The sequence below is a fragment of the Prionailurus bengalensis genome, chromosome D1 (genome assembly GCF_016509475.1).
Source record: "Prionailurus bengalensis isolate Pbe53 chromosome D1, Fcat_Pben_1.1_paternal_pri, whole genome shotgun sequence".
NCBI lineage: Eukaryota > Metazoa > Chordata > Mammalia > Carnivora > Felidae > Prionailurus > Prionailurus bengalensis.
In genome coordinates this window covers 108,033,689-108,147,619 of record NC_057346.1, presented here as the reverse complement: position 1 = coordinate 108,147,619, position 113,931 = coordinate 108,033,689, and the positions used below count along the sequence as shown (strand labels likewise).

At 59.7% G+C, this 113,931-nt stretch overlaps 15 protein-coding genes across 44 annotated transcripts; 4 read left to right on the top strand and 11 right to left on the bottom strand.

Moving 5' to 3' along the window:
* Positions 1 to 9,323: 9,323 nt before the first annotated feature.
* Positions 9,324 to 12,977, bottom strand: PRDX5 (peroxiredoxin 5). The gene is made up of 6 exons (XM_043581559.1): positions 12,531 to 12,977; positions 10,917 to 11,051; positions 10,042 to 10,173; positions 9,919 to 9,957; positions 9,689 to 9,750; positions 9,324 to 9,579 (listed from the first exon to the last, which is right to left on the bottom strand). Exons 1-6 carry the CDS (start codon positions 12,720 to 12,722, stop codon positions 9,474 to 9,476), a joined length of 666 nt encoding a protein of 221 aa, XP_043437494.1. The 5' UTR covers positions 12,723 to 12,977; the 3' UTR covers positions 9,324 to 9,473.
* A 330-nt stretch (positions 12,978 to 13,307) lies between these two features.
* TRMT112 (tRNA methyltransferase activator subunit 11-2) lies at positions 13,308 to 14,249 on the top strand. Its single transcript, XM_043581558.1, has 4 exons — positions 13,308 to 13,508; positions 13,592 to 13,693; positions 13,820 to 13,909; positions 13,993 to 14,249. The coding sequence occupies exons 1-4, from the start codon at positions 13,431 to 13,433 to the stop codon at positions 14,098 to 14,100; spliced, it is 378 nt and encodes a 125-aa protein (XP_043437493.1). The 5' UTR covers positions 13,308 to 13,430; the 3' UTR covers positions 14,101 to 14,249.
* On the bottom strand, positions 14,197 to 23,458 carry ESRRA (estrogen related receptor alpha). 4 transcript variants are annotated; one of them, XM_043581555.1, is made up of 7 exons: positions 23,348 to 23,458; positions 20,590 to 20,926; positions 16,924 to 17,040; positions 16,648 to 16,776; positions 16,067 to 16,234; positions 15,698 to 15,967; positions 14,197 to 15,249 (listed from the first exon to the last, which is right to left on the bottom strand). In XM_043581555.1, the coding sequence occupies exons 2-7, from the start codon at positions 20,912 to 20,914 to the stop codon at positions 14,990 to 14,992; spliced, it is 1,269 nt and encodes a 422-aa protein (XP_043437490.1). In that variant the 5' UTR covers positions 20,915 to 20,926; positions 23,348 to 23,458; the 3' UTR covers positions 14,197 to 14,989. The 4 variants fall into 4 exon arrangements, with proteins under 4 accessions (XP_043437490.1, XP_043437487.1, XP_043437488.1 ...); XM_043581552.1 differs by lacking the exon at positions 23,348 to 23,458 and adding an exon at positions 22,433 to 22,658; XM_043581553.1 differs by lacking the exon at positions 23,348 to 23,458 and adding an exon at positions 21,419 to 21,739.
* On the bottom strand, positions 23,351 to 26,372 carry CATSPERZ (catsper channel auxiliary subunit zeta). The gene is made up of 5 exons (XM_043581557.1): positions 26,206 to 26,372; positions 25,617 to 25,959; positions 24,624 to 24,703; positions 24,343 to 24,409; positions 23,351 to 23,589 (listed from the first exon to the last, which is right to left on the bottom strand). The coding sequence occupies exons 1-5, from the start codon at positions 26,224 to 26,226 to the stop codon at positions 23,480 to 23,482; spliced, it is 621 nt and encodes a 206-aa protein (XP_043437492.1). The 5' UTR covers positions 26,227 to 26,372; the 3' UTR covers positions 23,351 to 23,479.
* Positions 26,373 to 26,698: 326 nt separating this feature from the next.
* On the bottom strand, positions 26,699 to 33,645 carry KCNK4 (potassium two pore domain channel subfamily K member 4). The gene is made up of 6 exons (XM_043581556.1): positions 32,518 to 33,645; positions 29,478 to 29,601; positions 29,169 to 29,329; positions 28,784 to 28,970; positions 28,104 to 28,243; positions 26,699 to 27,412 (listed from the first exon to the last, which is right to left on the bottom strand). Exons 1-6 carry the CDS (start codon positions 32,896 to 32,898, stop codon positions 27,008 to 27,010), a joined length of 1,398 nt encoding a protein of 465 aa, XP_043437491.1. The 5' UTR covers positions 32,899 to 33,645; the 3' UTR covers positions 26,699 to 27,007.
* Positions 33,646 to 35,902: 2,257 nt separating this feature from the next.
* GPR137 (G protein-coupled receptor 137) lies at positions 35,903 to 40,171 on the bottom strand. Of its 3 annotated transcripts, XM_043581521.1 has the most exons (8): positions 40,059 to 40,171; positions 38,539 to 38,910; positions 38,399 to 38,448; positions 37,443 to 37,668; positions 37,174 to 37,323; positions 36,920 to 37,048; positions 36,695 to 36,813; positions 35,903 to 36,372 (listed from the first exon to the last, which is right to left on the bottom strand). In XM_043581521.1, the coding sequence occupies exons 2-8, from the start codon at positions 38,893 to 38,895 to the stop codon at positions 36,213 to 36,215; spliced, it is 1,191 nt and encodes a 396-aa protein (XP_043437456.1). In that variant the 5' UTR covers positions 38,896 to 38,910; positions 40,059 to 40,171; the 3' UTR covers positions 35,903 to 36,212. The 3 variants fall into 3 exon arrangements, with proteins under 3 accessions (XP_043437456.1, XP_043437457.1, XP_043437455.1); XM_043581522.1 differs by lacking the exon at positions 40,059 to 40,171 and having other exon boundaries at positions 36,695 to 36,786; positions 38,539 to 39,900; XM_043581520.1 differs by lacking the exon at positions 40,059 to 40,171 and having other exon boundaries at positions 38,539 to 39,898.
* Positions 40,172 to 40,217: 46 nt separating this feature from the next.
* Positions 40,218 to 49,851, top strand: BAD (BCL2 associated agonist of cell death). 2 transcript variants are annotated; one of them, XM_043581523.1, is made up of 4 exons: positions 40,218 to 40,323; positions 41,117 to 41,311; positions 48,615 to 48,808; positions 49,354 to 49,851. In XM_043581523.1, the coding sequence occupies exons 2-4, from the start codon at positions 41,125 to 41,127 to the stop codon at positions 49,477 to 49,479; spliced, it is 507 nt and encodes a 168-aa protein (XP_043437458.1). In that variant the 5' UTR covers positions 40,218 to 40,323; positions 41,117 to 41,124; the 3' UTR covers positions 49,480 to 49,851. The 2 variants fall into 2 exon arrangements, with proteins under 2 accessions (XP_043437458.1, XP_043437459.1); XM_043581524.1 differs by lacking the exon at positions 40,218 to 40,323 and adding an exon at positions 40,751 to 40,843.
* Positions 49,852 to 50,335: 484 nt separating this feature from the next.
* Positions 50,336 to 67,380, bottom strand: PLCB3 (phospholipase C beta 3). 4 transcript variants are annotated; one of them, XM_043581517.1, is made up of 31 exons: positions 67,102 to 67,380; positions 64,531 to 64,608; positions 64,197 to 64,265; positions 63,975 to 64,115; positions 63,660 to 63,739; positions 63,525 to 63,578; positions 63,358 to 63,433; positions 63,154 to 63,254; positions 62,481 to 62,647; positions 62,249 to 62,395; positions 61,071 to 61,311; positions 60,810 to 60,894; positions 60,543 to 60,729; positions 59,537 to 59,742; positions 58,526 to 58,622; positions 58,348 to 58,432; positions 57,951 to 58,075; positions 57,511 to 57,665; positions 57,269 to 57,430; positions 56,530 to 56,629; positions 56,337 to 56,441; positions 56,024 to 56,115; positions 54,620 to 54,764; positions 54,494 to 54,529; positions 54,205 to 54,397; positions 53,692 to 53,833; positions 53,519 to 53,595; positions 53,311 to 53,400; positions 53,170 to 53,227; positions 52,699 to 52,785; positions 50,336 to 52,610 (listed from the first exon to the last, which is right to left on the bottom strand). In XM_043581517.1, exons 1-31 carry the CDS (start codon positions 67,198 to 67,200, stop codon positions 52,407 to 52,409), a joined length of 3,684 nt encoding a protein of 1,227 aa, XP_043437452.1. In that variant the 5' UTR covers positions 67,201 to 67,380; the 3' UTR covers positions 50,336 to 52,406. The 4 variants fall into 4 exon arrangements, with proteins under 4 accessions (XP_043437452.1, XP_043437451.1, XP_043437450.1 ...); XM_043581516.1 differs by having other exon boundaries at positions 53,692 to 53,899; positions 67,102 to 67,350; XM_043581515.1 differs by having other exon boundaries at positions 53,519 to 53,833; positions 67,102 to 67,361.
* A 4,906-nt stretch (positions 67,381 to 72,286) lies between these two features.
* PPP1R14B (protein phosphatase 1 regulatory inhibitor subunit 14B) lies at positions 72,287 to 74,884 on the top strand. Its single transcript, XM_043581551.1, is given in 6 exon segments — positions 72,287 to 72,524; positions 72,527 to 72,630; positions 72,632 to 72,913; positions 74,019 to 74,102; positions 74,421 to 74,453; positions 74,549 to 74,884. Coding segments are annotated over 6 exon segments (609 nt in total). The 5' UTR covers positions 72,287 to 72,487; the 3' UTR covers positions 74,618 to 74,884.
* Positions 74,885 to 75,285: 401 nt separating this feature from the next.
* On the bottom strand, positions 75,286 to 78,077 carry FKBP2 (FKBP prolyl isomerase 2). Of its 8 annotated transcripts, none has more exons than XM_043581538.1 (6): positions 77,947 to 78,077; positions 76,531 to 76,699; positions 76,089 to 76,201; positions 75,921 to 75,967; positions 75,530 to 75,565; positions 75,286 to 75,440 (listed from the first exon to the last, which is right to left on the bottom strand). In XM_043581538.1, exons 1-6 carry the CDS (start codon positions 78,006 to 78,008, stop codon positions 75,379 to 75,381), a joined length of 489 nt encoding a protein of 162 aa, XP_043437473.1. In that variant the 5' UTR covers positions 78,009 to 78,077; the 3' UTR covers positions 75,286 to 75,378. The 8 variants fall into 8 exon arrangements, 7 of the variants coding, with proteins under 7 accessions (XP_043437473.1, XP_043437477.1, XP_043437474.1 ...); XM_043581542.1 differs by lacking the exon at positions 77,947 to 78,077 and adding an exon at positions 77,544 to 77,651; XM_043581539.1 differs by lacking the exon at positions 77,947 to 78,077 and adding an exon at positions 77,417 to 77,500.
* Positions 78,078 to 79,876: 1,799 nt separating this feature from the next.
* On the bottom strand, positions 79,877 to 83,265 carry VEGFB (vascular endothelial growth factor B). Of its 4 annotated transcripts, none has more exons than XM_043581548.1 (8): positions 82,972 to 83,265; positions 82,556 to 82,645; positions 82,358 to 82,400; positions 81,853 to 82,049; positions 81,600 to 81,673; positions 81,368 to 81,403; positions 80,886 to 81,020; positions 79,877 to 80,312 (listed from the first exon to the last, which is right to left on the bottom strand). In XM_043581548.1, the coding sequence occupies exons 1-8, from the start codon at positions 83,029 to 83,031 to the stop codon at positions 80,291 to 80,293; spliced, it is 657 nt and encodes a 218-aa protein (XP_043437483.1). In that variant the 5' UTR covers positions 83,032 to 83,265; the 3' UTR covers positions 79,877 to 80,290. The 4 variants fall into 4 exon arrangements, with proteins under 4 accessions (XP_043437483.1, XP_043437482.1, XP_043437485.1 ...); XM_043581547.1 differs by having other exon boundaries at positions 80,886 to 81,121; positions 82,972 to 83,261; XM_043581550.1 differs by lacking the exon at positions 82,556 to 82,645 and having other exon boundaries at positions 82,972 to 83,261.
* A 324-nt stretch (positions 83,266 to 83,589) lies between these two features.
* DNAJC4 (DnaJ heat shock protein family (Hsp40) member C4) lies at positions 83,590 to 87,066 on the bottom strand. Of its 2 annotated transcripts, none has more exons than XM_043581544.1 (6): positions 86,636 to 87,066; positions 85,651 to 85,744; positions 84,974 to 85,155; positions 84,768 to 84,875; positions 83,904 to 83,990; positions 83,590 to 83,810 (listed from the first exon to the last, which is right to left on the bottom strand). In XM_043581544.1, exons 1-6 carry the CDS (start codon positions 86,758 to 86,760, stop codon positions 83,681 to 83,683), a joined length of 726 nt encoding a protein of 241 aa, XP_043437479.1. In that variant the 5' UTR covers positions 86,761 to 87,066; the 3' UTR covers positions 83,590 to 83,680. The 2 variants fall into 2 exon arrangements, with proteins under 2 accessions (XP_043437479.1, XP_043437478.1); XM_043581543.1 differs by having other exon boundaries at positions 84,714 to 84,875; positions 86,636 to 87,064.
* Positions 87,067 to 87,567: 501 nt separating this feature from the next.
* Positions 87,568 to 90,229, bottom strand: NUDT22 (nudix hydrolase 22). 9 transcript variants are annotated; one of them, XM_043581534.1, is made up of 6 exons: positions 90,162 to 90,229; positions 89,323 to 89,820; positions 88,867 to 88,945; positions 88,276 to 88,373; positions 88,044 to 88,137; positions 87,568 to 87,728 (listed from the first exon to the last, which is right to left on the bottom strand). In XM_043581534.1, the coding sequence occupies exons 2-6, from the start codon at positions 89,715 to 89,717 to the stop codon at positions 87,618 to 87,620; spliced, it is 777 nt and encodes a 258-aa protein (XP_043437469.1). In that variant the 5' UTR covers positions 89,718 to 89,820; positions 90,162 to 90,229; the 3' UTR covers positions 87,568 to 87,617. The 9 variants fall into 9 exon arrangements, with proteins under 9 accessions (XP_043437469.1, XP_043437462.1, XP_043437463.1 ...); XM_043581527.1 differs by having other exon boundaries at positions 88,867 to 88,965; positions 90,162 to 90,223; XM_043581528.1 differs by having other exon boundaries at positions 88,867 to 88,965; positions 90,095 to 90,189.
* On the top strand, positions 90,215 to 93,052 carry TRPT1 (tRNA phosphotransferase 1). 2 transcript variants are annotated; one of them, XM_043581546.1, is made up of 8 exons: positions 90,215 to 90,280; positions 90,650 to 90,733; positions 90,987 to 91,068; positions 91,930 to 92,099; positions 92,192 to 92,366; positions 92,593 to 92,649; positions 92,726 to 92,836; positions 92,951 to 93,052. In XM_043581546.1, the coding sequence occupies exons 2-8, from the start codon at positions 90,659 to 90,661 to the stop codon at positions 93,040 to 93,042; spliced, it is 762 nt and encodes a 253-aa protein (XP_043437481.1). In that variant the 5' UTR covers positions 90,215 to 90,280; positions 90,650 to 90,658; the 3' UTR covers positions 93,043 to 93,052. The 2 variants fall into 2 exon arrangements, with proteins under 2 accessions (XP_043437481.1, XP_043437480.1); XM_043581545.1 differs by having other exon boundaries at positions 90,232 to 90,280; positions 90,647 to 90,733.
* Positions 93,029 to 112,953, bottom strand: FERMT3 (FERM domain containing kindlin 3). The gene is made up of 15 exons (XM_043581518.1): positions 112,819 to 112,953; positions 112,070 to 112,242; positions 108,979 to 109,212; positions 108,624 to 108,743; positions 108,368 to 108,536; positions 108,042 to 108,144; positions 96,222 to 96,329; positions 95,943 to 96,077; positions 95,806 to 95,855; positions 95,589 to 95,713; positions 95,284 to 95,390; positions 94,910 to 95,143; positions 94,427 to 94,551; positions 93,757 to 93,898; positions 93,029 to 93,589 (listed from the first exon to the last, which is right to left on the bottom strand). The coding sequence occupies exons 2-15, from the start codon at positions 112,227 to 112,229 to the stop codon at positions 93,410 to 93,412; spliced, it is 1,992 nt and encodes a 663-aa protein (XP_043437453.1). The 5' UTR covers positions 112,230 to 112,242; positions 112,819 to 112,953; the 3' UTR covers positions 93,029 to 93,409.
* Positions 112,954 to 113,931: the final 978 nt, after the last annotated feature.

Sequence of the window (113,931 nt, the reverse complement as noted above, 5' to 3'; positions counted from 1 at the left end):
GGGCTCCTCCAGGAAGCTGAGGTGGGGTGGGGGGGGGGGCTGGGTTAAGTAGACAAAGTGGGGAGGCGGGGAGAGAGCAGAGACAGAATGTGCAAGGGCTCTGCGGCAGCTAGAAGCCTGGCCAGCGCAAAGTTCAGGAATTATTCATGTGCCCTTGATTCCAAGACACTTGATTGCTCACGTTTAAGTCTCGGAAGTCAGGTTACCTCGTAGAGTGGCTTTCTGGCTGGCTGCAGTCCTCACGTAGCTGTCACTGCCTGCATGTGCCCACACTTCAGAAGCATCACACCCTGCAGAAAGGGAGTCAGCAGCTTGGAAGAAATCCCCGGAGGCAAGAGCTGAGCACTCCCGGAACCCCAGGATTCAAACGGTGGGAGCCCCCAGGGAGGAGAATTAGGCTTGTCACTAACACTCCCAAAGCAGAAGTCATTGCAGAGCTGGGCTAAGAGCCGCCTCCTACGCCTGTTGGTTTTCTGGTTGTCGTAGGGATCGTGGAGGGGGCTGCCGCTCTCTCGCCGGCACTCTCGATGGCTCCCTGGAGGAGGTGGCAGCGAAACATACAGGCATCACGCCTCTATCGATCGGACTCTAAATGTGAAGGAGTTTTCCGAACCCCATAAACAATTTATTTTGCTTCTATTTTCCCTTTTACGTGTGTGCCTCAGACTTATGATGAGAGCCTATGTCTAAGTCAAAAAGAGCTCCTTCGGGAAGCATGAAATAAAGGCTCTCGTGATGAAAGAGACTCGGGACGTAGTAAACTGGCACCATTCTTTTTTCCCTCGGTGGCATCTTTCACAACTGACGACATCTTAGAGTTGATGAAAGATGGGGCGATAAAAACAACCTTGACAAACACAGGTTTGCCACGAGCCAGTCATGATCTCGCGGTCTGTGGGTTCGAGCCCCGTGTCGGACTCTGTGCTGACAGCTCGGAGCCCGGAGCCTGCTTCGGGGGTCCGTGTCTTTCTCTCGCTCTCTGCCCCTCGCCCGCTCATGCTCTGTCTCTCTCTCTCTCTCTGTCAAAAATAAATAAACATTAAAAAAAATATATGAGGACCAAGGGTTATCTCCAATGTACAGAGGAGGAAACTGAGATTCAGAGAGGTTAATAACCTGCCCAAAGCCACACAGCTATCGAGTGGTAGAACCAACCAAAAGAAGGCCGTGGGGCCAGCGTGTAAGGAGCAAGGGGCTCACGGTCAAGGCGAGCCAGGTCTCATCAGGCAACGGGAAGCCGTGCAGGGTTGTTAACAGAGGAGCACATCCCTTTGCTTGACACTCCTGAGACGCATTGGAAAATGCAGATAATCCTCCCCGAGAGTTGTTACGAGGATTCCATGAACTGGTGCCCAGCCGGAGCGTGCATTAAATGGTCCCTGGTGTGGTTGTTATGTTTAGTATTAATAATATCAAGGGTCCGTCCAGATTTGACCCCCTGTGAATCTTACGTCTATTTGCATTCCCTAAAGATTCCAGCCTGGGAAGTCCTCCGGGAGCACCTGCTCTGGGTGAGCCAAGCACCCAGACTAGGGTGACTAGGCCTCGTCCCCTGGCGGCGGAGGGCCCCTGGCTTGCTCAACATCTCCCAGTCACACCCTTCCTCAAGCCTCGGAGGCAGGGACCGTGTCACCGATTGCTTTCACATCTGTCACTCCACACACGCCTGGCTGCATCTCAATCTGGTTCTCTGACTTGGTTCGGCTGAGTCAGGCAGAGGGAGGCTTTGGGGAGAGTGGCAGCTGGGGACGGGCTTCCTCATCAGATGACAAAGAGATCCTGGGATCTCAAGGCTCAGTTAGCTGGTGAGGGATGTTCACCAGAGTCCAGCAGGGATCCTTTCCCTTCGGCTGGATTTCTCCTGTAAAATTTTTTTCAGGGGCACCTGGGTGGGTCTGTCGATTAAGCGTCCAACTTCGGCTCAGGTCGTGATCTCGAGGTTCACGAGTTCGAGCCCCGCGTCGGGTTCTGTGCTGACAGCTCGGAGCCTGGAGCCTGCCTCGGATTCTGTGTCTCCCTCTCTCTCTCTGCCCCTCCCCCACTCATGCTCTGTCTCTCTCTCTCTCTCAAAAATAGATAAACATTAAAAAATAAAAATAATAAGGAAGGTAAACTGGTGCAGCCACTCTGGAAAACAGGATGGAGGTTCCTCAAAAAATTAAAAATAGAACTACCCTACGACCCAGCAATAGCACGACTAGGCATTTATCCAAGGGATACGGGTGTGCTGTTTCGAAGGGACACATGCACCCCATGTTTATAGCAGCACTAATCGACAATAGCCAAGGTATGGAAAGAGCCCACATGGCCACCGATGGATGCATGGGTAAAGAAGATATGGGATATAGGTACAATGGAGTATTACTCGGCAATCAAAAAGAATATCTTGCCATTTGCAACTACGTGGATGGAACTGGAGGGTATTATGCTAAGTGAAATTAGAGAAAAACAAATATGACTTCACTCATATGATGACTTTAAGAGACAAAGCAGTTGAACATGAGGGGAGGGAAGCAAAAATAGTATAAAAACAGGGAGGGGGACAAAACATAGGAGACTCTTAAGTATGGAGACCAAACGGAGGGTTCTGGAGGGGTTGTGGGAGGGGGGAGGGGCTAAATGGGTCAGGGGCATTAAGGAATCTACTCCTGAAATCATCGTTGCCCTCTATGCTAACTGGACATAAATTAACAAATAAATAAATTTAAAAAACAAAAATTAAAAAAAAAAAAGGGAAAGAAAATGTGTCCACACAGAAAACTAACAATAAATAGATGAAAAAATAAATAAATAAAGACAATAAAATAAAGTTTTTTCAGACCCGTGATCAAAAACGCCAAGACTGCGTAAAGGTACAGAAAAGAAACCAAGTCGCGCCCTCATCACTGCCAACCCCTACCCTCTGACCCCCCCCCCCGCCCCGTTAGCATGTTCTATGTCATTTCTGAGATGCGGCTGCTCACGTCCGTCTGTAACAGGTGGATACAACCACACACGCAGGGCTGTGCACCTCCGTGCTTCGCAACATATTTTACAATCTGCTTCATTTCTCTTCGGAGCCATTGACCTTGGCCTTTGTATAATGGCGACGTGGTGTTCTGCTGCGTTGCTATTCCATCATCATTTAAACTCTGTCTTGTTGACAAATATTCTAAATATCTGCAGTGCTACAACGGCTCCCCTTCTCAGATAGCTTTTTCTGGAAGTTTTTAAGCAAGTCCAATACCCACGACTGCCGGCATGGGGATCCACGGGAGGCAGCCCGAGAAGCAGAGAATGACAGACAGACAAACGGACGACATCGTCACCTGCAATCCCGCCCCCCACCCCCACCCCACGCCGGGGCTCAGCACAGGATAGGAGTGGGAGGGATCGCATCTCCCATCTCCCAGTTCCCTTCTGGTTTTGAATTCTCTGGATAGCCCTGGTCCAACTCCAAAGGTCAGAGGCAGGAGGGCTCTGGCGCTCGAGGAAGCAGAGTCCAGGGAGGCCAGGCAAGTGGTGGCCAGGTCCAGCCGGAGCCTGGGACCCACCAGGGCTGAGTCAGAGAGCCGCTTTTGTCCCTGCCTGCAGCAGGCCCCGAGCCCCACCTGGTGCCTCCGCCGACCCTCCAGGAGCCCAGTTCCCTCAGCAGAAGATTCAGGGCTCAAGAATTAAAGAGAAAACACAGCCTCCAGGGCCTTCTGGGCACCTGGCCCTCTGGTGTTGGGTCTGAGGGACTCCCTCCCCCTCCCCCAAGCCTCTAAGAAGGGATGGTTTTCCTCTCTGCCACTTGGGGGTGGAAGTAGCTGAGCCAGAGTTGGGCAATTGCAGAAATGCCCAGCGGAGCGGCCCGGAACCAGCCGCCAAGGAGGGAGGAGGCGGCGGGAAGCCAGAGCCAGGGAGGGCGGGACCCAGGGCCATGCACCCAAGTGCGGGGCCAGGTCCCCGGGGACTCGGGGAGCCACCTGCAGGACCTGGGCCCCAGCAGCCAACGAGAGCATGCCACAGTCCAGCCGCCACCACCTGACACGCCTTGCTCTCCCCAGGGTGCCCCCACACTCCTGGGGGTCGGGGGGGGCACTCACCCGGCCTCATCCTGAGACTCTTACCCAGGCAGACGCGAGCTCCAGCCCCAAGGAGTCTCTTGGAACTACCGGCTCATGACCTTTTCCTGCTGAAAACCCTCCCATGGCTTCTCCCTGTGCCGTGAATCAAGTTCCACCCTCTCACCAGGACCTCCGAGGCCCTGCCCAGTGGCCTCAGCTGTCCACAGCCTGATCCCTTTTGCTTCCCCCCACCTCCTCTGGCGCAGGGCCCTCTCGGCTTCCTCAGCCTCCCAGCCCGGACACTTTCGAATGTGCTGTTTCTCCAACCCGACCCCCCCCCCCCCCCCCCCCCCCCCGTCCCTGGAGCCCAGCACAGCACGTGGCCCCGAGATGACCCTCGGGTGGGGGGTGGGGGTCAAGCAAGACACCCGATGTGACCGTAGGGCCACGTGGGGGCGAGCAGCACCTCCAGAAGGCCGAACGTGCCTGTCATAACCAAATAAGGGTGTGCACACGGGCATCACTCAGAAGCCAGCGAGATTCAAGATCTGTCACTCTAGGGGTGACGGTTATACGACTTGGTCAATAGACTAACCAACCACTCAACTGTGCCCTTTTAAATTTTTTTTAACGTTTTATTTATTTTTGAGACAGAGAGAGACAGAGCATGAACAGGGGAGGGTCAGAGAGAGGGAGACACAGAATCCGAAACAGGCTCCAGGCTCTGAGCCGTCAGCACAGAGCCCGACGCGGGGCTCGAACTCACGGACCGTGAGCTCATGACCCGAGCCGAAGTCGGTTGCTTAACTGACCGAGCCACCCAGGCGCCCCTCAACTATGCCCTTTTAAAGAGTGGGTTTTACGGGCGCCTGGGTGGCTCGGTCAGTTAAGCGTCCAACTCTTGATTTCAGGTCAGATGATGATCTCATGGTCCATGAGTTGGAGCCCCGCGTCGGGCTCTGCGCTGACAGCTCAGAGCCTGGAGCCTGCTTCGGGTTCTGTGTCTCCCTCTCTCTGCCCCTCCCCTGATCATGCTCTGTCTCTGTCTGTCTCTCAAAGATAAATAAATGTTTAAAAAAATGTTTTCAAAGATGGCAGATTGATATGCATGTTGATTAGCACCAAAAATCTGTGCATTCACGCAGATGTTATCCAAACGTTTGCAGCTGTATAAACACACACACACACACACACACACACACACACACAATTTTCTGTCTCTACTGTCTCAACATCCATGTGGCCAAAACTCAACCATGACCAGTAAGGTGGGTTCCCCCTTGGGGTCAATACCCTCCCGATCATGGTACCTGCCTAACTACAGCCCAAACCTGGTCTGGGCCAGGAATGCCGCACCCCTCCAACCCTCTCTTTCTCTCACAAGCTCACGCCTGACTCTAGGGCCTGGCCAAGACAACCACTGGGGATGCTTTCCCAACCCCTTACCTCCTTAACCTGTGAGGCTTCAGGCGTCAGACAATGTATGGAGAATCCTGAGGACCTACATAATATGGATAAGAGCGTCACTAGCCCATTATACTGATGAGAAAACTGAGGCCCAGAGAGACATAGTCACGGGAATCACAAATGACAGGACTGAGGTTTGACCTCTCTCCTAACTCCCAGCCCTTTCTCTACCCACATGCAGGCTTGAATGGTGGAGAGAAAGAATTCTTTCTGTGTTCTTTTTCTCTTTTAACCATGTTTTGGGTTCTGACTGCATGCCAGGCACTGTGCCCAGTGCTTTACGTAACTCTCATCTGTTCCCCACAACAACTCTATGAGGTGGGTTGGATTATTCCTACTTTGTTTTTTTTTTGAGGTTTATTTATTTCTGAGAGAGAGAGAGAGAGAGAGAGAGAGAGAGAGAGAGAGAGAATGTGAGTGGGGGAGGGGCAGAGAGAGAGAGGGAGACCCAGAATCCTTAGCAGGCTCCAGGCTCTGAGCTGGGGCTCGAACCTATGGACCACGAACGAGATCATGACCCGAGCTGAAGTCAGACACTTAATTGACTGAGCCCCCCAGGCATCCCTATGATTAGTCCTACTTTAAAGATAAGGGAAGTGGGGTCAGGGAAACTAAATAGCCTGCCTGAGGAGGTCTGACCCCACTCTGTATAATGCCTCTCAGGTGGAGGTGGGGGCTCACCTGAAATTTCTGGAAGGACTTCAGGGGACGTCCTCAAAACCCTTAAAAAACATGCAGGTGTCCATATGTGCACACACATGTGCAAACATGCATTTTCTTTTTTTTTTTTTTAATTTTTTTTTTTTAACGTTTATTTATCTTTGAGACAGAGAGAGACAGAGCATGAACGGGGGAGGGTCAGAGAGAGGGAGACACAGAATCTGAAACAGGCTCCAGACTCTGAGCTGTCAGCACAGAGCCCGACGCGGGGCTTGAACTCACAGACCACGAGATCATGACCTGAGCCGAAGTCGGACGCTCAGCCGACTGAGCCACCCAGGCGCCCCATAAACATGCATTTTCTAAGGAAAAGGGCAAAGCTCTCAGCAGCTCATCAGAGGAACTCCTGGGGCTGCCTGGGTGGCTCAGTCAGTTTGGCTCAGGCCATGATCTCATGGTTTGTGGGATCGAGCCCCACGTTGGGCTCTGCACTGACCACATGGAGCCTGCTTAGGATTCTCTCCCTCCCTCTCTCTCTGCCCCTCTGCCCCCAAATAAATAAATAAGCATTAAAAATAAAAAAAATAAAAAAGAACTCGAGCAAAACCCTTGGCCTTCCGGGTCGGAGTTGCTGTGCCCTTGGGAAGGTCAGGACAGATGGGTGAGCTTTATCCGGAGATGTGCTGGGCGAGTGTCTCAGGGTTTGTTTTAACACGGGCCCTATGGCCACCAACAGCCCAGGCGGCTCATGCCCACTGCCCTGCCAGGTCCAGCCCCGGGCCTCCAGAACCTGCTGGCCCTGGCCTGCCCTGCCCTTGTCTACAGGCCTGAAACACAGTCGGTCTGCCCTGGAGATGGGGCTCTCTACCAGATTCTCTTACAATGTGGTCGTTAATCTCAGGCCCTCCGGTATCCAGGGCCTCTCCCAGGATGCCAGGCACCCGAGCGAGCTGAGATGTATGGCCACCTCCACTCACACCTGACTCTCATCCCTGCGGACCGAAGGGGCTACCAAGGCCCTGGAAGCCCCCTCAGAGGCCACTGAGGGCTAGCGACAGAGACTCAGCTTGCCCTGATGGCGACGGGCTGCAGGGAAGAGAAATAGGGTCCGCAGCCCGTGGGGGAGCCGTTGGCCAGCCATTTGCAAGAGGCTCCGAGAGCCCAGCCGCTGACTCGGGTGCTGTCTCCACCTGCGGCTCTCAGGAGGCTCGAGACCACTCGCTGGGGTGCACACAGGTGACCCTGGGGGACACTCTCACTCGTATAACCAAAAGACTCAGGGAGACGGTGTCCAGACAAGCAAGGCCCTTTCTGCTGTCGTGTCATGGAGGACAGGGCTGTGAGCGGGAGCTTGGTGGAGGGAGATTATGAGGGATTGGGAAACTGGAGGGAGGGAGGCCCCTTGCCCTGCCCCAGCCCACGACCCCCCAAGGGGCGGCAAGTTGTGGGATTTGAAGGGACAAAGGTCAGTGGGTGGGCCATCTCTGGTAGGGAGGTGGTCCCCCCCTTCACACAACACCACCTCTACTACCCGGCCCTCAGACCTCCAGCCGGTGGCCCCCCGGACTCGCCCTCCCTCCCATCGTCCAACAGGTTTCCACGTCCCAGCCCCCACCTCCCTGACGCCATCATCCATCATCGGCATCCTCCCCTGTATTACCTACCACTCGCCGCTTCGCCCTGCCCCCAATCCGGCTCTGCCTCACCCCTCCCCGCAAGGGAGCCCAGGTATGACACTCACCTGTCGCTGCCGCACAGAAATCCTTCACGGGCTTGAGGTGGCCACAGGGTGAAAGGTAAGCAGCTTACTGCCCGAGGTCTAGAAGGTTCCCCTGCCCTCCCTGCCCCCCGTCTCGCTGCGCGGCTCTCTGCGCTGCTGGTGGCTGGGCTGTTCTGCTCTCCATACCTGTGGCCACACCGTTCCTTCCCTCTGCCAGAAGGCCTCAAAGCCACTGCCTCCAGGTCGTACCCTCCTCCTCCCCCTCCCTGACCTTCTCCCCAGCCTCTCAGGAAGGGTGGCCTGCCCTGACCAGCTCTGGGGGTTGCGCGGCCGCCGCAGGGAAGGCACAGGGCAAGGCAGCTCCGCACGGTGAGTAAGGCCCACACCCATGCCTGCCCTGCGGCCAAGTGACTGGCTCAAATCCGAGCTCCTCTGAAGTGGCTGAAAGAGCTGGGCCCATTTGCTTAAAGTCTCTGAGCCGGAACAGGGCAGTTAACAGCTTAGTCCCCACTGGATGACTACATCTGAACACGCAGTTCTAAGTATCTGCCCTCCTCAGGACTATGCTCCTAAACACAGCAGGGGCCTAGTGATCCCACCCCGCTGCCAAGTGCAAGGCTGCCCAGGGACAAAAGGCAGAAGCCCCGAAGGCAGGGCCCGGAGATAGCAATGGCCTCCCTGACCCCCAGCCCCTCACAGGACACCCAGCACTGGTCAGGCCTCACCGGCATCTTCTTCCCCACACAGCTCACCTAGACTCCCCTCCCGGGAAGCTTTCCTGGACTCAGTCAGTACTGCCCCCAGAGACGGTGCCCTTTGTACCCGTCAGGTGGTCTCAAGGCGCCAAGAGCCCTTTTGCGCTGAGGGTGCTCCTGGGAGGGGTTCGACAGAAATCTACGAGAACGGTGGGGCTAAAGCTTGGCCCAGGTGGTGTGGGTGCCTCGAGCCAAAGCTCCCACCTTAAGGTTTAGGGTCTGAATGAGATCAGCCAAGGGTCGCCTGGGCGGCTCAGTCGGTTAGGCGCCCGACTTGGCTCAGGCTGCGATCTCTCGGTTTGTGCGTTTGAGCCCCGCGTCGGGCTCTATGCTGACAGCTCGGAGCCTGGAGCCTGCTTCGGATTCTGTCTCTCTCTCCTCTCTCAAAAGTAAATAAACATTTTAAGTGAGATCAGCCAACACCCAGAGATCAAACCATGGCTGCGAGCCAAGCTCTGTCCACCTAGAGCCCTTCCAGATATACTCCCTCTGCACTGACCGTTCTTTCCCTGGTGTTTCAGACCACTGGCCCTTTCTCTGCTTCCTAACACTTCACTCAAAGGCTCTCCCCGACTGTCTCCTCAAGTACATCAGGGTCCCCCATCAGCACCCCTTCAGCCCCTGCCCATAGTCTCACAGCCGTGACTGTGGTCAGGCCTGGCCCTCACCAACCAGCAATACACAACCAAGGAGTAAAGGTGAACGAGAAATGTTTATTGCAGAACTTTGGTCCAAGTTCCCATCAGGGAACTGGCCCCTCTTGGGTTTGGACTGGAGCCCTCTGTCCGGGGCTGCGCAGGTGAGACTGGGAAGGGGAGAAAGAGTACGTCTGGGCCCAGGGTCTCAGAGCTGCGAGATGATGTTGGAGGCCAGGCTGCAGGTGAGGCCTGTACCATCCGGTTCCACATTCAAGGACTTCACTACGCCATCCTCTACCACCATGGAGAACCTGCCAGAAGGAGAGACCGGGCCAACTGCAGCGGCCTGGGCCTGGAGGCTGGGAATGGAGCTTGGAGGGGCGGCAGAGGAACCCCACAGGGGGACCCTCCCATTTTTACCTCTTGAGCCGTCGGTTTCCAAAGAGAGACACCAGTGAATCATCTAGTAACAAACCTGTCTCCTAAAAGGGAAGGCAGAGACAAGACCTAGAAACTTCCAGAACAGAGCAAGCACCCCCACCCCACCCCCCACACACCCAGCTGCTCCCCATATTAGCCTCCAAGTTCCTATATCCAAAGCCTGGCAGAGGGATCACCCTCTAGGGTGGGGGTTGCAGGGGTACACTCACCTTCCCAAAGGCCCCTGTGGGGTCAGCCAAGAGCCTAACCTAAGGAGGAAGTAAAGGTCGAAAGAAAAATCCCATACCTGGCCCGTGTCCCGCCCCCCGCCCCCCACAGCACCCACACCTCACCTTGCCTCCAGAGTTGTGAGCTCGTCCCCACTCTGCGGTGACAAAGACATCATTAACGCTCAGACAGGCTATCACCTGGACCCCTTTGGCCTTCAGAGCCTCAGCCTGCTCCACAAACCCTGGTAGGTGGGTCTAGGAGGGAGAAACGAAGGGTCAGCCCAGGGATACTTGCCTCGGCTCCTCAACCTCCCCTTGATCTCCAGGCCACCCTCACTTCCCTCTCTGACACCTTTGATCCAACAATGAGAAGCGTGTAAGCCACACTTCCTTCTTGCCTTGGCCACAAGGAAGCTCGGATCCAAACTTAAGTGTTCTGTGGTCACCACGAACTTCCTGTGGACAGGACTATAGTTTATTTGCCCCAGTCCCAAGTGTCTTCCGTAGAGCCCCTCACCGGCAAAATCAATAAGAGATGTTGGGTTTGATTACAAAACTCTTTTCTCCTACATTCCTGGCACCATTACTGTTTCCCAGCCTCCCCAGATTTTCTGAAGGCTCTGGTGTCCTTCTTAACCATCATATCACCTGCATACTTTTTTTAAAAAAATTTTTTTAATGTTTATTTTTGAGAGAGAGAGAGAGAGAGAGAGAATGGGAGAGGGGCAGAGAAAGAGGGAGACAGAATCTGAAGCAGGCTCCACGCTCGGAGCAAGCTGTCAGCACAGAGCCTGATGCGGGGCTTGAACTCACAAACTGCGAGATCATGACCTGAGCCCAAGTCGGACGCTTAACCGGCTGAGCCACCCAGGGGCCCCTCACCTGCATACTCTTGTGGCAAACTGCCCTAGGACTACGCGGAAGACCTACGAACAACACAAACAACACAGACGTGGGCACAAGACTCCAACTGCGGAGTCCCAGAAGGCAGGTCTCACCTTGGAACAGCCAGGGGTAAAGGCCCCAGGGACTCCAAACAGCACTCCCTTCTTGCCCTTGAACAGCTCTGCCAGGTTCACCTTGTTCCCAGGTTCCCCTTCGAAAACCTCCACCGAAGGGACGGCCTCTCCTACCTAGAGGGAAGGATTTGGTAGGGAGTTAGTTGGTTACCTGGTAAGTTACCAGGGGAGATTGACTAGATGAGGAGGGAAATGGGGGGGTGGATAAGGGAGGTCAAGGGTAGGGCGAGAAACCAGACCTGGCAATTGCTCCTGGTGGAGCGGAGTTGATAGAGTTGGAATGTCCCCACCTGTCCAAGCGTCCAGAGGTCCCTCCCTGTGACCCTCCCCTCCCCACCCCCACCCGCCAGTTACTCCCAGGTTTCAAGGTGGCCCTATTCCTTTTACCAGCCTGTTGGTGACAACAGAAAAAGGGAGAGAAGGCCTCTCTGGGTGTCGCAAGGGATTGAGTAAACAACCCACTTTTCTGACCATAATGAAGTGGGATAAATGGGCAGGGGAGGAAGGGCAAGGGCTCCATTTGGGGGTGAGGAGGAGACCGTGGCAACAGGGAGGGAGAGGACCCCGGCCAGGTCTGAGCATCCAGCCCCCAGGAAGAGAAAACGGGGGGCAAAGGAAGGTGAGAAAGTTGCCTGTAGGGAGGGGGGAGGGGAGGAGGGGAGGAAACGGGCTTGGGAGGGAAGTATACAATAAAAGGAATCTCTCGGGGCACCTGGGTGGCTCAGTTGGTTAAGCGTGGGACTGATGATTTCTGCTCAGGTCACGATCTCACGGTTTGTGAGTTTGAGCCCCGATTCGGGCACCGTGCTAAAAGCGTGCAGCCTGCTTAGGGATTCGCTCTCTCCCTCTCTCTCTCTCTGTCTCTCCCCCACTCTCTCTTTCTCAGAAACAAATAAATGAACGTTTTTTAAAAAGGAATCTCTCAAAAGGGATGGATCGGTCTACCTGGGAGTGTGTGAGGGCTTCATGGAGCCAGAGGAGGCAAGCAAAAGAAGGGCGTGTCAGGGATTGGGAGGAAGAGTAAGCAAGAGGAGGAGGAAGTCTCAGAAGAGTGTGGAAGGGGAAGGAGGGGGTGGTTGCAAGGAGCAGGGGATGGCTCCAGATGAGGGGTGAAAGACTCGGAGAAAAGTGGGAATTAGCCGCGGGAGAAGTGGAATGGGAGGAGGCACAATATTGGCTTTCCCAAAAAACACTTGTTTCAAACGATGGGTGAAGAACGATGCCCTGCAATAGAACAAAAACGTACAAGAGGGTACGGGGTTGGGGGGGAGGGACATGTATGGGGGTTGAAAGGGGGCCCTGGACAAAGGAGATGGTTCCAGAAGGCGCAGGAGGCCATGGCATTCAATCGCCTGAAAATGGTGGAGACCCGTCACAGGGTGTCGCAGGGTGGAAGTGAAAAGGGGACGGGTGGATATGGGGCATGCACGGGGTCTCGCTGAGGGGATGGGGGAGAACTACGGAAGAGTCCAGCGCGGCGGGCAGCGGTCCGGAGGGCAGGAAAGAGGGTGATTCTCCTCCCGATCACCGGGACGGAGAACACTGGGAAGACGGGCGGGAGGGGAGGTCAGGCAGAGCCCGGCCAGCGGTCACCTTGATTGGGGCCATAGCTGGGGCGGCGCTTCTGAAACCGCAGGCCCCTCCGAGCGTCCACTCCCCTCCTCGTCGCCGATACCCTCCTGCTCTCGCCGCCGCCGATGCAGCCGACCCGATGGCAGTCGCCCGGACGAGAGCCGAGCCCGCCCTGCCACCTAGAAGACGCAGCCCAGCCAGCTGCATGCCCATACCAGAGGCCACAATCGCTCCGCCCCCAGGCCCGAGCCTCGCCAGGAGGCGGGGCCTGGCGCTAAGTGCCCCCGCGGGACCCCGCGAAAGGCGGAGCCTCGGCTTCGCCCGCCCCCGGCGAGCCTCCTCCACCGCGCAGGCGTAGGGGCCCGTGCAGGGGCGGCGCTCCCGAGACGCTACGCTCGGCTTATTTACATTTGGGACTGGACCACGGGGGCAGCAGCCAAGGGGCGGAGTTTCCGGCGGCCGCGCAACTTATTTGCATACAAGGGTGGGGGTGTCGCTGTTTTGATGTGCCTCGTTTACGGATTCCTGCAGTGTTTCTTTTCCTTAACCGGAATTGAGGGGCGGGAGACGATGGTGTCAGGCGCCCGCGTGGGAGAAAAACATGGCTTATTTTGCATTCAACGAAGACCCCTGCATTGCGGCGGCTTTACATGTGATTTACACTATGCATGATTTGTAGCGAATGGAAACCACTGGGCCTGCGCCGTAGCCATCACCTGCCGAGACGCTTCCGGTAGCAGCGCGTGATTCGACCAAGCTTTTTCAAATACCTCCCCGGCTAGCACGAGAAGCTCCGGCATTCCGTCACTTCCGCTCCTCCAAGCCGTCCAATAGGACAGAGACTGGAGCGGCCCCGGAAGTGATGCCACGGAGTTTCTAGCTTTTTCCGGTTCCGGCCTGGGGAGATTCCGTTTTGGCGACATGAAGCTGCTCACCCACAACCTGCTGAGCTCACATGTGCGGGGGGTGGGGCCCCGTGGCTTCCCTCTGCGCCTCCAGGTATCGGCCGGGGGCAGTCTCGCGCCCGTGTCCTGGGGGACCAGGATCCGGCCCCGGCCTCACAAAACCCCTCCGCCCCGCAGGCCACCGAGGTCCGTATCAACCCCGTGGAGTTCAACCCCGAGTTCGTGGCGCGTATGATACCCAAGGTGGAGTGGGCGGCGCTTCTGGAGGCGGCGGATACCGTGAGGACCCTTCCCCACGCCCGTGCTCGCCCTGAGTGGGAGGGTGGACGGGGTCGGTCTCACCGCAGGCCAGGTAGCCTGGCAAGGGTCGGCATGCCCAGAGGTGATTTAGGCCTTTGCCCACAGTTGCACCTGGTCGAGGTACCCAAAGAGCCGATTGAAGGGTATGAGCATGACGAGAAGTTTCTGAGGAAGATGCACCACGTGCTGCTGGAGGTGAGAACCTGCCCATCGCCCGTTTCCCCGGCCAATCAGGCCGATGCTTCAAGTGCTCAGCTCTGTGTCCCGCTTTCCCGCAGGTGGATGTGTTGGAGGGCACCCTGCAGTGCCCAGAGTCTGGACGTCTGTTTCCCATCAGTCGTGGGATCCCCAACATGCTGCTGAGCGATGAGGAAACTGAGACTTAATCGTGCGAGTCGCTAGTTTTTCATTCTGTAACTGTGTATATCTTAGTTCAAGGTCATGTGTATCCCCAACCCTTGAGCCAGTGATACGCAAAACAGTGTTCTTGAGCTCGATATATTTTTTTTTTCTCATTAAAGGTTCAAAACCAAAAGCGGTTTCTCTTTGCAGCAAATATACATTAAAATAGAGTCTCTGTACAGCCAAGGGCTCTGGGCCCTGGCTTGCCCTATGTCCCTGCACCTCCCTGGCCAAACCCAAAAATAAATATAGTGTTATTGCTCTGCAGGGCATAGTGGCAGTGCTCCCCCTACCCCCTGAGGAGGCCGGGTGGGAGCTGATGGGGGGGGGGGGGACCCTGGCCACCCCAGGGGTCCAGGGGCTGGAGCCTGCTTGGAGTTATTGCTTCAAGGGGGGGCAGTAATGCCCAATGCAAATGATGAGGAGAGGAGCGAAGGGGGCAGGGGCCTTTGCTCTCCAAAAACCCCTCTGCTCTGGAGAGAGGGTTGGATTAAGCAGCAGCAAAAGCATCACCCACTGGGAGACTGTGGCCTCCACTCCCTTCCCTCCCTGAGATCGGGCTTCTGCTCCCCCCCACATACGTCCCCTGCAGCCCCCTATGGCTTCCGCAAGGCCCCCTTAACACTCTGGGGGCACGTTATGGCTTGCAAGGGACAGCACTGTGCCCAGAGCCTGGACACACACGTTCCCAGCTTCTAAGACCCCCTGGGAGGGGGGAGGGGAGGGCGTAGGGCCTGCTCCCAGGGGCTGATGGTATTGCCCTGGCCCTGCCAGCAGGCTGTGGCTCTGCCCAGACCCCAGCTCTGCCCCCTTGGGGCTGACCCCATACTGGGCGGGTCCTGCCAGCACCCCCACCCATGCCCACCCCTTGCCTCAGTCCATCATGGCCTCGAGCATCTCCAAGAAGAGCTTGTGCATGGGCACCTTGCCCTCCAGCTTCACCCCATAGAAATGGGCCAGCACTTTGCCCGCTGTCTGGCGAAGGAGTGGTAATGTGAGCAGCAGCCTGCCTGCCCGCCGCCGCTCGGCACCCCCTCCGGGGCCCGCCCGGCCTGCTTCGTACTCCAGCAGGGCCTCGTGTAGAGCTTCTCGCAGCTGCTCCACGGCCTCGGCATCCTCGATGTGCACAGAGTCTGCAAGGAGAGAGGGGGACGAGGCTGACGTGGGCCAGCTCCAGAAAGGGCACAGCCGACACCTGCTTGGGCACCCTTGGATGGGGCCTGAGAAGCCAGGCACAGGTTCGAGTGGCTGGCTGGGGCACCAACTCCCTGCCCCTGCCCATGAGCCAGGGCCCACGCTTCCCCTCCCCCCCCCCCCCCCGCCCCAACTATGGCCACCTCTTGTCCTCCCCGCCTTCCCCTCCACTAAATCGTTCACCTTTCCACGTGCGGATGACACTAGAGCTCAAAACCCTACGTGCGGTTCCTGGGCCTGCCCTCGCCTTCTTCGTGACTTTGGACAAATCACCCTTCTCCCCTGAGCCCCAGTTTTCCTGGTCGGCAAGATGAGACCGGGCCACCATCAGAGCTGCAAGCTGGAAGGCCTTAGGGAGACCCCTGTCCCTGCCTACCCCGGACTCACCTGAATTGGCAAGGGCCAGGGCTTTCAGCAGGACATACTCCTCACGCTCCAGCCTCAGGGCCTGTAGTCGCCTCACCAGCTGCAGCAGGGCAGCCCCTAGTTCCCCCAAGCCCGCTGCTCGCGCTCCCTCTTCATCCAGGACCAGGTCCTCGGCGAAGGCCAGCTCATCCTGCAGTGGCAGCGAGCGCTGGGCCACGCCCAACACCAAGACCTCCATCCATACGCTCTGCAGCACTGACATCTGGTCAGACAGGGACAGTGACGAGAAGCCTGGAGGGTGGTGGGAAGCAGACCTGGCTGAGCAAGTTCATCAGAGCCAGGCGTGGCCTGGCCTACACAGGGAAGCCCCACATCGCCTGGCCCCTTTACCTGGGATGCTCTTGGCCCAGCTGATGGTGACCACGATCTCTCGGTCAAAGAGGTCACAGAGGGTAGCCACGGCCGGGAGGTGTCCGTCAGGGCCCGCTGGGTCAGGCATGGCATACAGCTTCTCAGGCTCAACCACCAGCAGATGGGACACCAGTGCATTTACTGGGGCTGCAGTGACAGTTGGAAGAGGCACTCGAATGCATCACCTTGCAGGCCCCTTCGGGGTCCAGCATCTTCCCAGAATTCCTTCCCCGATGGCCTTCTGAGGAGCCGCTGGCCAGCCACTCTTGGGACACCTGTCTCCAGGAAGGGCTCTCACTACTTCCCAGGGGAAAGCCAAGTCCACGGCCAAGTTCGGAGTGTGAGAAAAACCTGTCCCTGTGCCCAGCTGTGCGACTCAGGGACTGGTGAGAAAAAGGTATTTTCAAACACACGTCTTCAGGGAAATGGGAACAGACGAAGGGAAAATTGGGGTCCTGGTGCCCAAGATAACTACTGCTCTGGGGGGACTGACACCTAACGGGCCTCTCGTGTCCTGGCCCCACCCCAACCCTAGAGCTCCAAGGACCTCCAGCTCTCACCGGTTTTCCGAGGGCCTCCAGCTCCCGCCAGGGGTCCCGCAGGGAAGGAGCCCGGGAAGGGCAGTGGGTCCACCTCCGGCCGCCGCTTGTATTTCTGCCGCCCTCCCCGCACACGGTCCAGACGCACTCCTTGAATTGCAGGACAGCGCTGTGTCCACGGGACTGGGGGGGGGGTACTTGCTCTACAGAGCCCCCCCTGCCCAGTTGAGTCCACCAGAACTTCCCAGGCCTTGCCCACCCCAGCCCCAGGCACCCGGGCCCCTGCCCAGCGCTCACCCTCCTTGAGCATGCCCACCCGCAGGCACTTGGTGAAGCGACAGGCCTGGCAAGCCTTGCGTCTCCGCTTGGTGATCTCGCATTCGTTGGAGGCCGGACAGCTGTACTCGATGCTCCCTGCCAGAAAGAGGCAGAGCTCCAGTGGCGGCCTCCCAGGGCCCAGAAGACAGGAGAGCCCCGACTCCCCTCCCCCCCCACCCCCCCACCCCCCCCCGGGGCAAGCGCAGGTCTAGAGAGAGCAGGGGTGCCAGGAGCGGGGCAGTGAGGGGAACGGCACCCCCCCCCCCCCCGGGCCCCTTCCCTGGGCAAGGGAAGCCTGGGACCGGGGGAGCCAGGAGGCTGATCTCCACCCCGAGCTTCTTGTGAAGCTGCATCTCTGGGCCTTCCTGCCCTCAGCTGCTCTCATCTTACTCGGCCTAGAGGAGCATCTAATGCTGCGGATCGTGTCCTGCTCCTACAAACACGAACGCTTTTTGTCTGTGGCCTCTAGAACGCCACGTTCCTGGGGGCGCCTGGGTGGCTCAGTCGGCTGAGCGTCCAACTTCGGCTCAGGTCATGATCTCACGGTTGGTGAGTTCGAGCCCCGCGTCGGGGCTCTGTGCTGACAGCTCAGAGCCTGGAGCCTGCTTCGGATTCTGTCTCCTTCTCTCTCTGCCCCTCCCCGCTTGTGCTCTCGCTGTCTCTCAAAAGTAAATAAACGTAAAAAAAAAAAAAAAAATTTAGAACGCCACATTCCTGGTTTCTCTTCCGTTGGAGAACCCCAGGGCTGCCCTTGGACCCTGTCCCCCCTGACTCAGATCCCATAGTGAGCTCACCAGTCGTGCGCCTTCAAATGTCTATCTCCAGACCCGCGTGAACGCTAGATTTCTATTCTACTGCCTCCTCGACATCTTGTACGTCTAGAAGGCGTTGCAAACTTAACCTGTCCTCAAAGGAGCCCCGGACCCACCAGTCCCAACACCCACAGCTCCGTCTGTCCAGGTCCTCGGGCAGAAACCCAGAAGAACATCTCCTCTCACACCCAAACCGAACCGGTCAACAAAGCCGGGGCCAGCTTGACCTCCTCGTAGGTCCAGACGCTGACCCGTTCTGCCCGGGCACCCGCTTCTTATCCTCGACCCCAGTTTACCATCACCTCACCGCACCTCGTGCTGGTCGCCTCCTCTGTCCTTTTCTCCTTCAGCGAGTGTGGCCACGGGTGCCAGAGGCAACCCCTTAAACTCAAGTCAGATCCCGCCCCAACCTTGCTCAAAACCCTCTAAGTGATTTCCCTTCCGGGTTACAGCCCGAGCGAGGCCGATGAGGCCTACAGCCCCCCACCCCCCACCCCCCACCCCCTTGCTGTGAGCGTCAGGTGCCCTTCTGCAGGCTTCGGCTGCTTGTCCCTGCCTGACGGCTTCTCAGCAGCTCTCCGCACCAGCTACGCACGTACGCATCTTCGTTATCTGTCTTCCCGCTTCGGCGTCTGCTTCATGAGGGCCAAGATCGCCGAGCGCGAGAACAGGGCCTGGCTGTAGTGCAGGTCCTAACGACTGGCTGAATGAACGCGTGGTGGCCCTCCCGGCCCCACAGGGCTACCACGAGGCCTGAGTGACGCAGCCAGCCAACGCGCCCTTGGCCCGCGCATTCCTTCCCACGGTGTGCCTTCTCCTATGCCCCATATCCAGGCCTGCGTGCACAGCTCAAGACACCTCCTCAGGGAAGACCTCCAGGAGAGCCCCCAGCCCGGCCAGGTTCCTTGGCACACATCCTGCTCGTCCCCCTCCTGCACGCGCAATGGCTGTACTACGACACTTCTGTGCAGCTCACCATTTTCTCGCTCCCCTCTGCTAGAATGTAAGTGGCTTCAGGACAGGAGCGGTTCTGCCACCGTCCCAGCTAGGTCCCCACGCCTGAAACAGTGGCCGGGACAGCCAAGCGCAGGTCTGTGAGGAACAAGGGCTCTGGAGGCCCACCCTGACACTATCACTTACCGACCGTGTGACCTTGGGCAAGTCCCGTACCTAAGCCCTCAACCCCTCAGTTTTCCCAGCAATAAAACTGGGATAAAAACAGAACTTTCTACAAAGATGGCCGGTGAGAACTCAAGGGAATATCGGGGTAACACAGGCAGCATGGTTCACAGCGCCCACATGCTCAACAAGTGATTGCCATTGGGGCGCCTGGGTAGCTCAGTCAGTCAAGCATCTGACTTCGGCTCAGGTCCGTGAGTTCGAGCCCCGCGTCGGGCTCTGTGCTGACAGCTGAGAGCGCGGAGCCTGCTTCGGATTCTGTGTCTCCCTCCCTCTCTGCCCCTCCCCGCCTCACGCGCACGCTCTTTGTCTCTGTCTCGCAAACAGAAAAACATTAAAAATCAAAAAAAAAAAAAACCAAAAACAAAAAACAAAAAACTTGCTATTTACCGCTAGCGCTCAGTAAAGATTTGTCAACTGAGTCAACAGAGAGTGAAAGGTTCCAGGGTGGGTAGAACCTGTTAGTTCACTGACCTTCAGAACCAGAAGAGAGCACAAGTGGTTTTAGAGCAGTGGGTCTTGGCCAGATCAAAACCCACTGGAACGTCACAACCCACTGGGAGCCATCGGTCCGAAGTTCAGTTATAAGTCATAAGCAGAGGCAGCAGTCAGCGGCGGACCTAAATCGACCCAAGTTCCAATCCCGGTTCTGCCATTTTCTACCTGTGGGACTCGAACAAGGTTTTAAAAAGCTTCCTGGGCCTCCGCCACGGTCCCAGTGCTGGCACCTTATGGGTTGCCGGGGGAGTAACAGATCAGACGCATAGAGGGCACAGTGTCTGGCTTAGGGTAAGCCCTCAAGCAATGCTCCCCAAAAGTACACGTTATCTAAGCCCTGAAGTAACCGGTGATTTCCATAAAAATAGAAGTAACAAGGGGCGCCTGGGTGGCGCAGTCGGTTGAGCGTCCGACTTCAGCCGGGTCACGATCTCGCGGTCCGGGAGTTCGAGCCCCGCGTCAGGCTCTGGGCTGATGGCTGGAGCCTGTTTCCGATTCTGTGTCTCCCTCTCTCTCTGCCCCTCCCCCGTTCATGCTCTGTCTCTCTCTGTCCCCAAAATAAATAAACGTTGAAAAAAAAAAAAATAGAAGTAACAAGCACATCTCAAGTAATGCTTATTATGTCTCCATCATGCTCACTCATGTTTTGCTAGGTTTTCCCTGAGTGAGAAGAATTCAGCAAATACTGGCAGCAGGCCTATTTTACCTAAAAAGTCTTTTTAAAGTTAGGTGCCGAAGTATGACGTAGCCGCTCTCAGTTACCCATAAAAACCTGCCTCGTGCTGCTGCTGCTGCTTTGGGGAAATCCACCAAAGGGGAATGTTCTATGCTGCTGAGAGGTGAGCAGCTGGCAGAAGCTAGAACAACATTTTGGAGCGGGCAGAGTCTGCCTCAAATTCTTCAGAGCCACTGTGGAAGGTGCTAGGCCTACAGTACCCAGAAACCTAGGCGGCTTCCCGAGGCCTCTCTCACGTTCCACCTCCCATCCATCAACACATCCTGGTGGCTTTCACTTTTTAGCAAAACGGCATTCCCAGGAGGTAGGAGGAACCCGGGAACCCCAAGCTGTACCGCAGCTGTCTGGGGGCCCACTGCCACCCGTTGGGGGACGCTAGGCCCAGAGGGCAAAGGGCATAGGAGTGTGGTGGGGGCTCACCCTGGATGGTCCTCTTGAAGAAGGCTTTGCAGGCCTCACAGGATGCCACGCCATAGTGGTAGCCGGAGGCCACATCCCCACAGACCAGGCAGAGGCGTTTGGGCAGGGAGCTGAGCACCAGCTTCCCACCACCCTGCTCGCCAGGCCCAGCCCCCTCCCCATCCTCCTCTTCCTTGTGGCCTGGGAGGCAGCGGGTGGGAGCTGGGCCAGGGGCCAGGGCCACTGGGGGCTCGGTTTCGGTCTCCGAGGAACCCTTTGGGCTGTCGGGGCTGGCTGGCTCTGCCTTGATGTAGAGAGGCTCAATGCCCACCACCTGGCTGGACATGGCGCTGGTCACCTGCAGGAAGAGACCTGTCAGGTCACAGGGAGACACTGGGATGGGGGATGGAGACACCGTGCCACCCGGGTTGCCCAACCCCAGGCCTAGAGCCAGGCTTCCAGACTCACTGAGGGGGAGGGAAGGGGGGCAGAGTCCAAGGAAGGGCTGCCCTTGAAGACGCCCCCCCCAGCTGTTGCTATGGGAACAGAGTCTCCAAAGCCTCCAGGGCCTGTAACTGATGGCAAGGTCTCCCAGTTGGGATCCCGGAGGAGGCCTGGAAACTCCTTACTCCCACTCAGAGCCCGGAAGCGGGTTAACCTTAGTCCCCAGGCAATCTTCAACCCCTTCTGGAATCCCCAGCCAGTACCAAGGTACCTCTCAATTTTCACCAGATGTTGGGGACCTCGATGATCTCCCCCTCACCTGGGTGTCCTCCATTCAGAAGCGCAAACCAGGCACACAAGGGCAGTTGATGTGCTCACAAGTGTGGGTTCACACACTCCCACTCACCTGGGTTCTAGGTGTCTTCACATGCTCACACATGCTCACTCTCTGCGGGGCACTTCCCATGCCTCACCCATGGCCTTCCCCAAACCCCACCTCTCACTCGTGCTCCCATTAATCTTCACACACTCCCCCCAAAGTTCACACCCCATAAACAAAGTCACACTCAAGGCTCACAATCACCCCCCACACACAAACTCAGTCCCACTCACCATGCCCCCCACACTGACACACACTGGCATAGACTTGTGGGAACACACTCAGAGCCTTTCCACACCTGACACACAGCCCCTCCTGCCCAAGCATGCCAATCCCATGCCCACCGGCGGACGCGGCTCCACCTCCTTACACCCCACCCCACCCCCAACCCCCGGGAAGCACATTCACTCTTCCATTCCCGCTGCCGCAGAATCCTCCACCTCTGGGGCGCCCCGCCCCCCCCCAACCTGCGCACACCTACGGGAAGTTGCCTAAAGTTGCTTCGCCTCCCCTCCCCCTCCGCCCGCGGGGGACCTCTATCAGGTTATCAGGAAGTAAATGGGGAGCGCCAAGGAGGAGGAAGTTCTCCCCCGCCGGTGCGATGACCTTTGACCCAGAGAGGAGGGTGGCCCAAGGCCCCTTTGAGCGCCCCCACGTGGTCTTCAAAGCCCCTTCTCCAACAGAGAACCCTCCCTATCTTCCACCCCGGCCCGCCCCTGGGACTTCGACTTGCTCCAGGTGCCGGATTGAACCCTGCCCTGGGACTGGACCCGAGGCCCAAGCCTGACCCTGGCCAGGACCTGCACCCCGAGCCAGAACCGGCCCCTGTCCCGGGCCGACGCACTAAGACCTGAACGCCGGATCCCGCCCAGACCCTAACCCCGTCTGGCTGTCGACCCGGTCCCAACCGTGACCCGGGCTGGTCTTGGAGCCGGACCCGCCCGGAGCCCGCCCCCCCGCCCGCCTCCCAACCGCGCTCGCACATGGCCCCCGCGCCCCGCCCGTCCACCCCCCCAGCGGCGCTCCCCTCCGCCCCCGGACCTGGGGCTCCGGCAGGGCGGGCGGGCAGGCATGGGGGCCGAGCGGCCCGGAGCGCCGGGGTGAGCCTGGGGCCGCGAACGGCCCCTCCTCCGCCGCCTCCTCGGGCCGCACCGCCCCGCCGCGCCGCGTCCCCTCACTCGGCGGCGCCGCCGGCGGCTTGTAGGACACAAAAGGACATCGCGGCCGCTTCCTACTCTGCTTCCTCCAGCTGACAGCGGGGGTGGGGCCGGCCGTGCGCATGCAAAGCAGGGGGCGGGGCTCGGCGCCCTATGCTAATCAGACAAGTGGGGCAGGCAGCGCCTGCGTGCCCGGACCGGTCGAGGCGGAGCCGGCGAAGCCAGGGGGCGGGCCTTCATGAAGGTCCCGCCCACCGCCGCCGAGCCAGATTGGCGCACTCGGGGAGGCGGCCGCCAAGGGGGAGGGGCCAGAGGAGACTCGGCGAGGGGGTTGGAACCATGAGCGCTCTTACGTAACGAAGGAGGCGGAGCGCGCTGTGCGCGAGAGGAGTGGGCGAGGTGGCTCAGGGGCCGCAGTTGCGGGGCAAGGAGACTTACATATGTAAATGAGGCGGGAGGAACAGAGAGGTTAGTGTAACTGCATATGCATGAAGGGCGGAGCCTAGCGTGCCCATACTAGAGAGGCGCTGCCCCTCTCCCTTCTCCCCCTTCCCCCAAGATTACTCCATCGAGGCACTTGGACCGCAGATCCAATATCCCCACAAAGCCGCTGGACCCGGGGTGGGAGAAGCAGACATAAAACATGCAAGAACTCCTGGATTTCAAGTCCCGGGAAGGCGGAGCCAATAGGGCCTGGACAGAAGAACGCTCAAGGTCACTGCGGTGACCGAGTGAAGGTCACGGGGAAAGGCGGGGCCACGTGCGTCCGCCTCACGCGGGCAGCCACGCACTGACTCACCGATTGTGCACAAGAGTCTTTTATTTCTCTAGGACTCAAATTTCCACGTGGACGGGGTCAGGTTTGGGTCTGGGGACAGGACAAGGGCCCGGGGCTGGAGTCCGGCTGTCCCTCGAGCCCGAGGCGGTGCTCTCAGTACGCCAAGAGGTTCAGCCTCTTGCTCCGGCGCCTCTTGAGCCCTTCGATAGATCGCTGCAGCTGCTTGGTCAGGAAGTGGTCCCGGCCTATGGCTGACCGGTAGCCTGGAGGGCAGAGCTCCGCTTAGGGCAGTGAGCAGGGGGCATGGCCTCCCCAGCAGTGCGTGCCGCATGTGAGAATTGAGCAACCGCGGGTGATTTGGGGTGGCAGGAGCGCTTGGCGCTCGGGTGTGTGTTAATCTGGGAAACTTTGAATCTCCAAGGTGCTGGGCCCTGACGGTTTTCTTTCAAAAGGTCAAGTCATACACCTGCACTCCAAACAGATGGGGGGTGTGGAGGAGGATCAGAGTGTTGAGGTGGAGGGTGGATGAGGGCAAGGTTAGCGATGTTGCAGGCCTGAACTAGGACAGTGGTAGCCCGCAGCTTTGTGAACCCCTGCTGGGCCACCCACTCTAAGTGATTAGCCAGCAACCCCTCCGTTATTTCGGAAGCAGGGCAAACAAGGGAACTTTCACCCAAGGAATCCATTGTTCAGAGGTTCCTCACAGCACCAAGGGAGGGGGCCAAGACCCCACAAAGATTGTCATCCCCATTCGGCAGGGGGATGGAAACAGCTTTAGAAAAGCCACGTCAGCTAAAAAGGAGCTGCCCCGAGGCGGGAGCCCAGGCCTCATGCTCTCCCCACTGGGTGTCCCTGTGGCCAGTCCCCCGACTTTTTACTTATGGTGGGGCTCCTGGAACATCGGTGGGTGGTAAGGGAATCTGACAGGGTAGTCACATCCTGAACTCCCACTCCCAGAAGCCTGAGCCCTGCAAAATCCCCCAGGGTCTCTTGTGGGGTCTGAGGGAGGGGCTTACTCCGGAGGGCTTTGGTGAGGATTTCCAGAGCTTCATTCTCCATGAGTTCCATCAGAGGCAGTGGCAGCTGGAGAGGCAGCAAGAGGTTCAGATGTCCGAGGGACCCCGGCCCTGCCCAGAGCTGAAGTGCCCCACCTGCTTGCTCCCTCTAGCCCCAAGACCCCCAACTAACGTGCCTGCCCCACCACCCTACAAAACACCCTCACCCCTTCACCTCTGCCACCCCCACTCGCCCATCCCCCACTCCACTAAAACCCCTCATCTCCCTGGGTGCTGCTAACCCTGTTCTGCTGCTCCGCCCAGTAGGCTCGATGGGGTGTGTGCTTCAAGATATTGAGCGATGACTCTGAGGAAGACATTTCTGGGAGAAGAGAAAAGAGAGATCAGTCATCTCCGGACTGCTGGGTCTGCCCCGGAGCAGAGGAAATGTATGGGCAGGCATGTGATTGGCGGGGGGGGGGGGGGGGGGGGGCCTGCGGGGAGTGGCCTTCAGAGACCAGCCCCAGGTGCCACCTTATTGGAAAACAGTATGGGACAGTAATTTGCCACCCTGGGCTTTATTGTCCCCCTCACCAAGGTTCCAGTTCTGACTGCCCCATTGTGTGAGGCTTAGGAGCAGTGACTGAAACTTTCTGACTCTCAAGTTCTTCGTCTGTAAAATGGGGTAATAAGAATGGCCCCTCTATAGAGGTTGTGAAGTTTAAGGCCATCGTGCAAAGGAAGTCCAGTGCCTGGCACTCAATAAATGGCAGTTACTATATTGTTATCAGTTCCAATCCCCTGATGAAGGGGCCCGGAGGCTGGGGGGGGGGGGGGGGGGCAATCCCCAAACAGTGCCCAGGAAGGAGGTACTTAAAAATTGTAACCAATGACTGAGTGAATGAAAGATAGGCACGTCCTCAACGAGAGCAAATCCATACACAAGAAAATAACTTCCTCCTCTCAACTATCCCAATGATTCCATTAAAAGCAGGAGTCCTACCGCGCTGTCTCTGCGCCTTTTCGGGGGGGGGGGGGGGGCGGTGCTTGTCTCGGGCCTGGCGCGCCTGGGCCACAGGACCTTGTATGACGCCTTCCCAGTAGGGGGCGCTCCAAGCATGATTGATTTAAAGCGTGAAAGATGAGAGAGGGCGCCCCGCCCAGGAAGGGAATCCTGGAAACTTGGGTCCCATAGCTTCCCACCCGCCTCCCCTCCACTTTGTACCAGCAGATGCTGAGGTCCTGGCCAGCCCCCTGCCCTGTGGATACGCACAGCCTGGTGAGGCCACACTGACCGATCTCGGTCTTGGAATCGACGTCCCCCTCCTCTAAATGGCTTCCCAGGGAGCTTTCCTGACGGAGCTGCAGCTCCAACAAGGAGTGGTCCTCCAGCTCCTCCTGCTTGAAACCGTCCTGGTACTCTCCGTGATCCCAACCACCTTCCGAATCGCGGCGGACCTTCTCGTTGCGCCACCGGCGAGTCTTGCTGTGTGGGCTGCTGTCCTCCAGGTCGGAGTCCTCGCAGACATTGGGCAGAGGCACATTCAGCTTCGACTGCGACAGCGTGGCCCTGGTCCACAGATTCCGGATGTCGTTGTCTGGCCTGGACGTGTCTGAGCCACCGCTGCCCAAAGATGCCTGTGGGCCACATACAACGAGGGAAGCCAAGGGCAGCGGGGAGTGGGGAAGGAGAGGAAGAACAGGCTGGGCGACGGGGATCCTGAGCCCTACCAGGGCCACGACTCCGTGGAGTGGGTCAAGGCTCCGCTTTGGGCTCTTTGGGAGTTGCCCCGGGGCCAAGGCTGAGGGAGAGGAGAGCCGGGGACCCGAGCTGGACTCAGTCTGGGGGCTCGCGGGGTGTGGGGGCCCGGGAAGCGTTCTTACTCTGAAAGGCTTTTCCTCCATGGTTCTGCCCCCAACGGACCCAGTCGCCACAGGCCTCGGGGCAAGGAGGAGGGCGTCACGCTCCAGGAGCGGGGAGGGGCAGGGTCGCGTTCCCGAATGGCGCTGCGGGTCTCGCGAGGGAGAGTTCAATCTACAACCCCCACACTAGATGCCATTATCTCCTCCCCACCCACCCGCGCCCCCGCGCCCCCCACGTCTGTATTGAGCTTGGAGACGCACAGCCCGCCTTGGCACATTCTTAATCCGGACCCTCCTCGGTAGCCTCCCGGCAGAGACACGGGCCCAAGGGTGGCCCTTTCGGGTGCACGCGTGGCGGGAATGGGGGTGGGGGGGTGGGGGGGGGAGGAGGAGGGGTGGGGGGGGGGGAGGAGGAGGCCCGGCCTGGGGGTCGCAGGAGGCCTGGCTTGCCCCGGAGGCGGCCCGACGCAAGCTCTCCCACACCCACTCGCGTTCCCGGAGCGCGCACGCCCGCAGCGGTGCAAACTGTTTTCGTTTATTGATGCAGGCTTTGAGGCACAGTCGTGAGGTGTTGTGAGGGACGGGCCCAGCCGGGACAGCGAGACAGAAAGCCTTGGGGGGTCTGCAAATGAATGAAGTGAGGAGAGGGCCAGGAGCCGGGCGGGGGGGGGGGGGGGGGGGGGAGGGTGGCAGACAAGCAACCCGTAGCTTCCTCCCCAGGCCTCAGTCCGGTCGAAAGAGGCCTCTTTGGTCAAACAAGCAGAGCATGCCAGGGAGAGCTAGAACGAAGCCCTTTGAGAGGCCCGGGCCGGGGGTCCTGCCCCTACACCGGCACGCCTTTTTCCCGGGGACGCCCTGGGCCCCGCGGCCGCACGGGCTTCCGGGGAGGGTTAGGGGGGCGACGGCGACCCCGTGGCGCGCGGGGCAGCGCGCAGCCACGCTCGCTCTGGGTATCAGAGGACTCGTCGATGAAGGCCAGGTTCTCGCTGGGGTAATCCAGCGCGGAGGCGGTGGGCGGGGTGGGCGGGGACGGCGGGGTTGGCGGCTCGGCCTTCGCTGGGAGCGCAGGGGACAGGGGCCCGCCGGCGGGCTGCGCTGGGCACGGCGGTGGAGGCAGGAGTGGCCGCTCCTTCTCCAGCGGCGGTGGTGCCGTGGGCCCGACTCTCTGGGTCACCCGCGCCGTCACGGTGCCGGTCCAGCTGGCGGCCTGCGCCGTGAGGCCGCCCATCTGCGCGAGGAGTAAAGGGAGTCCTCGACCGACCGCGGGTCCTCTACCGCCTCGGCAACCCCGGGAACCTGACCCGTCGTCAATCAGGCACTGCCCCTCTTTTCCTCCTGGTCCTCCTGCCTCAGCCCTCCCAAACGAGAAAAAAAGGCTCATCAACCCAGCTACCCACTCTCCTCTCCTCCATCGGAACCTAAGAGCCCTCTTCTCCAGGAGCTTTTCTAGAAAGCCCCAGCTTTATTTCAGCCATCCTTCCGGTGCCCCCCAGAGACCTTTGCGTCTCTTATCCGGCTCCTCCGCCGGCTCAGCCAGTAAGGTGACACAATACCGGTCGCCCAGTTAAATGTGAATTTGGATAAACGACAAAGTAAATGTTGCTATGTGTATATCCCTCCCATGCAATATTTGGGACACGCCTATTGTTATGTATGTGAAATTTACATTTAACTGGGCTTCCTGCTTTTTGTTTTGCTTTGGTTTGTTTCTAAATCTGGCAACCCTATCCAAGAGAGCAGAGATGGAGTCACCAGCAAACCGGCCCAAGTTTAACCCTCTGTCCCTGGGCCGGGCGCACTCAGTCCCTGCCTTGAGAAGCCCACGCTCTGGAAGGAAGGCCAACGGGTCGGCCCGCTGCTAGGGTACAGCGCTTCAGCGCCACGGCGCAAGCGCAGCGCAGACCCAGGGGCGCGCCTACCTCTGCCCGAGTGCGCCGGGACACTACTCGAAGCCAGTTCCCGATGGTGGTGAGTACTGAGGCGAAGTAGGCCAGGCCGAGCAGGATCCAGAACCACACCAGCGGCTGGTAGGCTGCAGAGTTCTGGTTGGGACTGGCGCCTGGGATACCACCGGGGAGGCCAGAAAGATGTTGATTGTGGGGCCAGCGTTAAGCCTGTGAGCTGCTGGCTCACTGCCCCTCTTCCCAGCTCAGGGAGAGGATCCGCCCTCCCCAGGGCCATGGGTATGCGCTAGAGCGTGTGAATGCATGCACGCTGAGTGCACGTGGCTTGGAGGTGTGCCAGGTAAGATTATGCAAGGGAGTGTGCTCGCGTGCAAAAGTGTAAACGTCGGTGAGGAGTGCACATATATAATATAAGTGTGACGCGTGTGAGGGGTGCGCTTAACATATGTGTGAGCATGCGTGGGGTGCGGGCATGCAAGAATGTAAGGGCATATGAGGTGTTGCATAGGTGCACAAATGTGAAGGTACATTCCGTGAGTGCGGGGAGGGATCGGAGCGAGCGCCTGTGAGCTCACATACACCACATGGAATTTGGAGGGAGAAGCGAGACTGCAGTCCCCCCCCCTCCCCCCCACCCCCACCCCGGGCATCAATTAAGTGGCTAGGGAAGTGCAGCGCAAGAAAGGTGGCCTCACCGGCCACATAGTCCCCGAAGCCCACCGTGGTGAGCGTCACTACGACGAAGTAGATGGCCTCCAGCTTGCTCCAGCCCTCCACGTAGCAGAACACGAACGTGGGCGTGAGGACAAAGAGCAGGCAGCCAATCAACAGGAAGAGCACCGCGGATAGTATTCGCACCAGCTCCGGTGGCACGTGCCACTTCTGCAGGGAGGAGCAACGGCCCAGAGCCAAGAAGTCGCCAAAACCTCCGCCGTCGCGCCCCACCCCGGCTCCTCCTCGAGCCCGTGCGCGAGGCTCTCGCGATCTCAGAGGCCCGCGCGCTCCCGGTGCCCGGTTGGGGACGTAGGGCAGGGTAACCCCAGCGTAACGCAAGGGCGCGCAGGGCGAGGAGCAGCTCACCAGGAAGATGGCTTCGATGTGACCGATGCCGCGGCGCAGAGAGGAGCCCAGCCGGTCCCCGACCCCTGCCAGCAGGATCCCGAACAACGGGATCCCCACCAGCGCGTAAAAGATGCAGAAGAGCCGCCCGGCATCTGTGCGCAGGGCCGCGTTGCCATAGCCTGGGCAGAGGGAGCGTGCAGGAGGTCGAGGGGCTGCCTGGCACCCACCTTCCTCCCTCTGCATTTTCCCCCTTGAGAAAGCCCAGCGGCCCCCTTGCCCCCCGCCTCCCCCCTCCCCCCACTCCACATGCTCAGTCCCCTCCCCCACCGATGGTGGTGATGATGGTGCCTGAGAAAAAGAAGGCGCTGCCCAGGTCCCAGGCTGAGTGGTTGCTGTTACTGGTTGAGTTGGTGTCAGGGTCCGCACCCCCTCCCAGGGCATCAGCCACCTCCTGCAGGACAAGGCGCAGAAGGAGGAACCTCAGTCCTTCCCTACTGTCCTGGGCAACCCCCTGGCCCTCCAGTCTCCAGAGTGGTTTCCTCCCTACCCCTCCCAGCTCTCCCCTTCCCCCTGGTCTTCCTGAGGCCAGTCCCTCAGAGGAGACCTTGCAGATTGGGGGCCCAATTTTGTTTGGCCTCCACCTTGTTTTAGAAGCATTTTAGTCTTCTGTCCCTTAATTTCACAGCAAACGATTGCAAATTTACAGTGGTCAGGAGCACAGATCCGGGCGCAGTCAGCCTGGGTTTAAATCTTGACCTCAGGCAAGTTAACACTGTGCCTGTTTCTGCCCCTGTCGAGTGGGGATGATGGCAATAGCACCTACCTCAGAGGGTTGTGAAGAGTTAAAGCACTCGCAACAAATTAAGCCCTGTGTATTTGTTAACTCAGTCCCCAGTGGTGATCATGCCCAGTGATGTCCAGCTTTCCACATAGCCCACCATTCCCATCTCTGCTATGGAAGCTGAGTTTGAGTTCCTTGCCTTAGAAAATCTGATGGAAGTCAGGGGCCCTTCCCCCAGGAGGGTTCGGATGCCATCAGATTTTGCATCCAATATTTGAAGGTTCGTGGACACACAAGCCCCCGCCCACCCTGCTGAAGTCCAAGCCAAACCCTGTGCTACCTAGTTGGTCCTCCATAGATATGATTAGATTAATGAAGTGGCCATGTGTCTGTCCCTCCTGCCACCTTGTAGGTCCCTCCAAGGCAGAGTCCGTATTTTGAGAGTATCTGCCTTAAGTGACGGAGGAGCTCTTACCGAAGGAGCACAGAGCCACCGCACAGGGCCATGGAGATCATAAAGCACATTCTTTCTCTCTGACTGCAATCCTCATTAGCAAGACCCATTCCAAATTCATCTTCTTAAGGCGACTGCCCCAAATCCTCCGTAGCTCCCTGCTGTCTTAGCATAGCATCCAAACTCCCAGCCCAGCATTCAAGTCCCTGTTCCCAACCTCCTTTTGTTCCACTCTTCTCTCCTGGGGCTCCCATTGGAAACCCAAGCTGCCGTGACTTTACCCCCAGATTTTGAGATGATCCCATTTCCTGTCATAACAATTTTTAAATGAAGCCAAGAAGTGAAATGTATGATTAAAGTGATTTGATTTTTATTTTGCAAGACTTTTCCAATAAATTCACTACTTAGGGGGAAAAAAATCCTTTGTCATCCTGTGTGTTCTAATTTTTGCTTCCAGTGACGAGGCATCTGCTAAACCCAAGCTCTGCAAAACACTCTGAGCTTTCCAGCTTCCCCGCCTTTGCCCATGCTGTTCCTCTGCCGGTAGGTCCCTGGCAACCCAATCGCACGTCTCTAAATCCTGCGCCTCTCACCTGCCTCCCTCCCGTCAGTTTCCAGCTCCTCCCCAAGGCCCCTGGCTTCCCCCTCAAAGCCCCCAGCACCTAGCCAGGGCCCGGCACACAACAGGTGTTTAACAGAGAAGGGAGCAAGGAAAGTTCCCTTTCCATTGAATCCTACAGTAACCTGTCCCTGGATCTGTCCCCTCGTCCCGAAGTGACATCCTCTCTGGTATAGCCTGTACCTGCACCTGTTCCACCCCCTATGCATTTCCCTGGTCACCCTATGGTGTAGAGCACAGCACCTAGCAGCCAGTAGGTGCATAATTGCTGCCTCCCTAATTGTGGAAGAGAAAGCAGCTGTCGCCCACACTTCTAATTTCTGCCATTCCTTTTCTCCTTTTTTTATCCAGGGAAAAAGCATTTCCACGGTGGAGAAAAAATAGGTCAGATTCCCTCCCTCCCTTCCTCTGCCCTGTGGTCTGGCCAGACACATTCTCCTGCCCGGGCCTCTCTGAGCCTTCCTCTGCATTCTGGAAGTGTCAGAGAGGACGTCAGGCCGCCTGTGTCCCGGCCCCACCCTGCCCCTCATCTCGGCTCCTGGTCCTGCCACCTTGGGAATCAGCTGGAACACGGAGGCCTCCGTGCGTGCGGATGGCTCCTCCCTCCGAAAGAACAGGCGGAGAAAGAGGGGGACTCTTCAGTAAAGTAATAAACATTAATTTATTAACGTGAAACCTTGGAGGTTTTACATGACGTTGCTCAGAAATCAGAGGAAGCGACCAAGGTGCTTGCCTGACGGTACCCCCAGCAGGCTGAAGCCCGGCGCTGTTAGTCACTGAACCCAAAGCTGACCCCACCCCTGCCTTGCCCCTTCCTCCAGCCTTCTCATCATAAGCCCGTGCGCTGGCGGTGAAGGGGTGCCTAACCTGGCATCCCTGGCGGCAAGCTTAGGGGATCCCGGAACCCTCTGAAATCACCCGGACGTGTTTACATGTGCATTTTTCCAGGGGTTAGGGGGCGTGTTCAGTGTTCTTGGGTGTCTCCAAGGCATCGGTGACTCCAAAGCAGTAGAGAAACCAGTGTGGCGTGGCCAGGTTTAGGAGACAAAAATACTGCACAGGGCGTATTTATGTTTAAAAACTATTCGCTGCTTAGTGGCTAAAATTCACAAGTATTCACAGGCGCCCTGGGTTTCATCTGGCAACCCTGAGCCGGTGAGGTAGGCCTGTGAAAATGTGACATATCTCACGGGCTCCAGCCATTTATTCATTTCTTCCTTCACTCGTTCCTTCACGCAACGACCGTCAGTCACACCGAAGAAGACAGTCCAGGGGCTCAGTCCAATGCCAGGCACGGCCAGACAAATCAATGCCCCCATGGCCGCGGTACTGAAAACCCAGAGAGCCGGATCGCAGCCTCTGGCCTGCGCCCCTCAGCGGCACCCTACCGTCAGGGGGGTGCCGGTCTGGAAGCAGCAACCCAGCGCGGGGCCCCACTGGCATGCAGCTAGTTTCGGGGGGGAGGGGGGGGATCACAGGTGACTGCTGAAGGGGTTCCTGCCCACCCACGCACCTTGATGAAGAGCCCCAGGTCCTGGTCGCTCACACATGGATGGGCCCTCAGGAACTTCTCTCGGACCTCCCCCAGCTCCCTCTGGGCCTGCTGCTCGTGGGGCTGCTCCAGGGCCTGGAACACCAGGGCGCCGGATACCAAGTAGAGTAGGACCAGGGCCAGCAACGCCAGTAGGGTGGTGCTGCGCATGGCGCGCCCAGGGGCCCGGTTGACTCCACTGCCCGCCTGGGGAGGCCGGGCAGGGGGCTCCTGGGGAGCTGTGGTCACTGTGGGTAGAACCGGGGAGGCCGGGATCAATAACCTGGGCTGCCACCCCCACACCCTCCTCTTCCAACCCCCACACACCCAAAGGCCCTCGGAGTCCCCAGTCCTACTGCCCATAGGTGTCCTATCTTCACGTCCCTCTGCCGGGACACTTGGGACCGGGGCACACCCAGTCCCCCCACCGCTGTCCTCCCCCTTACCTCCATTGCCCGGCCCTCAGCCCCTGCCCAGGGACTCCAGGACATGAGAAGGGAAGAGGGCACCGGGAAGGGAAAGGAAGGAGAGTGGAAGGGGGAAAGAGAGACTGAGCCTGCTGAGCGAGAGGCTGGACGAGCGAGAAAACACCGGGGGCCTGGAGGGGGCGTGAGGCAGCGGCTTCAGCGTAGGAGGCTGAGGGGGCGCGGAGGCGCGCGAAGAGAAGGCTGGAGAGGCCGGACCGCGCAGGGCGGGGACGGGGATGGCGGGTCCCGGCTCCTCCGCTGCGGCTGCGGCAGCATCTTCGCGCTTCTCTCCCCCCCTCCCGCCTCTCCCCGCTCCGCGGGGACCCGCTGGGCCGGACGGGTGGCCTCCAGGGTCTCCCAGCGCCCCGCCGGGCTTTCGAGGAACCCAGGGGCGGGTCCCGGTCGCTGCGCAGAGCCGAGGCAGGGCGGACGGGTGGGGGGCGGGGGAAGGGTGCTCGGTTCCGGGAAGGAACAGGGCGGGAGCGATAAGGGCCGAACCCGGGCAGCATCCTCCGGGACAGCTGTCAGCCCCCGGGACAGCGGGTGGCGGCGCCCACGCGCACACAGGCGGGCACAAAGACCCGCGCGCCCACGCTCCTCCCTGCGGCTCCCGCCCGCCCGGCTGCGCGGGCCGCACGCACACGCTCCACCGGCACGCTCCCCAGCCTCACGGGCACACCCGGACCCCCAGGGGCGTGCGCGCCAGGCCGAGGCACCCCAGAGGTCCACGCGCACGTGTGCACACACTCCCGTGCACACACCCAGGCCGTCGGGCCACCGCGCAGCGCTCGCCACCCAGACACGCTGCACCCCCGCGGTTCGCTCCCACCGCCTCCCGAGTGTTCCACGCTGACGCCTGGGAGCGTGCGGGCGGCAGCACGCGCGGCCGCACGACTCCCGGAGGCGCCCACGCGAGGGAGGTGCGCGCCCCGCCCGGCCCGGCCCTCCCCCCACCCTGCGCACCCCTGCCGGGGAGTCCCGTCCGCGCCCCCGCTCCCGTCCCGCACCCCCTCCCGCGCCAGCCCCGCACTCACTGTCGGCCCCGCTGCGGCTGCGGCTGCGGCTGCGGCTGCGGCCCGGGCTCCCGCGCGGCCTCGCCGGTGCCGGCTGGGCCGCGGAGGCGGCGGCGGCGGCAGGGGCGGAGCGGGCGGCCGCCGGGGCTGGGACCCCCCCCCCCTCCCGCCGCCAGAAGCCCCCCTCCTTCCAAGTTTAACCCCTCCGGCGCCGCGCCTCCCTCCGTGCCGCGCCCTTGCCGCCGGCGCCGGGCCCTGCAGCACCTTACCTGCGGCCGCCCAGCCCCCCAATTCCGGCGGATCTCGGCAGGTGACGGGCCGAGGAGCCCGAGACGGGCCGCCGCTGGGTCCGACCTGGAGTCTCAGACCGGAGTCCTGGTACTGCCCCGCCGGCCATCCAGTGTGGCCAGCGGCACGGCCCCAGCCTGGACATCTGCCGGCCCACCTCTCCGGACAGGCACCACGCTAACCTCCCAGCGTCTCCCAGCCCCATTATGGCCCTCATCTCCCCGCCCCTGGGGACAGCCTGGCCCTTGGGCTCAGCGCTCCTGAGGGAGGCGGCCCCGCGGGACAAAGGGGTGGGCGATCCACTGAAACAACCTGGAATTGGCTGAGGGAGGACTGGGACCCGGTTCTGGAAAGTCATGCTGGGGCACCTCCTGTCCCTCCTCATCCCTTGGTCCTCACCTCGGTGGCTAGTGCCAGGACTCCCCCCTTCCTCCCCCGCCCCTCGCAGCCTGAACACCCAGGGTTCAGCCAGGTCTTGGAACTGCTCCCCTCTCGGTTCTCACCCACTTCTTTGCAAACCCGGATCTCTCTCTCCCCAAATCCTCTAGCCTGGGGTCCTCAGCCCTCACAGTGGGTGGTTTTGAGCCTGGGCTCTAAGGCTGACCACCCCCTACCAGGAGAGGGCGCAGCGGGTTACTACGTTCTCAAGAGCCTCCCAGTCCCTACTTACGGAAAAGGGATGATTAATTATCACCTCGGAGTGCTGTTCTGAGCATTAAAGAGGTATTTGTAAATGCTCAAAACAGAGGCTGGCACACACAATAAAGTGCCCTACAAATGTTAGTTTCCTTTCAACAAAAAGGGACTGTTCAGCTTCGAGCTGACTGGGAGCCTCAGATGCCCTCTCTGGAGGCCCTGAAGATCTGATGCCCAGGATAATCCCAAGTGAAGTTTCCAGACAGGAGCAGTACTAGGCCCCCGGGAACTACGAGGAGGTGTGATGACCAGGTACGTGGACAGGAGAGAGACCCTCTGATAAAGGAGCCCCAGCCATAGGGCAGATGACAGATAGGCCAAGACTGTGGCAGCAGAAAGCAGTGACTGCGGTATCAGGGGCAGCCAGAGAAGGAGCCCCCAGGGCCACCAGGCAGACTATGTGGGGGCGGCCCAACTATCTGGCCACTTCCACACCTGATAGGGAGGTGGGGGCTCCTCAGTCCCAGGCCAGGTCCTTCCCTGGCCCTGAATGCCACATTGGGCGGGATGACAGGGAAACGGGGTTTCCAGAAATCCTAATGCAGCAAGGGTAACCGGCACAAGAGACACACGGTCATCGTCCTGCAGGACCCAGGAGGGGGGACACGGCTCCCTGACCTGGAGACGAAAGACTTCATAAAGGAGAGGACACTTGAAGCAGGTTTTGAGGAAAGAGTAGAAATCGTTCAAGTGAGGAAGAGACCGGAGAGGGAACACGCTCTCCGGGCCTCCTTTCCCCTTGGACCGCAGGCTCCTGCCTCTCCCTGCCCACCAGCCTAGGGGGTTAAGTGACCCCTGCCCAGCCCAGCCGCTCCCTCGGAGGGCCGGGGTCCGATCAGCCTTCGACCGAAGACGCGGTGGTGCAAGGAACACGAAGCAGACAACTGACAGACCGTGAACGGATGAGGGGCACAGACACTGTTTATTGAGCGGCAGGTGCAGGAGAGGTAGCTGGCTCCAGTGTAGAAGCAGAGGCGGCAGGTCATGCCAAGGTGCTGTAGGGCATCTGGCAGCCAGGGCCATGCCCCCCATCCTAGGGGACAGCACAAGCTCACTACGACAAGAGTAGCAAGGAGCTGGCCAGGGGAAGAGGCGGCCACAGCCTCCCATGATCCCGGGCAAGAAGCGGCAGGTGAACTTGGCACGGGGGGGTGGCGGGGCCTGGGATGGGAGGACCGGGGTCTGGGTGTTCTGGGGGGAGGACAGAAGGGGATCACGTCTGCGGGGTGGAGTAGAGACTGTGGTGGTGGCCACCTGGTCCCAGCACCTGGGAGAAGAGCAGAGGAGTGGTCCGTGTCTGGCTGCCCCCGCACCAGGCTGGCTCCCGCCCGATGGCGCCATACCAGCTGCCGGAGCCTAGGCTGCCTGACATGCTGCAGGCAGAAAAACAAGGGTCAGTCCCAAGGCAGTGACCGGGGCCACACTCACAGCAGCTGGGGGAGGGAGAGAGGCTCAGAACAGGGCCCGGTGCCCCAGCTTTCCAGCGCCCAGGGCCCGAACCCTCTGGACTGCGGCAAGCTGCATCTCGGGGTGGGAGGTGGAAGCCAGAGGGGACCTTACCTAGTACAGACAGGAAATGGGGGCCATGGCGGGGGTGGGGTCAAGGGAAAAGTGGCAAGACCAGGCTCTAGGTCCCCACGGTTCAGCAGGGCAGGCGGGCAGGCCGGAGGACCTGAGGGAGGCCGGGGCTCCTACCTGGTGCTCTCGCTCCGGCCACGCTCCCAGGAGCAGCCCTCATCCTCACAGTGCCCAGCCCGGTCGAAGAAGTAGGAACGGGAGCCAAAGACCTGCCCATTGAGGATGCGGCTGGTGCTCTGGGGGAGGAAGCCGCCATCATGCTTTCTCCCGCCCCACCGCTGGCTTCCCGCCAGACCCCAGCCCAGGGATTCCCGGTGTCCACCCCTCGCCACTGGCCCTCACCAGGTCCTGCGGGGGCCGGTGCACCCGGAAGAAGCCCACCAGCAGGGTGGTGGGCAGCAACTCCCACACAAAGAGGATGAGGCCAAACACCAGGTAGCCTTTGTTCCCCAGGTCGTTCACCAGGTCCGCCTAGGAAGGCAGGGGGTTGTGTCAATCCGCGGTCGTGCTGGCGGGGGCACCCGGACAGAGCCGAGGCCAATGGGGGGCCGAGAGCCACGGCTACTAAGGAGGCAGCAGACGAGCCGAACGCCCACCTGGTCAGAGACGTTGTACCAGTCATAATCGAAGGCATCCAGCCGGCTCCGGGGGGCCAAGGCCAGGGCTGCCAGGTTGTAGCAGGCCCGGCTGGCATAGAGCAGGACCATGGCGCCACCCATCGCAGCCGCCTGGCACACACTGGTCCCCTGGCACAGATGACAAGAGGGGACCCTCAGGGAAGGGAGGCTCCAGTCTCCTCCCCACCCTGAAGACCACTGCACGAAGACCCCGAAGGGCACCCGGGTATCGGGGCTTGGGGCCCTACCTTGGCCTCCAGGTAGATGCTGGTGGAGGGTGCCCGCCGGGCGACAAGGCAGAGGCAGGCGGCAAGAGACAGCGCGCAGATGACAAAGAGGGAGTCGCTCACCAGGACTCGCACCAGCAGGAGGGCCCAGGGCTGTGCCCGGCGCCGGCGGGACAGCACAGCACACAGCACATTCACCAGCAGAAAGAGCAGCGAGGCCCCCACGAAGGCCCCCCGGACGGCCAGCCTGCGGCCCACAGCACAGTCAGCCCCAGGCAACCGTCCCTAGCGCTCACTGACCACCCGAACTCCCCCAGGAGACCCTAGTTGACGCCAGGGTCAGAACCAATCCAGGCCGACGCTGTCTGCACCCCGGCTCTCCGGTTTTACAGAAGGGGAAACCGAGGCCCAGTGAGGTCAGGTATGGCTGACACCTATGACACAGTGCACTGAGCACGGGACTGAGAGTCGAATGTAAGCCCTGACTCTGCCTTCCGCCGCATCTATGACCTTGAACGTGTGGCTTTACCTTGCTGGGCCTCAGTTCCCTCATCTCTCAGATGGGGATAATAACAGCCTCACGGGTAGGTCGTAAAAAACGTTTGTGAAAGCTCTCCCTCCCTAAACCGTAAGACGTTATACAAATGACAGGCTTATCACCGCCAGCCAAGGTCACCCAGAAGTGGCAGTCCGGGGCTTGCAAGGGCTGGAGCCTCCAGCCCTTCTTCCATCACGGAAGACACTGGGACCCCCTCCCCTCACGCTGCCATCACCGTTTCCATGATGGTTGCCCTTCACGGGTGCAATGCCTTTGCCGGGCCGTCTGCCGCAGGTGCCTAACTTTTCCAAGCCCTTCCACAAACACCTCCTAACTTGTCCTCGCCTCAGCACTGCACAGGAGGGGGGCAAGAAATGGACACCAGCCTGGTCCCTAACCCCTGGCCTGGCGGGTGTGCCCACGTGTCCCATGTACTTACAAGCCTCGGCTCATCTCCGGCCGGCGCTTGGCCTTGGCCTTGAACACAACCTGGGAGCAGAGATGCCCATCATTCCTTCGGGCCCTGGGGGCTGGCCACCCCACGGCCCCCCCCCTCCCCCCACCCGTTATCATGGTTACCTGGGCAAAGTAGAGGTTCATAAGCGTCAGCGTGAAGAACTGTAGGCAGACAGGGCAGCAGTAGAGAAGCCAAAAGGGCAGGGGTCCCAGGCGGTTGGCTCGGGGGGTATCTCGGAAGTAGAAGGAAAAGAGGGTGGTGCGCAAGGCAGCCCAGAGCAAACAGAGTGCCAGGAACACCGTCTGATAGCTGAGGCGCTTGTGCCCATATAGAAGCACCAGCCAGAGTTGGGCATAGACGGAAAAGAAGAGTAGGGCGTACAGGGTGGTGTAGGCCGCAGTCAGCCCCAGGGTCACGGCGGGAGGCAGCGCAGGCACCAGCCCGGCAGCAGGCACCAGGCCAGACAGGTTACTCTCCATGTCCGGAAGGGAGGCCTGAATCCCAGAGAACGAGATGGAGGGGCTGGCAGGGGGCCAGGGAAATAAATATGGAGGGGTGGGAGTTGCAGGGTGCAGCGACAGAGACGGGGAGCTCAGGAGGAAAGAAGCTGCGACTGGCCAGGCCCGTCCTCCTCAACAGAGGGACCCTGCCCTTGCAGCGGGGCACAGGCAGCCTGGGGCCTGGGCCCCTCACTCTGGGGCGTGGAAGGACAGTCCCTCGCGAGGGCAGAGGCGGGAGGTGGGCAGGGTCTCCTCCCTGGGCCAGTCCCAGAGCGGGGTGAGGGGGTGCAGAGGCTGAAGGACAGGGGTCCCTGGCCTTGGTCGTTCGAGTCGTCTCGGCAGGAGGGGGAGAGCCGAGAGATACCCTTCGGCCGAGGGCAGCGGCCGCTGCGGGTGGGGCGCTCACCCCCCAGCTCTCCCCCTCCCCAAACTGGGGGTCTCTCTCCCCTCCAATAATCCGGATTGGGGACGGCCTCTGCCTTCTGTCCTCGGAATTCCGACGCTGCCCCCACCCCACCCCCCACTTCATCCACTCTCCAGCCTCGGGGGGCGGGAGGAGGCCGACGCCGGGTCCTCGGGACGCCGCCGGGGGAGCCGGCTCTGGTCGCTGGGACCCGGGGCTCCGGCTCCCCAGCTCCCCGGCTCCCGCTGCTCCGCCCCCTCCTGCGCCTGCGCCTGCGCGGGCGCCGTTGGCTACGCTAATCGCGCAGGGTCTGGCCCCACCAGCTCCGCAGCTGCGCGCCGAGTCGCGCCGCGCCCGGCGCGGAGCCGTTCGAGAATTGGCGCGAGCTGCGCCGCCGGCGGGCGCCCGGGGTTACTAGAGGCAGCGGGAGGCCGAGACGCTGGGGCGAAAGCGCAACCGGCGGGCGCGCGGGTGGGCCGTGCCCAGGGACGGCGGGCCTTGTTTGTTTGGGGGGCCGCCAGTTCCCATGCTTGTCTTGCCCATCCTCAAACCGAGATCGCGCCAGTCGGCCGGGGCGGGGGGGGCGGTAACGACTTCCCCTCACCGGCTCTCGGAAGGAAACTTCCGCCCACAGCCAAGATGGCCCCCGGGCCCCGCCCCCGGGCTTAACCCGCAGGGCCCCGCAGTCCCCCGGAGGCGCGCCCGCCCCACGCCCTGGCCGGCCGCGGTTCCCGCTCACCTGGCCGGCTGCCCTCCCGGCGCGAAGCCCCCGCGGGTCCTACGGTCACCCACAACGGGGCCCCCTCTCCTGCGCCGGGGCAGTCATCCTGCCGGGGAGGAGGCTCCCTCGCTTATCTCGAGCTCTCCAGAGCTGGCGCGGGGAGTGGTGCCCCCGAGGCGGGCGGTGCGAGGTTTCCACTGTGGGGGAAGAGGGAGCGGGACTTCCCGACCCGGCTACCCAGTCCACTCGGAGCAGGGACAACAGCAACAACAATCGCATCCAGGTAGAGCAGTGACCACAGCAACGACGAATGCATCCGACGGCTGAGCTTCGGCTAAAGCTTTGCAAAGTGTTTTCACCCACAGTAGTCACCACTCGGTTTACAAAGTTCACTGGCTCCTGAGGGAGGTGTCATTATCCCCATTTTACAGGAGTGGAGACTAAAGTCCAGGGGGCTGGAGGGCTTGTCAGCAGAAGCTGGTCTCCGGGTTTCAAATGGGGACCCCAGAGAATCCCTTATCTGCTCCCACACACGGTCCCAGGCCCAGGGATGTCGGGAACTGAGCAGCGGGAGGCGAGGAAGGGACCCAGGACGAAGGCGGTAGGCAGGGAGCAAGTCCCGCGGCGGGGGCGGAGACTGGGTCGGAAGCGGCCACGCCCCCTGGCCAGCCCTAGTGACATTTCAAAAGCTGATTGGGCCGGGTCGGTGACAGTTCCCGTTGCCCAGGCAACTAGGGCCGGGCTCCCTCAGTACTGGAGGGAGGCGGCAGGCCCGGGTCAGGGGCCTCGAGATCGGGCTTGGGGTAAGACTTGTGGGCCGTCACCTAGGGCAGGTTGGGCCGGGGCCTAGGGAGGGGCCTGGGACTACTTCACAGCACCAAGGCTCCAAAAGAGGAGATTTAGGTCGTGTGTGGACAGGCCGAGCGAGCTGCCCAGCGAGAGACGGGAGCCCGGGAGGCAGGGTGGACCTGGGGCTCTAAGGTGGGAGACAGAACCAGAGGTGTCTGCTGTCCCCTCCCTTCACCGAACACCATATGCCCCCTGTGTCCTGACTACCTCCCATCTTGCCCCCACAGCCCAGAGCATGTTCCAGATCCCAGAGTTTGAGCCCAGTGAGCAGGAAGACTCCAGCCCTACGGATAGGGGCCTGGGCCCCAGCCCCACAGGGGACCGGCCCCGCGGCCCTGGCAAGCACCAGCGGACGGCCCCAGGCCTCCTCGGGGAAGCTGGTCACCAGCAGGGGCAGCCCGCCAGCAGCAACCACCATGGAGGTAGGTATTCACCCCCCAGCCACCTGCCTGTCCGCCTTGGCCTTGCCCTCAGCCCAATAACTCTCTGCATGCCAGCCATATCCACACGTACTGGGTGGCTGTGAGTAAGTCCCTGACCTCCTCTGCACCTCAGTTTCCTCTTCTGTGAAACAGCAAATGATCACCACCATTGCAGGGCTGTTGGGTCGATTCGCAGAAATATATAGGAAGCACTTAATTATAGTGCCAGTGCATAGTCCATGGTCAAAGAGTGTAGCCGTTAGTGTAGGACCAGGACAGAGATCACCTAGAGGCAGGCAGTGAGCCAGAAAGGGGAAGTGACTTGCCTAAGGTCACACTTATCTGGCTGTTGGTGGGAAGCAGGGCTGGAAGACGCCAAGGTGCCCTGCCCTTGGCTTTGCATCTTGCCTGAAATCGCGCCTGACCGCCCCCCCCCCCCGCCCCGCCCCGGGTATGTTCTTTCCTGCCCTGTGGCTCACACCCACACTGGGGCTATCCTTGCCAGTTGCCAGGAGCAAGTGACCCCAAGAGACAGACAGCCCTTCCAGGACCAGCAGGTCTGCCCACACCGGCCCAGGGGACCCAGTGCTGAGATGGAAGAATGGACAGCAGTGGCCGTTTCTCAGTAGTGCCCACCTCCCCTGCGCCCAACGTAGGTTTTGCGCCTGGGAGAACCATAGAGACCCGAAAACAAAACTCGTATCCCTGACCTGCTGGGGCCTAAAAGACCCCATCCCCATTTCCAGGAACAAGAAGGCTTCCTGAGTCCTCCTGCCCAGCCTGCACGCGCACACTTTGTCACGCTGAACTCCACAGACTTTCTTTAACTTCTTTAACATCCAGATCTTTGCACTCACTGTTTGCCCTGCTCGCTGCAGCTTTCCAGCCCCCACCTCGCTGTTGCTCCTCATCCCCTAGATCAAGTGCTCAGTTTCTTCTAGTTGAGCGGGGGGAGAGACAAGCCGTAAACAAACAAACACACACATGATATGACAGACGCCGCGAGGCAGCGCAAGAAACAGTCATTCCTTTCTCTTTGGAACCCAGGGTTCCAGGGGCTGGGGGAGTGACTCTGACTGAGGTGGTCAGGGTCAGCCTCGGTGAGAAGCCACAGTGGAGCAGAGGTTGGAAGTGGTGAGGGGTGCGCCCTGCCCCTATTTGTGGAAAGACAGATCTGGCGGAAGGAGGGGCAAATGCGGAGGCCCTGAGGGCAGGACACCGTCTAGGCTCCAAAGGGGAGGTAGAGGTGCCTTTTGGGCACCCAGCTGGAGGTTTCCAGCAGGGATATGGCCAAGGCGGGATTTGTAGGCGCGGGAGTTGTCCGTCACTGATGTAGCGTTCTGGGAGGCCCAGGGAGCGAGTGTAGACAGGCAAGGGCCTGGGCCGGGCCTGGAGCTTGGGTCTTCGGAGGGCAGCAGCCGAGGAGCAGCGGGAACGGGCGGCCGTCTGGGAGGGAAGCCGGGGGCAAGCAAGGCCTGCGCGGCAAGCGGGTGCTTCTGTCCGGAGGAGGCCTGGGAGCAGCGTGCCGGAGTTGCCAACGTGGGGCCTTTGCAGTTTGGGTGGCGAGGTGGCTGGAGGGCTGACCTCAGTTCAGCGGCGAGGGATAACGGGAGGAAGCGGTGGAGACAGAAAGGAGAACCCGCTTTGGGCAGCTGTGCTCCAGGAAAGGGAGCAGAGAGGTGGGCAGCAGCCGAAGGCCCAACGAAGGTCAAGGAAGGGTTTGTTTACTTTTTTTTGTTTTCTAGAAAGGGAAAAGAAAATAGCACGTGTAGGAGCTGATGGGAGTAATCCAGGAGCCAGGGGACTACTGGCTAGCAGGAGAGAAGGCAGGCTAGCTGGAGTGATGTCCTTGAGTAGGAGAGAGGGTGTCCGGTGCCCGGGGAGGGGTGGCTCAACTAAACACGGGGCAGCGGACATGGGTGCGTGCGTCGTGGTGGGTAGATGCTTCGTGGAAACGAGTAGAAGTCTCTCTTGTGGGTGCTTCCAGTTTCTCCAGGAAAGGAAGCCAAGTCCTGAGCCAGGAGTAAGGATGGGGGTTGAAGGAGAGAGGATCAGGTTTAAAGTGACCGACTCTCCCCAAGTGCGAGGTACGGAAAGCGTGCTGGGCAACGTCAAGGGCGCCACTGGGTTTTGCGGCCGCGAATTTCGGCGGAGGTGGCCTGGCTGTGCTCTCCTCCAGGCGCACTGGCGGCTGGTGGGTGGCCGTGGGGGCAGGCAGGGAGCTGGAGTTTCACCGGAGCTGTGTCTGCCTCAGCCCAGCTAGGGAGGGGTGCTTGAGGGTGTCTACAAGGGCGACAATGGTCGGTGTGGGGTGGAAGCTTGCCCCGGGAATTCTAGCATCGCCAGAGTGGGCGACCGAGGTGGGGGGCCAGCCAGGAAGGAGGGGGGAGGCTGGGGGTGGAGTTATTGAAGGTCCTGTCCACGGGGCTGAGAGTGAGGGCAGGGCTGGAGAAGGAGGGGCAAGGAGCAGGTGGCTGTGAGGGGGGAGGACTCCTTGGGTCCCGAGGATGAATGAGGACAGGGGGTGGGGGTGCCAGAGGGGGCACAACCTGAGAAACTAGATGGGGAAGGAGAGGAGGGACGTGTGAGGAGGGCAGCAGGGGAGAAGGTAGCCATGGCACGAGAGGGCTGCACAGGAGTTCTTAAACTTTTGACTTAGTTTTCAACATCTAAAAAGCAAATGAGGGGGGCCTGGGTGGCTCAGTCGGTTAAGCCTCCGACTTCGGCTGGGGTCATGAGCTCAAGTTCGGGAGTTCGACCCCTGAGTCAGGCTCTGCACTGTCAGTGCAGAGCCTGCTTGGGATTCTCTCTCTCTCTCTCTCTCTCCCTCCCCCCCCCTCTCTCTGCCCCTCCCCCAATCGCAAGCATGCTCTCTCTTTCTCTCTCAAAATAAATAAACTTTAAAAAATAAAATGAAATATGGGGCACCTGGGTGGCTCAGTCTGTTAAGCATCTGATTTCAGCTCAGGTCATGATCTCTCGGGTCGGGAGCTCGAGCCCCGCATTGGGTGAGCCCTGCTTCTCTCTCTCTCTCTGTCTCTCTCTCTGCCCCTCGTGGATTTTCTCTTCTCTTTCTGTCCCTCTCTCTCGCTCTTTCCTCCCCTCTCTGCTCCTTGCTCACTTGTTCCTTCTCTCTCTCTCAAAAGTAAATAAATAAAATAAAAAATAAAAAGCAAGTGATTTGCCCATAAAAGATCCACAAGTGCCAATGGCCTGCCCGAGCCACAGCCCCTGGACCCTCCAGACGGGCAGAGTCCTGTCACTCTTCATATTCCCTGACCCTTGGCCCCTGCGGGACTGGACTGGAAATGTCTCCGGGGCAGGGATGCAGCCACGTCTGGGGCTGCGACAGCCTCAGCGCATAGCCCAGTGCCTGGGACAGGCAGGTGGGTGGCGAGCTGTGGGTGTGTGGACGGCAGAGAGGGAAGGAAGGCCGCCCAGTGGTCAGACCGCAGGGTTCAGACGTCAGTCCGTCTTCTGTTAGCAGGTTGAGCTTGAGCAGGCTAGTTAACTGTCTGCCTCAGTTTACCCATCTGTAAAATGAGAAGAGAACTAGTCCTCCCTCATCGGGTTGTAGCGGGGATCTGCTGAGTCAATACGTGGACAAGAAGAGTAGAAGTTAGAACGAGAATGTATGTATAGGCCTTGAAAGCCACACCGAGGAGTTTGGACTATACCTCCTGGGCAGTGGGGAGCCATTGAAGGCTCCAGGCAGAAGACAGATACAGTTGAGTTTAGAGCAGGGGTTGGCAAACCACAGCCACAGGCTAAATCCCTTTTTTTTTTTTTTTTTCTTTTTTTGGTCAGCCCATGAGCTAAGAATGGCTTTGATATTTTTGAAATGTTACTAGAATACACGAACATCGCCAATTATATATTGTTTACAGCTTCTTCCAAGCAATGACCCCAAAGCCGGATGGCTGTAACAGAGACTGTGTGGCCTGCGGTGCCCCGAATGCTTACTTTCGGGTCCTTTATAAAAAAAACATTTGCCAGCGCCTACTTTAGAGTGTTTTCTGATCTCATCAGCTCTGAGCAAGACGGGTTGTGTTCTTTGCAGGCCAGTAAGGGATTTTTGTACCCCAAATGACTTTAGGGTAGACAGGGAGTCTGGGCTGAGGCCTGCAGGTGCCGGGTGTGCTACCCGCTGGCGGGGTGAGCAGTATGTGAGCCCCAGCCCGTAGTAGGGGGCAGGATCCAAACCAGCGTTGCCTAATGGGAAAGCTTCACTGCCTCACGTTGCCTGGAAACCACGGTTTCTGTTTTTTTCGGTTTTTATTTATTTATTTTGAGTCAGAGAGAGAGAGAGAGCATGTGTGAGGGTGCATGTGAGCAGGGGAAGGGCAGAAAGAAAGAGAATCCCAAGCAGGCTCCTTGAACCGATGAACCGTGAGATCATGATCGAAACCGAAATCAAGAGCCGGACCCTTAACCGACTGAGCCACCCACGTGCCCCAGGGAACACCACGATTTTAATTTAATTAAGTGGGTCAGGATGCTCTCAGAAGCCTGAACGTGGATGTGTCCAGCCCCACGCGCTGACCCTGGAGCCCCCTGGTAAAGAACTTGAAGCTTTGCTGGGGCTTGGGGCCCCTCCAGCCAGAGGCCTCTCCCGCTCCCCCACCCCCGCCTCAGGCGGGCTCTCTGAGAAAACGGTGTGAGTGGATGAGCCCCAGCAGCCACCCAAGCTCACCCCCAGACCCCCAGGCAGAAGCCACGCCCTCTCCCACCCGCTTCACTTCCCCAGAGTGGGAAGAGGCCACCTCTGCCCTGCCCAGGGATCGCGTGTGGCTGAGAACCGATTTGAGGGTGGGATGGTTCAGAGTGACCCCAGGGGATTCACAGAAAATTCTTCAGTTGTTGTTTTTTGGGTTTTTTTCCCAGTAGAGAGAAGGAGACTTTTAAAAGCTTAGTTAAAAAAAAAAAAAGCTGTTTATACAAATGATCACCATTTGACAATGGTTGGATTGGCATTACTAAACCCATGGCTCTGGTAAAAAAAACAAAACAAAAACCTACCCCTAGGATGGGCTCCCGGTAGAGCTGGCACTCACAGAAGGCCCAGAGGTGTCCTCCCCACACTGGACCCCCAGGGTGGCCCACGGTGCGCTGTTGGGAACCTGGGGCACGTGCATTAAACATGGGGGCTTTACGCCCCGGAGCCAGACTTGTTGGGTTTGGATCCCAGCTCTGCCACCTACTAGCTGTGTGACACTGGGGAAGTTACCTACCCTCTCTGTGCCTTGGTTTTCTCCCCTGTAAAATGGGGGCTGTGAGGAACCTTCTTCACAGAGTGTGCTGGGGGTGTAATGAATTGACACACAGGGAACACTTCTGCTTGTTCTGGTTCCTGGGCGAGGGGGCAGTGCCCAGACCAAGTGCCCCCCTGCAAGCCATTCACTTTCTGAGTCTTGGACCTTGTATCTGTCACGTGATGGTCCCGGGTGGTTTTTAAAAGCCAGCCAAGAACAGCGGGTGTTCCTTGAGCGCTTAAGCGGCCGGCTGGCTGTGTGACCTCCAGCCAGTTCCTCACCTCTAGGTGACTCCGTTTCTTCGTCTGTCATATAGGGAGGACTTAAGGTCTGCCTCACTGGGAAGCTGGGAGGCTTCGGGATAGAAAAGGGGCAGAACATGGTGCTCTGCTGGTCTCATCAGTTGTCGGGGTGGTCCTCGGAGACGGGGACTGCCCCCAGGTCACGGAGGAAGGCAGTGAGGCCCCAACAGGTTAGGACAGGGCCCAAGCTCACAAAGCAGCAATCTGACGGAGCCGGGGCCCATCTAGCTACGGACCCTTGCCTCTGCCTGCTCCCCACGGAACCGGACAGTGCCCCTCAGATGGGCCTGTTCTCATCAGGGGTCTTTCTATTCCTGACTCGTCCAGACTCTATCCCCGATGCCGATTTCCGATTTAGCTTCCTGTTCCCCACGTCTACCTTGGAGTTCCCACCTGCCCTCCAGGCCTGGACCGTGGTGAAGCTCAGAACAGCCGGGAGCTCTGATCCCTCCTCTTGGCCTAGGCCGTTCCGGATCCGGCATTTTCTTCCCTTCTCGGCTTTCTTAGCCATGTATCTGGAGCTGGGCCCCATGGGCGCCCTGCAGCCCCTGAAAGTGACCCACAGGGCTTTGTGTTAGGTTCTTGGCGAGAGGATGAGACACTGTGATCCTCTGGCCTCAAAGCCTGGCCTAAACTTTACTTCCTCCAAAATGCCTTCCCTGACAGATGTGCCTTGCTGTGGACGCCAAACGTGTCCCCCTGCATTTGCTCCGTGCTGTCTGGCACTCTATTAACGTAGCTCTGGGGTTTTGCTCCTGGGAGTGGTTCTAGGTCTCTGTTGGTCTGGATATGGGGGTGGGGTTGGCAGGAGTGGGGGGACGGCGCACAGAACACAGGCCAGACAAACTCAACACGGGGAGGTGGCTGCGAATGCCTTCGGCTTACACTTTCATACTCTCTTTTGGGACCTTTACACGGCCACTAGTAGCGGATGGGTTTATCCCCACACAGAGGTAAGCACGTGAGCTCTGGGAGTGGAAGGGTGGTCTGACGAGGGAAGAGGTGTAGCTCAATGGTTAATTCGCTGGACTCCGGTTGCCAGCCAACCTCTAGGGACTTCGTGAGAGCTTCACATTGTGTGACCCTGGGCAAGTCTCAACTCTCTAAGCCTCCGTCTTCTCATCTGTAAAATGGAGGCAGTGTTAGTACTCACTTCTTAGGATGGCTAGGAGCATAATGAGGCTAGCACATAGTGAGCGCTCCATAATCATCACCTTAAGAAGTCAGCAGACCCTTCCAGACTCATTCTCCAAAGCAAGTGCTTTGGGAGGTACAGATATGTTGCTGACAGGTTCTTGTTGGGGGGGGGGGGGAGCCTAAGGTCTCCCTAGGCCAAGACAGTGAGACAAATGGGCACCTGCAGATCACTTGCAGAACTGGGAGTTCAGCCTTGACTCCTCATCCAGGGGACTGGTCCCCAGAAGGGCTGGGAGGGCCCATGGTCTTGCGCTGAAAACTATACTACTGATTTCCTTATTTTGTGCTAGACACAGACGAAGGCCATTTAATACACTAAGGGCCTGGGCCTGTTATTGGGGTTCAATTAAGATGTGTGGGATTCACGAGAAGTTAATTTGAATCTTCACAAAAGCCCCATGAGCTTCGCTTCATTTACATACGAAGGAACTCAACGGGGGCTCCGACGACGCGTACTGTGACATCCGCGGGCGGGGAGCTAGTGCTGAGGGCTTCGGCAAGGCTGGGGGCGCAGAGGAGCTGAGATTCACATCGCCCCCGCCCCCTGTGCAGGCGCTGGGGCGGTGGAGACCCGGAGTCGCCACAGCTCGTACCCCGCCGGGACCGAGGAGGATGAAGGGACGGAGGAGGAAGAGCCCAGCCCTTTCCGGGGTCGCTCGCGCTCAGCGCCCCCCAACCTCTGGGCTGCCCTGCGCTACGGCCGCGAGCTCCGGAGGATGAGCGACGAGTTCCAGGGCTCCTTCAAGGTGAGCGCCGGCCCGAAAGCATGTCGGGATCTGTAGTTCCGGAACGCCTCTTCCCGCTCTTGTCGGACCCTTCCTGAGTCCCGTGGCATGCCGGTATCTGTAGTCCAGGTCGTGCTTCAGAAAGCTAAAGCTCCTGGGTTCCCCAAATCCTTGGGGCACGAGGCATGCTGCTATTTGTGCTCCCGGTCGGCCCCTTTCGGATATCCGGGTTCTTAGGCCTCAACTAAAGAATTAGTTTTTTTTGAACTGCCCTCCAGTCTTCTAGATGCTAAGTCTCCGACTCTGGCGCTTACAGGGTCCTAGGCGTCCTCTCCCCGCACCCCTGGCATAGTGTCTAGGATCTAACCAGTCTCATTCCTAAGAGCCCAAGCGATCCTTCGAGCTTCCTAAAGTGGTCAGGAGGCCCCCTCGGTACACGGCATGCTGGAATCTACGGTCTTTAGGTCCGCCGCTTCTCAGCGGTGGGATTCCGGAGGTGGAGGGCTCCGACTCGGGATGCCAGAAGAAGCTAACTCATGTAACCCTTTCCTCCTCCCACCCCGAAGGGACTTCCACGCCCGAAGAGCGCGGGCACAGCGACGCAGATGCGGCAAAGCCCCAGCTGGACGCGCTTCATCCAGTCCTGGTGGGATCGGAACTTGGGGAGAGGAGGCTCCGCCCCCTCCCAGTGACCCGTCCCACAGCCCGAAACTCCCCGCTCCCGGCGCCGGCGGCGGCCATCTTGGGTGTGGGCGGAAGTCGTTTTGGCAAGACTTCTGCAAAAAAGAAGATCGGTCCTTTCCTTTTCGAAGGAGGCGATCTGACCCAAACCTGATTCTCTTCCGGTGTGTGCGAGGAGCATGGAGGGTTTGGGCTCCGTCGGAAGTTTTGAAGTTTAGCCGCCCTTAGCCGCCGGAAATGGCCCCGTGACCCCGCCCCCGGCGCGCGCCAGCGCCAAGTTGCAAGTCCGGGAAACCCCAACTTCACCAGAACCCTCTCCTCCGCGGTATCGGTGCGGGCCGTCGCTCGCAACGAAGCGTGCTAATAAAGCCCGTGTTTGTGCCGCCGAGTCTCCCCTCTCCGTCGCTTGGGGCTTCGCAGGCAGGGGAAACGCTAGCGCGGACAGTTTCGAAAGATGCCGCCGTCTTACACATAAGGGAAAAGGAGGCTCTTTTTGAGTGACATCCTGGAACCGAGACCAGGAAGGGGTCCATGCTGCGACCAGAGCCAGGGCTGCCTGGCCTCGGGGACCTCCAGGTCCTTATCTCTAATATGGTCATTGGGAACTGCAAGCCGGCCGGCCGCCGTTATTCCGCACCCTGCAAACCGTGTCGCCGTCCCCCGGGGAGGGTCAGTTGTTCCTATTTGGGTCAGTCCTTTCAAACAGCTACTGTGTGGTCGGCCTGGGGCCAGCTCTGTTCAGGGAACTGGCCGGACGCACAAAGCGGGGGAGGGGACGATGGAAGAAGGCTGGTCCCAGAGCTGTGAATGGACTGATCACTAGGGAACCGAAAAGCTTCACCAGGACCTGGGAGCAGGGCTCCGAGCTCAATTCCAGAAAGATTTATTGGCGCCCCCTATAGACCAGCCAGCGCTTTGTAAAGAGTATACAAAGATGAATTAGGCCACAACAGACCCGCCGTCAGAAGCTTCCTGGCAGAGGTGAGCCAGCCTCTCAGAGTGGAGTTACCGCCAGCTGAGTGCTATTAACAGGGACTGGTACCGGGGTGAGGGCCAGGGCAGGGGTGAGTTAGAGCTGGGACTTACTTAAAAAGAGAGATGGGGAAGGAAGCTGTCATTGCCAGCAGAGAAAAGGGTGGACCCGTGAAAGGATATGGGGGAGCAGCAGAGGCCAGGATTCTGGGGGTCTGGAATGTCATACCCAGGAGTTTGGAGTTTAGCCTGGCCTTTGAGGATCCGGGGACTAACATGGAGTGTTTCTTCTGTAAGGTATGGTGAGCCAAATCGGGAAGATAGGACTTGGTCATGGAATACGGTAGGCCAATCTGGGGACAGGACAAGGCCTGACCCCAGAAGCCGGGAAGGTCTGGACAATAACGGTATTAACCCTGAGGGAGCAGGGCAAAGGGGAGAGGCCCCCAGCCCTGGGAAGGGCCTTGCTCGGGCAGCCTTTTCTCTCTGGCCTCCCCGCCCTGTTTGCCTGAGGCTGCAGCAAAAACAAAGAAAGAAAACACTCAATTGGCAGGAGATAAGCCCAGATAAGAGGCTGCCTTCCTCTGGAGGAGGGAGGCAGTCGGCCCAGGAAGCCAGGAAGCCGGGAGAGGCCTTGAAGAAGTGCCAGCCTGACCCTGCAGCAGAACCTAGCCGCACCCTCGCTGCGGGGTCTCTGCCACTCCACGCTGTCCAGAGGCAGGCGAGAGCAGCATGGAGCAGGTCCTCCAACCTGGCCGGAAGACAGTCTGCCATAGAAGGTCCAGGCCCGCCCTGCCTCCAGGTCAGGACATCTTGACTTAGCTGTGGCCTGGCACACGGGACTTCTGCTCTGGGCCTCAGTTTCCTCATCTGTAAAACAGGCATAACATCTCCCTCACAGGGATGAGGGGGATGCTGGGTCTCCCAGTCCCTGTATGCACCTGTGACTGTCAGCTTCCCTTCTCCCAAGAGTCCCTTGGAGAAGGGTCACTACTAGGTCCACCCATTCCCCACCTAGCGTATCACCCGAGAGCCCAGGTCCGGTCCCCTGATGTCGGGCAGGTTCTGAGCTGACAAGGTCCATCCCCAGTTAGAGTCAACTGCCTGCGAGGGGCCCAGAACCGCCTGGTCGGAAGATGCTGGGTGCTTGGGTCATATCAGGCAACAGGAAGGGGGGGCAGGGAAGGCTTCCTGAAGCAGAGGCCTAAGCCTTTGTGAAGGGAGGACAAGAAGGGCCCAGGAGGGAGAAAAGTAATGAGAGGTGGGGGGGGGGGGGAGTGGGGGAAGAAGCGATAGGCCCGAGACAGAGGACATAAAGGCGGGAAAGTGTGGGGGGAGGCCACAGGACCTCTAATGTCAGGTCATCGGGGAGATCTGCAGGCCCCCAGCAAGGAGGTCTCAAGGTTAAAACCCAGCAACCCTTCACCAAGGGCCTGACCTCAACCCCACACACCCTTTTTATAGATGAGGAAACTGAAGCCCGTAGAGCCAGACAGGGCCCAGGGCCCTCTCCAGAACTGTCCCACCCCAGACCACACTGCACACAGGGTCCCTGAAATCCACTTTTATTCATGTAAAAAAAAAAAAAAAAAATTTCCCAAAGAAGAGAGCAAGAAGGTGACCCTACTTCCCAGAGCTCAAAGTCTCCGCCAGCGTTCCCGGGGGAAGTGAGGGAGACAACCCCCACTCTGGGGTGTGGGCACCAAGGGAGCGCAAAAACCTCCCGGCCCACAGTGACCCAGCACCTTCCTTAGGACTGAAGGCAGGAAGGAGGGGCTGGGGACTAATGGGGCCCCAGGAGGGTGAAGTAAGGGGGTTAGTGTGGGGTGCTTGCCCCGGTTTAAAAAAATAAAATTTCTAACGATAAAAAGTTAAAAACAAAAACAAAAACAAAAAAAAGAGCCTTAGTGTCTTAGCTTCCTGCCCTCCCAGCACCCATCCTGTGGCCACCTCTCGCTCAGCCAGTTCAGAGCTTCGTATTCTCCTCTTGGCTCTCTGAGTCAGCGCCAGACAGGTGCCCGCCGCTCCCAGGTGCGTGACCATTGCTGGCACAGGCCACCAGATGCCCGTCCCCCAGCCCCTCCGGCGTCTCGCCCAGCAGGCTCCGGCAGGCCTCCTGGGGCAGCCTTGCCCGCTGTTCCTGACACTCCTGGGCCAGTTGGGCCAGCAGCTGCGGGGGGAGGAGGGGGAGTATCACAGGCGAGGCCGGGCCGCCCAGCGCCCTGCCTGCCTCCTGCCCGCCTCATCCAAGGCCTCACCTTGGGCTCTTCTTCGGCCAGCTGCTGCAGCACCTGCTGCTGCCCGGCCACAAGGCGTTCGTGCCGCTGCTTCTGGGCCTCCTCCAGCTGCGGGGGGGGGGGGGGGGGGGGGGGGGGGGGGACAGTTGGGAGGGGGGAGGCTCAGCCACGGGTCCCTATGGGAGGGGTCAGGGCCCTAGGGCTCTGGCTACGGAAGAAGTCAGGCAGGTGCAAGCCCCCCAGAGCTGTGGGGCCAGGATTCTGACGTGACCCAGCAAACATTCCAGACAGAGACTCCAACGCCATGGGACACTGTTACAGGCAGTTGGCTCCAGATAGGATGTCAGGGGGCAAGAGAGGGCTGTGGGGCCCAGAGGGAAAAGGTTCTAGAAGTCCCTCTAGGATAATATAGCAATAGGCCAGGCACTGAGATGGTTTTCTAATGAAGGAAGGAACAGAAGGGAGCTGCGGCGGGACCTGAGCCTCACTCACCCGACGGATGGAATTGACGGACTCGGTGATGTGCCGACGGTTAATCTCTGTCAGTTCCCTGCAGGGAGCAAGACAGAGTGGGCTCAGTGCCCAGCCCCCCGGGCTCCCAGCCCCCAGCCCCCCTGGCCCCGGTGCCCTTACGCCTCCTTCTTATGTTTCTCCCTTGTCTTGGCTTCTGAGATACTGTTGTGGCGCTTCCTGTCCAGAATCTTCTGCAGTTCCTTCTTCTCCCTGGACGAGCCGGTGGCGGGGAGGAGGAAGGGTGGAGGGCAGGTCTGGGGGCTCTCCCCTCCTCCTAACAACACCAGGGAGCCCCCTGCCCCACCCACACAGGATCCTTGGCCTTCACCTCTCGTTCGTCTCCTTCAGCCGCTTGAACTGGGTGGCGTGAGCATCCAGGACGATCTCCCTGAGCCGCTGCTGAGCCTGCGGACACGGACGGCCACCAGGTGACACAGGCTGAGGCCGGGTCTGTCCGAGAGACAGGCCCCCACCCCGCTTGCTGCCCCACGCCCACCTCACCTGTCGCAGATGCTCCAGCCTCCGCTCGGCCTCTGTATCTGCCTGGGCCTCCCGCAGCTCCAGCAGACTCTGCAGCTGTCTCTTCTGGAACTCTCGATACCGCTTCACCTCTTCCTCCTCCGCCTTCTCGTCCTCCCCGCCTCTGCAGGAAGAACCCCTCTGGGTGACACTCAGGTTGTCACAGGGACTCGGGCTGGGAGGGCGGTGTCTGTTAGGCCAACAACGAGGCCCATCAGTTCCATCCGAATGACGGGAGCCTGTGTGGGCACCGGTTGCTGGAAATACGTGCTCCTCATGGGGCGGGGGGGGGGGGGGGGGGGCTTCTAGAGCGATCTAGTTCCCCGCCAGGGAGGGCGGGACCCAACGTGGGAAGACTCTATCTCCCTGGCACCGGACCCTCCTCCCTGGGCGTCAAGGAGCTCACCTCGTGAAGAACCCCACGCGCACACCCCCCTGCACGTTCCCGTCACCGCGCACGGCACACACTCGCGTGCACGTGGTCTGGACACTCACAGGACACCCGGCCGCTGCCGGCACCTGCGCTCAGCCCGGGCCTGGGCCAAGCTGTCGAGCAACCGTCGAGTGAGGGCAACCGCCTTCCGCTGATGCTTCTTGTGCAGCTCCCGAAGCTCTCGCTCTTGCCGGCTCCGGAGTTTCACCAGAGCCTTGTGGCCTCGGAGCTCGTCCAGCGGGGCCGGGGCCACCTCTGCGGGCGACGGGGCAAAGGTGGGCGGGGCTGGGCCGGGGCAGGGCAACCCCGCAGGGGCGCCTCGCCCCCTCCAGAACAGCCCCTGCCCCGCACCTGAGAGGAGGCTGGCGATGAGGTCGTCGCGCTGCCCTGGAGAGCAGAGGCAGGGCCGTGAGAGGCTGGCGGGCGGAAGAGCGGAGCTGCCCCCTCAGCCCACCCCGGGCCCAGGCTGCCCCTTACCTGGGCTGCTGAGGGAGGGGCTGGTAGGGGACGTGGCGGGGCCCGGGGGCCGGCGCGGGGAGATGTCCAGTGTGCTGGGTGTGGGGTTTGGGGTCACCGGCTGCTGAGATGGAGTCTCCTGGCAAGTTTCTGGGCCAACCTGAGCCTGAGGGGGAGAAAGCGGAATGCTCTTTCCAGAAATGCCGTTCTCTCCAGGCCCTTCTGTCCTTCGCCACCTCCCGGGGCTCCCCGACGCCCCTGGTCCGCTTCCCTCGGCCCGTCTGGCCTGGACTCCCCATCTGGAATATGGGGCTGTTGAACACCCACAAGAGAAGTAAGAGGTAATAAGGTAAGCATTTCTAGAACCCCGGTTCCACGCAGGGTGTGGGGCAGATAACGTGAGGTCGCGTCCCTAGGATGCCGGGCCCCCGTGCATGTGCTCAGGAACTTCCGGATTGTTCAGGAAAACCTTGGCCCCACCCCAAGCTTCCTCCCCCTTTCCCAGTCCCCCTCCACCCTCACCCACAGCTGCTCATCTTCCTCGTTGCTTAGCTCCTGATTAAATCAATGAAGGAAGTGACCGCAGAGTGGGCACCAGCCTCTCCCGCTGACGGCTCCAGCAGCCTCATTTCTCTGCCTGCCACAGGCCCCGGGGGACCGGCTCTAGCTGTGCGGCCAAGCCTCTGCTCCTGACCCCTCCCCACAGAAGCCACTGCCCATCTGCTGGCCCCCAGGACCCCAGGGTTTAAGAGCTTCTGTGGCTTGCAACCGCTTTGGTGAAGCAGCCGAACCCTGCCCTTCAGCTGGAGAGATTCCAGCCCGGGTCTGTCCTGAAAGCCTCCCGCACGCAAAAGGGGTAGTTTCCACTTCCTTACGACATGGACAGCCACCCAAGGCAGCTGAGCCTACTGAGTCTGAAAGGCCAGAGGCCCCACACCAGGCGGCATGGCAGAATGGCCGGCGTTGGAGGCCCGGCTGGAGAGCCTCGGTGTCCCCATTTCTACACTGGGGTGGCAGGACCCGACTCAGGTGACAGGGGGTGGGGGGGAGGATTCTAGGAGTCGAGTCGGTGAAAAGAGCTCACACCGGGCCAGGCACAGATCTGACGCTCAGCATACCCTTGGCTCTATTGTCTACTCTGGATGAGAGGAGCCAAATGGGGAACCGGCCCCGCAGGCAGAGGGTGTGGGTGAATGCCATCGGGCTGGCATCGACAGTAAGACAGTGAACAGCTCCACTCGGGGAGAGGAGCCAGACCACCAGCTGGCACTGGGATACGGCAGTGCAGGCAGGGGAGCGTGGAGAAGACGGGGTCCAGAGATCAGCCCTCACCGCCCCACCCCACCCACACCCCCAGCAGCCCCAAGGGTCCAAGTCACCCGGAGCCTGCTGTCTCCCGCTCGCCCCTGACCTGCCCTGGCTCACCTCGCTCTCCCCGATGAGGGCGGCCAACTGCTTGGCCCTCTGGTCCATCAGGCTGACATGCTTGATGGGGTTGATCAGGGCCTCTGCGTAGTCTGGGTGGGGAGCAGAGGGCAAGGGTCTCAGAGACAGAACCCCCGGGGCCACACCTTCCCCACTGTTCTGGTTTCACGGAAGGACCACGGAACCCAAACCCGCCCTCAGGGCTGTTCACCACCCTCAGCTGGGGCCACCTGGCTCAGCCACTGCCGGACCCTGCCGGCACGCCTGTCCCCCACCCTGCCTGGCCAGCCCCCCACCCCCCGCCCCTGCTCACCCTGGTGGTCATCAGGAATGTAGTCGGAGGCTTCGGTGTATATGAGCAGGGCTGGCAGGCAGAGCGGCTGGTTGGCCTCGTTCCGCAGGCAAATGTAGTGGTACCCTGGGAGGGGGGGACGGCAAGGTGGCTGGGCCCCACCGGGTACCCGCACACACCGCCCCTGTGCTTCCCAGAGCCCAGCTGGCCTCACCTGAACGGATGGCAGAGACGGGCAGAATCCGATGCCCCACAAACTTGCCGCCTTCCTCAAAGGCCGCGATGCGCAGCGAAGCCAGCGTGGGGAGCACCACCTGAGGGCCCAGACCGGTGCTGAGCCAGGGAGCTGACCCACGGCCACCGCGTCCACAGGGCCACAGCTGACCACAGCCACCAAGGCCAGCGCTCCGAGTGGACCCTCAGACGAGCTGACCCAATCACTGACCATCGGTCACCGTCGCCACTGAACCAGTGGCGGCCTCCACGGCCTGGCCAAACCGATGGTGAGCAGCGGAGAGAATGGGCAGACCCCTCCAGGCACCGCTCTCATGGGACGGTCTCGGTCATGGCCAGGTTAGAAACTGTACAGTGAACCTTGGGTCCGGGACGGAGCCACACCCACTCCAGCGGCGCACCGAGGTCCAGTCCGTCCGGGAGGCGGGCCAGAGCTGGCGTGAGCCTGCGGCTGTGATCTCAGACAGGTCCTTCCTGCCTGAGCGAGGGGGTGGGCTGCCCCCGCTCCTCACGGGGGGCGCTGCAGGCCCTCCTGCTGTCTCACCTTCCTGTGCTCTTCTCAAAGGCTGCAGAGGGCAAGGAGCCCAGGCCTGACCCTGTCACACGCGGGGCCTGGAGGTGACAGGCGCACCCGCCTTCCGACTCCTGACCACCAACCCATGCACCTGCTTCCTGCTGCCCCGAGGGCCCGGCGGGGCAGGTGCAGGCCCCGGGCTCACCTTGGGGAAGTCAAAGGGTTCCTCATCCCACACAGGATTGAATGAGTTCCCCTGAGACGTCCGAGTGCGGTATTTGCGCCGTGTGTCAACGGGGAGGCCAAACATGTCCACCTCCACGTAGATGCCCACCTTCCTGTCGGACAGGAACTGCCCCGAGATCACCTGAGGGGGCCAGGAGGGTGAGGTGGCTGCGAAGAGTCCCGCCCCCAGGACACCCTGCCGGGGCCCTCCCCTGGCCCCACCTTGACCCGCAAGGCATTGGCCACGATGCCGTCCACGATGACTTCGGTGAAGGGGTCGAAGGACTTGTCCGGCCGCCGCATGAACTCGGGCTTGAGCAGGTAGCCACTGCGCCCGTTGTACTCAAACACACCCGCGTTGAGCTGCATCGCCACATCTGGGGGTGACGTGGGGACGGCAAGGGTCAGCCAGCCCCCTGGGGTCAGGAGTCGGGAAGGACAGTTCAATGCAGAGGGAGGACCGGGGACCGGGAGGGTCAGATCAAGTGGGATCAGGGGGAAAGGTCAGGCAAGGTCAGGAGTTGAGGTGAGCCAAGGTCTTGGTTTGGTCTGGAGATCTGGGATCGGGCAGTCAGAAGTCCTTTCGGACAAGGTCAGCAGGGTCGCAGAGCAGAAACTGGCGAGGTTGGAAGCCAGGGGGGTCGAGGCGGGCTGGTGCTCACCCAGGGTCTGAAAGTTGAGGGCCACAAGCTGGCAGCCCACGTTCCAGAAGAGCTGGGGCATGTAGTTGGAGGAGTCCACGCGGGTGCCCTTGGGGTAGATGCGGCTGAGCTGTTGTTTATTGTATCTGAGGTGGGCAGTCAGGGGCCATGCTCTTTACCGGCCCCCGCCCCAGGCCCACCCTGAGCTCCTGTGAACCCCCTTCCCGGCCTCTGCCCCTCCGGCCCCCCTGCCTCTCGGCCTAGCCCCCATGCAGTCTCCCAGGCTAGCCCCAAGCCCAGGCCAAGGTGCTCGAGGGTGAGGACCCTGCGCAGGTGGCGTAAGCGGGATCAGAACATCCGAGCCCGCCTGTGAGCACCCCCACCCGGGTCCGCCAGCCCCGGCAATGCGGAAGGATACTCCACAAACTCCATGGGGCTCTTGGTCAGTTGCTCCATGGCCTTGGTTTCCACGAAGGATGACATCTCGAAGCATTTGTTCCTCTCTGGGGGAGGGGGGGGGGCGGGGGGCGGGGGCGGGGGTCAGGTCTGGAGAGGCTGGGCTGGCTCCTACTCCCACCATCTCCCACCCCACTCACTTCGAGCAGCCTCAAAGGACTTGAACTTGACAGGCTCGATGTAGTTGACGAGTGTTGACATCTCCTCAGTGGCATTGACTTCACTGCTGGCAGTGCCCTGTGGCCGCCAAAGACAGGGTCGGCAGGGCCATGCCCCCCAGCCATCAGCTGGAAGTTGCCTCATGTGCCCCCTGCCAGGAGGGAGGTCCTGACCCTCTGCCCGCCTCTGCAATTGCACTGCCCAGTGGCTCTCAGCAAGGGCCCCAGCCGCTCCGTGGACCGTCAGTCCCGGTCCCCTCTGCCCCACAGGCTTCTCTCTGGAGCCTTGGCGACGTGCCCTGGGCCCCACCTTCCTCCTTTGCCTCCTGCCTCCCTGATCCTTGGAAGCTGGCACTCGTCACCCAACCCCACGGACTCGGTTATTCACGTGCAGACGAGCCATTATTTCTAACTACCACCTTGCCATCTCCTCTCTCGGGTGACCCACCAAGAGCCTTGAATTTGACACCCTCAATGCTGAGCTTGGCCACGCCTGCACACAACCCGCACACACCCTTCCCCACTCTGGTCCCCTCCCAAATCTGACCTCAGGATCCACCTTTCCTGTCACCGCCGCTCCTGGGAACTCAACACTCCCTTGTCTTAAACTGCCCCTTCCTGCACTCTCCAGTCCTGCCACAGGGCCTTTGTACACACGCCTATGTACGTGAAGTTCCTCTTCCTCAGGTCTAATCGCCTAACCTCCCCGCCCAGGTCAGTCTCTCCTTCTTCCCCCCAGTTCTGCCCCCTAACTCACCCTCCCCCGGCCCAGTCATGAGCATAACTTCACACTTGCTTCCGTGCCTATGTACCTATGACCCCCTCCTCCCCCCATCCCCCCACACACCCTGGGAACTCCAAGAGAACAGGAATAACATCTGATCATGGTCAGGCCCAGTACACAGTGCTGTGTCTGGCACACAGTAGGCGTTCAGCAAACGCTTGGGGAATTAAAACACGCTGCGTCTGCCTCTTCCCGCCTGTGGGACTGACCTCATCTGAGGTCGGCTTTTTGGGATCTGCCTGTTCCTCCTCTTCCTCGTCTTCCTCCTCGTCCTCACGGTCGGCAGATCCAAGAGCATCAGGGCCCCGCTGTAGCCCCTCCTCGCCCAGAGACTTCCGAGGCTCCAGGCTGGGCTTCTCAAGGCCCAGCTCTTCCCCATTGCTCAGGCCCAGGCAGCTGTCAGAGCTGGGGGACCCTGCAGAAAACAGGGCCACAGGGGTCCTCAAACATAGACACTCAGGAGCCACGAGGGGCCGTGTGTGGAGGCGACTCAGTGGGGAGGTCAGGGGGTGATCTCAGGGCAGCGTGGCTGGGGGTAGGAGCAGAAGCCAAGAGTAGTGGATAGGGGTCACGGGTCAAAGGTCAGGGTCCAGAGTCCTATCCATCAGAGAGGTAGGTAGCGTGGCTCAGAAGGGTGAGAAGCCAGGAACTGAGATACAGGTGCCTTGGCAGTGGGGGTAAAGGATGACACAGTGGGATTCCCAAGTCAGGCGTCAATCAGAGCCATACCCGAGGAGGTGGCTCAGTGAGGTGAGCGGTCGGGGTCACATGCCCAGGGGACTTCGATAAAGTGAGAGGTCAAGGGTTAGCTAAAATCATAACCAAGGGGTAGACGGACTCAGTGAGGGTCACAGAAGAGGGGTTGGAGGTCTGAGGGCCACACCCGAAGCATGAGGAGGTAGTTCGTGGAGGTCAGAGGCCAGAGGTCAGAATTCAGGGTCATAATCTGGTTAACAGGAGGGCTCTGCGAGGTGGGAAACTGAGGTTGAGGGGTCAGAAATCGGATGGAACCAAATCCAGCTGGGCTATAGTTCAGTGAAGTCAGTGCCCGGGGACAGGGGTCAGAGGTCCCATCATCAGCTGCGTGACAGTAAGAGACCCCGCGGGGAGGGAGGTCAGGCCGGGAGCCGCAGGAGCGTCACTGGGGAGGTGGAACTCAGTGAGGTTAAGAGTTCAGGGTCAGGATCGGGGGTGAAGGCCGGGCAGGGGCCATACCGAGCTGAGGTGAGGAGGGCTCGGTGGCGGCAGAGCTCTCGCTCAGGGCCGAGTTGCTCTGCTCCAGCGGCCGCTTGCGAATGGAGCTGTTGGGGACACCAGTGCTGGGCTGGTGTCGCTTCTTGTTCTTCACCAGGATGCGGCCCATCAGGTCCTGGGGGCTGGGCAGGGGGACGCCTGGGGCCAGCTGGCGGGCACAGACAGGTCAGGGCCTGCAGGGGCGCCCTCACCCCCCACTGGCCCTGCCCCAGTGCCAAGCCCTCATACCGGGTACTTGTCCAGTGGGTCGATGAGCAGCGCGTCCCCGAAGATCGAACGACAGTACTCGGCCATCTTCGCCTGCTGCTTTGCCCTGTGGGGCCAAGGTCAAAGGTCAGAAGCTCCTGGACGGGGTGGGGTGAAGCTGACTTCAGTCCCCAGGGGAGACCAAAGGCCCTCGGGGCCAGAGGGTCACAGGAACAAAGAGTGGCCTGGTGGGATGGCTGTCTTGGGTCGATCGGGGGGTCGCCGGGTCAGGGGCCCACTCACGAGTCCACGTGGTTCTCGAAGGAGAGGATGACAGGGTAGGGCGAGGTCTTGAAGGCGGTTTCCGCAATAGCCTCGAGCACGTCTCGCAGCGGCACCTCGGTGGTCATGGTGAAGCCGTGGGTGATAAAGGGCTCCTCCTCCGGGGGCCGCCCTTTCCACACGTCCAGCTCCACGCAGCGGCAGCCCCAGAGCAGTGCCTGCCGGTACATCTCCACCGACGACGTCCCAGCCAGCTGCCCCGCTGGCGGCCAGGCTCCATCACCACAGCCGCCCGGCCAGCTGGGGTCCTCACCCTCCTCCCCAGGCCCGCCACGGCCCCTCAACCAGCCATGCTGGAGACGCAGAGGCCCCCGCGGCGGCCCGGCCCGGCCCGACCCAGCCCTGGCACGCTGTCTGGCCAGCCCTCCATCACTCCTTAATTCACTGTGGAACCAGCATCATCTCTCCTAAAATCCCCCAGGGCGGGGCCCACGTCCTGCCACCCAGCCCCTGGCATCCATCCAAACCGGGCAGAGTCAGCCTCGAGCAGGGCTGGCTGATGGCTGGTTCCTTCGCCGGGGCTCATCCTCTCTCAGATAAACATCCCCCTCCTATCTACCGGCCTCAAGTGGAGAGCTGTCCCCAACACCCCACGGCCCTTCATTTCCCTTTCCTCCTTTCACTGCCTGCCGCCGCCCTGGAATAGCCTCCATCACCTCCTGCCCGGGGAGGCCCCTCGCTGCCTCCCATGCAATCTCGGCAGAGCACCTGCTCCCTTTATTGGGCCTCATCGCCTCCCCTGAATAACACCCTCCGAAAAGCCCTTCCCGCCCACTTAGGATAAATCCAAATGCCTCCGGTGCCCTGGTCTAGCCCTGCCTCCTCCTCTCACTCCCTCTCACCTCTACCTGCCCCAGCAGCCATCCTGCCTCCGGCCTCCTTCCTGCTGAAGCCCACCACACGGTGACCTGCGCCCAGCCTCAGGGTCCCTTCGCAGGCCAGCCCTTCCCCAGCAAAGGCTTCTGGGCCATCTGGGAAATGTGCCCATGCAGGGAAGCCCCGCTCCCCTGGGGTAGGCTGCCTGTTCCCTGCCTGCATCCCTAGGACGGGTCACCCCCAAACGAGGGAGGTGACGTGAGGGGCAGAGGGCAGAGGTCATGGATGCCACCGCTCCAGCTGCCCGAGGGTGGCTCACTCACCTGTGAGATAGGTGTTGTGTGAGGAGTTGATGAAGTAGGCGCTTAGCGGCTGGGTCATGTCTGCGCTCAGATCCAGGGCCTCCAAGGGCAGGATTCCATTCTCCTCACCCCCCAGGTAGCGGCTGAAGCCCTCCATGGACATCTGGTCTGGGGGATGGGTGGGCTCAGCCGGGTCAGTTGGGGCGCCTCCTGCTGCCAGCCCCCAACTCCGACTGGCTCCCCTCCGGCTCACCTCGTTCCAGGAACTGCTGGTTGGGCTCATACTTCTCAATGAGCAGCCGGGCCTGGGAGGGCCGCAGGGGTGGGTACAGCACTTCGTTGAGCCTCGGGTCCCGTTGCTTCTGGTTGATGAAGTCCATGAGCTGCTCCAGCGTCAGGTATGGCTTGCCCTTGGCGCCTCTAAAGGGGGTAGGAAGCTGAGTCAGGCTAGAGCCTCCCCAGCCCCTCGCCCCGGGAGAAGAGGAAAGTTCTGGGCCTGGCTCTAGCACCTGCTGACTGGGACTTGGGCAAATGGCTGTGCCCCCCGGGCCTCGGTTTTCCCATCCACCCTCCTAACCACCAGGTGCCGGCACTGACATTAGCAAGGGCTTTGGAGGCCACGGAGTGTTTGGCCCGCTACGCCTGCTTCCCAACTTCAGCCCCAGTCTTCACTCGCTGTGTGAGCTCAGGCAAAGTCCCGCAGCACATCGAAGCCCCTCGGTCCCCAGCCCCCGGGCACAGGCTGATGAAAGTAACCCCAGCCAAGGATCAGCACAGAGCGGTTCACGGCACAGCCTCGGCCCCAGCCCTGGCGCACGGGGAGCCCCGGCCGTGCCGCTTCCCCTGGCTGCGCCGGAAAGAAGGAATGCCGGCAGAGGCCAGACGCAGCGCTCTGGGGGCTGGGAGGTGGGCCCAGCCCTGCTCACATCTCCAGCAGGATCTTGTCAATGTCTGGCCGCAGACACAGCTTATTCAGGAACCGCTCGAAGATTTCCAAGGAGAACTCGTCGGGCCGGATGGACTCACTCTGGGGACCAGAAGCGCGGGGTGAGAACCCAAGAGGCAGCGAGCCCCAAGAGACCAGACACCCTCCGCGACATCCTCCGTTGCTCCTGTCCCGGCCTCCTCACCCGGTTGAAATTGAGGCCACAGGATTCCAGCGCAGTCTCGACGCGCTTCTTATCTGCTGAGAACGTCTTCAGGATGCTGAGCGGGTGAGAGGGGTCGGGGTCAGTGGGGGCAAAGGTCACTAAGGTGGGGGCTTAGGAGAGAAGGTGCTGAGGCAAGGGGTACTCACTTCTTCACTGGGATCCGTCCATCCTGGTTCACCTGCAGCTTCAGCTTGGTGTATCTGGGGAGGCAGGCAGAAGGGTCACGCCTTGGGCGTGGCCACCTGAACCCCCGACACCCCCCAGGCAGGCCCGGGACTCACGCTTTTCTCAGAAAGGTGTTCCGGGAGGCGTTCTGAGCCAGGATGTTCATAGCCAGCTTGAACAGCTCCTCGGTCCAGACCTGAGGGGTCAGGAGACAGGGTGGGGGGTGAGTGAACGGGGAACAGAGGGGTTGGCCCAGCCCCAGCCCACACCCAGAACCAGGTAGGTCCATAGTGAAGTGTTTAAATACTGCCTTGTCAGAGGCTGATTAGAAATAGGGGTAGAGGACAGCTTAGGACACAATGGATGCTCACTAAGTGATGGCTGACTCAGCAGCGAGGCTCCCCAGGGCCGACCCTTTGGCCCCAGCCCACCTTGGCTGTGTCATCCTGCACGGCCATGAAGTTCAAGAATGTTGTATTCACCGGGTCTGGCCCGGCCACCACTGTCATCAACTTCTCCTCCAGCCGGGTGTCAGGGCCTCCAAAGCCCAGCACCTCTCGGATCTTGGGGTCCTGAGTAGTTGAAAGCCAAGGGTAAAGAGGGGTCCCCCCAAGGCCTCGCTCCCACCCTCGGTCCGGGACCCCATCACTCACCTTGGGCAGGCGGGCATAACGGCCCGTCCGCGTGTCCCTGATGGAACTGATGTCCAGGGTGTCCACCTCCTGGGGAAACCAGATGCCAGAGTAGGTCTGAGAGGCTATGGGGCGGGAGCCAGGGGCCCCCAAGATCTGCCCCCCTGGGCCAGGGAGTGGCTACCCCCTGCTGTAGCCCCAGCCTCAGCCCCCGCCCTTAGCACTTCCTGTCCAGGGAGCCGTGGGAGAGGTCAGCCAGCAGCTGGGCCCCACCCTCCTGGGTGGGTAGAAGGGATTCAAGAGACGGGGCCAGGGGTCCTAGACCTGAGCAAGTTGTACCAGTGCCCCCCCTCACCATGTTGGGTCCTGTCCAGTACAGGAAGAAGCCATTGGGGTCCACACGCAGGGTCACCAGGTTCCGACTGGAAGCCTCCTGGGGACGGGACGGGAAGGCAGGGGTCAGTGAGTGAGGGCTGTGGCCCAGGCTTGATCCCTGGACTCCCTCCGGCCATCCACCCCAATGCTCCTGCCACTGAGTGAAAACGAAGCCTTATCCAGCCCACAGGTCCTTTGTGGTTCTCTACGGTTCTTGGATAAAGCTCCCGCCATTGTCCCTGGCGTGACATTTGGGGTCCCAATGCCCCTCCCGCCCTCACCTGTATCCTACTCGAAGACTCAGTCACAGGGACCACTGACTCCCTTTCCCGTCCTCCAGTTTTTCCACTGTTGCTCCACTGCTAGGATATCCTCTCCTTCCTTCTCTACCCATCAAATCTGACCCCCCCCTCCCCGGACCCCAGCCCTGGGCTCAATTTCCTCAGACGGTCTGACAGCTCCCAAGTGGTCGGAGGCCCCTGGAGCCCCCTGCAGAATATTTACGGATTGAAAGCAGAGGGTTTGGAAGTCGGACTTCCACAGCTTTTGTGTCCCCCAGGGCCTCATGACAACCAGTCAGCCCTTACATCTGCCTCAAAGCCCATGACCCCCCCCCCCCCGACCCTGCACCCCACTGGAGTCTCACAGTCTTGTGGCTTCCCCTACCTTACAGAACACAGACTGAGTCCCCCCAGAAGGGGACTCACCCTGCCCTTGGGACTAGACGGTGAATTCTGTCTTCCCTTCCCTCAAACAGCCCTGCGGCTGGCAGGAAGACAAGGAAGGGTATGCCAGCTCCATTTTCTGAGGAGGATCTGGTCCCTGGCACACTCCCAGGGCCACCCTTGTGCGACTCAGGACGAGCAGCCAGAGCTGGGGGGAGGGTCATCCGGACCAAGTGGCCCTCTATGAGCTCACTCAGTCCTCCTAACAACCTTATGAAGTCCGTGCTAGCCTACTTCCCATTTAACAGATGGGGATTCCGAGGCACAGGGAGGCTAGGTGCTTGCTTGAGGTCAAAAGGAGGTGCTAGGACCTGCTCGCAGGGAGTATGGCTCCAGAGTCCCACGGCCTGGGCAGCAAGGAAGCAAGACTCCTGCTAGGCTCTCAGCTCGTGGCCTTAGCTGCCACCCCATTATGGGGACCGGGGTTAGTCTCTCCTTTCCAGACTCAGTTTCCTTTTCTGGAGAATGGATCTGCAACCAGCCCCGCCCATCTCTTTTCTTACAAAGGACAGGAGGCCTTGGAACTTTAGGGATGCGGGGACCTCCCCGCCTCACTGTGCTGACGCCCATCCTCAGCCCCTCTCTGGGGTTCCCAACCCTGCCCTGGGGCTCAGGTCCCCCAGTAGTGTGAGGAGAGGGGAGTTCTGTGGGTACCGACCCCAGGGCCTTCCCCTGCCCCTTCCCTGGTGTCTGGCCTTCAAAGACAGCCCAGGCCCCCTGCTCTTCAGCCCCAAGTCCCAGTCAGCAACCCCCACCCCACCCCCAGGGCCCTCTCCCAGTTCCCACTTCCTTATTTGGGTTTATCACACTGGTAGGAAAAGGAGAAACTTTTCCCTTGCGCGAGGCTGGGGGGAGGGGTCTCCTCTGGTCCCTGGAGTTCCCAGGCACCCCTCTAAGGCACACCTGCTGCCTCAGGCCACGCCCCCAGCCCCTCCCCCCAGCTCCCACGCCTACCCGCCCCACCCAGCCGGAAAGGAGCTCAGAGTCTTCCAGGCCTCTGGCCTGACTGGGAAGGAGCAGCGGGGAGGCTCAGGCAGGCGGGGTGGAGGCCCTGGGGAAGGAGGGGCCCAGGGGGCAGAGGAGGGGGCGGTGTAAAAACGAGGGTGGGGCGCAGGAAGGGGCGGGGAGCTGCAGGTGGGGGCCGGGGCCTGTAGGAAGCAGCAGGGGCAGGGGCGGCAGAAAGGGGGGCCAGGATTTATTGGGTTTCAAAGTCCCTGATGCTAAGTGGAGAGCAAAGTTCCCCAGGAGTGGAGGAACTTGGGGGGCAAAGACTCCACTAGGGGGTGACTTGGTGCTCTCTCCTGAGCCTTGAGCTGGGATGGGCTCCTGAAGCAGGGCAAAAGGGTGCAGCAAGAATAGGGTGAAAAAGTGATGAATGGAGAACAATGTTGAGGCTAGGGTACTAGGAAGAATGGGGGTGCGCTGAGCCAGATTGGGGGCCAGGGTCCTCCAGCCAGAGTCTAGTGCTGGGCAATGGTCTGGGGACCAGGCCGGGGTTGGGGGAACCAGAATTAGACCGGGAGGGAGGGGTGGAAAGAGCGAGTGAAAAGGGGGGGTCCGGGATTCATTGGGGTTCAAGGTCTCCGGACCAAGGAGTGGAAATCCAAATTTTCCACAGCTGAAGGGATTGGGGGTGGGGTTGGGGGCCAAAGTCTTCATTACGGGCACGACTGGAGACTCAAGTTTCCGGAGCACAAGCGAGACTGGCTTGGGGGGGGGGGGGGCACCGTGGCCAGCCCAGGCTCGGGTGGGGGTCCCCGGCATCTGACTGAGTTTCAGCGAGGGAGTCCCAGGATCTGGGTGGAACAGGGGGCCCCCGCGCTTACCTCGTCCCATTTGATGAACTTACTCCCGCGCCGCAGGGTCTCTACCACGGTGGGCGGCTCCAGCTGCAGCGCGTGGACGCCGGGCCTGGCGCCCGCCATGGCCCGGCCGGGGGCGAGTCGGGGACCCACGGAGCCCCGACGGGGACCGACGGCGCCGCTGCTCCGTCCGCGCGCTCCCGCACGGCCCGCTCCGGCCCCGCGGCGTCAGCGCCCGCCCGCCCGCCAGTCTGTCCCGGACAGACCAGAGAATCGGCGGGGCCCGGGTGGGGCGGGGCGGGGGCGGGCCCGCTTTGGCCCCGCCCCACCCTGTCGCGTCGGGCCCGCCCGCCCCGCGTCCGCGGCTCCCCCTGGCGGTCGGGGCGGCGACTGCAGCCAGGGGGGATGGGGCAGGGACATACCTGGACCCCGGCACTTCGCCGGGGGTGCTCTTCTGGACTTGCTTGGGGTTGGAGGAGAGCGCTCGGCGCCAGGGCGATTGTTAGGGGTACAGCCAGAGAGACTGGGTGTAGAGGGCGGTACTGAAGACCGAGAGGGTTCAGCCCGCTAAGGTTTCGGAGGGGCGGGGACGAGGGTACTACTGGAGGGCCAGACAGGGGCCTGGGGCGCCTTGCCCCCACCACACTCCAGCAGCACTTAGCTGAATGCAGGAAAAGCCACTCCCACCCCACCCCCTCTGCCCTCACTTCGCCTCACCCCCCCTCCCCACCCCTGCTGCAGCTCGGTCTCCCCCTCCCTGGGAGCACTTAGCCAGCTAATGGGCCTCCTGCCGGCTGGCGCCCCTCCCCCGTCCCTAGCCCGGGGAGGCCGGGCGCCTGCCGCCTCCTTTAAGGACCTAAGCATCCCGGCCTTCCAGAGTGAGCCCTAGAATAGCCCCCTCGGTCTGCAGACCCCCATGACGGAACCTAGAGCCCGTTGGGCTTCCTACGGAACACTGTGAAGGAGACAACTGGTCGCTTGCCCAAAGGGTTCAGAAGTCTCGTGGGTGTCCACGAACAAGGGGGGTTGAGGAGGGGCTCCGCAGTGCCTGGCCTACAGCAGGTGCCCTGAAATCTGCGCTCCAGAGATGGGAGGGGGGAAGGCGCATGGGCACCAGGATAGGTGGGGGCTGCAGCCCCTCCCGCAGGGCTTGGCTGGGGGGGCTCCTGCCTGGGGGCCCCTGTGGGAGCCCCCCCAATACAGAGGCAGTAGCAGCAGTAGGTTTAAAGTAGAACTCATCCAGAGGGGCCAGCCAAGTCACCTAGAAACCCAGAAAGAGACTGGAGCTGGTTCTAGGGGAGGAGGGGGCAGTCAAGGAGGAGCGGGCCCTGCAGGCCCCTTCGCCCCAGGCTCTCAGGCCTCCAAGGGGAGCCCTGCCTGGCACTGGCCATTCCCCAAATCCCCACCTTGTTGGACACCAACTCTAACCTAACGAATCTCCCTGCCTTTGGTAGAGGCCCTGTGGGGTGTGATTATTATCTCCATTTGAGGCCCAGAGAGGGGAAGAGACTTGCCCAAGGTCACACAGCTTTGTGGGAGGATTTGAGCCCTCTGACTTGAAGGCTGGCTCATCCTGCTTCCACTCCTTGCCCTTCAGGAGACCAAGAAAGGAGGACAGGACTTGTGATCCTCTTGTCCTCTCTCACGAGAGCAGCAGGGTCACACCCTTCAGAGATCCGGAGACCACTGGCTCTCATTGGGCAGAGCCCTGCAGGGTGGGGAGTGGCCTTTGCTCCCACAGGCTTAGGTTCAAGTCTACCAACAAAACTCAGTCCTTCTGTGCCTCGGTCACCTTGCCCAGAAGCTGGAGGTTGTCAGAGGATGAATAAGCAAATGGGTACAAAATGACCCCGAGCCACAGGCCACTGGACATCTGAGGAGTGGCTAGCAGACCATGGGGGCATCAGGGAGGAAGAGGAGAAGGCACAGATCCGCCCTGGGGCAGGGGGCCTGCCGGCCAATGGCAGGGCTAGCAGGGCCTAGAGGCAGGCCCTGAGCGTAGGGGCCTGAGCTATGGGTCCTAGGCCTTGGGCAGGGATATTTCGTAGAAATGCTGGGCAGCGGCTCCTTGGAAAACAGGATGGGAGCCTGTTTCCCAAGCCTGAGCCTCTCCTCTCTCCCCCCACCACCGTCACGTCTCCCGAGGCTAGGGCAGCCCCATTAAAGGACTTCTTCCTCCTGGACACTTTCTTCCAGTCCTGGTGATGGTAATAGGGTTTCTCGGCAAGCAGTAATGGCGGAAGGAAGGCAGTCTTTCCGCCTCTACCCTCGATTAAGGGAGCGGTTGTGGCCCACGGGACCCTCTCCAGGGCTTCTGGTCCAAGGAGGCACTGAAAGGAGCCTTAGCTGCACTCTGGTGGCCGGTGGGGGGGGGGGGGGGGCTGGAACCCCAGGTGGGGTGGGGCTGGGGAGGCCACAGTCTGAGGCTGGCAGGATAAGGAGGAGCAGCATACTCCAGTCCCGGGAGGATTCAGGCAGGAGAGCAAGGGCTGAGATGTGGGCCTTCAGCGCTGAGCTCTCAGCCCCCAACCACCGGAGGTTGGTAGAATCAGCCCCCTTGAAGAGGCTCAGAGCCGGTAAGTGACTTGCCCGCGGCCTCTCAGCGTGCTGGGCAGAGCTCGGATTTGAACCCGCTTCTTCCAGCCCCAGGTTCTGTGCAGGGCAGCCCAGCTTCCACCTCTGCACTGACCGTTCTCAGGATAGGTGGCCATGGGGAAGGACTGAACATGGTGGAGACGTCATGGAAAGTAGAGAGGGAGAGAGTTGGGAAGAGCATCGTCAGCTCCTCCCCACCCTGCCCAGAGAACCCCCAGGGGTACCGTGAAATTTGGACATGACAGGAGGCCTCCCTCAGGGGAGGAGGGATAGGAGAGTCATCACTCAGGGTCACAGCCTCTAGGAGGCAGAGCTGGGGCTGGTACCCAGATCTTTACGGACTGTAGGCTCCACTGCCACAGCAAGTTATGGTACGCATATCCCCACTCGTAACTCTGAGCACCCCTAAGGCCTGAATCAATGCTCTAGTTCAGAAAGAGCCGACCTGCCCTGGTAGGGTGAGGTGGGGTGTGGTGGGGAACTTGGACTTGGGTAAATTGGCTCAGAGCCAGAGGCCGGGCCAGGGATGGGGCTCCTGGTGGAAAGGCTGGGTCCTGCCTAATCTGCAAGGGTAAGGATTAGCCCTCCACCAGCTCTCCAGGCTGGATGAAGGGAGGATGAGGCCAGGACAAGGGCTGGGGAGGGAGGTGAGCCCCTTCTACCTGCCCTGGAATGAGCCCTGTGAGCCTGCCCTCAAACCCAGGGCCCTCAAGGAGAAGCCCACCTTGCTATTCCCCCCAGCACACACACACACACACACACACACACACACACACACACCATCCCCAGCCTCTGGGTTCATTGTCTCTTTTTCTCAACGACACGGTAAGCCTAACAACGTTCTGGATTTGAGTTTGGCTGCAGCACCGGCTGTGTGACCCCGGGGCCACTCTCAGCCTCTCTGAACCCTGCCTGCTACAGAGGGCTTCTGTGGCATCCAGAGAGAAAGTGTCTGTGAGAGGCTGGGACAGAAACACTGACTGCCCCTCAGATCCTGAGACTCAGTCTGGGACTGCGAAGGGCGAGCCTGCTATCAGTGGAAGCATCTCGGAGGAGCTATACAACCTTGTTGAGTGGTATCTGGGGGTAGGGGGATAAGTAGAGACCTTGTGACAGGGGGCCTGAGCTCCCTCTCTAGCTGTGTTGGTCAACCTCTGTGATACAGTCATTGGAACTTCCACATATTTTCTTAGTTAACCTTCCGACGGAGCACCTGGGTGGCTCAGTCAGTTAAGCATCTTGATATCGGCTCAGGTGGTGATCTCACAGTCTTAGGGTTTGATCCTAACCTTAGGGTTAGATCACACTAACGACATGGAGCCTGCTGGAGATTCTCTCTCTCTCTCTCTCTCTCTCTCTCTCTCTGCCCCTCCCCTGCTCACGCGCTCTCTCTCAAAATAAATAAGCTTAACCTTCTGAGGAAATGCTAGATACAGAGGAAGGCATTCATTCTTTCACTCGGTCATTTATTCAGCCAATAGTTACAAGTCTGGCTCTGTTACCGGGAGCTCAGCAAGAATCGGGGCATTTGCCCCATCTGCGTGATTCTGAAGCCCAGCCGGTCCCTGTGCTTTGGGCATCAACAGTAAACAAGGGCCACACAGATCTTGGCCCCATGGAGCACACAGCCTAGAAGTGGGAGACAGTGATCACATAAGAGAAAGACTATTGAAAGATCCAGAACTCAAAGGGTGCCGGCATGAGATACACCATCTGTTTGCGAGAGGTGGGCCAGCTAAGGCGCCTGTGAGATCTGAAGGACAGAAGAGCGGCAGGGCGGAGGATCTGTGGGAGGGAGAATGAGGCGGAACCGACTCTGGCTGGAACCGACTGTGTGGAACCGACTGTGAGGAACGCTTTTTACGGGTCGTCATTCTTAGCTTTATTATCGGGAGTGCCGGCTCCCCTATTTCCCAGCCCTTTACTCCTGCGTTTCCTCTTTGTACTCATGGAGGTTGCGGGGTGCGAAGGGCCGCGCCCTGTCGGAGCCGCCGAACGAGGGCGCCCCAAACAAGTTCTGCGCTTCCCCTCCCTGGCTCCGCTGAGGGGGAGGGGCGGTCAGGCACGGCCAGGCCCTGAGAACTACATTTCCCATAATCCCGTTCCCCATCGCCATCTTGGCCGGTGGGCGGTGGCAGCCTAGGGTCTAGCCCTTCAGGCAGTTGAGCCGGCTCCGTTCACCCCTAACCTGGGCCTCCACCATGGGTGGTGCGGGACCTCGCCGAGGAGGGTGTCCGGGGACCTGGGCAGCTCCTGGCCGCCTTCTCCACCCCTCCACTCCTGCGAGCCTGGGCCACGTGTCGGTCTACGCGGAGAAGGTTGCTTGCCTTCCGCTGGCCAAGGACCTGAGGACCTAGACGTCGGGGGCTCCCACGTCTCCTCTCCAGACCCCCGCCCTGCGCATTGTGCCCACTCCCCTCCATTCCCAGATGGCCCCTGTTTTTGCGTCAGTGAGGACAGAACACTAGGGTCCCGGCGGGAGCGCAAATCCTGGTACCGGGCACTTAGAACGCCAGGGTTTGAGGCAGAAAGGTTAGAAGGGATAGCGGACAGCCAGGCCCAAACCCCTGACGACTAGACCCTCCCCTAGCCCCTGCCCGGGGGCGGGGTGGGAGTGAGGGGCCTGCAGCGGGACTGGCCCTTTAAGGGGGTGTGGTCGGGGGGCGGGGAAGCGAGTGAGACAGAGAAAGCGGCTTCGGCGGCGGCGGCGGCTGCGGCGGCGGCGGCGGCTCGGGCGGCGGCCGCGGGGGACAAAGGGCGGGCGGATCGGCGGGGAGGGGGCGGGGCGCGGCCAGGCCAGGCCCGGGGGCTCCGCATGCTGCAGCTGCCCCCGGGCGCCCCCGCCGCCGCCCTAGCCGCGGAGCAGCGCGGAGCCCAGCCCGCGAGTTAACCCGAGCCAGCGGCCCGGAGCCAGCCGGCGGGCGTCCCGGAGGCGGCGGCGCAGGGAGGGGCCCGACGCGCGCACGTGGCCCCGGCGGCCGCCATGGCGGACAGCGGCCCCGCGGGGGGCGCGGCGTTGGCAGCCCCGGCCCCTGGGCCGGGCAGTGGTGGCCCAGGGCCCCGCGTCTACTTTCAGAGCCCCCCTGGGGCTGCAGGCGAGGGCCCAGGCGGCGCGGACGACGAGGGCCCAGTGAGGCGCCAAGGGAAGGTCACGGTCAAGTACGACCGCAAGGAGCTACGGAAGCGCCTCAACCTGGAGGAGTGGATCTTGGAGCAGCTCACTCGCCTCTACGACTGCCAGGTGTGTCCCTTACTCTGCGCCGACACCCTAAAATCGTTCCCTAGTCGGACTGCTTGGGAACCCCGCCTTGCGCCTGCCTGTCACCCGGAGTCAATGGGCGCTCCGCTTCCGCGCGCTCCCCTCCCTTTCTGTACTCCCCGCCCCCAGTGTATGCTCTTTCTTGTCTGACCTTAGGTCACTCCTATCTTTTCCCTCATGACTCCCTCATGTCACTACTCTGGTCAAGCTTGGGGTCCTCAAGAAGCCTCAAGGGATAGCCTGGGCCATGGGCAGGAGGCAAGAGGCTAGTCTGGGCTGGCGGTGGTAAGGTGATCTACCTAGTGCTTCGTAGCCTAAACTGGTTAAAAGGCGCAAGCCTGGTGGGGTTGTAAAGGGTCTGGGCTGTTCTACTGGGCTAGCCTGCAGCTCCATTTTGGTGTAGGGGCAGGCTAGCCTGTCCTCTGGGTTTTGGTTCTCCACCCCATGACTCCTTCCTTGCTCAAATGGTGACTCAGGCCCCTGGGGGGCAGGGTGGAGGAGTGGGCTTGCCCTGTGCTGCCTACCCTAGACCAGCCCTGGAATGCAGCTGGCTCCAGACTGGATAGACGCTTCCTGGGTGGGGGGAGGGGTGGCAGGCACCCCCTCCCTCAGCAAAGTATGGGCTCTTTGTTTCCCCATTACCAGCCCTGGGTCCTTCCCCATGACCCCTCACCCTTTACTTCCTCCCCACTCCTGGGAAGCTGTGACAGGTGTTTGGGGGAGGGGAAGGGGCTGTGATGAGTTGGGACAGATGGCCCCACCTGTGCACTGATTGAGATGGAGCCCGGAAGTTGGGACAACACATCTGCAGGGTTCTCAGCCCAGGGTCCCCAAGCCTTTGCTGTCTGGCCCTGTTTGGCACCCAGGGTGCCCAACTGGCAGGGACAGGAAGCTCCCCCCCGCCATCGGGCATTTTGCCTTGGCACAGGCCTGATCTGTTTTCTTCCTCAGACAGCTGCTGCTGTCTGCTGGGCAAAGAAGCCTGGCTCATTCTGCGGTAAGGCAGGGGCCTCAGCCGGAGCCCCTCTCACACCCTCTCTCCCAACTCAGGCCCTTGTCTCTCCCTCCTCCCCCACCCCCACCCCAGGAAGAGGAAATACCAGAGTTGGAGATTGATGTGGATGAACTCCTGGACATGGAAAGTGATGATACCCGGGCTGCCAGGGTCAAGGTGAGAGAAGGGCCGGGAGGCATCAGGGCCAGGTAGGGAGATCAGGGAATAGAGAGCTGCCTGGACGCGTGGCCCCTTGGGTAAGCGAGGCTCTAAATTTAGGCCTTCTTTGGTTTTAGTCAGCCAGCCCTTGGGATGTTGGGCCTCAGCTTCTGCTTCCGTCAAATGGGGCTAATGGTGCCTGTCTAGCTGTTGAGTAGCTGTGGTATCGCCTGTGCCTCGGGGGTGGCCCCAGTCCCTTGGAAATAGGTACAGGTGAGCTCTAGGCCCCTGTTCCTTAGAACTCACAGCTATACTTGTCCCCCCATGCCCTCCCAGGAGCTGCTGGTTGACTGTTACAAACCCACTGAGGTAAGTATGTGGCTGTCCCAGAGGCTGGGGTGAGAGGAGCCTGGGCTTCTGTCATCTTGGGGTCTGGCCTCCCTGATGTCTTCCCTCCTGTCCAGGCCTTCATCTCTGGCCTGCTGGACAAGATCCGGGGCATGCAGAAGCTGAGCACACCCCAGAAGAAGTAAGGGTCCTCGACCCACATGAATGGTGGCTCCCACAGGACAATCGCTGCCCCCCGACCTCGTAGCAACAGCAATACCGGGGGGCCCTGCGGCCAGGCCTGGCGCCATGAGCAGGGCTCCCCGTGCCCCTGGCCCAGGGGCCTCTTCCCTGCCCCCTCAGTTTTCCATTTTGGGGTTTTTTATTGTTATTAAACTGATGGGACTTTTTGTGTTTTTATATTGATTCTGCGGCGCGGCCCTTTAATAAAGCTAGGATATGCCTTTGGTGCAGCTAACGGGCTCAGCTGGTCTCTTTTAGGGGGGACACACTCCTCTACAACTGCTGTCGGTGCAGCTTCTCCCCAGGTGGCTGCAGGCCTTCCTGAGGGCCACGTAGCCATGACGATAGCCCAGTGCCGGCTCCCACACCATGAGCTCCAAGTGGCTGGGGAGCTGGAGTGGGGGGAGCGGTGTCGCTGTTGGCTGTTAGGAACACTCCTTTTCCCTCTGGGCAAGGACCACCGTCCCACCTAGGGCCTGGCCCTCACGATCCCCCTGCCACTGAGTCTACACCCAGGTCCTGCAGCCAATAAAGAAGAGGCGTGGGGGATACCAAGGGAGAGGGTAAGCTGAAGTTGAAGATGTGGCTTCTAAGCCTCTCAGGGCCCACAAACAAACACAGGCTCACTTCGTGGGCTTTAAGGGATTTTTTTTTTTTCTTTCTTTCTTTCTTTAAACAGTCTGGTCCCTGATGGGGGCCTCTCCACTGCCCCTCCCCAGTTTGGCTACAGTTCTGAACGTCGCTCGATTTTGAGCAGCTCCACCTCAAACACGAGGGTTGCACCACCTGCAGGGGAGAAATGAGGACAGAGTGAGAACCGGGGCCACAGGAAGAAGAGATGGTGGGCAGGAGATGGGGGCAGGAAGGCATCTTACCTGGAATCTTTGGGGGAGCTCCCCGCTCTCCATACCCTGTCAAAGATGCGAAAGAAAAAGTGAGCTGTGACCGGGTAGAGAGAGAGAGAGAGAGAGGTGTTCTGCAGACATTCGGGCTGAAGCCAGGCCTCTGCCCATCGCAACAAGAAAGCCAGAAATGGAGACAGCAAGGGGCTACAAAAGGCCCAGTAGAGGGCAGAGGGTGGGCGCCAGAACCAAGTGCCCTAAGGGTCTTGCCCTGTTCTCACTACTGGATACAGCTAGACTTGGAAGACACATAATGAACGGATGGGACAGAGACCAATGCAGCGGCAAACCAGTCTCCACCCTTCCCCAGACACCGCCCCCCCCCCCCCAACTCCCCTATCCAGGCTCAGGAAAGGCCTCTTACCCAACTCTGATGGGATCACCAGCTTCCGTTTTTCTCCCTCACACATCCTGCAGGACAACACCTGTTCAGCGCATGGCAAGCACCCAGGCCCCCTGCCCCCCACCCCATCCCTGGGGCTTGCCTCCCACAATCAACCTCCTCAACCACAGCCATGGCCCCCTGACTCACCCCAGCAGCCCCTGGTCCCAGCCCTTGATGACCTGGCCTGTGCCCAGGGAGAAGACAAAGGGCTGGTTCTGGGGCAGGCTGCTGTCAAATTCCGTCCCATCTTCCAGCTTCCCCTGCGGGACCATGGGAAGGCCAGTGAAGAGGAGGCTCCACTCTGACACACCTCCCCACCCAGCAGCTATCCCCAAGCTGGCTCCCCATCGGCAGCCATAATCCTAGGAGGGGACAGAACCTTGGGCAGCTCGCAGTACCTCGTCACTGCTTGCTGGTGCCAAGCTGGGGATCAGACAGTCAACAGCAGGGAAGAGCTATAGAAACTAGTGTAAAAGGGAGACAGGACTTGCCCACGGTCACCCGCCTCCTTGGCTGAGCAATCTGGCTTCCAAGTCCTTTCAGGTCCCCAGAAGCCCCACCCACCCCAATGTTCCACTCCCTCACCCACCGTGTAGTGCATGTGCAGGACGTCCCCCTTGCGCGACTTGATGGGACAGTGGTCTACCCGCTTCTTGACCCCGATCTGCAGCTTCCGTTTGCCCTCGGCCCCCGCAGCAGTGGCCAGGGCACTCAGGCAGATGGACAATACTGTCAGGACCCAGCTCAGCCTCATGTCTCTGCGGGGACAGACCCCGACCAACCGACCGGGGGGGAGGGCAGGGAGGGCATGGAATATGGGCAGGTACCAGGAGGATTCCACCCCCACCGTACTTTGCCTGCCCACGGGGATCCCCTTGTCCCGGGTCACCACCCCCTCCCCCGGGCTCCGCAGCCACACTTACCAGTCCAGTGAGAAGGGGGCTTGCCCGAGGACCCCAGCAGCGGGGGGAGGGGGTCAGGGGAGGCCACAGCAGCCAGGGCCCCGCCCCTTTGCTCACCCCCAGCCCTTCCTTCCCTCCCGGTCCCCAGCTCCACTCTTCAATTCCCGCCCGTCCCTTTACGCAAAGTCCAGACCTTATCTGGCTGCCCAGCAGTTGCCTCGACGGAGCGATCCCATTCACGCCACACCCAGTTGCCCCCCGCCCAGCACACCCACACCTCTGAGGCCGCTGCAGGGGGCCTGCCCCGAGGCACCCACACATCGCCGCTGGGTGGCTCCGGGGAGCCCCGATCCTCCGGAGGCACCCCCCAGGCCGGGCCTGTGCCTCCGCCCGGGGCGCCGCCCCAGCTCTGAGCCCTCGGGGGCCTGCGGGGTACCCAGACCGGCCCCGTGTCTGGTGGCCGCCGAGCCCGCTCCACCCACACCACCTCTCCCGGGGGAGTTCTCGGCCTACCGCGTCCCCAGGCCCGGCCCCCGCGGAGACCGCCCCCGCGTGGACGCCCCGGGCCATTACCTGGGCCTACGCCTTCGCTTTGCTCCTTGACCCCACCCTTTAGCGGACGTAGTTCCGCCCCTTGCCCTGGAGCCCCGCCCTCGATAGAACTAGACCCTCTTTCCTGAACTGTAGCCACGCCACTCACCGACTGAAGGCCCGCCCCCAGTGCCTGGGCTCCGTCCCCTTCGGTCTCCAAACCCGAGGCTCCGCCTTCCGCCTGTTCCAGCTCCTCCTCCAGGGACCAGGCTCCGCCCCCCACCTGTCCTAGCTCCGTCCCCAGTCCCGGAGCTCTGCCTTCTACTGGCACCAGCTCAGAGGTTCCACCCGTCTCCGTCCCACGTCCCGCCCCGACTCCCGGGGCTCCGCCCCGTGCGGCGTGAAAACCCTCCCCCTGCGGCATCCCCAGACAGCTCCGACCCCACCCCCCAATTTCCCCCTGACCTATCCCTCGTTGACACTCGCAGCCCCGGCCCGCTCCTGCCCGGCCTGATCCAGCCTGCCCCCGTGCACCCCGGCTCCCCCCAGCCCGGGCTGTGGCCCCCGCTCACCTCCTCGCCGCGCCCCCGGAGTCAACCCCAGTCGTGCTGCCGCCTGTGCGCAGGCGCGTCATCGTCGCCACCAGGCCGGGCCACGCCGCCCGCCCTCATTGGACTGTGCGAAGCCCGCTGCCGCACGCCGGGCGGAGCGGCCTTTCCCCCTGCTCCGCCCCCGCGCCGGCACGTGACCACGCGCTACTTCCGGTGGATCTGTAGCCGGTAAGGTTAGGTGAAAGTGACTTCCTAAAGTGCTTTCGGCACTTCCGGCCGAGGTGAAATTAAGGTCAGGCCAACGCGGGTTCCCGGAGGGGGTCTCGAGACGCCATTTTATCTCGCCCCCGGGCTCTCCCACGGCGCTCTCGCTTGACCCTGGGCCTCTTCAGGGTCCACGGGCTCCAGTGGGAAGAGCCTGGGCCTCAGACTTGAGTTTGGGTTTGGGCTGTGCGGTTCGTTGGCAGTGTGACCTTGAGCGAATGCTTTGGCCTGGTAGGATCTGGAAGGCCCTGTAAGGTGGGCTTGTCAACACCCACGTGGCAGGGCCACTGTAGGAGTGCGCCGTGACGTGCTCCACCAGGCCCTGGCCCACAGCCGATGCGCGCCCTTTTCTCCGCGCCAGCATCCGGGCCTGCCTCTGCCTGCCGCACGTTGACCCCCGAGTCCTGCCGGCAGTGGTCCGGCTGAGCCCATTCCCCACCCACACTGGTATTTTCAGGTGCCCCGGCGCTCAGCAGCGCGCCGAAAACATCTGTCCGTGGAAGTAACGAACTTGTAGTTGGGAGGTAACAAACTTGAGTGTTAGAGATAGACTTGGGGGTCAAATCTCCAGGTCAATCAGCCTTTCTGAGCCTATTTCCTTAATTGAAAGAGAAAGATCATTAGCAGCGCTGACCTTAGAACGGAGGACCAAGCGAGGGGTGCGTGTGAAGCATTGTGTGTGCCCAGCACTTAAGTGGGCCGGGGGAGGGGTGGGAGTTCTGGTGTCCCCTGACCCTCATCTGTCTCACTTGAATGGAGCAATGGCATGGTCAGCGACAGCACAGCTGAGAAGAATGATTGGAAATTGGTAATCACCATCAGGAATGGTCTCTTCTGGTTTAACCCCACCCCTGCCCAGGGCCCAACAAAATCACTACCATGCCCTCCAATTTAACACCTCAGCGAAGGCCTCCATCTGGGTAGCTGCGTTCTGCCTCCGGTGAACCTCTGTCCCCGAATGTCCTGCCCCAGCAAGGCAAAGCATGGATACCCAAAGATGGCCTGTGGTCCACCCCAGGGGCCCTGGAGGCTGCAGGGAGAAGGCTGGGCACTGAGCTTAGGCTGGGTCAGACAAAGGTCAGGAGAATTCCAAGCAGGGGCTGGTGAGGGTGGGGGGAAATTGGTTGGGCTGAGGAAATGTGTCTCCCGCACCAAGCCCACCAGCCACAGCCCTTTGGCAGTTCCCTTTCAAGGAGGTGGGGACAGGGCAGGTGCGTGGCTTTAGAGTGAAGCTGAAGGAAGTAGCTTAAATACAGAGCAACAAAAACGGAGTGCCGCCTGCCAGAGAAGATGGGTTTTTCTATCAAGTGAAGACACATTCCTGGAGCCCAAGGGCTGGGACCATAGCAATCGTCCGTCCGTTCCCTCCATATGCGCCTGTGGAAGCTGAGGCTCAGAAAGAGGGGGCAGCGACAGCCAAGATCATTCGGCGGATCTGGGTCCCACCTCAAGGTCACTGGCCATAACGGACCGTCTCCTTCCAGAAAGGAGCTTTTGTGATGAGCAGGGGGGGCAGGGCCTGGATGTAACAGGATCGCGAAGAGCGCACAGTTCTGGCTCTACCTCATTGCCTCCGTCTACACAATGAGGGAGTAAGACAGGCTCGGGGTCTAGGACGTAGTGCGATGCAGAGGGCCTGAGTCGCCCAGCCTGGACAGCGGCAAACAATGACACAGGCAGGGACAGATCCTTCCATCTCTTTTATCAGGGTTGGGGGTCCCAGTTCTTAACACCGCAGCCCAAGTCCCCAGTATCTGCAGAGGATTGGCGCCTCGGGGAGGGGACAGTGGAGCCAGCTGTGAAGACGCTCGCTTGCACCTGGTGGTTGAAAATCGAGACGGGACCCCTTCTCTCCCGAGTTCGTCCGTGACCCCTGGTGCTGCCGACACGTCTCCTCGTCCGGCCGCCCACCCTGTTGGAGGGCGGCCTTGGGAGAGACCAGGGACAGCTGGAAAGTCCTCTGAGAGGCCCAGGTCCGGGAGCACTTTCTGCCCACACTGAGGTCTAGGGACTGGGCACTTCTCAACACGTTGCCCTGTTGTCCTCCTCTGGGATGTGGCCTGTGAGGCAAGTGGCCCTGCTGAGTCTGAAAGGCAACGTGTCACCTTCGCAGCTTCCGGCACCTGAGGAAGGGAGGAAGGGTTCTGTTCATGCGGGCACAGCTCAGCCCCTGCTCCCTAGGTCCACCCTCCTGTCACCTTCTGTGAACCCCATTCTCTCCTAACACTCCTGGCGAGCCCACACGAGGTCACCCCGTGGCCCAGCTGCGGAAGGGAGGAGTGGTGAGCAGCGTCTCAGACAAGGGTGGACAAGGGTTCCACTCTGTCCCCTGGCCTCTCCGAGCCCACGAGGAGGGCACACATGTCTACCACGGGGGCTTTGAGCAAGGCCCAGAGCTTTGCAAATTGGAAAGCGATCTCTCCCACTTTGCAGATGTGACCTCCTCCAGGGCATCTCTGACCGCTCAAAATCCGCACCGTAAGGTGCCCCTTACCTCAGCCCTTGACCTCCTCTGCTGGCGTCACAAATCCTGACGTCTGACTCCCACATTTAGAACGTGAGCCTTGGTCAATATTTGTTCAACACACTCAATAGCTTCCTCTCCCCTGGCTCTTCTCCCACTGGCAGGCTCACCTTGGACCTGCTCCAAGGGCCTTGATGCCTCCCCAAACAAACACGACCCCACCAGTCCTCACCTGCAGGTGTCTGGGTTGAGCTCTAAGCCCCGCCCTTGGCAACGGAGGAAGCTGCGGCGTCGGCAGCGGCAGCGGCAGGTCCGGGGGTCAGGGCGCTGGCGGCGCTGGGTGCAGCGTGGGCAGAGGGGCCTGGGGCTGGAGTGGGATGGGTGATGTCAGCTGGGGAGGGTGCTCCGGGGGCAGAGTCCCAGCCCGGAACAGAGCGGGGCTGGGGACGGTGGTGGGGAGTGGAAGCCCTAGGAGGAGAAGCAACATGTCTGGGGCGGGAAGGAAAAGTCTTCCCGGGAGCTGGGGTTGGATCGGAGCACACAGACTCGGGGAGCAGAGGAAAAGGGGAGAGGGGGACACAGTGGGGGGAGAGAGAGGGGGCGGGACTGCAGCCTCCCGGCACACTCATACACCCCCTGCCCCATCCACACGTTACATCCTGGGTGTGGGGTCTGGGCTCCAACCCCACCTCGGCAAGAGCCCATGAGACTCACCTGTCTGGCTTCACAGCACTCTCTCTCTTTTTTGGTCTGAAAAGTAAGAGGGACAGACAGAGACAAGGAAGAGGAAGAGAATCAGAAGAGCCGAGCATCCTGCTCTTACCCCAGATCCCAGGCCTAACCCAGTTCCAGTCTTGGAAACCTGGTCTCCACTGTGGTGTACCCCCATGCCCAGCAGCCCCCAAGCCTGGTCTCTGGGAGCTCAGAAGTGGGGCCCGGCTGGCACCTGCATTCACACTGGCTGTGTTCTTCCAGGGACATCTCGCCCAGCTGACTGCTCGGGTAACGGATCATGAGTATCTGTACTCCAGAGATAGGGGACACACGGTGTGAGAGATCATGAGAGATACAGAGGAAGGGAATGCTCCGTGGGCTGGAGGAACAGCTTGCCCAGCCAAGGCTCTGGCCATTCCTCCCACCACCACCCCCCGGAGCCCCAGCATCCACCCCAGCTGGGCACGCCCCACCGGCCCCAGTACCTGCATTCGGACTTGGTGCTGCCCTGTGGGCACGCACTCCAGGCCGTCGTCAGGGCAGCAGCCACCACAGCGCTGCACGGTCACACAGCTGGGCACCAGCTGCTTGGCCACGGTGCCCATGAGCTCCACGGTCAGGGGCACCACCACCTCCCGTGGCTGGCAGGTGGCACGGGCATACACGTCTATCCATGACACCACTGGGGGCAGAAGCGTAAGTGTTAAGCCCCCACTGGGTTTCCTGTAGCCGCTCCCGGGTTCCCCTATCTCCCGTACCCTGCAGCTGTTCTCCCTAATTCCTTCGTCCCAGCCACCCTCCACTAGCTCCCTCTCTGCCCTCAAAACCTGTCTTCCCCTGCCCAGGAACCCAGGAACCCCACTGCCTCAATTTTCTCTTCTGTAAAATGGGCAGAATAAAAAAGTTTGCATCTTAGAGCGTGGCCCTGATTACACAAGATGATGAGCAAACCCTCTTGATGATGGCTAGCGCGGTTATTGTTACTATTACCTTTCTTCTGGTGGCCGGGGGTATCAGGCTGGGAAACGGGGCCCTGTAGGAGAGAAGAGAACTGAACTCAAAAGTGCTCTCTAGGAAGGGCTAGCCCTGTCGCTGTTCCCAGGGGTCTGCCCTTGCAGTCTAAAGGCTTCAACTCCTCTAGGACATTTTTCCCCGATTGCTCTGCTCCTGGGGTCACTCTAGCTTTACCTGTCCTCTCCTGGCCACCCGGGACCTGCCCTGGCCACGACCCGCCAGGCGCACTCTGCCGGTGGCGGCGGCGACGTCGAATCTCCAAGCCTGGGGCCCGACGGATTCGGAGGCCTCAGGTCAGGAGGGGGCACAGTGGGCGCCCAACCGAGTCCTGCGGGGACCGAGCGGCTCCGCCCCTGGTCGAGCCCGGGGACGGGGTGGAGCAGGGGAGTGGCCCGGGGCTGGGCTGGCGGGCTGGCGGGCTGGCGGGCAGGGACTCCTCCCGGGGGATGCCCTGGCCAGATTCCCGCCACGCCCCGGTCCTCAGCCCGACCCCGCGGATCCCCGAGGCCGAGGCCGCTCCGCGTCTCCCCACTTCCGCCAACCTTGAGAGAGGGCACGGCGGGCGGGCGGGATGTCGGGGACGCACGTACCTGGGCGGGGGCCAGCTGCAGGAGCGCGGCGAGCAGCAGGCGGCGGAGCAGGGGGCTCATGGTGCCCGCGGGGGCCGCGCGCCGGGGGCGCCCGCATCGCCCTAGCCCGGCGGCGCAGGGGGCGGCGGCAGCCAGAGCCCCATGGCGCGGGCCCGGGCGCGGCGGGCGGGGGCCGGGCGCGGGGGGCGGCTCCTCCGCGGCCCCCTCCCGAGCCCTGAGCGCAGGCAGCGCAGCGCAGCGCAGCAGCGGAGGCCGGAGGAGCCGGGCGGGCGGGCGGCCGGTGGTGGCGGGCGGCGGCGGGGACGGCGGGGGCGGCGGGGGGCCGGGCCCGGGCTGGCGGGCGGGCGGCTCATGTGACCCAGACACGCGCTCCCCACCGGGCCGCGGGGCGGGGGCGGGGCGGGGGCGGGGGGGGGGCGAGGCCGCCGCCGGGGCCCGCCCCCTCCACACACCCCCTCCCGCCACAGCAGGGGAAAGGGGACGCGCCGCCCAGGGGGCCGGGCTCTCGGGTCGCAGCCGCCAGGACCCGGAGGGCGGGGTGCTGTCCACCCCTCCTCCCCCCCTCCCCCCGGCGAGGCCCGGGATGGGGGCGCTGGGCCTGAAGCAAGGAGCTGGACATGAGCTTTGAGAATCATTTTATTGCACGCGTTTTGGGGAGTGGGAGTCCCCCGGGGTAGCAAGGAGGTAACAACACAGAGCAGGCCCCGTCCTAGCGGGCCGCTCCGGGGCCGGGGCCGGGGCCTGTGCCCGGAGGCACGATCTCTGGGATCTCTGGGCCTCCAGGTCGGGGCTGCAGCTGCTGCCTCTGCACTCGCTCCTGGAGCTTGGCTCTGTTGGCCCTGCGGGAGAGAGCACCTGGGTGGTCAGGACAGAGGATCCTGGAGGGTGATGTCAGGACAGTAAAGAGAAGGCAGGACAGAGCAGGGACGGACCTGGCCCGGGCCCGTGTGTCATTGTAGATGGCTGTGATGATCCGATCCTTTTCATCCATGAAGCTGCGGTGGATCTGCTCCAGCTTCCTGCAAGGGGGTTGCAATTAACCCTGGGTTTCCCAATCCCTGCTGTCCCCGAGATCCACCCCACCCGCACCCCCACCACGCCACTCTAGGGTCTCAAAGTTTTCCATCTGTGAGGACCTCTGCCTAACTGCCTGTGCTAGGCAGGGAGAGGGGCACCGAAGGGCCGGGGCTTATCCAGGGACCACTGATGACCCAGGTCCCTGGCTGTCTTGTTGAAGGTGGTGACAGCAGCTCCAAACACCAGGGTGTTCCTCACAGGAGACTAGAAAGAGCGTTACACCTAACTCCCATCACTGAACTAGGCAGTGGGCACCAGCCTTTAGGTATCTTTGTCATAGAACCTCAGTGTCTGTGCCATGCATAAAAGTGGCAGGGAGACAGCCGATTGCCAAACAAGGGAGGACAGTTGCTTGTGAGGCCCAGTTCCAATGCATTTCCTTTGAGTGCACGATTTTCGTTGGCTCCAGCACACCCTGGCAGCCGGCATCAAAGATTTACATTCAAATCACAAAACCCTGAAAATGACAACGTTCGCCTTCAGCGAGTGTAGAGCTGCCTTTGCCAAGTAAGGAGAGGCCCCGGAGACCTGTCTCGGGCAATTCTTAGCTGGAGAGGCACAGAAGTGCAGGCCACGGGGGTGGGGGGCTTGCGTGGCTGACCACACTGGGCTTCCCCGGCCCTCTGCCCTCTGCCCATCACCCCAGGGAGAAGGCAGGGATGCACCTGAAAGCAGCATAGTGCAGGCCCATGCCCGCCAACATGATCAGGAGGCAGTACCCCAGCACCCGCTGGTTGTGTTTGTGCTGCTGCTGCCTCGACTCTGGTCGCTGAGGCCTCACACTGTGAAACTGGGCCCAGTATTGGGCATTGGGGGATTCCCAGGAGCTGCTGGGAGGGAGAAGAAAGACAAGGTGGGGATGAGGCTCCCTGGGAGACGGGGGGCGGGGGGGGGGGGGACGAGGCCAGGGGCAGGACGACTGTACCTGTGTGCTTGAGCAGACCCAGGACGGGCTGTTCTTCCTGGAGACTTTGGAGAAGTGGCTGAGCAGAGCTGGCGATCATAGCTGAGGCGGCTCTCCTCCCGGCTGAGCACTCGGTATGCTTCGCTCAGCTCCACAAAGCGGCTATGCAGGGCCGGGTTCCCGGGGTCCCGGTCGGGGTGCAGCTGGGGGGGGGGCAGGACTCCCTTCAGGTCTTTTTCCACGTCCGTTCACAGAACCCGTCCCCACCATGTCCACCCACAAAGGCTCAGATCATTCCCAGAGGCCCTGCCTGGACAGTAACCCTCACTCTCAGGGCTGCCCACCCGTCCAGAAGGCCAGAGAGTCAGGAAGCACAGACTCCCGCCCCCTCCCCTTGTTCAAGCCCTCCCCACCAGCTGCCTGGCTCTAGCAATATGCCCCGGTCCAAGCTTTCTCTAGAGCAGGCAGGTCAAAAGAAACAAGCCCAGCCCATCACACACAACCCCTGGCTCCTACCCCCAACCTTTCCTCCCAACGGGCCTAACCTCTGCCCTTGGGGCATCTCTCGCTCTCTATATATGCCAAGGGAATGTGGCACCATCCAGAGTGAGCCACTCAGCACCATTCCTGGGAATGTGAAGTGTACCCTATCTGGCTCAGACTTACACCCCCTCCTCCCCACCCAGGGCCACTGGTACCTCTTTGGACTTGGAGAAGAAAGCTCGTTTAACTTCTTCAGTGCTGGCACTAGGATGCACCCCTAACAGTTCATAGTAGTTCCTGGGGCCAGACCTGTGGAGATAGGCCAAAAACTGCAGGGGCTATGGAAACACAGAGAATATTCTTCTCCTCCGCCTCTCAGCCCTTCTGGGCCACACTCTTCAAGTCAGTAACCAGGAGGTGAGAAAGCTGAGGCTGCTGCCAAGGGAGATCTATCTCCAAATCATCCCTCCCTTTTTGAACACTTCAGGCATGGTGCAGATCAGAACATCTCATAGTGTAGCCCTCAGATCCCTTGGCTCAGAACCACCCAGAAAGCCCGTTTAAAAAAAACGGATTCCAGGGGCGCCTGGATGGCTTCGCCAGTTGAGCGTCCGACTTCGGCTCAGGTCATGATCTCGCGGTCCGTGAGTTCAAGCCCCGCATCAGGCTCTGTGCTGACAGCTCAGAGCCTGGAGCCTGTTTCGGATTCTGTGTCTCCCTCTCTCTCTGCCCCTGCTCTGCTTGCACTCTGACTCTCTAAAAGGGAATAAACTGTTAAAAACAATATATTAAAAAAACAAAACAAAAACAGATCCCTCAGCCCCCACTTAATTCCTGCGGAACAGGGCCCAGAAATCTGTATTTTTGTAAATCCCCCATCCCCGCCCCCAAGCCCCCAAGTGAGTTATGCCCAGTGATGCTTGACCACTAGAGTTGTGAAAAGAGCACTGAGCCTGGCTTGGACTCAAATTCCACTTTTTGCCACTTAACTCGCTGTATGATCTGAGGGATCGTCCCTTAATCTTTGATCTTGTGTCCTCAGTAGTGAAGGTGAGGGTTACCTGAAACAAGCCCGTACAGCACCTGACAGCAAGTACAGAGATCACAACTATCATAGTACCCAGGTCCAAGCCTAGAGCTGGGCAGGCCTTCCTCAACCCACTGGGTGACGGGGGCCATGCCCCCCGGCCCCCGACTCACCGCTGCCCGGTGGCCGCTGAGAAGAGCCGGGTGGGAGGGCTGCGGGGCCATAACCGGCACAGGCACAGGGACAGCATGGCGACAGGCAGACGGCTGGTGAGACGAGGCCACAAAGAGCAGTGCATTGAGACCAGGATGGGACCAGACGTCAAGCACTCCGGGGCCAAAGTGGAGGGTCCAGCCCCGTTTACTTGCGAAGGCAAACTGAAGCAGGCTTGGGAGACCCAGGGGCAGTGGGGCCTCCTTTACTCAGGACCAGACCCCAGTGTCCTGAATCTGTCCCTGCTTCTGACCCGCGCGTCCTGGGCCCTCCTCCACACTGGTCTCAGCGTCCGGGACAACCAGTCCCGGACGCGGAGACCCTCTCCCCACCACCCTGGCGGGAGGAGGTGAAGGAGGGGCCACGCCAAGCCCCGCCCCCGCCGCGCTCACGGATTTCGCGGCCCCGGCCGTCTCTGCGCCTATTCAGGCTCCACCTCCACGTTCTCATTGGCCTAGACACCCGGGCCACGCCCACCAAGCCGGAAGGCCCGGACTGCTTCGGAAGGCCCCACCCCCGCACGCCCATTGGCCTTTGGCGCCTCGGGCCCACCCAACGAGGTCGAGGCCCGCGGACCTGCGGAAAGACGCCGGCGTTGCCGTCCTCAGTGAGGCTGTCCGCCCCGCTTTTGTGGCTTCGTCCCGGGAACATACCTGTTACTCCGCTCTGCAGCGAGGTGTCCTTTATAAAGCAGCTATAGGAGACCCGGACCCTCACCACAGCCTGGGCAAGGAGGCACGGCCCTCATCTCAGTTTGCAGACGGCAAAAACTGAGGCTGGGTTTCTTTGTTTTTGTTTTTCCCCCCAGGACACTCGCCCCGTCTCTCTCGCACACCCAGATCTCTCCCAGCGCCCGTTCCCTGTCTCCTGAAAACAGCAGATGCCGATGGAATCCAAGAATAAAGTCCTTTATTGTCTTTCAAGTTGTGATAGGGCTGGGGACTAGGGCGACTCAGGTGGGACTTCCTGGACCTGGTTGTAGAGGAAAATAGCGCCTTTGGCCGAGGGGCAGAGCTCAGCCCACATTTCGGTCTCCTGCAACCTCCGCACGCTCTGTGGGGAGAAAGTAAGACTCCCTTACGTCCAGCCCTCGGGTCTCTTGCAGGAGCCGTGCCCAGTGTTCCTGAGCCTCGGAACCCTCTGCACTTCACCGTCCCTAGGGAGACACGTTAAGGAGGCTGTAGAGGTTCCTGGACCTCTCTTGGGCTGAGGGCATCCCCAGTGAAGTCTTGTGGCCCTGGAGGAAAGCTCTAAGATTTGGCGGCTTCATCTGACCCAGCCCCGGGGAGACAGCCATAGATCACCAGGCCTACAGAAGCCCCAACACCAGCAGCTTGTCCAAGCAAGATACATCTTGCTTCTTCACACCTGTGTTTCCACAAAGATGATTCCTGTAGATTCGTGGGCCTCAGCTCCCCCACTTACGTAGTGCTTCTTCACCTGCTCAGAAGTCAGGCTGCACCTGCACAAGGACATGAGCGTGGCTTGGGGAGTGCCCAGTCCTTGGCGGGTCCTTGTGGAGCCCCAGCTGCCTCAGCCATTCCCCTCAGCCACCCACCTACCCGAGGACCCAGGACCCTGCACCCCAGAGCTCACTCACTGGACATAGAACTCGGCACTGGCACGGCCGGCACTGGTCTCATTGCGGGCAATGCCCAACAGCCGTGGCTGGCTCAGGGTGTGCAGCGGCACATTCACCTGGGGCAGGGGGTCCACCAGTCAGTGCCCAGTGTCCCCATCCCTGCCCCTCTCAAGGGAGCACGTTACCCTTGTACAGCATTTTACAGCTTGCAGTTCAAGTGCCCAGAATCACAGAATGTCAGAGCCCGGGCATGTTCATGTTACAGATGGGAAAGCAGAACCTGAGATATTGAACAACCAACCGCTCAAGGTCACCCAAGGCAAGTTCATTGTGACTGGGACTCTCATTTACTCCTCTCATCAACAAACGGGGTGGTGGGTGGAAATAGGCAAGACATTTATCATTGTTCTCCTTGTAAAGGGGAAGAGCTTGAGGCACGCAGAAGCGAGGGCTAGAATTCCACTCCACTTGTGTCTAGCTGCAAAGCCAAGCTCTTTCCTCAATGCCAGATGCCTGCAGACCCTCCCGCCAGCCCGCACCTGTGGAATTCTGGTACGTTCTACCCCCTCGCTTCTTGCCCACCTGTCGGGGCCACCCCTCCTCACTCACCTCGTCACAGATCTCTTGGAGAACACTGGAGAAGAGTTCGTGCACCACCAGCTCCCCAGGGAGGTCTTTGTGCAGGGGGCTGTCACCAGGGCACAGGGCCTGGGAGAGGTCAGGCTCAGCCCCTATCCCCATCTCTTCCCAGCCTGCCTCCCCACATATTTGCTGGCCCTGAGGGCCTGGTTAGGCACAGAGTTGAGTCTTGGTGACCCCCCGACCCGGGCCCACCTTTTCCAGATGGAAAACCAGAAATCCAGCTAGGTCCTCTGCCCCCCAGCCCCCACCCCTCCCCATCATTCCCTAGCTTCCCACAGGCCTGGGATAAGGGTCAGTGGGGAGGCTGAGGTGCTGCCCTGAGCAGACTTTCAGAGAAGCACTAGGCCAATCCCCCCTTTAAGGGATGAAGAAAACAAAGCTGAACTGAGTCTTTGTGCCTTTGCACCCAGGCCGGCATCTCACCTGAGGCTCAGGGTGCCCACCAGGCACGTCCACCAGTCCAGGTGCCTCAGCCACCTGCCGAGAGCGACGCAGGAAGACAAGGAAGTTATCTGCAGTGGCCAGTGTGGCGCCAACCCCCAGCGGGTCTGCCAGGTAGGCCTGCTTGTCACCCCAGTCAGTGGCCCCCTGCTGTCGCAGCCAGGCAGCTGAGCTGGCCCAGTTAGTGCCCAGGAAGTCTCGGTAGGAAGTAAGGCCCAGGCGCAGGAGCAGCTGGGGCCCCTGTGAGCCAGTGGGTGCCAGGATGGCTGAGTGCAGGCGGAACTTGGGGGCGTCAAAGAGCCAGGGCTGAGCCTGCAGCCGGCTCTCCCAGATGGCAGCGATGGCCTTGTCCCCTCCTGGTAGTGGGCGACGGTCATAGTCTGGGCTCAGCTCAGCCTGCACCTGCTCCTCCGGCAGCCCACCTGGGGGGCACTGCAGCAGCAGGGACACTTCAGGGTCCATAGTCTGGACGGGGCAGCTCTGGGGGGAGGACACAGCCGGGCTTGTCACCCTGAGAGCCCCACAGCGACCCTTGGCCCCGGCAGCTGGCCCCCTCTGCCACAGACCTCCCGAGGTGTACCCCCAGCCCTTCTGTACCCCCTTGACCACTCCCTGGGCAGTGAAGTGTCTTATCCTAAGAGCCCGGAGGTCCCTGCAGCCAGACATCCCTGGGACTCACGCGCATCACAACCACCCCGCGGTCCTGGGTCCAGCCACCCCTTTATGCCCATTTCTCCCAAACCCAGGATCCTGCCTTCAACCTCTGATGCGCCAGGACCCCTTCCGGGGTCCGGAAGCTCAAACGTCGAGCCGGCACTCACCGGCCGACGCGGCCCGCAGGCTCCTCCCCTTCGCCTGAAGCGGAAGTGCCCGCCCCCTTCTTCCTCGGCTTCTCATTGGCCGCTCCCTGGCCCCTCGGGGTCGGCCACCACCGGAGTTGGTGAGCCTGCTAGTCTCTGTCTTCCTCCTCTCAGCTCTGTCTTGGCCTGCTCAGAAGCTTCCGCCCCGTTAGCCTGAACGCCCGGCCCCCTCCTCAGGCCCGCTTTGCGGGGCAGACCCGCGAGCCTGGAGCGCGGCGGCTCCTTTTCCCCCCCGGGAGCCGTGGCGGACACAGTGTGACCTTGGGCAAATCTTGCTTGCCGGGCCTCAGTTTCCCTATTTGCAGGAGGGAGTTGGGGGTGGGAAGTGAATTTAATGAGCTGAATGTCCCCGTCCCAGCTCTCACATCCTGAGGCTTTGTGACTTGCTGGGCAGGGTGGGGACATGAAAGGGTCCTTAACAGTCCCCACATTATCACTGTACCCAGCAGGTCTTAGCCATGAACTCCCCTGGAGGAAGGAGGCAGGAAGCTGCAGGACCCAGGGGGAGAAGGGCTCACAGACCCCGGGAACAGGTGCGCCCCCTCCACCCTCACCACCCCACCCCACCCCCTTTCTTGGTGGGAGGGTAAAGGAGGAGGACTCAGCCCTGGCTCCCTGGAATATGCCGGGGGGATGGGAGTGGGCGCTGATGGGTCATACTCTTCCCAGAGAGCACAGGGATTCCTCTCCCTCTGGTCTCCCTCTGCAGCGGGTCACTCAGACTTCAGGGTGGGCAGCAGGGCAGGAGCACTACAGGGACCAGGGGCCACCTCTGGGCTCTTACAGGACCGAGATGTGCAACTGTCCAAGGCTTTGTCCTACGCTCTGCGTCACGGGGCCCTGAAGCTGGGGCTTCCCATGAGGGCTGGTAAGTGAGAGTCTTAAAGACTGGGGTGAGGAGTGGTTGGAGGGAGGGACCAGTATGAGCCTATCTGTGGCTGTCCTACCCCGTGGCCCTATGGGGACGGTACAGAGGGCACATCCTCTCCATTTTCAGGGAACCCCGAGGCCCAGAGCCCAATATCATGTCTGGAGCAAACTGGGAGAGGACCCTCTGTCCAGGCCATGCCTGGTGATGCCTGTGGTGCAGTGGCCCAATAAACACTTACCCCAGGAGTAGGCACTGGGGGGTATTGAAGTAACTGGTGTTTACTGAGTACCCACTCTGGGAAGGGTACTATGCTAAAAAGGTCATTTTATCTTTGTGACCCTCCATGAGGGAGATCCCATTCCCATGTAAGTGGAGGAAACTGAGGCCCAGAAAGGGCCGCCCGTTCGCCTGAAGCGGAAGCGCCCGCCCCCTTCTTTCTCGGCTTCTCATTGGCCGCTCCCTGTGCCCAGGGCCCTCAGGGTCGGCTGCTCGGCCACCACCGGAGTTGGCGAGGCTGCTAGTCTGTCTTCCTCTTCCCAGCTCTGTCTTGGCCTGTTCAGAAGCTTCCGGCCCGTTAGCCTGAACGCCCGGCCCCCTCCTCAGGCCCGCTTTGCGGGGCAGACCCGCGAGCCTGGAGCGCGGCGGCTCCTTTTCCCCACGGGAGCCGTGGCGGACACAGTGTGACCTTGGGCAAATCTTGCTTGTCGGGCCTCAGTTTCCCTATCTGCGCCAGAAGGTCACACAGATGAGCCCCTGTGACTCCCCCCCCCCCCCCCCCCAGGCCCAGGCTCTGTTCTGGTTGCCTGGAGTTCCCCCTCTTAACTTTGACCCAGGCCTGAGCACCCTGCCTGTCTGCAGATGGCTTCGTGCCCCTGGATGCCCTCCTCCAGCTGCCCCAGTTCTGTGGCTTCTCAGCTGAGGATGTTCGGCGCGTGGTGGACACCAACCAGAAACAGCGGTTCGCCCTGCAGCCAGGGGACCCCAGCACTGGCCCTCTCATCCGGGCCAATCAGGGTCACTCCCTGCAGGTGGGGGCTTAAGGGGACACGTGAGGAGAGCCAGGTGGGACCCCTGCCTGTGAGGGGGGTCTCACTGCTGTCTGTTCCCCCACTCGTCCCAGGTACCTGAGTTGGAGCTGATGCCCCTGGAGACCCCCCAGGCCCTGCCCCTGACGCTCGTCCATGGCACATTCTGGCGTCACTGGCCTTCCATCCTGCTCAAGGGCCTGTCCTGCCGGGGAAGGACACATATCCACCTGGCCCCAGGACTGCCTGGGGACCCCGGTGTCATCAGTGGTCAGTGCCCCTCCCCAGCTACTCCCACCCACTTTCTCCTACCAGGTCCCTCTCCCAAGGATCAAGCTACCCCCAGGCATAGCTCCTCTTGTCCGAGGCCACTATATACTCTGCGTGGTGCAGAACCCCTTCCCCGCACCGAGCCCGGGACCTCCCACTGAGCCTGCCCAAGTTTGGAGACTGCCACCCCGAGCGCCCGAGGTCCCAGCTCCAATTGTCTCCACAGGCATTCGGCCAAATTGCGAAGTGGCCGTGTTCATCGATGGGCCCCTGGCCCTGGCAGGTGAGTCTTGACACAGCAGGGACTGCCCTAGGGCTTCAGAGAAGGCATGAGTCACATCTCCGGGCCTTGTCTGCAGACGGGGTCCCCTTCTTCCGCTCTGCCAACGGAGTGATCCTGACTCCGGGGAACGCCGATGGCTTCCTGCTTCCCAAGTACTTCAAGGAGGCCCTGCAGCTACGCCCTACCCGTGAGAACCACCACCCTACGCCCTCCTGTGCCCTCTGCCCTCTCCTCTTTGCCAGCTCCCAGCCCCAGGCTGACTGAGGTCTCCCTTTCCCTCACCAACCCTTGTCTCTCTCAGGAAAGCCCCTGTCCTTGGCTGGTGATGAAGAGACCGAGCGTCAGAGTGGCCCCAAGCACAGCGCCAGAGGAAAAAGGATGACCCAACAATAAAATATTTATTTAAAAAAAAAAAAAAAAAAAAGGAATGTAGAAAGATGACAAAACAGAAATTCCAGTTGGAAACCATGAATTATCCTGTAGCTACAGCCGGGCTTCTTGATGTGCTCAGGACTCCAGCTAGGTCGGGGGTGTTGGTCTCGGCCACTCGGACAAGGAGAGGGTGGGCATCGTACGAGCTCATAGCCCACCCTCTCTAGCCCCCGGGGGATGGCAGAGTCTGGTCCGGTTAGGTCCCCGGTCTGCACGAAGCCAGTTGACAGCAGGGGAGCGTGCCCAGCTCAGTGCCTGTCTGGAGAGGGTGTGGGCTTAGGAGTGGCCAGAGCAGGTAGTGAGCAAAGTGGGGACAATAAGACAGGCCTCAGAAGGCCTCGTGGCCTCCTGTGAGCTGCAGGAAGAGGTCCTCGTCCAGTTCTTCCCCGCGGGCCCGCTCCCTTGTCGACAGGAAAATGTAGCCCCCGATGTACTCGTGCACAATGCGGCAGCTGGCAGACACGCAGCTGAAAGCCACGTTGATGTGCTCGTCAAACTCGATGGCGACCTGCAGAGTGAGCGGTCAGAGGGGCTGGTGGGGGTGGGATAAGAGAGCAGCCCCTGTCCTGCCCTGGCTGGGTCTGGCCTGGCCGCTGCGGTCTGGCCCCACCCCTGGCCGCGCCCCCTGCTTCCCCCCCACCCCCCACCTCCGCCCCGTCCCCACTCCCGGCCCACCTGCCGGATGTCCCAGTTGACGTTCCACTGGCGCATGTTGCTGAAGCGCCAGGTCTTGACCACGTCGCCCACGGCCAAGTCGATGCGGATCAGTCTGTTGTTGGCGATGCCCAGGATCTCATCCTTCCTGCTGCCCTTGAACCTAGTTCCCCGGGGAGGACAGAGTGTGAGCAAGAGCCCTGCCCTGCACGGGCCCCAGAGCCCCCCCAGATAGCCCGGTGCCGTGCTCCGGAGCACTCTGTGCTCCTGTCATTTAGGTTCTCTGAGCCTCGAGTTCCTCTTCTGGAAGACGAGGGTTAACTGATCTAATCGTTATACTAGCATTCTAGGCAGCATCAGGCAAAGTGTCCAGGCCTTTCGGTAACGACTTTTGTGGGTACCGTCGTCATCTGTTGCCTGGCTGTCTCTGCAGGCTGGGAAAACGGGCAGAGGGCACTCGGTGTCATAGCAGCGGACCGCGGCCTCGAGAGGGACCGGGCTGTGGCAGAGCTGGGACAGGAGCTGGGACTCCTGCCCTCCTGGCCTGGTCTCTTGCTCTGGTGTCTGCTGCGGGGGCGCAGGAGGGCAGGGCACCCAGGGGGCGCCCGCAGAGAGCAGGAAGGGAGGCTTCGGGGGTGCCCCTCTCCAGGCAGGAGGGGAGGGCAGAGGGGGGCTGGGGCGGGACCCGTACCTGACCACGACATAGGAGATGCCAAAGTCAGGCAGGGACTGCCAGGCCTGGATGAAGCGCAGCTGGGCCTCGGACAGCGAAAGTTGGGCCACGTTCTGGTGGGCTTCCAGGATCCGTGGGGTGAGCTGCGGGACCACATTGGTGAGGGGCGGCCCCGAAGTCCCTGAGACCCCCTGCCTGTCCCCATCAGGGAGACGGGATGCTGAGCCTGGAGCAGGGGCGGGGCCCAGCGCGGGGCCTCCACTGGGCGCCCTCGCACCACTCAGCAGACAGTTGCTGAGCCAGGCCCTGAGGTGGACTCGGGCAGCCGGGCCGTGACCCCTCCCAGGGGGTGGGGACCAGCCGGCTCCGTCTCAAGGACAAGGGTAGGAGAAGGAACGAGTGAGCACGTGGCTTTCTAGAGGAAGGCTCTGTGGCGATCCAGGGGCCAAGGGTGGCCAGGTAAAAGCCGTGGTCATTCCCCCCACCCACTTCCTTTGGCACCTGCTTGGCCTTGAACTTCCGCTGGAAGCGTGGGGCAACAAGGCCGTAGGGGTTGAGGCCCTCGGCAGAGGCGTCAGGGCCCTGGGGGTGGTTGCCTGAGCCCCCACCACCCGTCCGCTGCAGGCTGAGGAAGGCCAGAATGGCCTGCACCTCGCTGGCGTAGCTGCTGTCTGCCATGGTGCGACCCTTAGAGGCCAGTCGGCAGCCGGCCATCCAGCGGGCGTACTGCTTCTCCTGGGGTGCGAGGGACAGGGGAGGGTGGTGAGGGGCTCGCCGGGCTCTGGTTCGGCCCCCCCCCCCCCCCCCCCCCGGCCCTGTCCCCAGCCCCACTCCGGCTTCGGCCCGGGGCTGACCCCTGCCCCACCCTCACTTACATCCTGGCATCGCACGTGGATCTCACTCATGCCCTCGGGGGACGGTACTAGGAGTTTGATGCAGAACTTCTGGCCGGAGACATTGACGTCGGGGACTACCTCACAGCCTAGAGGGAGACGAAGGGGTGGGTAGGAGGCTGGGCGGGGCCTGCCTGAGAGGTCCCTGGGAGAATGCCGGCCCAGCACAGTGCCTCAGGACAGAGGGTATCTTCCCTCTACCCCGAGGGGGAAACTGAGGTGGGCCAGGTGGGCCCCCAGCCCGCTCCTGCCCTTGTCCCCGTCCTGGCCCGGCGGCCCTCACTCACCCTTGAGGTTGAGCTGCTGAATGGGGTCCCCCGGGGCCTCCTCCTGGCTCTTGTAGTAGGACAGCGTGGTCTCCTTGAACACCACCCAGTGCTGGCGGTACCCTTTTAGGGTCAGCTTCCGGGGCCTGAGGGTGAGGCAGGTGTGTGACAGGCTGTGTGCTCCGTCTCCACACTGGGCCCCCTCCAGCGGCGCTGCCGACCCTGGGCTCGAACTCACCGGAAGATCCGGAGATGGTCCTTGAGCTCTGGGATGGTGGTGAGGTTGTCCTGGGGGGGGAAGAGGAGTCAGAGGAGGGCCAGGTCTCCGCACGCGACCCTGACCCCGACGCCAGCCCGACCCGGGCTCCTCCTCACCAGCACGTCTGTGGGCGCCGACCCCTCCAGCTTCACCTCCAGGTTGTTCAGGGCCGCGTCCAGGTCGTCCAGCCCAGGGTCTGCGGCGGCGGGTTCGCCCGCCTCCCCACTCTGGGACAGCTTGTTGATGTGGTACTGGGTGGGGCACATGGCCAGGGAGGGCTGGGTGGGCAGCCCTAAGCGGGGCGTCCCGAAGACGGGGCCCCACCCCGGAAGACCCTCCCTGCCCTGGGTCTGGCCCGCGCCCCGGACCCCCAGCTCCCCTGGCCCGCCGGGCACCTGCAGGGCTGCAAACACCATCATCTCCTCCTCGGTGCAGTCGGTCTCCTCCAACAGCAGGTCCCACCGCGCCTGCTCGTACAGCTGGGTCAGCCGCACCGGGTCCGTCTGCGGCAGGGGTCGGGGAGGCTGGGTTGGTCAGGTGCCAAGTGCCCCCGGCACCCTGTGCGCCCGGACCCCTTGAGCCTCAGCCTCCAGCCCTGCCCCCTGCACAGTGCCAAGTTCGTCTAGCGGCCCCACACAGGCAGCAGACCCCCAACTCCAGCCGTATGGCCTGCCCGGGCAAGTGGCACCGATCTCTCTGTAAAGCTTCCCAGACCAACGTCGACTGCACGTCTATTGCGTGCCCATGGGGGCAGAAGGGGGACCGAGTAAACCAATGAATGAATGAATAAGGTGATTCAAGACTTCGATAAAAGCAATCAAGGAAGTAGCTTCCATGGGGCCTTTCACTCATGCCCTTGGACAAGGGCACCACGAGGACGATGGCGATGACAGAGGATAGAACTGGGATGCATGGAGCTCCTCGTGAGGAAGCATTCAGGGGAGTTGTCCTTGAGGAGATGTCAGACTGCCCTGCGGCCTGAAGGATGGCCATGGGCCACTGACGGGAAGAGTGATAGGAAGAACCTTCCAGAAAGAAGGAACAGGGACTGCAAAGCTCACGGGTCAGAAGACCAAGCCCATGGTCCCCCTGCAACCCGCCACAACTGACAGCAAAGGCGTAAAAAGGGTCAACCCAAAGGGACGAAGGGAGCGGGAATCCATGCAGGTGAGGCATGCGGACGACATTCTGGAAGATGGAAAGCAGAAACGGGACCGGGAACTGAGTTACGGGGAGAGAGAGAGCCGGGATTGCTTACCCGTCTCCCCTCTCCTGTTCTGCGGTAGAGGCACTAATGAGTTCTGAAAATAGGCAGAAAACAAACAGCAAAAAGAACACAGATCTGGACAGAGGCATCCAGGGCACGTGGCGGCCCCTGACAGGCTCCCCAGCGGGATCCTCCGGCCGAGAGGTGAGGGTGGGCTGCCGTGAGGACGGCAGAAGGGGTCTAAAAGGAGCCGGTGCCCCCACTCCCTGCAGCCCAGTGACAGCCAGGCACCTGGCAGAGGAGAGATTTACGCTCTGGCGATGGTGAGTCAGAGACAGTCTAGGCACAGCTGGGCGAGGGACGGCACTGTGCTAGAAACAGATGAAGAAAGTTGACGTTCTGAAAGGTGAGACTCCCCCAAGTCCCACGGTCGCCTAAGACATTGGCAGTGAGCCTTCTGTTCCCAGTCGGGAGATCAGAGGGTTCACTGCTGAGAAACTGACCAGCCAAAGAGAAACCCCTTACAAAAAATGGCATCCTTACCCCAGCGCCCCCAGGAAGCCCCCAGAGTGCCAAGCCCTATTCACCCACTCAGGGTTTTCAGGGGCTTCCCGGAGCCTTGCCTCTCACCACGAAAGGGCAGGCAGGGATCACCCGCGTGTAAGGGAAGCTGCTGACGTCAACCACAGGGACCAAGATGAACAGCAGAGAAAGAGCTTAGAGGAAATGAAATCAGTAGGGAGCAGAAGAAAACTTCAGTCAAAATCCTTAGAAAGACAAAATGCTGCGCTCCTAAAACAAGAACAGGATGCTGTGTTTAAAAGGAGCATAATTATAAAGGTTTAGTAATTAAGACTGCAATCCAGCTGGAATTGATATTTGTGTGTGGATATTTATTTGTCTGTTTTTTTTTTTAATTTTTTTTAACATTTATTTATTTTTGAGACAGAGAGAGACAGAGCATGAACGGGGGAGGGTCAGAGAGAGAGGGAGACACAGAATCTGAAACAGGCTCCAGGCTCTGAGCTGTCAGCACAGAGCCCGACGCGGGGCTCGAACTCACGGACCGTGAGATCATGACCTGAGCCGAAGTCGGACGCTTAACCGACTGAGCCACCCAGGCGCCCCTGTTTGTTTGTTTTAACATGGGTACCCTGGGGCGCCTGGGTGACTCAGTCGGTTAAGCATCTGACTCTTGATTTCAACTCAGGTCATGATCTAGTGGTCATGAGATCGACACCTGTGTTGGGCTCAGCATTGGATGTGGGGCCTGCTTGAGATTCTCTTTCTCTCTCTCTCTGCCCCACCCCTGCTCACGCTCACTCCCTCTCTCCCTCTTAAAATAAATAAACATTAAAAATACATATATAGGTATCCAATGGACCCAGTATCATTTATTGATTCATTTATCCATTCCCAGTGACCCTGGGGTCACCTTTGTTCTAAGTCAGGGGAATATAAACGTATGGGTCTCTCTCTGACTCTCTGTGGTTCCATTGGTCAACTTGTCTCTCCAGCTGGACTGCAGATCTAAATACTAAAGTTAAAACAATAAAGCTTTTAGAGAAAAATAGGACTACATCTTTGTGATCTTGGAATTAAAAAAATATATATTCTTTTTTTAAAATTTTTTTAACGTTTATTTTTGAGACAGAGAGAGACAGAGCATGAATAGGGGAGGGACAGAGAGAGAGAGAGACACAGAATCTAAAACAGGCTCCAGGCTCTGAGCTGTCAGCACAAGAGCCCGATGCGGGGCTCGAACTCACGGACCATGAGATCGTGACCTGAGCCGAAGTCAGACGCTTAACCGACCGAGCCACCCAGGTGCCCCTATTCTTTTTTTTTTAATGTTTATTTCTGAGACAGAAAGAGACAGCATGAGTAGGGGAGGGGCAGAGAGAGAGATCTCACAAACCGTGAGATCATGACCTGAGCTGATGTCGGTTGCTCAACCGACTGAGCCACCCAGGCGCCACCCCCTCCAAAAAAAAAGATTTCTTAAACAGGACGCAAAAGATATCAATCATAAAAGAAAAAAAATATTTGAAAATAGAAGGCAGATTATATTAAAATTAGGAAGGTCTTTTTATCAAAATAAACCATCAAGAGAATGAAAAGGCAAAGCACGGGGTGGGAAGACACAGTCACAATACCCTTATCTGACAAAGTATTACTCATGTACAGAATATATAAAGACCTCCTATAAAGCAATAGGAAAGATAAGCAATTCAACATTAAAAGTTGTCAGAAAAGGGGCGCCTGGGTGGCTCAGTCTGTTAAGCATCCGACCTCGGCTCAGGTTATGATCTCACGGTCCGTGAGTTCGAGCCCCGCATCAGGCTCTGTGCTGACAGCTCAGAGCCTGGAGCCTGCTTCGGATTCTGTGTCTCCCTCTCTCTCTGACCCTCCCCCATTCATGCTCTCTCTCTGTCTCAAAAATAAATAAACATAAACAAAAATTTTTCTTAAGTTGTCAAAAAAAAAAAAAAAGAAAAGAAAAGTTGAACAGAAACTTGACAAAAGAGGATATCCAAATGGCTAGTAGCCATATGAAAAAGGGCTCCACCTGATTAGTCATCAGGGAAATGTGAATTAAAGTCACATAGGAAGCACATAGTGGTTGTCTGGGGTTGGGTGTGGGAGGGGCAGTTACTACAAATAGTACTAGAGAAATTTCTGGCGTGATGAAATACCTCCCTCAAAACTTGATTGTGGTGATGGCTGCACAACTGTGTCAATTTGCTAAAGATAATCGAACGGCATGCTTACACTGGGTGATTTTGTTGGCATGTGAGTTACAGCTAAGTAAAGCTGTTAAAAAAACAACAACAAATAAGCAAAAAAACCATACGAGGGACCATTACACACCTACCAGAAGGGTTACCGCAAAAAAAGAGAGGAAATACCAAGTGCCAGTAAAGTTGTGGAACAAGGGACATTCTCATGCACCTGCTGAGAAATGTGTGCATATGTTCACCGGAAGACATTACAGGAATGTTCATAGCATCCTTATTCATAATCGTCTCAATCTGGAGACTGTGCAATGCCCATCAGCAGTAGAACGGACAGTGAATTGGGGTAAATTGACATAATGGAACGTCGCACACCAATGAGAGAGAATAGGCTACAACTACGTGTAACATACAAGCATGTGAATCATACAAACAGAATGCTGAGTGACAACAGCCAGACCACTGCGTGATTTCATTGATGTAGATTTCAACACAGTCAAAACCATCTATCGTGTGAGGATTAATCTTAGTGCCGCCCCAACCATGGGAGATACTGCCTGGAAGTGGTAGGAAGGAGGCTGCTGGGGGCTGGTAAAGTCCTGTTGCTTGATGTGCTGGATACATTTGTACATTGCTCTAAAAGCATGCTATACTAAAACAAAGAACAAAAAAAACTTTACAAAGGAACACTCAGAAGATAAGAGCTCTTAGAACGTAAAAATGTAGTTGCAGAAATTAAAAATTCAACACATCGTTTGAAAGATGAGTCAAAGCACTGTCCAGAAAAAAGACAACAAACTTAGAAATGACAAAGAACGAGGGGCACCTGACTGGCTCAGTTGGTAGAGTGTGCGACTCTTGATCTCGGGATTGTGAGTTTGAGCCCCACAGTGGGTGTAGAGATTACTTACAAATAAATCTTAGGGGCACCTGGGTGGCTCGGTCGGTTACACATTTGACTTTGGCTTGGGTCAGGATCTCACGGTTCGTGGGTTCAAGCCCCGTGTCGGGCTCTGTGCTGACAGCTCAGAGCCTGGAGCCTGCTTCAGATTCTATGACTCTCTCTCTCTCTCTCTCTCTCTCTCTCTGTCTCTCCCCCGCTCATGCTTTGTCTCTTTCTCTCTCAAAAATAAACATTTAATAAAGAAAGAAAGAAAGAAAGAAAGAACCTTAAAAAATGAGAAAGACACGATAAATGTCTACACTGTTTTCTTTGAAGAATCAATCCAGGGGGTCTAATATCGACTGAGTTCCAGCAGAAAGGAACAGAAAACTGGCGGGGAGGAAATGATTGAGATTATTTAGGGTATTTCTCCAGAACTGAAAGACTCAGGTTTCTGACTTGAAAGGGCTCAGCAAGTGTGCAGGTCAGTCAACAAAGACAGATCCTTACTAGGACATAGTATTTTTTTTAAAAAATTTTTTTTCAACGTTTATTTATTTCTGGGACAGAGAGAGACAGAGCATGAATGGGGGAGGCGCAGAGAGAGAGGGAGACACAGAATCGGAAGCAGGCTCCAGGCTCTGAGCCATCAGCCCAGAGCCCGACGCGGGGCTCGAACTCACGGACCGCGAGATCGTGACCTGGCTGAAGTCGGACGCTTAACCGACTGCGCCACCCAGGCGCCCCTTACTAGGACATAGTATTAAGAGATTTCAAAGCATCATGAGATAAAGAGAAGATCTAAAAGCTTCCGGTACCTCCCCTCCCCGTCCAAGAAAAAATAAAAAGGTCTCATACGAAAGGATTGAAAATAAAAATGGCACTAGACTCCGCAATAGTAACACCGAGAACCAGAAGGACGAGGGGAAGGTGGCTTCAGATGTGGCAGAAGAATGTTTCCAACCTAGAATTCTACACCTGGCCAAACTATCACGCACGTGAGGGTAGAGTAGTGAACTTTTCAGACATGCAGGATTTCGACGCCTTTATCGGGTTAGGGGAAGCTGCTGAAACATATGTTTCATTCAGAATGATGAGTGAGGGGCGCCTGGGTGGCTCCGTCAGTTAAGCATCCGACCTCAGCTCAGGTCATGATCTCGTGGTTCGTGAGTTCGAGCCCCACGTCGGGCTCTGTGCTGACAGTTCAGAGCCTGGAGCCTGCTTTGGATTCTGTGTCTCTGTGTCTGTCTCTGTCTCTCTCAAAAATAAATAAAACATTAAAAAAAAAAAAATGAAGGAACGAGTCAACAGAGGAACACAGAAGATTCAGGAAGCAAGAAGTCCAGTAGAGGAATTCCCAGGAAATAGACAAGGGCAGTCCGAGGACAGTAGCTAGGCAGGGATCCCACTCTACGGTTCCAAGAGAACAATGACGCTGACTGATTACCTAACGTGATCCACCCCAAAGGAGAAGCCACAGCCACGTAGAGAATATCCAGAGAGCCATGTGGGGAGGGGGTCTCTCTTCTAACTGTGCACAATTAATAGAAAAATAAGAAAATAAAATATAACAATTGTGCACTATGAGAAAATGTTGTTTTTAAACTTTTGTTTTAAAAACAAACGAGAACAGGGGCGCCTGGCTGGCTCATTGGCAAAGCATATGATTCTTGATCTCGGGGTTGTGAGTTCAAGCCCCACGAGGCATGTGGAGATTGCTTACAAATACAATCTCGAAAAAAATAAAAACAAAGAGAACAACAAAAACCCGTCGCTGGATTTTAGATACTGGACAAGAGACCACACAGAACAGTGGTCCCGACGGAAGGGAAACAAACACAGTGAATCCTACGATTGCCCCAGATAACTTACTGCCCAGAGAGAGCCCAGCCTATTTCCCGAGCTGAAGAAATAGAGTTGAGCATTTGGTGAGTCCACGGCAGCTAGATTTCACAGGACACAGGACTAGAGAGGAGAGAGCTGCCCAGAGAGAAAGCTCCAGAGATCAGCAGAGGGCTCCTCCTGAGTCTTTAGCTAAGCACTGATCGACGTATGTGTGGAAGGAAATTACCCAAAGCTGATGGGAAAAGAAACATTTGAAAGGAGCCAGGTGGAACATTTGCCAGCAGTAACCTACGGGGGGGAAATAGTTCACGCTCCCCAAAAGCCAGATTAGAGAAACCTCATGATGCATGGCACATTGGGAAGAGTTCTCAGAAGGCAACTGTCTCAGTAATGGGGCAAATTAGCCCTAGATGAGCGGCTGCTTTTGTCCTAATTAATATTCAAAGCAAGCCTTGGAAGGATTGAACTGTCTCCAAGTAGTTTAACTTCATCCCTAAACAAAGTTTAAAAATAGTTAAAGGACTACATAAAAAAAAAAATCTAGCACCCAAGAACATAAAAAGATTGCATTGTCTGGCATCAAATAAAAAATGACCAGGCAGGGCGCCTGGGTGGCTCCGTCGGTTAAGCAGCCGACTTCGGCTCAGGTCACCATCTCGTGGTTTGTGAGTTCAAGACCCCCATCGGGGCTCTGTGCTGACGGTTCAGAGCCTGGAGCCTGCTGAGGATGCTGGGTCTCTCTCTCTCTCTCTCTGCCCCTCCTCTCCTCACACACTCTCTCTTTCTCTCTCTCTCTCCAAAATAAATAAACATTAAAAAAAAAAATGACCAGGGATGAAAACAAGCAGAAAAATACAACTCATAATGAGGAGTCCATAGAAACAGATCCAGAAATGAGACAGATAGAATGAGTAGGTACAATCAGGAAAAGTTATTATAAATATATCATGTGTGTTGAAGGAGGTAGAGAAAAACAGGAGCACGTTAAGGAGAGACTATTAAAAAGGTCACAATTAAACTTCTAGGCATGAAATCCACAGCAGATTAGATGTGGCAGAAGAAAAGATTAGTAAACTTGAAGATACAGCAAGAGGGCGCTTGAGTGTCTCAGTTGGTTAAGTGGCCAACTCTTGATTTCTGCCACATCAAGAGATCATCATGATCTCACAGTTCATGAGTTCAAGCCCCACATCGGGCTCTGCTCTGACAGAGTGGAGTCTGCTTGGGATTTTCCCTTTCCCTCTCTCTCTGCCTCTCTCTCTCTCTCAAAATAAATAAATAAAATTAAAAAAAAAAAAGAGAGCAAGAGACCTACACAAAATGCAGCACAGAAAAGTAAGACTGGGGGGGCAGGGTGCCTGGGTGGCTCAGTCCCATAAGCGTCCGACTTCGGCTCAGGTCACGATCTCATAATTCGTGAGTTCGAGCCCCACATCGGGCTCTGTGCTGACAGCTCGGAGCCTGGAGCCTGCTTCAGATTCTGTGTCTCCCTCTCTCTCTGCCCCTCCCCTGCTTGTGCTCTGTCTCTCTTTCTCTATCTCTCTCTCTCTCTCAAAAATAAAGGAACATTAAAATTTTTAAAAAAAAATAAGACTTGAAGAGACATCTAAAAAAAACGAACAGGGCATCAGTGGGCTGTGGGACAATCCTAAGTAGTCCAATAGTTTATATAATTAGAATCTCATCAAGAGAGGGGGCAGGAAGAAATCTCTGCAAAATTTTTCAAATTTGGGGCGCCTGGGTGGCTCAGTCGGTTGAGCGTCCGACTTCGGCTGAGGTCATGATCTCGCAGTTTGTGAGTTCAAGCCCCGCGTTGGGCTCTGTGCTGACAGCTTGGAGCCTGGAGCCTGCTTCCGATTCTATGTCTCCCTCTCTCTCTCTGCCCCTCCCCTGCTCATGCTCTGTCTCTCTCTGTCTCTCAAAGATGAATAAATGTTTAAAAAAAAAATATATATATATATAATTTTTCGAATTTGACGCAAACTGTCAACTCACAGATACAAGAAGCTCACTGAACCCCACGCATGAGAAACCTGACGGGAACCAAGGCACATGATAATCACGATGTTTTAAGGCAGTGATTCAGAAATCATAAAAGTAGTCAGGAGAAAAGACACATTGCATACACATGAATAAAGAATGACAGGGGACCCTGCTGGGAGCCACGCAAGCCACAGGACGGTGTGGGGACATTTCTTTAGAGTACCGTTAAGTAACAAAACTGTCAACCAAGGATTTACACCGAGCTCTCACAATCAAAGGCAAAATAATAAGTTATTCAGACATACAAAAGCTGAAAAAGAATCATCACCAGTAGATCAAGCACCACAAGAAATGTTCAAGGAAGTCCTCCGGGCGGACAGAAAATGATACCAGCTGGAAATCTGTATCTATGCACAGGAATAAAGAGACAGGAAACGGTGAATGTGTGGGCAGAAATAAAAGGCTGTTATATTTTTAAAAATGTCTTTACAGGACAGTTGGCTGATGGAACTGAATCTTGATTATTCTTTTTTTTTTTATTAAAAAAAAATTTTTTTTTTCAACGTTTATTTATTTTTGGGACAGAGAGAGACAGAGCATGAACGGGGGAGGGGCAGAGAGAGAGGGAGACACAGAATCGGAAACAGGCTCCAGGCTCCAAGCCATCAGCCCAGAGCCCGACGCGGGGCTCGAACTCACGGACCGCGAGATTGTGACCTGGCTGAAGTCGGACGCTTAACCGACTGCGCCACCCAGGCGCCCCTGAATCTTGATTATTCTGATGTCAACATCCTCGTTTTGATACTGTTGGTGGACACTGGGTAAAGGGTACCCAGGTATCTAGGATCTCGGGGATTCTTTTTTGTGTGTTTTTTTAAAAGATTTTATTTTATTTATTTATGCTCAAAAGTGTATTTATTTTGAGAGAGCCGATATCAAGAGTTGGATGCCCAACCAACTGAGCCACCCAGGCACCCCTAATATTTTATTTTTCAGTAACCTCTACATCCAACGGGGGGGGGGGTGCGAACTCACAACCCCGAGATCACGAATCACACGCCCCACCAGCTGAGCCAGGCAGGCGCCCCTCTGTGCATCATTTCTCCCAACCTGCCTGGGGATCTCCAGCTATCACAAAACACCAAGTGTCACAAAAAACGACTGACTGGTTAAAGTAAAAAATAATAGTGATGGCCACTCAACCGTCCTAGATGTACACCCAAGAGAAATGAAAAGACAGGACCGCTCAAAAAAACCTGTATGTGAATATTCACGGAAGCAGCATTCATTAATAGCCAACACGTGGGCGGGGGGAAACGAAACATCTAGTGATTGCTGAATGGATAAATAAAATGTGGCATACCCACGCAACGAAATGCCATTCTGCGGGGCGCCTGGGTGGCTCTGTCGCTTAAGCCTCTGACCTCAGCGCAGGTCACGATCTCACAGCTCGTGAGTCTGAGCCCCGCGTCCGGCTCTGTGCTGACAGCTCGGAGCCTGGAGCCTGCTTCGGATTCTGTGTCTCCCTCTCTCTCTGCCCCTCCCTGCTCATGTGCGCGCGCTCTCTCTCTCTCTCTCTCTCAAAAATAAACATTACAGTTGTTTTTTTTTTTTAAATACCATTTTGCAATAAAAAGGAATAAAACAGCGAAACACGCTAAAACATGAAAACGTGATGCCAACGGAGAGAAGCCAGTCACAAAAAGCCACACATTGTGAGATCTTCTTTATATGAAACGTCTGAAAAGGGCAAATCTAGAGACACAGAAGGGAGACTAGGAGTTGCCTGGGGCTTGAGGGTCAGGAATAAACGGGAGGGACTGCTGATGGGGATGATTTTGGAGGAGGTGATGAAAAGGTTACAGAATGTGCTGATGGCTGCCCAGCTCTGTGAATGTACTAGAAACCATCGGGTTATACACTCTGAATGGACCAAGGATACGGTATGTGAATTATTTCTCGATACAGCCGTCATAATGACAACAAGGACAAGAATGGCAACGTCTCGCAGGCTTTGACACAAGCAGAATCCAAGAATGTGATAACGAGAATGTAGAGGCTGGGAGGGGACATACAACCGTCCTGGTGGGACGGCGCCTGCGTGGCTCAGTCAGTTAAGCGTCCGACTCTTGGTTTCGGCTCAGGTCATGATCCCACGGTTTGTGAGTTCGAGCCCAGGGTCAGGCTCCACACTGACAGCATGAAGCCTCCTTGGGATTCTCTCTCTTTCTCTCTCCCTGCCCTTTCCTGCTCACGCTCTATCTGCTCTCAAAATAAATAAGTAAACTTTAAAAAAAAAAAAGTTTTTAAGTATAGCTAAATAAACTAATATAAAGGAGATAAAATGGAATCGTGGAAACCGCTCAAGGAAAGGAAGGCAGGAGAAACAGAAGGAAACAACAACAAATCCTCAGGAGAGGGAGGGGCTGAGTGTAGAGGGGAGGAAGGGGGACAGATAGGTGCGCGGGGACCAGGTCAGGCAATGGCCTGGGGGCTGGGCAGCGGGGGGGGGGGGGGCGGGCAGTAAGTGGCCATAGGAGTGAGTTGACCCCTAAGGTATGCTCATTCTAGGTGCGGCGTGGAGGGTGGGGAGTGCGCCAACCCACGTGACACAGACGAAAAGCAGGTGGTTTGGGATTTTCATTCAAGGGACTGATGAACGGGGACGTGAACATGGATGAGGTGGGAGGGAGGGAAAGGGAAGGATCCAGAATGGTGTAAGGGCGGCCTTTCCTAACGACTCCATGAAAGGTGGGAGGATGGCCGAGGAGTGAGTTTCTGGGCTTGCTGACCCCCAGAGGCCGCGGGGACAGGAGGAGACCGGGGGAGCCCGGACAGGACATCTGGAGACACCCCCCCCCCCCCCGCCACCAGCCCGCCTCGCCCCAGCTCCCAGTGAGCAGCGGACAAACAGCAGGTGTGCTTCCACTGTGTGGATGGGGACAGAAGACGCTAGGACAGATTTGGCTGAGGAGAGAGAGGCAGTCCAGGAGCACCCATAGGAAAGACTTGGAACCAGGAGGCAGGAGTCCGGGGAGCAAGGACACTGAAAACAGCATTTAGAAGTTCTGCAGTAAAGGGCGGGGGTGGGGGGGGCAAGAGAAGGGGTCACAGGTAAGGGAGCACGTGTGGGGGCCTGACAGTTTCTGAGAGGGACGCATGGAGCCCGTCGATCGCCGGTGGGGACGGCGGGCAGGGAGGGGGAGACACACGCAGCCCCTGCCCGCCAAGCCTCGCCCCTGCCCACCCAAACCTACAGCGTCACCGCTGCCGGGAAGCCTTCTCTGAGTACAGGTGCCAGGTATCTGCCACCAGAGCAGGCTGCTGGGGGCACTCGCCGCTGTCTACACTGCTCTGCGGTCATTACCTGCCTGACAGCCCCCTGAGAGACAGGCCTGACATCGGTCCCGGCTCGGCACCTTGTTGGCGGAGCTAATAAACAGGATTGGCAGACACCCTAGGAGTCTCTCGCGTTCCCCGAGCCCAGACCCCCGACCCTAAATCCGCATGTCTCATCGACCCAGCCTCCCCCCACCACCCCCCCGGCCCCGACCCAGCGCACCTTGGGATCCAGGTCGAAAAAGCTGTAGTACTTAAAGCGAAGCCAGAGCATGTCCCCCGCCTTGACACCCTGCTGCATGAGGCACCGCGACGAGTCCAGCCACCTGGCCCACAGCACAGGGCAGAGGTCAGGGCTGAGACAGGAAAGGTTCCGGGGCATGGTGGGGGCTGGGCAGGGGGCTTGGGGGCAAGCACGCATATAAGAAAGGCCCGGAGACAGGAGGTATGGATTTGGGGTAAGGATACAGGGGAGGGCATGGACCTGGAGGTGGGGGCCCGGACACAAGGGGACATGGCTCCGGGGCGCCGACCCGGCCAGCCGCGCACCTGCTGTGGAGCTGGGTCTTGTCCAACAGGGAGCTGGGGCGAGGCAGGCGCTGCAGCACAAGGGGGTCCGGCGGTGGCTGTGGCCGGCTCAGCATGTGATAGCAGGCCTCGGTCTGCGCGCTGTCTGAGAAGTGGGCTGGCATCCCCCGGAACAACGCAGGTGCCACGCCTGGACGGCAGGTCGGGGTCAAACAGGCCTCAGGGGCCCCGGCGCCGGTGCCCAGCCCCCCGGCCTGCCCCGCCTGTCTGTGCTCACCCCCAGCCAGGACGACCTTGGTCAGGTCATACAACTCCTCTTCCGGCTCCTTCTCCTTCTTCTTCTTCTCCTTCTTCTCAGGAGCCCGGAGCAGAGACAGTTCCTCAGGATGCCGGATACCTGAGGGGAGCTGGGACCTCAGCAGGGGCCCGGGACCTGCCCCGTGACCTCCCGCTCCACTCCTGGGCACTTTGGGGCAGGTCACGGCCCTGCAGGCGGGATAGGCAACAGGACCGTAAGGACAAGGTGACAGTGACTGGGCCTTGTAGAGCAGGGAGACCTGGCCCCTCGCACGCAGGACCTTGCAGGGTGGAAGATGGGGGGGGGGGGGGCGGGGAAGCAGCAGGGGACTCACTGAGGAGGCGGCAGATGGCAGCCACCGCCTGGAAGAGAGGCTGGGAGAAGCTGGCCCGGAGGCGCACGGCGCGGCGGTTGGGCAGCCGCAGGATGATGGGCCGGCGCTGGGGTCCGAAGAAGAGGCGGGCATCAGCCAGGATACCGTACTTGTCCAGTGTCCAGTGGGTCTGCAGCAGCCACTGTCTTTTCTGTTCCCACCAAATGGCGTGGTCTGACCAGTCCTGCTTGCGCTCTGGGGGGGGGCACGGGGGAAGGGGATGTGCATCAGGCGCGGAGGCGGCGCCGGGGCGCTGAGCACAAGCGCGGTCCCTCCCCGGCCCAAGGCAAGGGCGGGCCAGGCTGGGTTGGCTTGGGGTCTAGGACTGAGGTCACGGCGGAATAGCTCTTTGCTGGCTGACCCTGCTCATTTCTCCGGGCTCGGTCGCGACCTCACTTCCCAGGGGAAGCCCCCCAGCCCGGATCCAGGTGCCCCGATCTTAGTGCCTCCAGCCCACTGGGCTCCCCCACCCCCCATTCAGCACCTCGCCGGGCTTCCTGGGAACCCAGGAGGCAGAGGCCCTGTTGGAGCCTGGGACTGTGCCCGGCACGCGGCCGCGGGCACTCCGGAAACATTTCTTGGTTACGAGCTCTGTGACCTTGGCCGAGGCCTTTAACCTCTCTGGGCCGCCGTTTCCTAGCTCGTGAGATGTGGGCAGTCATCACTCCGAGCCCGTGGGCACCGAACGACGCCTACGCGGTGTCTGGGACGTTTGACGCAGGCACGTGAATGCCGACGAGGGAGGATACGGTCAGAAATGTGAAGACTTCTCTTGGGCTGCAGCTGGTGACAGGGGACGCGTCTCCCTCCAGGACGGCGAGCTGAGGTGTGGTGAGCACAGGGGATGGGCCCAGCCCTCTAGAATGTGCCCAGCCCTTTCTCACCAGCGGCGCAGGTCTCCCTCTCCACCCGCACTGGCCCCTGCCCTCCCTCCAGGTCCCTCCTTAGTGTCACAGAGCTGCTTAAATGCAAGAGATTCTCTGGCTCCATCTGGCCCACCTCTCAAGACGCTTGAGCCTCTGCTCTCGCTCTGTTCTTGGCTTTGTGGCACCCACTCCCCCACCTCCTCTTGCCCTTGGTTCGTGTTTTGTCCTCCTTGGCCCTTTTATCCCGGCCTGCCCCCCGTCCTTCCCTGCTCCAGGTCCCCGTCCTTCCCCAACCACGGCCTCTTCCCGGGGCTCGTCTAGTCCACAGCTTCGTCTTCCTGCTCCCATCCCCAAACTCACGGCACCTCAGGGTCAGGCCCTGCCCCGTGCCCCAGGCCAGAAACCCACACGCCCACCGGCTTTGGCCATTCCAGAAACTTGTTCACCAGGCCTTGCGCCTGACTCAAGCATTCGTGGTGGGTGAAACTCACTCTGCCTGATGCTGGACAGAGGCTCTTCTCCCCGCTTGCTGACTTCTCAGCACGGGTGACAGGACCTCCCTGCCAGGCCTCAGCTCTGTCTCTTTCACTTTTAGCCTCCACATTTAATCGATGCCAATCTCACCCTCCTGCCCATGCTCACTACCCACGGTAAGAGGCCTCGTCTCCCTGCCTCCAGCCCACCCCCTACCTGAGGGGCCTGTCCACGTGTGAGCCTTAGCCACTGAAAGGCCCTTCGGTGGCCACTTTCCACCTCCGGGGTAGTCCAAACTCCTACCGGCGACCACCCCAGTCTCTTCTGGTCACACTCCGGGCGTCCTCCCTGGCCTGGAGGCCCCAGTTCGGAACACCCCCGTGCTCCAACATCACTCCTTGCCCTCCCGGTGATGGGCCCCCTGTCGGGACTCTCCCGGGGAGTCTCCCTGTCCTGGCTCCAGCCCCCGTGCCGTCTGTCTCTCCCCCTGTCCTGGCGGCTGTGGGGTCAGTCTCACCTGCCGGGCCACACTCCAGGTGCACGGGGTTTGGCTGGACTGAGCCCCAGTAGACATTGATACACTAAGGAATGAGCGGGATTAGGAGGGGTGGGGACAATGTCCCCGTTGCGGGGGACAGGAGCCGAAGGGATTTTCCCCGGTGGGCCCAGCAGTGCGTGGAGGGATCGGGTCTGCCTGTCTGTCTGTCTGTCTGTCTGACTGACTCCTCGTTTAGGCCTCTTGCAATGCTCGCGTGCCCCGCCAGGAAGCCGACCAGGTCTTCCCTTGGGGCCCCGTCTCTTCGCCCCCTCTGCCTTGGCTCAGCCTGGGCCCGTCGGCCTCTTGGTCTGACACCCAGTCTCCTGAGGGACCCTCTGTTCCCCACTTCTGCTTTCACAGCCTCCTGGGTGCTGCCTGTTGGAAGCCCCCCCCCCCCCCCGCCCCGCTACCTCAGCCTTGTGGCCAGGCTGTCCCCGGGGCGGGGGGCCCGTCCGTCCACAAGCCAACTAATCTGCCTCCCAGGCTGCACGTGATGGGGTGGCTGGGTCTGAGGAGGCCTGCCCGCCCCCCCCCCCCCCCCCCACTACCCGCAGGTGGCCCAGGCCCCAGAGGTCTCCCGGCTGAAACGATCATGGGCCTGCCTTCCCGCTCTGCCTTTTGGGGGTGTGCCTGCTGCCCGCCCAGGAAGGGGCAGCCCCTCTCCCCAACAGGGGAAGGGGACGAGAAGCCCCCATGTCACTAGCCCCGCTCCTCTCCACGCCTGCCTGGTACCACAGGCTGCTGTGCTGTAACTTCCTGTGGGGGCAGGGCCTTCCCACCCAGGCCAGGCCTGTCACCAGCCTGCTGAGGGCTTCCGCCCTGCAGCGAGGGTATGGGAGCGGGCCTGGTCTCCCCTCAGACCCTGAATGGCACCTCTGCCTCGGCCCGGGCAAGGCCCCTCTTGCCCCTAGGAGTGGGCGAACGGACTGGGGCCAGGTCTGCTCCCTGGGGACTTAGCAGAACCAGCTAGGGTGGGAGGAAGGGAGGGAGACTGCGGGAGGGAGGGGAAGTTGGGGAAATGTCTTTTTTGGAACCAGATGATTAAGGTGGTGCCTGAGTCACTGCGGCAGGGTTATCGAGAGCTGCACAGTCAGATGGCCCGGAAGTGCCCAGGGACCGAGTTATAGCCGCCCCGTGGTGCTGAGGTCAGCAGCGGGGGCAGCGGTTCACTCACTAATCTCCTCCACGATCTTCAGGAGCACCCCGCCGATGTGCGACTCCCCCGTGACCCGGAGGGTGACTGACTCGGCCTCCGGGTCCTCCTCTCCCACAAACACCCGCAGCTCCCAGGACGAGTCGATGTAGTCGCCGGTGGCCGTCTTCATTCCCGCCATGGCTGCGGCGACTCTACAGAGGGTGGGAAGGAGGCAACGTGGGCAGGGTGCCGGGGCCTGCTAGGCTGCCCGTGTTCAAGTCCAGGGGGCCCCGTGGTGACCTGGACGGGCGGCCAGTATGTCATGGCAGCATCACGGGTCCAAGACACGGGTGCCAATTTGTTCCAGGCAAGCCTCAGGCCCCCTCGCCATTACCGGTGGTTTAGCTGAATTGGTGTTGTCCGACCCGCTCCCACCTTCCAGATAGGAAGACTGAGTCCGGGTAAAAGTAAGAAGGGGGCTCACCCAAGATCACTCAGCTTGAAGCCAGCGCCCGGCACAACCCCTCTCTGCTTCCCCGGCTCCCATTTTGCCCCCAAGCCCACCCTGGAGGGGTGGCAGCTGCCCACCCTGGAGAGAGTTGTGGACCCAGGTCAGGAGATACGTCCAACCCTGGCCCAAAGCTCAGATCCAAACATCCCAAACCAGCCACGGCCTCTTTAGGGGGGTGGAAAGTCCAGAGTGTCCCGTGGAGAGAGGCATGTGGGCAGAGGGGCCATAGGAGGGTGAAGGAAAGGGTCCCTGGGCCTTCAGCCGCCGCCCCACTTACCTTGCCTGTTAGGGTTTGGGGGCTGCAGGTGTGGGGGCTGGAGTACCGCCCACTCCCGGCCTCAGTCTAAACACCTGCAGATCAGTGAGTGCTTCCTTCACCCTCTTCTCTGTCTCTGGAGCTTCCTTCAGAGGGCAGCCCCTTGCACCTCCTTATCAGGAGTGGGGCGGGCTCAGCCCCTCCCCAGGGCGGGCTGGCGCTGGGTGCAGGAAGCGAGTTGCCAACATGCGGAGGGTTCCAGTTGGGGCCCCACCTTTGTTCCCAGTGAGCACAGGAAGCAAGGAAGGAATGGGCCCGTGCCCCCTGCCCTCCCCCCCCCCCCCCCCCGCCCTCCGCCACCACGAAGTGTCCCTCAGCTGGAGGGAAGCTTGGTTCCAACCAGAAAAGCCACCAACTCCTGTTTCCTGCATGAACCGTCCCCTGTAGGAAGCCATCTCCCATCTCCAGCCTGTCACAAAGTGGCGGCCTTTGGGCCATGAAACACCACCGGGCTGTCAAGAGAGAAAGTCATGCCATTGAAAGGATCGGATCCGGGTTATTTAGGAACCTGGGAGGTCAAGCAAGTTCAAGCCCTAGAGGTCCCTTATCACCACAGACCCTTGAAGAAGACTCCGAGGGGGAAACAACTTTCTTTTCTGGGCCCCCCATAAGAGCCTGTTTTTAAACATGTAAACCTCAGAGCTGTGCAGGGGAATGGCTGAACAGAAACTGGCCCCTGGTCATTCACCACCTCCCCACCCACCTCCATTCTGTCCCTCTACATGTGATGTGCTTGATCAGTAACCCCCAAGGGTCCCTCCTGTCAGGCCCCTACTCAGATGTGACCTTGGAGGGTCCCATCATCTGCACTGGGATGTAAGGTTTTTTTTTTTTTTTTAATCTTTATTTTTGAGAGACAGAGAGTGAGTAGGGGAGGAAGATAGAGGAGGAGACACAGAATCCGAAGCAGGCTCCAGGCTCTGAGCTGTCAGCACACAGCCCGACGCAGGGCTCGAACCCATGAACGGCGAGATCACGACCTGAGCCAAAGTCGGACACGGGATGTAAGCTTTAGGCCTTGTGCTCACTGCTGGCTCCTGGCAGGAATGGAGCCTTTCTAGAGAGAATGGGTTT

What these genes read in the sequence shown, in the direction of transcription:
- NUDT22 (XM_043581529.1), bottom strand. Translation starts at nt 90,006, where the DNA reads ATGTCTGGCTGCAGGGACCTCCGGGCTCTTAGGATAAGACACTTCACT. An exon ending in TCCAAGAGATCTGTGACGAG is followed by an intron (nt 88,374 to 88,866) that starts GTGAGTGAGGAG and finishes CCCCTGCCCCAG; the next exon opens with GTGAATGTGCCGCTGCACAC. An exon ending in AGTGCCGAGTTCTATGTCCA is followed by an intron (nt 88,138 to 88,275) that starts GTGAGTGAGCTC and finishes GTCCTTGTGCAG; the next exon opens with GTGCAGCCTGACTTCTGAGC.
- KCNK4 (XM_043581556.1), bottom strand. Translation starts at nt 32,898, where the DNA reads ATGGGCAGTAGGACTGGGGACTCCGAGGGCCTTTGGGTGTGTGGGGGT. An exon ending in ACCTGGGGCTCTTCATCAAG is followed by an intron (nt 29,602 to 32,517) that starts GTGCGTGGGTGG and finishes CTTGTCCTGCAG; the next exon opens with GAGGTGGCTGATGCCCTGGG. An exon ending in CTTCGGGGACTATGTGGCCG is followed by an intron (nt 28,244 to 28,783) that starts GTGAGGCCACCT and finishes GTGGTATCCCAG; the next exon opens with GCGCCAGTCCCAACCAGAAC.
- FKBP2 (XM_043581535.1), bottom strand. Translation starts at nt 77,413, where the DNA reads ATGGCCCGGGGCGTCCACGCGGGGGCGGTCTCCGCGGGGGCCGGGCCT. An exon ending in CTGCTGGGCAGCCAGATAAG is followed by an intron (nt 76,700 to 77,036) that starts GTCTGGACTTTG and finishes CTGTCCCCGCAG; the next exon opens with AGACATGAGGCTGAGCTGGG. An exon ending in AGCTCCCCCAAAGATTCCAG is followed by an intron (nt 75,441 to 75,529) that starts GTAAGATGCCTT and finishes TCTCCCCTGCAG; the next exon opens with GTGGTGCAACCCTCGTGTTT.
- CATSPERZ (XM_043581557.1), bottom strand. Translation starts at nt 26,226, where the DNA reads ATGGAGGAAAAGCCTTTCAGA. An exon ending in TGGAGGAAAAGCCTTTCAGA is followed by an intron (nt 25,960 to 26,205) that starts GTAAGAACGCTT and finishes TGTGGCCCACAG; the next exon opens with GCATCTTTGGGCAGCGGTGG. An exon ending in CGATTCCAAGACCGAGATCG is followed by an intron (nt 24,704 to 25,616) that starts GTCAGTGTGGCC and finishes CTCTTCTCCCAG; the next exon opens with AAATGTCTTCCTCAGAGTCA.
- PLCB3 (XM_043581514.1), bottom strand. Translation starts at nt 67,200, where the DNA reads ATGGCGGGCGCCAGGCCCGGCGTCCACGCGCTGCAGCTGGAGCCGCCC. An exon ending in AACACCTTTCTGAGAAAAGC is followed by an intron (nt 63,579 to 63,659) that starts GTGAGTCCCGGG and finishes CTGCCTCCCCAG; the next exon opens with ATACACCAAGCTGAAGCTGC. An exon ending in CATCGCCAGCCTCCTCTCAG is followed by an intron (nt 54,398 to 54,493) that starts GTGCGGGGCAGG and finishes CGTCGCCCGCAG; the next exon opens with AGGTGGCCCCGGCCCCGCTG.
- TRPT1 (XM_043581546.1), top strand. Translation starts at nt 90,659, where the DNA reads ATGAACTCCCCTGGAGGAAGGAGGCAGGAAGCTGCAGGACCCAGGGGG. An exon ending in GGGGCTTCCCATGAGGGCTG is followed by an intron (nt 91,069 to 91,929) that starts GTAAGTGAGAGT and finishes GCCTGTCTGCAG; the next exon opens with ATGGCTTCGTGCCCCTGGAT. An exon ending in GGACCCCGGTGTCATCAGTG is followed by an intron (nt 92,367 to 92,592) that starts GTCAGTGCCCCT and finishes TTGTCTCCACAG; the next exon opens with GCATTCGGCCAAATTGCGAA.
- BAD (XM_043581523.1), top strand. Translation starts at nt 41,125, where the DNA reads ATGTTCCAGATCCCAGAGTTTGAGCCCAGTGAGCAGGAAGACTCCAGC. An exon ending in CAGCAGCAACCACCATGGAG is followed by an intron (nt 41,312 to 48,614) that starts GTAGGTATTCAC and finishes CCCCCTGTGCAG; the next exon opens with GCGCTGGGGCGGTGGAGACC. An exon ending in AGTTCCAGGGCTCCTTCAAG is followed by an intron (nt 48,809 to 49,353) that starts GTGAGCGCCGGC and finishes CCCACCCCGAAG; the next exon opens with GGACTTCCACGCCCGAAGAG.
- VEGFB (XM_043581547.1), bottom strand. Translation starts at nt 83,031, where the DNA reads ATGAGCCCCCTGCTCCGCCGCCTGCTGCTCGCCGCGCTCCTGCAGCTG. An exon ending in AGCACCAAGTCCGAATGCAG is followed by an intron (nt 81,674 to 81,852) that starts GTACTGGGGCCG and finishes TCTGGAGTACAG; the next exon opens with ATACTCATGATCCGTTACCC. An exon ending in AGTGCTGTGAAGCCAGACAG is followed by an intron (nt 81,122 to 81,367) that starts GTGAGTCTCATG and finishes TTCTCCTCCTAG; the next exon opens with GGCTTCCACTCCCCACCACC.
- FERMT3 (XM_043581518.1), bottom strand. Translation starts at nt 112,229, where the DNA reads ATGGCGGGAATGAAGACGGCCACCGGCGACTACATCGACTCGTCCTGG. An exon ending in AAGACCCAGCTCCACAGCAG is followed by an intron (nt 108,145 to 108,367) that starts GTGCGCGGCTGG and finishes GCTGTGGGCCAG; the next exon opens with GTGGCTGGACTCGTCGCGGT. An exon ending in TGGTGTTTGCAGCCCTGCAG is followed by an intron (nt 96,078 to 96,221) that starts GTGCCCGGCGGG and finishes TGCCCCACCCAG; the next exon opens with TACCACATCAACAAGCTGTC.
- TRMT112 (XM_043581558.1), top strand. Translation starts at nt 13,431, where the DNA reads ATGAAGCTGCTCACCCACAACCTGCTGAGCTCACATGTGCGGGGGGTG. An exon ending in GCTTCCCTCTGCGCCTCCAG is followed by an intron (nt 13,509 to 13,591) that starts GTATCGGCCGGG and finishes TCCGCCCCGCAG; the next exon opens with GCCACCGAGGTCCGTATCAA. An exon ending in TGCACCACGTGCTGCTGGAG is followed by an intron (nt 13,910 to 13,992) that starts GTGAGAACCTGC and finishes GCTTTCCCGCAG; the next exon opens with GTGGATGTGTTGGAGGGCAC.
- ESRRA (XM_043581553.1), bottom strand. Translation starts at nt 21,478, where the DNA reads ATGGGAAGTGCCCCGCAGAGAGTGAGCATGTGTGAGCATGTGAAGACA. An exon ending in CTTCAAGAGGACCATCCAGG is followed by an intron (nt 17,041 to 20,589) that starts GTGAGCCCCCAC and finishes TCTTTCTGGCAG; the next exon opens with GGAGCATCGAGTACAGCTGT. An exon ending in CCTGGCCCTTGCCAATTCAG is followed by an intron (nt 15,250 to 15,697) that starts GTGAGTCCGGGG and finishes CTCTCCTTGCAG; the next exon opens with ACTCTGTGCACATCGAGGAT.
- DNAJC4 (XM_043581543.1), bottom strand. Translation starts at nt 86,760, where the DNA reads ATGCACTGCTCTTTGTGGCCTCGTCTCACCAGCCGTCTGCCTGTCGCC. An exon ending in TCAGCGGCCACCGGGCAGCG is followed by an intron (nt 85,745 to 86,635) that starts GTGAGTCGGGGG and finishes CTATCTCCACAG; the next exon opens with GTCTGGCCCCAGGAACTACT. An exon ending in GACACACGGGCCCGGGCCAG is followed by an intron (nt 83,811 to 83,903) that starts GTCCGTCCCTGC and finishes TCTCTCCCGCAG; the next exon opens with GGCCAACAGAGCCAAGCTCC.
- PRDX5 (XM_043581559.1), bottom strand. Translation starts at nt 12,722, where the DNA reads ATGGGCATGCAGCTGGCTGGGCTGCGTCTTCTAGGTGGCAGGGCGGGC. An exon ending in CCACAGGGGCCTTTGGGAAG is followed by an intron (nt 9,751 to 9,918) that starts GTGAGTGTACCC and finishes CTTCCCTTTTAG; the next exon opens with GAGACAGGTTTGTTACTAGA. An exon ending in GGAAACCGACGGCTCAAGAG is followed by an intron (nt 9,580 to 9,688) that starts GTAAAAATGGGA and finishes TCCTTCTGGCAG; the next exon opens with GTTCTCCATGGTGGTAGAGG.
- GPR137 (XM_043581521.1), bottom strand. Translation starts at nt 38,895, where the DNA reads ATGGAGAGTAACCTGTCTGGCCTGGTGCCTGCTGCCGGGCTGGTGCCT. An exon ending in ACCGGCCCCCGCAGGACCTG is followed by an intron (nt 36,814 to 36,919) that starts GTGAGGGCCAGT and finishes TTCCTCCCCCAG; the next exon opens with AGCACCAGCCGCATCCTCAA. An exon ending in GGCCGGAGCGAGAGCACCAG is followed by an intron (nt 36,373 to 36,694) that starts GTAGGAGCCCCG and finishes TTCTGCCTGCAG; the next exon opens with CATGTCAGGCAGCCTAGGCT.